The sequence below is a fragment of the Panthera pardus genome, unplaced genomic scaffold (assembly GCF_024362965.1).
Source record: "Panthera pardus isolate Hobbes unplaced genomic scaffold, ASM2436296v1 HiC_scaffold_12, whole genome shotgun sequence".
NCBI classification, from domain to species: Eukaryota; Metazoa; Chordata; class Mammalia; order Carnivora; family Felidae; genus Panthera; species Panthera pardus.
In genome coordinates, this window is record NW_026526677.1 from 70,698,215 (window position 1) to 70,842,393 (window position 144,179).

The 144,179-nt window shown below is 38.2% G+C and overlaps 1 protein-coding gene and 1 long non-coding RNA gene across 3 annotated transcripts; both read right to left on the reverse strand.

Moving 5' to 3' along the window:
- Window positions 1-35,699: 35,699 nt before the first annotated feature.
- Window positions 35,700-73,236, reverse strand: CTSC (cathepsin C). 2 transcript variants are annotated; one of them, XM_019450045.2, is made up of 7 exons: window positions 72,951-73,221; window positions 70,987-71,132; window positions 52,675-52,841; window positions 48,195-48,350; window positions 43,434-43,549; window positions 37,830-37,961; window positions 35,700-36,539 (listed from the first exon to the last, which is right to left on the reverse strand). In XM_019450045.2, exons 1-7 carry the CDS (start codon window positions 73,120-73,122, stop codon window positions 36,037-36,039), a joined length of 1,392 nt encoding a protein of 463 aa, XP_019305590.1. In that variant the 5' UTR covers window positions 73,123-73,221; the 3' UTR covers window positions 35,700-36,036. The 2 variants fall into 2 exon arrangements, with proteins under 2 accessions (XP_019305590.1, XP_019305591.1); XM_019450046.2 differs by lacking the exons at window positions 35,700-36,539; window positions 37,830-37,961; window positions 43,434-43,549; window positions 48,195-48,350; window positions 52,675-52,841 and adding exons at window positions 60,206-62,544; window positions 64,849-64,933 and having other exon boundaries at window positions 72,951-73,236.
- A 9,086-nt stretch (window positions 73,237-82,322) lies between these two features.
- On the reverse strand, window positions 82,323-96,350 carry LOC109267325 (uncharacterized). The gene is made up of 3 exons (XR_002080032.2): window positions 96,311-96,350; window positions 87,765-87,896; window positions 82,323-82,567 (listed from the first exon to the last, which is right to left on the reverse strand). It is a non-coding gene; the product is annotated as an uncharacterized LOC109267325 (long non-coding RNA).
- Between the last annotated feature and the right edge of the window lie 47,829 nt (window positions 96,351-144,179).

The window sequence follows — 144,179 nt, forward strand, 5'->3', positions numbered from 1 at the left end:
AGGTGGAAGGTGAGCCCATGAAAAGCAGCGTACAACCTGCTGATCACAAAGATGCACTGAAATCCAACCCCTTAGCTTCTTTAAGAACACCAAGTAAAGAAGGGACACTGATACCACATCCCTCACAAGTCATATCCATCCCACCAGGTAATCCCATGAGAAGACCTGCACTGAACTGGAGAGTGGACAAATACAGAGATGAGCAGTTGATGTCATGGATTTCTTTTAGGTCCCCTGTACCCTACCTGTCTCTTTTTTACTTCCTTTAAGAAATAAGAGACAAATTGCTATCATAATAGATTATGGAGGACTCCTTTTTCTCTCACCTTTAATTTTCTATCAACAGATATAAAAACAAGGTAGGAAATAAATACACAGCCTGTTACCAGAACAGTGAATATTATATAAGAATAGGATTGTAGATGATATATGTGTATATTTATACTTCTTTCTCTTGTTTTGTTTTCCACATGTACTTACATTACTTGAAAACTTTCTTTAAAAGAAGATCACTAAGGACACAGAAGAACAACTGATGTAAAAGGACCTAAGAATCTTGAAAAAGCCAGCAACTGGTTGTTCAATTTCCTGCTAGGTCTAAGACCCGTTTTTCCCCTCTATATTCATTCTCAGTATCTCAAGCCCCTGACACCACACACACATACACACACGCACACGCACACACATAAACTGCCACATATCCTACTTTCTATAAACGATGTACATTCAGGGGCACCTGGGTGGCTTAGTCGGTTGAGCATCTGACTCTTGATTTCAGCTCAGGTTCCTGAGATCAAATCCTGGGTTATGTGCCACGTTGGTGGTGCAGAGCCTGCTTGGGATTCTCTTTCTCCTTTGCTCTCTGCCCCTCCCCTACTCCTGTGCACATGTACTCTCTCTCTTTCTCAAAATAAATAAACAACAACAAAAAAAGATGTACATTCAAACTCAGCTTTGTACATGTAGAATCAACTTTCTTCTTGGATTCCTTCTGGCTGGGAGATCTATTCTGGCCTGCACTATTTCTGTCTCTCAACTTCTACATTTCTTTCCTCACACTTTACAATCCAGTAATTTAGAAGCACATGTGTTTATCCAAACATATCAGAGTGTTCAGTAACTCTGTGCCTTAGTACAAACCTCACCTCTGCAAAGTTCCTTCTGCTTCTTCACCTAAAACTACTCATTCTTCAGGTGACTTCTCCTGCATGGAGCTTTCTCTACATCACATTCTCCCTCCCCATTAGTTTCTTGTTCCATCCTTAAGACTCAGTAATCTTTCTACCACTGTTTTAGAGTCTCCATTTTAGAATAGAATTATTTTTTTAATATATCTATCTCTTACCTTGTACTGTGAGACCCTAAAAAGCACAGACCCAGTCTTATTTTACTTTATAACTTCATATTTGACCACATTATCTCCTCAACACAGGTTTTACTTTTAGTAGTGATGATAATGGTGATAATGATGGATGGATGAATGGATTAAGAAATGAAAGGCCAAGGGCGGCTGGGTGGTTCAGTAAGTTAAGTGTCTGACTCTTGGTTTTGGCTTAGGTCATGATCTCATGACCTCATGATCTCATGATCTCATGGTTTGTGAGATCGAGCCCTGAATTGGGCTCTGTGCTGAGCATGCAGCCTGTTTGGGATTCTCTTTCTCCCTCCCTCTCTGCCCCTTCCCTACTCATATGTTCTCTCTCAAGATAAATAAATAAACATTAAAAAATGAAAATACTTAAGAATAAACCTAACTGAAGAGGTAAAAGATCTACATACTGAAAACTGTAGGACACTTAATGAAAGAAATTGAAAAGGACACAGAGAAATGGAAAAGCATTCCATGTTCATGGATTGGAAGAACATAAATTGTTAAAATGTGTATACCACCCAAAGCAATGTACACATTTACTGCAATCCCTATCAAAATACCATCAGCATTTTTCACAGAGCTAGAAAAAACAATCCTAAAATTTGTATGGAACCACAAAAGACCCCAAATAGACAAAGCAATCCTAAAAAAGCAAAACAAAACTGAAGGCATCACAATTCTGGGTTTCAAGCTATATTACAAAGCTGTAATCATCAAGATACTATGGTACTGGCACAATAACAGACACATAGATCAATAGAACAGAATAGAAAACCCAGAAATGGCCCCACAACTATATGTCAACTCATCTTTGACAAAGCAGGAAAGAATATCCAACGGAAAAAAGACAGTTGCTTCAAAAAATGGTGCTGGGAAAACCGTATGGCAACATGCAGAAGAATGAAATTGGACCACTTTGTTAAGCCATATGCAAAAAACAAATTCAAAATGGATGAAAGACCTAAATGTGAGACAGGAAACCATCAAAATCCTAGAGGAGAACACAGGCAGCAACCTCTTTGACCTCAGCCAGAGCAACTTATTAGACATGTCACTGGAGGCAAGGGAAACAAAAGCAAACATGAACTATTGGGACTCCATCAAGATAAAAAGCTTCTGCAGAACAAAGGAAACAATCAACAAAATTAAGGCAGCCTATGGAATGGGAGAAGATATTTGCAAAAGATGTATCTGTTAAAGGGTTAGTATCAAAAGTCTATAAAGAACTTACCATACTCAACACCCCAAAAACACATAACCCAGTTAAGAAATGGGCAGAAGTGGGGCACCTGGGTGGCTCAATCAGTTGAGCATCCAACTTTGACTCAGGTCATGATCTCATGGTTTGTGAGTTCGAGCCCCACATTGGGCTCGCTGCTGTCAGCCTTTGCTACATGTGAGTATTATCTGCATTATTATTTTCTTAATTAACTAAGTTTTTTTTTCTTATCCATATCATCCAAGAAATCACAAGTTTGATATGCTGGTTCAATTTATTCGAATACATATAAGTATGTGTATTTTGTCTAAAACACATAATAAAGAACCACCAAAAAATAAAATGTGTACCACCTAAATGGGTTAGAGAATATTGCATTGCAAGCTTCTTTCTGTAAATGTCTGTGCCCTTAGGCACAGTTCCCTCATTAACTACATTTAAAATAACCACAGGGAGTGACACAACCTTATGGCTTTAAATGTTTAAAATAAGTTTGAAAATATAAATTACACCCAGAGTTTTTTGGGGTTTTTTGCTTGTTTAAATTTCCAAATTCTACTGCTAGTTATAGGTTGTTTCTAGTTCAAGCAAGGACCTGGCAGTTAACTCAGATCTATAGGAATTTAATAGACTAGATGCCTGGAGGACAGAAATTTATCTTAACATAGATGTGCATTTAAAGCCACCAACACTCTTTGCATGTTAATTTAATCGCTAATTCATCTAAGAGTCAATTGAACCAAAAGTTTCAATTCAATCTCAGAAGCCAGCTAATAGACACTTATGCAGAGGAATATGAGGTAACAGGCAAAGGTATCCTACCCTTCTGGAAAGGGAGGAACATTTGATGAGAAAGAGGAAACTTATTTAACCTCCCTATAATCCATTCTATCTTTGCTATCTCCATTTCCAGAACCTTAGTTCTGGTCTCTAGTAATTTAGGAAGTCAGAGTCAGGCTTCTGTGCCTCGCCTTTAATTTACTGCCACTCAGCTTCAACAGACTGCCACTGAGTCTGCCTTGTATTCACTCAATAAATATATACTGAACTCCTTCTGTGAGTCAGGCACTGTTCTAGAGCTCTGATCATGTCACTAGCCCGACCTTGAACCCCTCACCATGGTCTTTCTGTTATAGTCCACCTCCCTTAGCTTGGCATTTAGGGCTTACCTTCTGACCTTTTTCAGCATCTCGTGTTTCAGCCCCCCTGCACTGCTTGACTTTTCCCTGGTACACTGTGTTCATACTCCTCACAGCCTTTACACGCATGCTTGTCTCTTCCGCAGCTGGCCATGTCCTCCTGGCCTGTTTAAACTCACCTCATCTGGGAAACAGAGATGGAATCTTCAAAGGCCATCTCCACTGATATTTTTTAATGGATCTTTCCTATCTTTCTATTTGTGTTTTTGAAAACTTCCTTTGATGATCATCTATTTCATTTCATAACTGACTAAATAAACAATTTTTTCAATTAAGAAGAATGGAGAAGAAAAAGGAAAGAAGGAAGAAAGATAAAAAGAAAGCTATAGAAGCTTGGAACAAATTTCAGAATGTTATATAAGTTACCCATCAGCTTATGAAGCTTGTTTTTCTTCATGGGTAATAAAAATCACCCACATGTTTCCCATTTATAGCTAGACTCAGTTAATTACAGCATTGTTTGTGGTTGCTTCTGGGCAGGGTCAATACAGGTAATTAGATCTTTTAAAATCTTTAGAAAGTTACTCTCATTCCCTGTGAAACATCAGTATCAGATGCAGTATGCATTAGCAAGGAGACATGGTGAGTAGCGTGAATGAATTACATGATCCTAAGGTCGGTGAAGTGAAAAACTGAGGCAATTAGAAAGATAACTCACACATGGTTTTTTGTCCCTGAATAACAACAAGTAATTAATTTTTGCCAGAAATATTTAGAAAAAGGTCTCAATTCTGAAATTTAAAAAATCAGGTGCATTCAAGAACCATACATTCTAGGGCCTCTGAGTGGCTCTGTCAGTTAAGTGTCTGACTTTGGCTCAGGTCATGATCTCGTGGTTCATGAGTTCAAGCCCTGTGTCAGGCTCTGCGCTGACAGCAAGGAGCCTGCTTGGATTCTCTCTCCCTCTCTCTCTGCCTCTCCCCAGCTCATGCTCTCTGTCTCTCTCAAAATAAATAAATAAACTTAAAAAAAAAAGAATTATACATTCTTAGGTTTAGATGGACCCTTAGGAGTCATCAAACTTTCTTCTAGAAATAAAAGCTTTTCATCAACTCAACCCTTAAATACAAGTTTTTCCATTATAACCTGTGAGTAGCATGACAAAACAAAAGGACAGGAGTTGCAAGCTTAGACAAACCAGGCTTGACTCCAGTTCCATTCCTGGCCAAGTTGCTTGGCCTACCTGAACCTCTGCTTTCTTGTGAGTAAAGACAGTAACATCTACCTCAAAGACTGAGGGAAAGGAACAATTCATTTCATTTGTGAGGACAAATGAAATGCAGCCTGGATATGACAGGTGGTATTAGTAAGTAGGCACTGAAGTTTATCAGCCCTCCTCAAACTAAATGCTAGGGAAATGAGTTTGCCCCTTGGAAATTAAAATTCAGGCTGACATATGCAAAAGCACTGAGCAAGTCTGAATAATTTACAGCCCAGCAGAATTGGTTTGTATCTGATTGAATTTATTAACATTTAAAGGAAGGTGAAGATCAGAAGGAGAGGTTGAAAATCTCAGAGGCATTCCATGTGTAAGCATTTTCTGGATGATTTTTCATGTTTAGCCAATAATCTGCAAGTCCTATTCATGAGGGGATCCCCAGTGTGGAATGGTTGGAGGGATCTTCTGCCAAGGAGCTTTAGATTCCTATTTTCATAGGCACTATTGCCCTTACTGGCTGGCATGGGTATCAGGTGTCTGAGACTAATGTCTTTAGACCTTGGGTGCCACTGGCTTCCTTTGTCCTGATTCCATGCTTTTCATGCAAACTCTACTGCTTGTTTGGAAACCCACGTAAGTCAGCCTCTAGACACAGTACACAGTGGTCACTTGGAGATTGAGTATTCCACTCCCTGTGGCCATTACCTCTTATGGTAAATTCATAAACTGGTATTTGAATTTTGTATCTCAGTTCTGTAGGCTTGCTTAATATGACCTTGCCAAGAGACGGATCTACTCTATGTACTGACAACATCAGCAAGACCTCAGTACAGGAAAAATTCAACAAGGAAATAAATGTCCCCTGGTGAAGAAAGAAGAGCTAGAAGCCTCCTTTCATGGGACAGCCCAGTATCACTTTATGACTAGGTTAAATCTTCTTTAGTTTCCATCCTAGTCACCTGTGAAGTATTCGTTGCATCTCTTTTCTATCCCAAGGAGGAGTCTTTGGGTAAATGCTCCCTAAAGCACTGTCCAAGACAAATATTTGTGTGCAATTAATATATCAGGGAGGTGATCCTGGGAAGCACCAATAGAAAAGTGAGAGTAGAAGGTAGGACATGAAAGAAAGCCAGTAATGTTTATAATATCAAGCAAGTTAATGTTGGGGGCAACTTGGGCTCAATCTCAATAGGAACTCAGGGAGACGATGTAGAACATGACACAGAGTTATTCTCCTCCCAGCCCCCATGGGCAAGGAAGCTATACATTTATCCACTAATTTCCATCTCTTTTTGACTGAGGGCTATTTCCTAGTGCATCAGTTCCTGGTACTTCTGGCCTGCTGGTGTTTGGGGCCTGAGGATGCCCTCAGGTGAGAATCACAGGGGCTTTTGGAAGAACTGCGTAGGCATGTACTAGAAAGGGAGTGCCAGGGAGGTGTGGGGTAATGAGCGGGGTACCCAACAGCTGCTGCTATGGGAGGTCACTCATGAAAGAATAAAGCACATTTGCTTCTCTCAAGTGCTTCCAGTGACTGGATATAATTCTAAATAATAATCCAGTTCATTGACAGTAGTAAAAACAATGTAAAATTCTTTTCTGTGTTTTTGGATTTGGCTCCATAAAAGGCACAAAAGGAAGGAAGGCAAATCTGAGAATGATTCCACTTCTCCACATTCTCTTTGAGTGGAGAAGTGATGACTATAGGAGTGTATTCCCCAAAGACAATGCTGAAACTGAATTCTACAGCTTTACCTTCTATTTACATTCTGTTTCAATGTCTGGCAGAAATCTGCCAGCTAGCTCTGATGTAACTCAGGCATGTATGAGGAGATTAGAACGTAAGTTCAGATGTCTCCCTCTTCAACACTCAAAATGCAAGCAATGTCACATTTTGAAAAGTTTCTCAGTTTTAGGGGTCCCTGGGTGGCTCATTTGGTTGAATGTCTGACTCCTGGTTTTGGCTCAGGTCATGATCTCGTGGTTCATGGGATCAAGTCCCTTATCGATTCTCCTTGGGATTCTCTCTCCCTCTCTTTGCTCTCCCCTCACTGGTGTGTTCATGTTCTCTCTCTCTCTCAAAAAAATAAATAAACTTAAAAATTTTTCTGTTTTATTTAAGGTTCACTGAGGACTCCCTCATCCACTCAACTTTTGGGGAAATCCAATGTCATTTATTTGAAGGACTATTGGTATGGGTTCCTTTCCCTCTTTCTTTATATGATACAAGAACACTGTCAGGGCAAGAGGGAGGTGAGGCTTGTGTAGAGCTGGAAATGGTGCCTACCAGGCATCAAAACCTTGAGCAGGGGAGAAGCAAGATCAGTGTATGCATGTCTCTACTGTCCTTGTTCCCTGTGGCTGTGTGGTGGCTTGAAGAGTGGTGGCCCTTGTCTCGCTGCTCCAGGCTGTAGTAAAGTCTCTTTGCCCACCTCTGCCTCAGAAGTCAGCTCTTTGGGAGGACTGTAGACCCTCAAAGCTAAACTCAGCTCCAGTTCTTCTTTGTATCTTTGTACCTTGGACCACAATGCCTAGCCTTGACCTGTATCCCCCCCCCACTTGCCCTTTTGTCCAGAATCTTATTGATTCAATCCACAAAACTAAAAGTCAAAAGTACTTTCTAATTGCCTCTTCTTGAACAAGAAAGCCTAATAGCTTCACTGGAACTAGAGTGAACCTTGGTTATTTACAACTTCCCTTTTTTGGTCTATAAATTCATAGGCATATGTAAACACACACTCAGAAAGAGAGGAGAAGTAGGGAAAAGTGATTTGGTGATAGGGGGGTTGGGAGGGTAACACATAGCTCCAAATTCGTTCACCAGAACTAAGAAGAACCAGCAGGCATTGAAGGCATCTTTGTTGCTAAAAGCAACAAAAATAAAATTTCTGGCCTAGAATTCTACCAGAAAATTTCTGCGTTACTGTTGTTTATTCATATGAGTTTCTGATCCTTGCCTTGACCTTCATTGGCTATCAAAAGGCATCTGATTGTAGCTAGTCTTCAAGTCCCAGACTGGCCTGCACCATTCTCATCAGCTAAGATCACCTTAGTCATGTGGTATTTAAAGACACAAAGAATTCACAAAGGTTTTTCTTTTAGATGCTATTGCTTTGGAGTATGTATTGAATTCCACAAAGTCCTCTATTAAGTTTCCTTTGATGCATCTATAGTGCAGTGGGTGATACTCCTGTTGATGGTTCTGAGATCGTTGTAATAACCTCATTGAAGGCTTTTTGTCTGCTGAATCATATATGAATCTATATATGATAGAAATATTTAATGTTTGTTTAGTATAATAATTTTGAAATCCCAGTGAAGAATTGTTAAAGGAATTTGTTAAAAATGGAGATCACAGCCTAAGATTCTAATTCAGTAGGTCTGGTATGGGCCTTAGGAATCTGTATTTTTAATAATGATTTTCAGATGCAGGAGGTGAGAGGACCACTTTCTGTAAAAGACTTATTTTTTAAAATTTTTTTTTTTTTTTACATTTATTTATTTTTGAGAGACAGAGACAGAGCATGAGCAGGGGAGAGGCAGAGAGAGAGGGAGACACAGAATCTGAAGCAGGCTCCAGGCTCTGAGCTGTCACCACAGAGCCCGATGCGGGGCTCAAACCCACGAACTGTGAGATCATGACCTGATCCAAAGTCGGACCCTTAACCGACTGAGCCACCCAGGCGCCCCTGTAAAACACTTATTTGATATCCATGTGTCAGGCAATTGCCTAAAAGCTTTAAAGGCTTTATTTTATCAATTTTATCAAACCATCACATCAATGCTATAACACAAATATTATCGGCCTCATTTTATAGATGAGTAAATGGGAGCTGAGAAAGAAATCAAAACTCGAGGTCATTAAATAAGTATGGGTTAGATGAGATTCAAATTAAATTATATCTACATGATTGCAAAACCCAAACTCTTTCAATTATATTACATTATTAAATAGATTTTAGTATTAGGGACATTTCAATTTTAGCAAATATGGCAATTCTCTATTAATACATCTTAAATTAAAAAAAAAAAATAGCAGTAATAATCTGTTCAACCCTACTAGCAAGGGAGTCTGGGAAATAAAATTTCCAGGCTTCTAGCTACATCTGTACAGGGGTGAGCACAGGAGGAAAGTATGGGTGAACAATATTGCATATAGTGATGTCACATCTCACTGTTTGACATGGTTGGCAAATACACCTCCACTATCTCCAGGCTGCTCTATCTGATGTTATTTATGTGACACGTTTCTGTAACATCATGATGTGTGATGTTACTTAATTCATTCACAAAGCTAGACCTTTTTACAAATCTGTCATAATTGGAGAAGGAAGAATGCAGAGAAAAAAGTTTAAGAGTCCTTGGTCACCAGTATATCCCCAGCACCTATCAAAGTGTTGTACAAATAATAGACAGTAAGTATTCAGTAAACAGATAGTCTCCTTTTAGCCAGAATTTTGCCTTTAGTTACCTACTTCTACCCATCAAACACACCAATTTCCAAGCTGATGGGAATATAAATTATATGTTTCTTTTGGAGGATAATCTGGTAAAATACGTCAAAGCCTTAAGAAAGCACATACTCTGTGATCTAGCTCCTAAATCACTCTGTGATTCTAGGGCCTAAAGAAATAATAGAAATAGTGTATAAAAATGGCATATTTATAATATGAAAAATGGACAAAGTATAAATGTTCCTTAGTAGGAAATTTGTTAAATTATGGCATATTCTAGAATGGAATATTATGCAGTAATTAAAAATGATAATGATAGATTTGGTTGACATAAAAAAAGGTAAACAATATTATCAACTGAAATATTTCAGAAGAGTACATATTTTTTCTCAATTTTGTAAAAGTAAAAAACTAAAGAAAATTAATTGTCGCTATACAAATGCATTAACATGTATAAGAAGAATGAACCCAAAATGTCAATAGTGGTTCTCTCTGGACAGTGGGATTGTGAGTTTATTGGTTAGAACAGAAAATCAGACTCACATAGAACTAAGGTATCTGGGGGGTGCCTGGGTGGCTCAGTCGGTTAAGCGTCCGACTTCAGCTCAGGTCACGATCTTGCAGTCAGTGAGTTCGAGCCCCGCGTCGGGCTCTGGGCTGATGGCTCAGAGCCTGGAGCCTGCTTCCGATTCTGTGTCTCCCTCTCTCTCTGCCCCTCCCCCGTTCATGCTCTGTCTCTCTCTGTCTCAAAAATAAATAAACGTTAAAAAAAAAATTAAAAAAAAAAAAAAAGAACTAAGGTATCTGGGAACTTTCAAAACTTAAAGTCCAGAAGTAGTGCTCATTTTAAGTAAGGAATTATCCCTCTCCTCAGAGTTACAAAAATGTGGTTTCTTGCTCCCTTCCCCAGAGTCCACTTCATCTTCAGTCCACAGACGGGGACCTCTTGGCCCCAAGGGATGCCCTCATGTAGCCACAGATTTCACCAACTTGTTCCCCATTCAGAGGGAGAGAAAGGGTCTCTTCCAACACCTCTTGCTTAAGTCCTGGGTTTTGCTCCTAGTGCTCAAGTTAGGAGTGTGCCCAATTCTGAACCATCATGGTAGCCAGGAAGTCACAATTGGCTTCAGCCAAACTGGGCTTGTCTCTGGAGCTGGACCATAAACCAGCAACCCTTGAATGGCTGAGAAGGTAAATATCCCAGTGAAAAATCAGGGCCTCATTATCAGAAGAGGTGAACAGATTCTGAGGAAGCAACTCAAAAATGTGTGTGGCAGTGGGTACTTCACTGTGCTATGCATTTTGTTCAATAAACATATGAAATTTGTAAAAAAAAAAAATCTGTCCTTGAGTTATAATTCACATACTAATTATGCTAGTTTTTGCTGTGATAATAAATAATGCCCGAGAATAGTGACTTAAGACAACTCAGATTCCTTTTTACTCATGTTCTATGCCCATCTGGAGTTGTGCTAGGAGTTCTATTTCATGTTGTCTTTTATCAGGGACACAAACTGGCAGGGCCACTACCACCTGAAATTTCACTGCTCCTTGTGCTCAGAGAGCAGAGAGCTGGAAATATGCATGAACAGTACAAAGGTTCCCAGGTAAACTGGAAACCACTAGACTTGGGGAAAGAGAGCCCAGGTTCAAATTCTGAGTTCATACTATGCTAATGCTGGGACTTTAACAAACTGAATAAGTCTCAGTTTCTTCCTTTTTGGAGCAAGTATAATAATACTAACACCATATGGTTATAATAAGTTTACATTTGTCATTTCAAACAGTCAAGTGCCTGAAGCATAATGGATACTGTCACTCAAACTAGTTGAATTAGAAATCATCACTTTGCTAACTACAATTAACTATCCACATACCAATGTTTCAGATTCACATAATTGTTATTTTATTTTATTTTAATATTTTTTAATGTTTATTTACTTTTGAGAGAGAGAGAGAGAGACAGAGGGAGAGGGAGAGAGAGGGAGAGAGAAATGAGCAGACAGAAAGGGAGACACAGAATCCAAAGCAGGCTCCAGGCTCTGAGCTGTCAGCACAGAGCCTGATGCAGGGCTTGAACCCAAAAACTGTGAGATCATGACCTGAGCCGAAGTTGGACGCCCAGCTGACTGAGCCACCCAGGTGCCCCACATAATTGTTATTTTATTTTCACATTTAAATTCAGAGATGGTGTCTAATGAAACTTGGGAAATCACTGTGTAGGGAGAATTGGAGGAAGTCAACTCTAGATGAGAAGCTGTCATAAGCTGTGTCCCCCAGTAAACCGACTCTGGGGTCAACTTTTGTTTGCTGGAATAGCATCTGTAAAGGGATGAGGAAGGTAGGACTGGGTAAAAAGAAAAGTTGACTTGTGATGCGGCAATCACAGAACCAATCTGCCCGGGAGCTCTGGAGCTGGGGTGGCCCTTCAGGGATGTGCTGGATTGTGGCCAGGGATCCAGGCCTAACCTCGGACCAGGTGATGCCCTTAGAGGGCAATTTCTGGAGAGCGACTTAGCTGGGAGCTGTAGCCAGCAAACTACCACAGCTAAGGAAGGTGAGGGACTGAGGGCTTCAGGCCCAATGAAGGGATCTGAGCCAGGTACCATGGGATCCACTTTGAAAGTAAACCAGCAGGGATGGGGGTATATGCCTGGCTGGCTCAGTCCACAGAGCATGCAACTTTTGAGCCCCATGTTGGATGTAGAAATTACTTTAAAAAAATTTTTTTAAACAAATATAAACCAGGAAGTGGAATAGGCTGTGAAACTGGAAGGACCCAGACTATGACTTGTCATGATTTCTCATTACATTGTGCTTCCACTTGAATAGTGAGGTGTTTACATTTATAAACATTTACAAATGTGACATTTGTAAAAAATGCATAGTTGGCATAGAACCTACATTATTTTTCTCTTGCCTCTCTTTTGTCCTCATTAGGAATAATTTCCCTATGTTAGGGCAAATGCCAAAAAAGAACTTATTTTCATGGCAATCACCTCAGAAATAATTCCTGGAAGGCAAAAATCATTATTTGGCTTATTCCTACCTTGGTTGAAATACTTCATAAACCAGTAATTCTTAGGTTGGAATATGGAATTTCTCCAGGACTTCTTGGGTATATCTCAGTAAGGCATGAGGAGACATGGTTAAAGAAGGCATGTCGGGCGCCTGGGTGGCTCAGTCGGTTAAGCGTCCGACTTCAGCTCAGGTCATGATCTCACGGTCCATGAGTTCGAGCTCCGCATCAGGCTCTGTGACAGCTCAGAGCCTGGAGCCTGCTTCAGATTCTGTGTCTCCCTCTCTCTCTGACCCTCCCCCATTCATGCTCTGTCTCTCTCTGTCTCAAAAATAAATAAAACATTAAAAAAAAATTAAAAAAAAAAAAGAAGGCATGTCTTCTGGAGTATAGACATGATTAAATGACTTGAAAGGCAGGGAGGAAGAGAGTAGACTTAACAGTTTAATGATTTTCAATTAAAAAAGCGTATATATTAAGGAGCACAAAACTGCATTATTTTAAAGATAACACTATATCCTTTTAACAAATCTCATGCTTGCTGAAGAGCATTCAAACCACATAGGGACACAGGCTGGTTCTGCTGTGCCTTTAAGTGGACTTCACCAGAAAAGTTTACAAAGCCCATTCTAAATAGTTACAGCTTTCTCATTACTGGCTGATCACTGCTACTTTCAATTTTCACATTTTTTAAGAAAGTTTATGTATTTATTTGGTGGGCAGAGGGGCACAGAGAGAGGGAGAGAGAGAATCCCAAGCAGGCTCCACACAGTCAGCATGGAACTCGATCCCATGAACTGTGAGATCATGTCCTGAGCTGAAATCAAGACTCAGATGCTTAACCAACTGAGCCACCCAGGCACCCCTCAAATTTCACAATTTTTAAACTGAAGAGTAATACGTCTAGCAATTGTTTCCTTGGGAAACAGAACAAATAAAGCTTATATTTCTGTTAGAACATAAAGGGTGAGCATCAGTATATGCTTTATATTAAGCAAGCCAATGACATACCAAAGAGATTTGATGAACCGCCATCTCAGTGTCTTTCAAAATAGGGTCACAATGGAATGGTGAGAATAGAATAAGCAACAATGGTTATCAAGCATTTTCCACAGGCCAAAATCTTCTCACAAAGTTTATCTCAGATAATCCAACTTTCATAAAGAGTATTTATTATCCTGATTTCATGAGTGAAGAAACTGTGGGAAAAGGTTTAAACTTCAGTTTGTTGGTCTTCAGAAATCCCAGCTCCTTTATCCATGTTAACAAGTTATTGGCCAAAATTCTAAATTCTTTTGACTAATATAGAGAAGCCTCAGTTTGGAAAAAGGTGTCTGGGCTTTGGAATCACACTGAAGTTTAGATCCTGCTTCTATCATGTATTCACTCTATGACATTTAGAAAGGACTTGAAATTTTTGAGCCTAAGATAGTTTATCTGGAAAATGCAAGGTACCAGCTTTGAGTTGTAAGGATAAGAAAAATATATAAAAGCACAGCAGAATTTGAATAAATATTGTTAGATTTTGTATTTAAGATACATCAAATAACTTTCCAGGAGCTTCCAGATTTAACTGTATATAATTCCTTGAATGATGGATTCAATGAATACGTCTAAATGAATGTACCACTTCTCCTTCCCAGTCTATTTAGAATGAAAGCTAGGGGAGCGCTGGGTCATTTAGGAACCTTGGGGAGGAGAAGAAAACATTCTGACTCAGGAGCTCCCCTGTCTGTATAATTCAGCCCAGCCCTGAAATGTCTGCGTGTCTCTCAGGCATTTGCTGACAATCAGAACATCAAACACCCTCCTCCAGTTTTCTCAAAGAAGCCATGGTAATATTCTCAGTGTGCTGTGGTTACTGCTTTTTTTTTTTTTTTTTTTTTTTATTTTATTAATATTCCTCTTTTACCTGACCCATTTTTGCGTGGGCTATTTTCTCCACCATTTGAGCCAGTTTTAATTAAAGCTGATAATTCTGGGGTGTCTTCCACATACTCCCTGATGAGTATGATATAAATGGACACAATAAACAGACCATCTCATATTGATAGAGTCTACAGCTGCATCTGCTAATTAGGGCCAATAAAGGCTTTGGGGGCAAGAGTTCCCATGTGACATTTGTTTAATTAAAGCTTTTGTCTGCCCTACTCAGAAGGGTGAAAAATATTCCACTTAAAATGGACTGAAAACAAACATAGCTTTTAGAATGTGGAACATTCCCTAACAGACATTCCCAGACTCCCAGAAGGAAACTTTTAGGCTAAAATAATATGTTTTCTTGATAATATTTACAATGTTGTTATTGTTTTAATGAAACAAGATAAGTGATTTTATTTCTCAAGCCACCTGTATACATAGGAGTTGGTTTGGCCAATCAGCTTTAAGGGCAGGGGGAGTAGGTTCAGAGACAAACCAGGAAGGATTGGGGCAGGGATCATAGAGCCCACTTAATGGTAGACTGGATCTCTCCTAATATTATTCTATGGGTGATGAGCTTGCCTTGACCTACTATATAATGTGTGCTCTCAATCATGAGTTATTTACTGCAGATCTTTAGTTACCTGTTATAGGTCAAGGAAGAAAACACATTATGGTTGGACGATGAAGTGGGAAGGGCTTTGGGCATAGAACCAGGAAGTGTGGTTTACAGTCCTAATTTTGCCATGAATTTAGGAAATGTTTGTTAAGTCTCAGTTGCTTCACCTGAGTATATATGGAAGTATATATGTTTCGGGAGGGCTTTAACTTGCTTGATTTCAAGACTTTCCTGCCTTAATTTTTCTGGATACACTTTGTTTGAGGGGATTTTTCCAAATGTGGTTCATATAAGTGGCCAATTTTCAAGTAATTAAAATACCAAAGCACATATTAACAAATTGGTAAATTCTTTTTTTTTTTTTTTTTTTTTTTTTTTTTGAGAAAGAAATCAGGGAAGGGGCAGAGAGATAGGGGCAGGGGGGCAAAGGATCTGAAGTGGGCTCTGTACTGACAGCAGTGAACCCTGTGTGGGGCTCGGACTCAGGAACCATGAGACCATGACCTAAGCCAAAGTCGGATGCTTAACCAACTGAGCCACGCAGGCACCCCAGTATATTATTTCGTGATATAATCTGTAAGGTTTTTGCTTTTTGATGATATATGTTGTAAGGTTGCTTTTACTTCACTATGAAAAATTCCAATTATCAATGAATTATAGATACAAAGAATGAATGGCTAACAAATAGAAAGTATTGGCTAGGGCCCCTGAGTGGTTCAGCCGGTTAAGCTTCCGACTCCTGATTTTGGCTTAGGTCATGATCTCACAGTTTATGAGTTCAAGCCCTGCATCAGGCTCTGTGCTGGCAGAGAGGAGTCTGCTTGGGATTCTCTCTCTCCCTTTTTCTTCCCCTCCCCTGCTTATGTGCCACCCGCCCCTCTCGATAAATAAACTTAAAAAAAAAGAGTATTGGCTCTTAAAGATAAAATGATATATTTGTTGCATAAGTAGAAGACTGATCTATACAGCTGCCCTTGATTCATGATTTAGCCCTATGTTTTGCTAAAAATGATAAATAGTATAGTGTCTTAATTCTAAGATGCACTCCCTCTCCACATTTTAATGTTTCTGAAATCAAGATCCTTCTCAAAATCAAAGTCAAAAAGGACTAGCCTAAGTTGTAACATAGCTGTCATTGCTTCTAGATATATAAATTGAGCTCTGTGTGTAAAAGAGAGAAGGAGAGGAGAGGGAGAATGAGAGAGACAGAGAGAGAGAGAGAGAGACAGAGAGGAGATAATTTTTTATTTGATACTTGCCTACATTTAGTTACTTACACTATAATAGGAGCTAAATTTCAGCTTTTATGTATGGTACCCTAATTGTTACTAAATATGCATTCAAATATATTATACCCTGGGCCACCTGGGTGGCTCAGTCTGTTAAGCATTTGACTTGATTTCAGCCCAGGTCATGATCTTACACTTCGTGAGATTGAGCCCCACATTGGGCCCCATGCAGACAGCTCAGAGCCTGGAGCCTGCTTTGGATTTTGTGTCTCCCTCTCTCTCTGCCTCTTCCCTGCTCAAGCTGTGTCTCTTTCTCTCTCATCCTCTCTCTCTCTCTCTCTCAAAAATAAACATTAAAAATGTTTTTAATAAAAAAATAAAAAGATTTCTCAGCAGCTGAGTGGTGGTTATGGGGGCGGCTATGGCGGCCAGAGCAGCATGAGTGGATATGACCAAGTTTTACAGGAAAACTCCAGTGATTTTCAATCAAACATTGCATAGGCAGCCAAGGAGCAGTGAACAGCAGCTACTACAGTAGTGGAAGCCGTGCATCTATGGGAGTGAACGGAATGGGAGGGATGTCTAGCATGTCCAGTATGAGTGGTGGATGGGGAATGTAATTGATCCTGATCACTGACTCTTGGTCAACATTTTTTAAAGAAAAAAGTTTAACAGTTTTGCAATACAAGCTTGTGATTTATGCTTACTCTAAGTGGAAATCAGGATTGTTTTAAAGACTTAAGGTTCAGTATTTTTGAACACAAACTTGCATCTAGGATGTAACAACCAAGTAAACTATAACTGTTAAACAATTTTCAGCTTTTCTCTAGTTATATAGTAGGATGTACTCAGGACAGGTAATGAAATGGAACTAGGAGAGACTGATATGATCAGGTCACCTGTGTGAAGGACTGACTTCAGTTCCAGAATTCTCTCTTCCTTTTCTCTTTCATTCCTTCCTTCCTTGCCTCCCTCTTTCCTTTCTTCTTTCCTTCTTTTTTTTTAAATAGGTGCCTTTATTCTTGACATCTTGACATTATTAAAAATTCAATGCATATATAAATTATAAATCAGTCAATAGAATAGATTAGAATAGACAAATCACCTCTGCAGAAGAATTCCAAGTAATTTATGTAAATACTTCACCCTCAAAAAGGTGAAGCATAACTCCTGACTCCTTAAGTGTGGGCTGTGTATAGTAATTTCCTTCAAAGAGTAAAGCATGAAAAATGGGAAAAAGAAAACTTGACAGTGGAAAAACCAGACAGCCACACCTCAGCCAGGTAAGTTAGGTTGACAGTGATAAATCATGTTGGCAGTATGGACCTTTGATATAATGTGATGGAAATGGCATTTCACCTCTGTGATCTTCTTCCCCAAAACCTGTAACCCCAGTCTAACTATAAAAATAATCAAACAGGGGCGCCTGGGTGGCTCAGTCGGTTGAGCGGCTGACTTCAGCTCAGGTCATGATCTCGCGGTCAGTGAGTTCGAGCCCCGCGTCGGGCTCTGTGCTGACAGCTCAGAGCCTGGAGCCTGTTTCAGATTCTGTGTCTCCCTCTCTCTGACCCTTCCCCGTTCATGCTCTGTCTCTCTCTGTCTCAAAAATAAATAAACGTTAAAAATAATCAAACAAATCCCAGTTGGGGGACATTCTATGAATACTTGAGTTGTATTCATCAAAACTGCCAAGGTCATCAAAAACAAGGGAAGTCTGAGAACTTGTCATGGCCATGGGGAGCCTAAGCAGACATGATCACTAAAGGTAATGTGATATGCTACATGATATCCTAGAATAGAAGAAGACATTAGATCAAAATTAAGGTACTTTAATTAAGGAATTAAAGTATGAAGCTAAGTTAGTAAGAATGTATCATTGTTGGCAAATGGACCATACTAATGTCAGGTGTTATAATAGGGGAAGATGGCTGTGGAGGTAGAAGGGGAGTCTGTACCATTTTCACTGTCAGTCTCAAACTATTCTAAAGGAAAAAGTTTACTTAAAAAAATTAAGTACTCCAAGGGAAGTACTGTACTTTTTAAAATCTTTGTCTATCACAAGAGCTATGTCCTAAAATATATTTCTATTTATTACATGTGCCTTTAAAGTTGAGATGTTAGTCATATTTTTAAAGTATTTTTTCAACTTCAGAATTTCTGTTAACTACCATCTGTGATAGGTGAGAAATTAGTACAATTATATATTATTCCTTCTTCTTTCCTTCTATCCCATTCTTTTGCTATATCATTGTACATCAATATCATTATATTTAAAACACACAATACCTCCAACAGATGTTTAACTTTAATCCTACATTTAAATAATTAAGTGCTGGCAGTTTTAACCCCATTTTTTTCTATTAATGAGCTGTTCATTTAAAATACATAGGTTGAGGGACCCCTGGGTGGCTCTGTCATTTAAGCATATGACCTTGGCTTAGGTCATGATCGGACAGTTTGTGAGTTCAAACCCTGTGTTGGGCTCTCTGCTGACAGATCAGAGCCTGGAGCCTATTTTGGATTCTGTGTCTCCCTCTCTCTCTCTGCCCCTCCTTCACTCGTGCTCTCTTTCTCTCTCTCAGAAATAAATAAACGTTGAAAAAAAATTTATTTATTTTAATTTATTTTTTTAATGTTTGTTTATTTTTGAAAGAGAGAGAGAGACAGAGCATGAGCATGGGAGGGGCAAAGAGAGAGGGAGACACAGAATTGAAATAGGCTCCAGGCTCTGAGCTGTCACCACAGAACTCGATGCAGTACTTCAACTCATGAACCAAGAAATTGTGACCTGAGCTGAAGCTGGACACTTAACGGACTGAGCCACACAGGTGCCCCAGAAAAAAAAAAATTTTAAATACATCTGTTGATCCTCTAGATCTCATTATCCAGTAGAGTTTTTGTTTTACCAAACTAACTCTGAGATTTTATATTTCCTGAGATCTGGGATGCCTGAAAACATCTACATACAGTGTTATACATGAAATAAATACAGCCAAGAATGAATTTGTTCCATCACAATTTTTAGTCTATGTATTTTTAAATGCAAACCATTTGTGTGTGTGTGTGTGTGTGTGTGTGTGTGTGTGTGGTTTGCATTTAAAAAATAAGAATCTTGCATCAAATATTTTCCAAACTGGTTCTGCTAGCCTATTATTCTGTTTAATTCAATAGCCCCATCTTTTTTGGTATCACGGAGTTTAAGCCCAAGATTTTCCACATTCAGAATTAAAAAATTATATTGAACCAATTTTGTTCATTTGGACTTTTAGGATATACATGAAATGAGAATAACAGGAGAGAAAATGGGAGACTTGAGAAGAAGGAACAAAAAGTACAGCTTAGTTCTGAGCCACCAACAGTGAGTTATGGAACTTGTATCCAGTTTACAGTGCGACTTTCCATAAGGAGTTTAGGCCTTGACTTCTGACAGAACATTTGAAAACACTTTGTATGTTTTCAAGCAGAAACAAAGGCTTATAATGGGAACTGGTTCAAGAGGAATGAATGTGGTTTTGGCAATACTGACAGAACTCGCTCTTGGTTAAAATGTGCATCACCCCGGCTGACCTCCAGAACAGCTTCAGTGGCTCGTGTGTGCTTGTCTTGTTCCAGCCTTTTCCAGGCTTCTCTCTGAGCCTTTATCCGTTCTGTGCATTCATCTCAGGATTTGTCTCATTGGCAGCACGCTACCCACCCACGAGGCATGTGGATTTGTCATGTAGCTAAATGCCCAGGGAGGTAGAAATACAAATTCATGTCTACAAGTAGAGGCAGTAGGTCTACTTTGAGTAAATATTCAGTATTATAGGTAGAGTCCTTTCAGTAGAAACTTGTAGATGTGTAAATATAAAGTGGTGAGACATTTATTGAATTAAGGGAAGGATGAATAGGATCGCTTGAGGTTCAAACTAGGCTGTGCCTTAATTACCCTTAGGAGTACCAAGTTGGCTTCTCATCACTTGTGCTCCCCACAGCAAATCGTAGTCAAAGATCATCCATCACACCATCTCTGAGACTTTAATCCTCTGTATTCTCCTATACTGCAGCAGGTAGGACTTTATAGTTTACAAAGAAAAAAGTAGCTTTACCCAAAATAGGGATCTCATGATAAAGATAAAGGGCAAATTTAGAAAAATTTTGGTGCTGCTGTGTCTCAAAGAGATTGATGCCAGCAGTAAGAAACTGAATGGTCTGTTTCTTTATCTCTCTTCCTGCTAGCATTTCTGTCTCTCTGTCTCTCTCTTCCAGATGGATGTGCTCTGTTTAAATTATTCAAATCCATATGAAGGGATTACTTTCTCTATAAAGTTGGAATGATAATACATGATGAAGGAAAATATGATTCTGATAATACTGCTGCTGCTGCTGCTGAGGAAGTACCTACTATCTGTGCTTAAAAACAAGGGTTATACCTATCCAATATGATTGTTGTAAATACCAGACAAAATCATACATGGAGAAATTTAGCCGATTTCCTGACCCACAGTGATTTAAAAGTCAAGTATGGTCCCACCACAAAGGGCTTTGTATTCTGTGTCAACAGTGATATTAACTAGCATTCACTAAACACTTACTGTGTGCCGGGTAATTTTTGAATGGCTTTAGGTAAATTATCTTCTCGAATACTCTGAACTGTATGACTTGGGTGCTATCATTATCCCATTTTCCAGATGAGGAAATGAAAATAACAGAAACGTGAGTAAGTAGGTAGTAGAATGTGGAATGGGAGCTCATCAGTCTGACTCAGGGGTCTGTGCTCTTCACCTCTATATTACACTGACCCCCAGGGTGAATTTTAACCCAAAGACAGTGGTGATTTTGTAAAAGTGTTAACCAATGAAATTTTAGAAACAATTTGAGACAGGCTTGGTTTTTATAAAGATCAGTTAGATGATAAAATTGAGAACACTTAAAGATATAAAGGTTAGCTTTCAGCATTGCTAGTAAAATTAAGACTAAAAATAATTCTGTGCAAAGAAATTGGAAATATATGTGACTCAAAATAACCCAGATGATTCTATCCCAGCCTTGATGATTTTAAAGGGTTCAGAACAAGGTCACCCTACATGTTGGCTTTTCAGAGAGCCTTAGTTCTCCCTCTTTTCTCTTGTGAGGCAAAATCTAGCTTAATGGCAGGACTAAGGACTTTTGAATTACTGACAGCATGCTAAGCCTTGAGATAAAACAGCCTCGGATTCATGAAGAGATCAGTCAGATATTCAGCATTTCCAGGATCAGACTGAGCGTGAGCTCCAGAGGGATACATGAGGCGTGAGTTTAAATATCTCTGCAGCACAGGCATGCAAAGCAAAGGAAATATCTATGTGTTGCAAATTCTATGCCCTAACAATTGCAACTCAAAGAAAGCCTAATGGACTCAAAATGTTTCATCTTCATATCTGGTACAGTCCCAATTTCTATTTGTAAATTGATGAAAACTAGATTTCTCTCAGCAATTGGCCTTCATTTCTCAATTTCTCTTCTCTTTCTCTCTCCCTCCTACACATATCCCCACATAAACACATATGTATGCATGCATACATATATAAATACATATACACACATAGGCCTGCATACTTTAGTGATTACTTTTCTTCTGATATATTGTGTTTAAACAACTTCAGTTCCAGACAACATGGATATTCTTTTGTTCCTTTTCATTTAACTCAGGATGCTCTTTGGTTCCTTGAGAACCAAAAAAAAAGTATTTATTATGTTTTAAAATAATGTATTTTTATGTTTTAGATTCCCTCAAAGTTGGCTCAGTGTCTGCCTCTATCTGTAATATAAGTAAAAGACTCAGGGCAACAAGAAATAGCTTTTTTATTTCTTATAACCCAGGTCTGTTTCATGATATTTTAGTCCATCTTTGCTTTTATAGGACATGAGGTCTTGCTATTTCTGGTTACAAAAAGAAAGAAGTCCATCTTTTCCCTCCTTGGCAACCAGCCTATTTTTCAGAGGTGAGGCTGTTGACCTAGATATTCTGCAGTGATCTGGTCACTTCCCCTGACTGTACTTCAAGATGTTATTATATGGAATATTACTCCATTATATAACCCATGGATGACCTCTAAATATATCCTAATCCTTCCCATTCCAGAATATCTGTGCAGTTATCAGAGACAATATGATGTTTACATAACAATTATTCTCCACAGATTCACTCAAGACCCAGAAATAAAGCATGACTAAGTAAGGTACTTTCTGTATGTGCATAATGTAAGGATCTGTCTGGAAAAGGTAGAGAGCTTTATGACCCACAACAAAGAAACTACAGGGATACTAACATTTTTGTTCTTTATTAGATTTTGTAATCATATTAAGAATAGTTATCCCAGAATCCCAGAGTATCTCTGATTATCATAAAGGCCTTCCTTGTAGAAGGTTCTTTGCCCTGATTTGCTACTATCTAGCACAACAGAAGGATTATTTTTCCTCCTCATCTATGTATCTACATACATGACATGAAGGAGCACATTTCTTTTTAGAGTTTATTGTATTGATTCTCTCTAAAACAATATCTGGATTTAAGCACAGATGCAACTGAACAATAACTTAAAGATGTATAAAGAGTAGATGGGACTACTCATATTATTCAACTAGCAAGTATTTTTTGAGCAGCAATCGTGTGCCAGCAATTATGGTAAGCATGGAAAATGCATCATGTGAGTTCTCCATTTCCTTAGGATAGAGAAAGTGAGAGGACATGCTGCTTCCACTCTACTAATGAGAACGAACTGGTTAATACACAAAACCATTAAAGATTTTTAGTCTCTTAGAGAACTGACGGCATCAGGTAACCTAGTGAACTGAAATGCAAAAGGTGACAAGCCTCTCTGATGAGACAGCATACCCTCCTTTGGCAGAGCAGTGAGTGGAGGATGTTGCTATAGATGTGGGTAAAAAGAAAGTAGATGGAATTTTAATTAATTTTCAAAGGCTGAGGCACAAAGATCTCTGCATCCCTTCACCAACTCTTTTCTCGAGCCTTCCCTGAGTGCTCACAAGAAACACTGGGGACAGAGGACATAAAAGGGACTCTCTCTGGGGTGCAAGATATATGGCTGTCTAGGTGATGGAGAAGAAAGGTACCTGGGAGGAGCCATCTGTATCCCAGGCACGAATCGTGGGAGACCGCAGACATCACTGAAGGAAGGGCAGGAATGCTATAAGAGATGACTCTTCCTGAGAAGCAGGCATGGGGCCCGCCAATTGTGCAGGAGAACCGCAAGAGGCCTGCCAGCACTCCATGCCTCTTAGTAATTATGAGAAAGCATCACTGTCATCAGGAATTTGAGGACTGCAGTACATAGAGGATAATGAAACAGGGTGGGTATAGAGCAGATGGGACAAATGGAAATTGAACAAGATGGTGCACTCAAATACAGCCATTTCAGTAACTATACTAAGTACAAATGGATTCAGTACAGGAGCAAAATTCAAGGATTTCCAGGCAGGATTAAAACACACACACACACACACACACACAAACAACAACAACAACAACAACAACAACTAATACTGTCTACAAGTAACACATAAAAACACAAACAAGTTGAATGAAAAAGAAATAAAGTAATATATCTTTGAACACTAACTGTAAGAAAGATGGTGCAACTTGTGATTCAAAAAGTTGCCCACAGGGGCACCTGGGTGGCTCAGTCAGTTAAGCGTCCAACTCTTGATTTCAGCTCAGGTCATGATCTCACGGTTCATGGGTTTGAGCCCTGCATCCAGCTCTTTGCTGATAGCATAGAGCCTGCTTTGGATTCTCTCTCTCTCTCTCTCTCTCTCTCTCATTCTCTCAAAATAAATAAATAAACTTAAAAAAAGTTCCCCCCATAACACCTTTCTGTAGGAGTCAATGAACCTTTCCCTTTTGACATACCTATATCCTTGAATACAACATACCTCCATTTCTCTGCTCATGCCATACTTTGTCATGCTTTGTATTTTTCACAGCAACATGCCCATGTATTTTTCTGATTGTTTATCATTAACCTAATGCTATAAACAAGCAAAAGTAAGTGCATCAAATTCATCAAAGTTTACAATCTCATTAGGGATTCATGATACAGAAACAGATAATGAGTGTTAAAACATTTGGTAAGAGAGACTCTTAAAGATATCTAGAAAAAGAAATCTGACAAGAATAAAGGTGAGACAGACAAAGCTTTGAAGATAACAACAGCCTCCTAATTGATTTCACTGTTTCCATTCATTCCTCCCTCTCAAGCTGTCCTTAATAGCAGATAAAAATATTATCAAAATAAAGATTGATTGCATTATTTTCCTGCACAAAATTTTTCTTACCACTGACCCTGTCTTCACCAGCAGGTGCATCCATCTAATATTGTTAAAATCCAATGTATGTGGGGGTAAAACCCAGGCCTAGTGCTACAGCCTTTCTTCCTTCCCAGAACCTTGAATACTCTCCTAGACTGTGTCCCCCTGGTACCCCCTAGAACCTTGGCCCAATTTCCTGGTTCCAGATACCATGCTTACCCATTATTCTGTTGGGTCCTCACATTATTTCTACTTATTTCATCTGGGCACTAACTGGGAATCCTTTGCCAAAATGTAGAATCATATTATGTCTCCCATTTGTGCCTAGGAGACTCCTGCAGCCATGTTCCGTCAATTACAGAAGATGTGCCCTTAAATGTCATTGCTGCCTGGATTACATCACTGGGTTTCCTTGAAGTCCATATATCGGACTGATGCTTCCCTTTATGGCACACCAACCCACCTCTGAGGTCCGAGATTGCTTCACAAGCAAAGATTTATATAACACCGTTCCATTTGCCTCTTCTCTTACTGACTTCTAATCTCCCTTCTCAAAAAATAAATAAAAATAAATAAATAAATAAATAAATAAATAATAAAAAAGCAAAGGATGACAGAAAGCAATATGTACAGGATTGAATTATTTCAATTATCAAATTGAAAGACAATGAATTAATGCGATAGGCTTTTAACAGAGGGCAAGCTATGTCCTCACCTCAATATAAAGAACCCATTTAGAGGTCTCAAAGCACTAAATGACATGAGGTCATGGGTTAGAGGACAGTGAATTCACAGAGGCAGGAGAACCTGATTAAAGTAAATTTTCTAGGAAAAAGGAATGTGGACACCAACACATATTTATGACACCAAAACATATTTACTTATGGGCACTCGAGTCCATACCTGTTTTACAGTGACAGATCAGTCATGAGTAGGATAATTGTCTTCAAAAGTACTGTAAACTTGCTAATGCTAAGGAAGGTATAAATAATTCTCCAAGTCAATATTGGCTGAGAATGGTATATAATTTTCTCTCAGTCATAGTTAAAGGAAGAATTACTAACTTGCTGCTTACTACATGGCATTTCAGATAATAAACCTTAAAAATAATTTAGCAAAGTAGCAAGAAAATAGGCTTAAGTCTAAAGCTGTGGGTTCAAGGGACGCCTGGGTGGCTCAGTTCGTTAAACATCTGGCTATTGATTTGGGCTTAGGTCATGATCTCATGATTCATGACATCGAGCCCCAGTTCAGGCTCTGCGCTGACAGTGGAGCTTGCTGGGGATTCTCTCTCTGCCCCTCCCCTGCTTGTGCATACATGCACACATGCTCTCTCTCTCTCTGAAAATAAATAAATATTTAAAAATGAATGAGTGAATGAATGAATTAATGAATAAATAAATAAATAAATAAATAAATAAATAAAGCCGTGGGTTCAAATACCCACAAGCCAGCCTTTTAGTCTCACTGAATCTCAGTTTTTATATCTGTAAAATGGGCTGTTAAAACCTATCCTATCTCATAGGTTGTTTGGAAGAATAATATAAACATTACATTACCAGGCAAAATGTAATTATTTTGTTTATTGTTGTGGCCATTTGGACAAGCACAGCATCTCCTAATCTGGTTAATATAATGTCTTATTTTGACACACAAACAACCATTAAATGTTTTATATCCTTCTTTAACACAGGAGATTTCAAGATCAGCTTTCGAAGCCAGAGTTTTGGGCAGAGACCAAGATAATTCAGCTGCCAGCCACAAAGTACTACAGCAGATGCCAGAAAACACTACTCATTTCTGAATTGGGGAAAATATCTTTGCCAAACCATGTCTTAAGGGTTTTTATAGTTCTTTCCCACATGTCGCTATGAAAGCATTACTTTTCATATCTCATTTTTGAATGGGGCTGTCAGGATAACAAGTATCAACTGTTTTCTAGGCCTGGGAAATTGATCCAGTTAAACTGAATCTAAGGATGAGGAGTATTTTAGGGATTCCGATGACTTAGGTCTTGAAGGCATGGATGGCAGCGACTAAAATGAGCATAGGAGTAAGGCCTCCAGTTTATAGGTGGTATACCCCAATCTGTTTCTGCACAGACAGCTCCCAGACAAACATTCCAGGACTGCCTTAGAAGGACATAGCAGTTAGGGAAATATATGAAATATGTGACAACCAATCATGTTATAACTAATTAGAAAATGCCATTGTCACTCTTGGCCATCCCCATCTCATGGTCACATTAGAAAAAGGAGGTTTGTTAAAAGCAGACCACAATGTCTAAATTCCAAGCAGCTAGAACTGAAGATGGTTTGGGGAGGAATTAGAGTTCTGACCTGATGTGTGCAGGCCCCTGCTGCTTCCAGGATCTGCACAGGAACACCCTCCTGCCCTTACACTGCCATCCTGTGCATTAGTGGAGACCCTGAGAGGATGAAATAGTAGAACAAATAGGTCTGAGCTTCTTAGGACTGGTGTGAAAATTTAATAAATGAAAATACCTGAAAAGTTATATGGTAGGACTGAAACATTTTCCAGGGATTTATCCTTCCAGGAAGATAATATTTTCAAGAACAGCTGATAGAAGTTATTGCAAACAAACACGACTGTTTTGAGCTTACATCCCCCATACTGGAAATAACCATACTAAACCACTTCATCCTATTAGGAAGTTTTGATATCATTCAGGTAGAAAGCTGTTCCCTTCACAACATTTGTCATTCAACTTCATGTATCCCTACTGACCAAGAAGATTTTGCTGAGTGTGAATTTGTGTAGCCTGCGTTATAAAAACCACAGGTAGACTAAAGGTGCATTTTCATACTACAGATATAATAGGTATTTAGAAATGAGAACTAGAAGGAGGTCACGAATAATTGGACATTGGGGGTGGGGAAGAAGAATAAATCCATGATAATACCCGTCATTTCTGATTTTGGAAATGCAGTGAATGGTGGTGCCATTAACTTAAAGGATGGAAATGAGCTTACTTTGGGGATGGGAAAAGATGATGTACTCAGACTTGTACATTTTCCACTTGATAATGGGACTTGTACTTCTATGTACAAGTGGGAAGTGAGATATCTGGTTTAGAGCTATGGTAGGCATCGTTATGTTGGCCCCAAAAGGCCCCACCTACTGGTATTCAGGGTTTCCCTAACACTCTCTCCTTGAGGAACTTGCTTCTGACCAGTAGAATATGGAAACATCGAGGAGATATCTCTTCCATGATCAGGTTACAAAGACTGAATCCTATATTCTAGTACACTCTCTCCATTGCTTTTAGAGTTTGCACAGTTAGATGAAGCAAGCTGTCATATTGCAGAAGCTCACATGAAGTGGCAAAGCACTCAGGGTGCTCTCTGGCCAATAGCCAGCAAAGAATTGAAGACTTTAATACAAAACCATGCAAGGAACTGGATACTGACTATAGTTACTGCATGAGCCGTCCCCAGCTGAGTCTTCAGATGAGAATGCAGACCATCAGCAGACACCTTGAGTGCAGCTTTGTAGGAAGCCATGAAGCAAAAAACCCAGTGAAACAGAATCCAGATTCCTGACCCACAGCAACTGTAAGACAATAAATGTGTGTCAGTTTAAGCCATTAGGTTTTGGGTAATTGTTTTGCCATGATAGATAACTAATGCAGGAATTCTGGAGATGGGGACTAGATTTGAGATTCATCAGCACAGAGATGATTTATGCTGACAGTGAAAAGCTCAACAAGAGACAAAGTGTAGTGATGGGGAAAGGAGACACAGCAGCTGGAGGAATTGTAAAATTAAGGGAAAACTGGAGGACCAGGAGCCTAATAAAAGAAGTGTAAAAACAACAACAACAACAACAACAACAACAACAACAGCAACACAGATCTGAAAGCTGGGAATTGCAAGGTTAAGAAAGGTATAACCAAATAGCAAATGCTGAGATAAAGATAGAAAACTGCTTTTAGCAACAAGATGTGTTTCACTTACTTTGATGTGAACAATTTCAAAGTGACCTGGCAGAAGGCAGATTTCAATAGATTGAGGAGAAAACACAAAGTGAGAAGGGAAAAGAAACCTCTTTGAAGAAGTGTACCTGTTGAGAGAAGGAAAGAATAATATGATATTTGAATGTGGAAAGTTGGTGGCTTTTTTTATGAGGGGAGAGAGACCTGAGCACATCTGTGTGATGAGGGCTTTTTGGTCATGCAAATTTTGATTACATTTTCTGTTATTTATAACTAAGCTGTTACAACAAAAACAATAAAGGAAAAAACGTGTTTAGCAATTCATAATATTCCTGCCTTTTTGAAGGTGCTTATATGTCCACTTGCATTTTATGTAGCAAATCAAAGCATTATTTTTCTATATATTCTAAACATTTGTTAACAGTGTATATCAACAACATAGCTATTTTAATATTGTATAATATACTGTCAAGCTTGCAAACTGTAAATGATCTATTTCCTATTTATTGGACCTCTTGGTTGTTTCCAACTTTTCATAGCTGTAAATAACGCAGTGATTAACTGCGCAAAGTTGCTCCAAAACAAAAACAGAAAGGGTCTTCCTAAAAGATGTTCTCTGGATGCTTGCCAAAGCAAGCACTCTTCCTGCTAAAGGGCTCTGAGCTGAATTCAATAAAAATTCATGCAAAAACTGCAGGGACTCTTTCTTTTTTTCTTATTTTATTATCCCAAACTTCACAAGCCCAATAGGTGGGTAGTTCAAATATACAGAAAGAGATCACCGAGCACCCAGATTGATGTTCAGCTGGCAGTGAGCCTAAATGTGAGCCCACCCTGGGTTGATGTCTTTCTACTAACACCCAGTATACGAAATATAGCAGAAGGCCTCATCACCTTCCTAATTTTACTTATTTATTTTTTATATTGGAAGAAATGTTGCTGTCCTTAATACCTTCCTTGCCATTGCACTCTAAGTAAAATAATCAACTTCCCTTGGAGGACCAAGTGTGCTACCAGAAAATACTTTCCATTTGAGCCGATAGCAATTGTTGCAAATCTGCTAAACAAATCCTTTCTGTGAATCACTGTCATATTTCTGGCGAGAAGCTTTTTGAGAGGAAAAGCTTTTACTGCTTTTGCGGTGGTCAGCTGAAACTCACCATGTTTAAAATAGAGTATGTCATACCTTTTTCACTGTTCATCTCGCGATTAACCTCTCTGTCTCTGAGATCACCCTTCTATTATTCATCCTGGTTTAAGATGATGAAGGCATCTTCTTCTCACATCTCAGGGCTAGTGCAAGTATGATAGTCACCTACAAAAGACAAGGAAGAAGTAAGTAATGCCTTTACATATAATGTCTCGTTCAATTACTTGTAAAGATTCTGTTTTACAGATACAGAATCGGGGCAGTTAAGTAATGTGCCCTAAATCATAGAGCTCATCCATTTATTTGGGATTAGAACCCGGGTCTCTATGTTATCAAAGTATAGCTCTATATTTCATCCCTCAAGACGTCCTTCCTCTGTCTTCCCCAGTGGTGTTGACTTTTCAGGAAATGGTCCCTACTGCTCTTCCTAAGTCTTTTTTTTAAAGGGCTTACTATACCACCTGGCACAAAATAAGACTTTGATAAATGGTAGCTATTATTATCAATAAAAACAACTAACTGGGTGCAAAAATAAAGATTTGGCAGTTAGAGTTAAGTTAGAGGAGATAATGGAGAAGAGGTGACTTCTGGCTGACCCTTGAGCGGGACCCAGGCAATTAGAATCTCTTCACCTCCTCCCCTGTCCTCGGGAAATGCAACCTGCCTGTCCCCACAGTGGGAGCTCTTCCAACGGCATAGCCTTGAGTGAGGTGTTGAGGCCATCTACATGGTGTTTGTGACTTAACCCACATAAGGCTTCTTAAGATTCTGGCAGGCAGGTGTAAAGATCTACTTGCCTTGTGGCCACCAAAGACAACAAGCCTTAGAAGTTCTCTTGCTTATCAAACCTGCCACCTACCAATCCGGAGTGACCTTCCTCTTTCTTCAGTCTCTCCTTGCCCTCTGTGTATGGGGGGGGGGGTGCGGGGGGCAGTTTGTGAATCAACAAGGCGTCCACTGGGTGGAGCTGCTGCAGTGGGCAGGCAGCAGCATGGGCTCAAGGGGAGGAGGAAGTAATGGTGCTGCTCTTGTGGATGGCAGGACCACAGATATGGGGAATCCAGGGCTGCACAAGAAGAATTCCTGAAAGCAGACAGAGGGCATCAAAAGAGTCTCTCTGCTGTTGGAAGAACTGTAGTTACCAGGTGGGGTTTTATTGGCAGAGTCCTGCTCGAAAGATGCCAACTAGGTCCCAACCCCAGAGAAACCAAAACAAGGGGCTGGAACCAAAAGAGCCACTAGGCTCCAAGAACGAATGGGGAACTCAGTGTCCAAACAGGGTCTGACCGAGAGTGGGGTTCCAACTGGAACCTGAGTTGTCCACCTGATACAGGCTCCCAGAACCCCACCTGTCAAGACTTTCCAAAGGTTCCTCCCAGCCAACAGTCAAAAGAAAACTAATGATTTTATCTGCACCATGAAATGACTACTTGCAGGGGGGAAAAGCACCTATACACACAAAACTGTACTTTACTATGTTGGGGCTTGTACATCTCCAAGAGCCTGCTGAAATTTTATGCAAAATTTAGAATGAGTGCACGCTTTTTTATGGGGAAGGAATCCATAATTTTTACCAGTCTCAAAAGGGCCCACGATCCACAACCTCACAAGGGCAAAGGATCAATGCTTTAAACAAATGCTCTTTTTTAAGCAAAACTACTACAATCTACCTCTTTTCTTGGTCAAATGTTTGATGAGTTGAGATGATATGTTCACCTTCTATGGCAGAATTTTCTCAAACATGGGCTTCCAATTATCATTCTATCTTCCCATTTGCTCCCCTCCTTTTTCAAAATATGGATTCACCAATTTATGGTCCACTAATGGCCCCCGTTCTTACTACATGGCTAAGTGTTTAATAAGTCTATATAATCTTTCTAAAATCATATCCATGGGTTCCTATAGGGTGGAGGGTATTGTATGTCATCCTGAAGCTGAGGGAAGTGCCTTATCTTCTGCCCTTGCTTCAATCTTCCCCACTGCCTGGGTCTGGCAGGTCTTTTACTCCCCCTCTTGATTCTTCATAGCTTAGCTCAAGTTTCATATATTCTCTGGAAGCTTCTGGGATAACTTGAGTCTGTGGAATTCTCCCCATTCTCCAAAGTCTATACCACCATTAATTGCTGGGATGTGGGGAAATAGGTTCTACTTACATAAATGGGTTAGAAAAAAGCTTAGGGTGGAAAGCTGCCACCATGGGGCGAAAGCGCCAAGGTTAGATAGTGAGATATTGTAATAGGATCACAAGTAACTTGTTATATCACCTGCAGGAAATTACTTTCCATCTGGTGACAATGTACCTTGATCACAAACTCTACCTGTCAGGCCCCCCACCCCCCAGGATCCTTTGCTTCTTACTCAGACAAGTTAATGACTACTATCTGACTGCTTTCTCCATACTCACCACATGTGTAAGATCTTGTTGTCTTCACGCTACCCACATGGGTAATATCTTGTGAGCTCAATAAATACAGAGACGAAATGCCCGTTTGGGGCTCCTGTCTCCTCTCGGACATGAGTGTCTCTTGTATTCAATTCTGCATCCACTCTCTTGTTGCACAAGAGAGAACTCCAGACTCATAGTCAATGACACTGGAAAAGATGTGCCAGTCAGTCTTCATGTTGTAGAGCAGGCTTTCTCAAACATGGCACTACTGACATTTTGAGCTGGATAATATCTCCTTGTGGACTGTGTCCCCTCTCCCAGTATGATGACCCCAGTGTCTACTAACATTTCCTAATGTCTCCTGAGGGACAAAAATCACCTCTGGTTGAGAACTGCTGTTGAAGCATGATCCCCATGTATCAGCCAATGTGCTAGACTGTACAGACTTTATTCATGCTCATACCCTATTTTGCTACCTTCATCTTCCTTTACTTTCGTTCACTCATTTAGCCTGAAGTTATTTTACTGCATCTTTAACTTTACAAAGCACTTTAAACCTTTTGTTGTTTTGTTTTACAGGGCAGGTAGTATAAAAACAAATACCCATTGCTTCTTTTAAACTTTGCCACACATAGCCCATGGAAGTAAATATTAGCATTGCCTTTTAAACAAACACTAAAGACTAGAGATCTCTGTTCAATAACTGAACTAAGGACTAAATAACAAGCATTAGAGAAGCAAAGACTCAGTCCGTATTTTCAGAGCACAAAGCTATTTTGTCTCCATAGACTAATTCTTGTTACTGTTCAGCTGTATTTTAGCTTGCAGAACTGGGAGCTCGGAGCCTGGAGCCTGCTTCGGATTCTGTCTCCCTCTCTCTCTGCCCCTCCCCCGCTCATGCTCTGTCAAAAATAAACATTAAAAAAATTTAAAAAGCATTCGAAGGGGCACCTGGGTGGCTCCGTCGGTTAAACGTCTGACTTTAGCTCAGGTCATTATCTTGTGGTTCGTGGGTTTGAGTCCCACATCGGGCTCTGTGCTGACAGCTTGGAGCCTGAAGACTTCTTTGGATTTTGTGTCTCCCCATCTGCCCCTCCCCTGCTCTCTCTCTCTCTCAAAAATAAACATTTAAAAAGCATTTGAAGAAAGGCAATCTCGATAAATGGACTTCTGAAAGGAAAAAGGAGGACATCAACAAAGACATGTGTTGCATTTTCTGTCCAAAGGCCAGTTTCTCTCCTCTGATTTTGGTTGGCTGTCATGATGAGAACATTGTGTAGCACAACCAGAATGTCTGCTGAGGTTTCAACTGTTTGACAGTCCAGGCAATTTCACACTTTCAATCACAACTGCAGTTCAACGAGGTCAATGTTTTATAGCTAATGAAACTAAGGTCCGGTGTCTAACTGATACTACCAATATTCATTTTCAAGTCCATGCAATTTCCATCTAAGCAGAAGACTCTCATATGTCTAAAGCTTTCCAATTGTGGACAGGAAGTTTCCACTTAACTTTAGACCAAAAATAAATCTTTACTACAGTTAAGAAATATAAATATCACTATATTTAGAGGACAACTGTTAAATTAAGGCTTCTAAACTACCACATGCGGATTGAAGCTTAGAGTACTTGCCCCAGAGAGATAAGATTTCTGAAAGCTGGAAAGTAACTTAGAAATGATTTTACAGAACACGGTGAGTTTATTGGTCTCACAACACACAGATTCCTTTCTCCTTTTTTAATTGAGAAGCAGCAGGAACAGTAGAAAGCTCTGAACATAGTGGAATCCAGATTTATCTTTATTAACTAGAACCCCAGGTATGCTATTTCACCTCTGCCGGCCTGTTTTTACTTTAATGAGAGGTGGACCAGGTGACCTTCCAGCACTAACGTTTTGTGACTATTATGCTTACCTTATCCTTACAGGAAAACCCCAAATAAGAAAATCAACGTATTACACCCATAGATTAACCTTAGTCATTTTTACTTCAGAATTGCAGTGACTTTTCTCTCAGCCGTAGCTTCCAAATGATGGCCTCTCACCCTGTTCTTCTCTCCACAGAGGGAGTAGCAGTGGCAACAGTGCAGTCAAGGATGTAAAAACCTCTACACCAAAAAAATCAAAATTATCTCAAGTTTTTGAAGGTTTTTGTTTCTTTGTGCCAGTGTGCCTCTGTAGATTCTGTTCTACCTTAAAATTAAAAAAAAAATCTTGGGGCATCTAGGTGGCTCAGTTGGTTAAGTGTCCAACTTCGGCTCAGGTCATGATCTCATGGTTCCGGAGTTTGAGCCTCATGTTGAGCTCTGTGCTGTCCATGCAGAGCCTGCTTCTGACCCTGTCCCCCTCTCTCTGCCCCTCCCCTGCTTGTGCGGTCTCAAAAATAAACATTAAAAAAAGAAAAAAATCTCATAAGCCCCTCCTCCACTCTCATAGCAAGGTACGGCATATTTATTAATAGAACATGTGTTAGCTGTTTCCTCACAGCAAACATTTTACGATTTGTGTTCAGAAAAAGAGGACTTGAGTAATATCTAATATTTATATACTCTTTTCTATATTCCAAATACTGTTTACATGTTCTACCTATTATGAAGGCATTTAACCCTCGGAGAGGTCTAAGAAGTAGGTACATGTATCCTTTACTATTCAAATCTATTCAGTTCCTGGATTCAGTGGTTAGAGGTCAAATAAAGGTCAGCGAGCAAGTCTGGATGCTGTGAAATTGCATCATCTGAATCTACTTTTGTTTCCCCACTTGGGATGGTGAAAGGCTGAGGCTTAAATAAAGCTTAAATAAAGTAAACCATGCCATAGAAAAGTGCAAGGGTTTAGACATGGAGAGCTTACACAGTAAGGGTTATCTATCCCATTATCTCCATCTCACAGACCAGCAAACTGAAACACAGGTGGGTTTAAGAAAACTGCCTAAGGCTTTGTTGCTCCTATGAAGCACAGCCAGAAAGCTTATCCAGGCACTAAGCACCAAAGTCAATGTCTCGCTTGTGCTTGGCTGCGCAGCTAAACTTTATTTTCCTTTGTGGATGGCGGTGCCTCCACACATACAACACATGTTGTTCTCCTGGAAATGTCTTTGGGGAGGTTAGCCAGAGTTCCCATCCTCTGCGACCTCAATTTGTCACCAGACTTTGATTGTATGTTCTATTAGCACGAATGTAAACAAGTTTTAGATTATGAAACTTGTTTTTTGTACAGCTTAAGAGTTTAATTACATCGCTTAAAGAATCATGGTATTCCATGTAGTCACCATTTTTAATAAATTCTGCCACTGTGGATGAGGTAGTGATCCCTGTCATAGAAACAGGCACCTGGGTGGCTCAGTCGGTTAAGTGTCTGACTTCAGCTCAGGTCACAATCTCAGTTTGTGAGTTTGAGCCCTGCATCGGGGTCTGTGCTGACAGTGTGGAGCCTGCTTTGGATCCTCTGTCCCCCCACTTCTCTTTCCCTATCAAAAATAAACATTAAAAAAAACAAAACAAAACACCTTATTTCTTTTCTCTATGGCCTCTGGTTCATCAAATATCCAGGGAATAATTTTAGGGTTAACTAGTCATTATTTGCCCTTATCATAAGGGTTCATAGTTTTTTTTAGTTGAAATACACTCAAATTCTTATTTTTTAAGTACTTACATAATGTAATAACATGAGTCTAACTGAAGGGGCCAATGATGAAAACTGCTAAGCACACATATATGTCACCTAAACACTGATTAAAAACTTAAAAAAATTTTAATAATTTCCATATTTTCTTGATTTTTACAATTGAAAAATAAATCTGTGTTCTCACAAAGAGTTTTAAAAATATAGCATGTTTGAATTACAAATGATTAACAAAATCCTGCATTTTGTTCCTGCGTAGTAAAGTAGGCCAGAAGTCAATGGGAAGGTATACTCAAATCAAAGGCAGTTTTCATTCTAAAGGCAAAAATCTTCATAGGAATTGATTTGTAATCTTCTGCAATTACTGCTATAAACGTCTCCATCTGTGATACACCAATTCCCTCTCATGACCGATGGAAGTCAGTAGGAAATGCTGGGAGGCATACCCTACAATTTAGGAATTGGTGTGGCTGCCACTGCTATGCTTTCAATTGCACACTCATCGGTTCCTCTGCGGATCCGGAAGTAGCCATCTTCGCCCCAGCCAATGCCCCAGCTGTTTTTAACAATCCAGTAATCCATCCCAGACACTGGGTCAGTGCCATAGCCCACCAGCAAGACGGCATGATTAGTCAGCTCAAAGGGGTTGAAAGGGTCTCTCAGACCAGTGTGGTAGTAGATCCCCTTGCGGTAGTGGAGGAAGTCATTGTAGACTTCAAAAGCAACTGCCATGGGCCCGTGGTGGACCAGTTCAAGCTTCATCAGGGCTTCGTTGCAGCCTCCATAGAAACCTCCCACATAGTGGTACTCGGAGGAGTAGTAACGGACGCAGTCCTCCTTCGGTTTGCATGGAGAATCTGTGCCTGTGTAGGGGAAGCATGCCTCTTCCACCAGCCCAAAATCTTGGGCGTATTTTCCTGCAATGAGGTAGGGGAAGCCACCCTCACAGCCTGAGGATGAATAACACACATTAGAAAGAGGCAGAGGAGAAAGTGTCCCATTTCCTATTTTTCCTTTTCTACTCCATTAATTTTTTGTTACCCCCAAGAGTTGTTCTTAGTTTAAATGCTACTTCATTCATCCATTAGCCACATAAGCTAACTACCCTCTCATCCCCATATAATTAACAGACATTTATTTGGCACCTGACATGGAACGTAGCTATAATAGCACAGTGGTTGAGTGGGGAGGCTCTGAAGCCTGACTATGTAGTGAAGTTCAGATCCAAAACTGTGAAGAATTTAACTTCTCCATATCTGTTTACTTATCTGTAAAATATAGGTAGGAATAGTACCTTCCTCGTAGGACTGGTTACTACATGTAAAAGCAATAAAAGTTGGCTATTATTACCATCATTGTTAAATAGCCAGACACCACAATGTGGCTCTTCCTGAAGGAAGTCTTCTCTGACTACCTACTGCAAAAAAAGTCTAAGTCAGGTCCCCATCACCTGCCTCCAGTCCTTACCTTATTATAAACATCCATTAACGTGTATTTTTTCTTCACCGTTCTTTTCATTACTTAATTTCTACCTTCCTCACTTAAGTACAAGGTTCATGAGGATAAAGGACTGTCTTGATACTTACAGTTCCCAGGGCTTAGAAGTTACAATGTTGGGGTTTAATAAGTATTTCAAAAAGAACAAGAGGCTAAATGACAAATAATCATTCCTGGCAGTTTCAATCTCTACTGGCCCAATCTGGTGTTGACAGAAAACTTTAACCTGAGAATGTTTCACTGTAAATCAGTTGCAGCTGGGCTTTCTACATAGATTACCCATGCCCTGTTCTGAAAGCCCACTTTCAGAATTTTAGTTTCCTCCTAGAGAGAAACCAGTGTTAGCATGGTTTTAATACAAATTACATTTTGGGGTGAGACTTTAGTTGAAACTGAAACTTTACTGTTTAGAAGCTGTGTGGCCTTCAAAATATTACAGAACAACTTTGTGTCTGTCCTGTTTATAAACAGGGATATCTACTTCTCAAGGTTTTGAGCATTGTTAGATAATGTCCATAAAAGGCTCCTAAGAGCTAGTGCTCATTCAGTACATAGTAACTAGTGACATTTTGCTGAATGGTGCAGTGAATTCCATGAGAATCACTCATGAATAAGTGACAGGGCCAGAACTTGCACCTAGGTGCTAACTACAGACAGTGTGCTCTCTACTACACTATCCTTTTACCTTTGCCAACAATGGCCTACCACACCCAGGTAAAAAGGGCTTGAAATACAACACTTACCTTGAGCATACTGGCTGCAAGAGACAACCTCCTGAGGGCTCAAGATTGGGGTCTGAGTATTGTTGGTTAATATACGAATTCTTGCTTCTAGCATACCCATGGAAGCAAATGAGTAGCAGCTGCCACAAGATGCTGGTGATGGAAAAGCAAGATATATAACCCAAGAGAACTTTGAAGCACTTACAAAGAAACACAGAAATATGTGAGTGGAGAGATACAATTAACATATTTATATTGTGTGTTGCTGTTGTTGTAAGAATCAGCCCAATAGAGAAGATTCAATAGACAAACACTATTAACCTTATAGACAAATGTTAAGATGTCAGCTTTCAAAAGGCCAAGGTTACTCTATGGGGCTTTCCGTGAGAATATTTTAGGAGGCAAAACAAAGCAAAACGAAACCAAAAAACTCCTCTAATCTCTGAAAAGAATTTGGTACTATTCCTGGTAATCAAGAAATAATGTATGTCTGTAGCATTCTGAGCCATTCAGTTGAGAAAAACTATGAAGGGACACATGTGAGCTGAGCTTTTAAATATCTCCAGAGCAGCATTTTCTAAAGCTACTTGTTGGGTGGAATTAACACTAAGAATGGCTCAGGTATGGGTGTATTATAGAAAGTTCAACTTAACCAGGGTCGAGGAGGCAAAATACAACAAAGTCCAAGAAAGGTAAGAGAGTAATTTTAATGACAGATATGGTATTTAAGGTGGCCAATGAGGAAGTAAAGGTATAAGGAATATGGAGGTAATGAAATTGAAAACAGACTGGTTCTAAGGGGAAAAGGGTAAGAGCAATACAGTCATGGTCCCCTGAGAAGTGTCACCCAGAGGAAAGAGGAACACGAAAAGTAGCTGGATAGAGGTAAGGGAGAAGGGAAAAGAGAACTGCTTTATTTAATACCCGGATGTCCTGGTGAAGACAAAATTAATTTATTAAGAAGCAAATGCTAGGGATATAGTTGCTCTTTCAAGAGAAGGAAAATGTTTTATTATGAGGTAATTTATATGAACAATATCATTTTTGTACATTTCTTTAACAGATGTGAGTAAACACATAAATACATTTAAGAAAATATGGCACATGTGACAAAAATGGGATTTCAACTTGTTACATTCTAGAAAAAAATGGACATAGTTTTAATATCTCTATTATACAGCCTCTTTCACCTCTGCCACTGACACAAATTCTACATAGAGTTAGGCTTGCAACAAATCAAAAATATTGGTATAAATGTAGTTACACGCAATTGATATTATTCAACGTACTAATATATTATTTACCAAATTATTTGAATGGTGAGCACTCCCTTATGCACTAAAATAAGATTAATGAATAGACAATATTACATTAAAAAAATCCATTTCACATAAAGAGTATGTTGCCTTCTCTTTAATAAACCTGAAATTAGTAAAATTTAGTAACTGCCTTCCTTAGAGAGAAAAGTATCCAAAACAACATTATGTATTAGATAACTATCTATCGGGACACTGTTCTTCCCTTTCACCTGGTGATGCTGATTCACATTTGTCCCTGAGTACAAATGAAAGCCAGGATACTCTATGCTCAGCCCCTAACATCCTACACTCCAGCTGAATTACTTATACTGTTTTCCTCAAACTGAACTGTGAATTTCCATGAGTGTACATAAGAAATGTGCCTTCTTCATCTAGCTGCCTGATGCAATCAAGAAACTCAATGCGTATTTGTAGAAAGAACATTCCAGTTACTAACAAGTGGATATAGATTTACATCCAGGGGGAAAAAAGTGACTTCATTGATAGTAGTCAACCTTTACTTGTTTCTAAGCTATAAGGGAGGCAGAAACCTAGACTCTACTGTGAGTCCTCTCCAGTAGTTAAACAATACCACATGTCCTTGACTAGAGTCCATTAGAACTCTACTACCCTTTAACTGCTACCATTTCAGATGTTTCCCAAACTTCTCCCTATAAACATCTCAGATTTATCCATACCATATACTGCTTTTACTGCTAAGAGATCTCCTAAATGATGAAGATTAGGACAAACACTTGGAAGAGGATCTTGAATTCACCTGGTGTAGTACCCACTTGATAATATGTGTATGTTGAAACTCAGAGAGAAGCAATGATCTGTTCAAAGTCACAAAATGAATAGATGGCAGGTGCTAGTATCTAAGTGTCTCCTAAGGCAGGTTGTGTTCTTTTCAGTTCATATGTCTGCATCTACTTGAAAGAATTTTCAAATTTTCTTTCCTGTCATCAAGTTACTAAATAGGCCAAAATTAACTTGAACATTTTGTTTTTGAAACCATCTAAATAATGCTATCCTTGGGACCCCTCTTTCAAATGATAGAGTGTCAGAGAACTAGATCAGCAACAGTAAATAAATAAAGCCAGTGTTCTTTTCAAGGTACACTTGTAATAAATAACATCCCAAGAATAGGGAAATGGCCCCATTTTGATCATCCAGCATTCTTGGGCCATGGGTATCCACAGAAATAATCACTCTTGGTACTAACCATTGAACCCTCTTCATCTGACCATCTAGCACTGTGGGAGCGATAGGCCACATGTACATTCAAAGGCTCAGAATGTGCTGTTAAGAGAGAGAAACTGCAGCAATGAGGTAAGGACACAACCTTCTTCAAGCCATTGACACTCCCAGAATAATGTGTCAGCTGTCAAGGAAATTAATACCTCCTTTCAAAAAGTTAAGACTAGAATGTAGATTTTAAAAGAACCATTATTCCTTAAGACTACAAGGCAACAAAGAATTAAGGGGATCTGACCCAGACAGAGCTTTGCAGTAATCAAATTTCCACCAACTCAAAGAGCTAATGTGATTTCCATATGGTTTAACTATGTTCGGCTGCCCCTTCCCACAGTGGAGGACACACTGAACTAGTAAGGAATCAGGAGTCTTCCCCATCCCTACTCCATGACTCAGCTGTGTGACTCTGGGCAAGTCACTGGACCTTTCTGGCACTTCCTTTTTATCTTGTATGTAAAATGAATAGCGTGGAACAATTTCAGGCCCTGCGTACAGATGGTATTTAGAACAAGACTTAAATGAACTAGGTTTTAGACATTAGAAAAACACTGCATTCCCTAACTAATGTGACCTGAGAGACACCCCCTTTCCCTTTTGAAGGTGCAATAATAAAGACAGTACATAAGAGGGAAGAACAAAGAAAGTCCAAGTCTTCCAATTTCCTAGTTTCTCTTCCCTCTCACACTTGGACATAAATCTAGCCACACAGCTGGTGCTTAAAGCAGCCTTCAAGTGTCAAGATAAAACCTCATTTTCCTCGCAATATTCCTTTTGTCACTCACCTTGATTTGCTTTCTGAATACAGCAAAGTTGTGAATTACCTTAACTTGGGTAATTTTGAATTCTGGGTCACCTAGAACACTGGTGTTCCTAATGTTAGTGGAATTTTCCAAGTAGCCCAGTTTCCCAGAAGAAAAAATAATTAATTTTTTCCCCAACCCAAAGTAAAGACAACCAAAAAGGAAGTCAAAAGAGGAACCTTTAAAAATTGCCCGTGTCTGTACAAATCATATTTATAGCACTCACAGAATATAGAACATGGGAGACAATGGTTTTTACCAAGCTATGAGAAAACCAGTATCAAAGAATTCGGCTTTAAAAACTCGAATTTCCTTCCCTTGCATTACTGTCTCATCACCAGTCAATTGTGTCTTTCTGGAAGTGAGTGGCACTTTTCTTTTTTTTTTTCCTTTTTTTAATTTTAAAAATTTTTATGGCTTATTTTTGAGTGAGAGAGAGAGAGAGAGAGACAGACAGACAGACAGACAGACAGCACTAGCAGGGGAAGGGCAGAGAGAGAGAGAGGGAGACACAGAATCCGAAGACAGGCGAAGACAGGCTCCGGGCTCTGAACTGTCAGCACTGAGCCAGACATGGGACTCGAACTCATGAACCATGAGATCATGAGCTAAGCCAAAGTTGGATGCTTAACCAACTGGGCCACCCAGGAGCCCTAAACTTTTCTTTTGACCTTCTCCTATGCCCCAGCAAATTTTAAAAACACTACAAAAGCAGTTACCATATTATATTTTAATGTTTTTGGCTTGCAGATCTTGCTAAACTGCAAATCCCTAGGACAAGAGCTATATCAATTAGTCTTTATATCCTCAGCTGTTAAAAAAAAATCATAACACATTTGATGTTCTATAAACACCCTATAATACGGCAAGAACAACCATGTGCCAGGCCCACGATAATCAACACTTGACGTACAGTATTTACGTAATCCTCTCAGATAAGTATAGAGCATCTCTTTGATGACAGAGTAAATTTTAAGCCTCTCTGGACATCAGCCCTTTAATTTCACTCTCCATTCATTTCTCGATTACCTGCAAAGTTCTCTCATCCCCCATCCCTCCTTTCCAAAGAAGCCCTCCCCAGGAAGGAAAAAGTAGGGGAGAATTTTCAGGATCTCTTTCTCTAGAGCTGAAGAGTCCCAGAACAACTTGTGAAAGGAAAGACAAAGAGATGAGACCTCTGATGTCATTTGGAGTACAGGAACCTTGCTGGCTGGCTGCTCTAAGAGCTGCTCAAAGCTCTGTACACTCAGAAGACTTTGCCAGGGTTCAGTGAGGATGGAATTAAAGGGCTGGTGGTGAATGCTGAGAAGTCAGGCTGATTATCATGGAATTTCCAGGAAAGGGGAAGAACAATTTATTTTGGGGTGTTATTAACTTATAATCCTCTCAGAAGACACTAATCAGAATGTTTCCACACAGCAAATACTACACCTATTTTACAGTAACAAATCAGTCGTGTGTACTATAATTATCTTCAAAATGAGCTTAGAAGCAATAAACCTGAGTATGGTATAAATGATTCTCCAAGTCACTGTTGGCTAAAATTTAGGATAACAAGATAATTTGCTATCAAGCACTATTAGAGGAAGAGTTATTCAATCTACTCATATTGTATCAAATTTCTGAAAATAATGGACAAAATGCAATTATGATGATACTTTTGGTAAAGCTGGGCTCCACAAGGTCACCACTCAGGAAGCTTGGTTAATACTTACCATCATATGTCCTGTTGACATAAAATGAATTAAAAAGGTCCTTACACAGCTCAAAAAATCTACTGGAACAGAAAAAAAAAAATTAAGGATCTGTTTTTCTGGGCTCATACAGTAACTAAAAACTAAATGGTGGGGAGCAGAGGGTGGAATGTGTAGGGGCAAATGGCCAAGACAGATTCCACCAAAGCACTTACAGAAGGAAGACCAATTTCAATTCTGTGCAGTTCTTTGTTTCTGCATGAGTCTCTCCTACTGGGGAGAGCAGATGAGCTTGTCTTACCGGTTACTGATTAATCTCATTAGCTGCCTAGAAGTACTTGGAGAAGGCTACTATAGAAATGCTGGGCTCAGCTGGAGATTATCTATTATCTCTGATCTGTCGTGGATAAAAAAGGAAGGAGTGGCCATTGGCTATATACTTTCCATTTCTTTACTAAAGTGGATCGTGCCTGTTTCATCCCTGTATCCCCAGAATCAACCCGAGAGTCTGGTATATAGTAAGTGTTCAGTATTTCAGAATGAATAAATGAAAAATCAGACTTTTTTTTTTTTTACCTTGGTTTCTAACAGGAGTAACAAAATTGGTACCATGAACATTTCTCCAGTCCCAAGATGCTGGCAAATGTAAAAGCTTTTCATGTATTTCAGCAGTCAGTGGTGCAGGTTTGGGTCTAGGACAGAAATAATACATTTGACATCAACATATAGTCATTCCTTTGAGGATGATTTCCTAACCCTTAATTCCATGATTTCAACTACATGGCTGCCTAGAATCTACATTCAGGCCCAAGGAGCACTTGTCCTATCAATGTTTCAATTATACAACAATGTGTCCACTAGGCCCTGTTTGAACTACACAACTAAGTTCTATAAATGGCTTTACAAATGGCTTTCACAATTGGTTTCTTTTTCAGGGTTAGCAACTTTCTTCTATGAAAGGACCCTGGTTATGTACATCACTGAGATGCTATTTTTAGTATATTTCAATAGCTGCATTTTCTTAAACAGATTGTGACTAAGAAAGTAGACACATGGGAAGTTGAAGATGGCCTACAAAGGATACAGAGAAAATACAGGAACTACAGAGGTTTGACTCAGGAGATGGTTAGTGGTGATGGTGAGGTGGTTATAAAAGAAGTCAAGTAGCACAGAGATTAGAGATCAAGTCAAGTAGACGACTGGCTCCATAAACAACAGATGAAAATGCTTCATCATTACAGAACTGTACCTTATAGGATATGGTTGGAAAGCAAGACACAAAGAGAGGACTTGCCTGGGATGATGAATGAGGGACAGACACATTGTCCGGAAATGAGAAAACTGTTCTATAAGCTTCTTCAGGTTAGCAATTTAAAACAAATAGCATTCCAGCTCTAGACACACTAGATTTCTTAGGAATTTTCCAGTCTGTGAAATGACTTCAGTGTTCCAGGTCTTCCTGCTGCTCCTTTTACCCCAAATGCCTGCTGCCTGCTGCTTAGAAGAAATCCCTTTAGAAGTTCTTCCCTAACTTCTACTTTAAAGACCACTCACACAGCAGCGTCTACCCACCAGCCGCCAACAAAAACTCACTTCTATGCTCTATCAACTCTTTAGTTAGGGCACTACTATTACACCATGATAACATGTATCTTTCTGATTATACACTATGTGAATTTCTCATTCAACTTGGCATTGCCATATCACACTGTTCTAACTTTTCAGTGCTTATCCGGTTTACCAGGTTCCAATTTAGTTACTGGCAAAGATTATTTCTGGGTTTCTTCATGTCTTCTGCAACTATTCCCAATCAATTCCCTCTCTCACTTCTTTTACAGATGATGTGAGTCAATGCTAGGACACAATGGAAATGAAACAGAGGAAGAGGAAAAAAAAAAAAACCACTCGTTAACAGCAATCATAACCTTCTGAAACTGTAAAGATAGATAGCATATTCCATAAAGAAGTATCAATTTTTCACTAAAATATTAACTAAGCCAGGACATTGCTGGAAACTACGTGACAAGGAGATGAACTTGATGTGATATGTGACCATATGAAAGACTGCATTAAGAGACATGAAACATATCGGGCACCTGGGTGGCTCAGCTGGTTGAGCATTTGACTTCGGCTCAGGTCATGATCTCATGGCTTTTGAGTTCGAGCCTCACGTCAGGCTCTGTGTTGACAGTTCATACTCTAGAGCCTGCTTCAGATTCTCTGTCTCTCTCTCTCTCTGTCCCTCCTCCACTCACACTCTCTCTCAAAATAAATAAATAAACATAAAAAAAAGATATGAAACACAGAGCAATTACAATAACACAAAGAAGTTGTAAGTTATAAAACATACAACTTAGATAATGTCAATGGAATGACCAAGGTACATAAAAAAGCTATGCACCGCGAAAATTTTAGGGCAGGAGAAAAAAACAAATCAAGAAACAAATCCTGGATATTTCTTTCAAGATTTATAAGTAAAAATTAGGTGCGAACAATTTTTGGAAGGAAATAAAGTTTCCATGATTTTGCACTGCAAGGATAAAAGATTCAATCAATCAATACATATTAATTGTCCTGTATATACTTAAGAATACACTAAGTAATTTGAAAGATTAAAAAAGGAATTGGGGGCACCTGGGTGGCTCTGTCAGGCGTCTTTTTTTCTTTTTTTTTTAAGGTTTATTTATTATTGAGAGACAGAGAGACACAGAGTGCGAGCAGGGGAGGGGTAGAGAGAGGGGGAGACACAGAATCTGAAGCAGGCTCCAGGCTCTGAGCCGTCAGCACCGATAGGCATCTGACTCTTGATCTTGGCTCAGGTCATGATCTCATGGTTCATGAGTTCGAGCCCTGCATCAGGCTCTGCACTGATCCCATGGAGCCTGCTTGGGATTCTGCCTCTCCCTCTCTTTGCCCTTCCCCCATTCATTCTCTCTCTCCTCTCTCTCTTGCTCAAAATAAATACACTTAATTTTTTTTAAAAGGAAATTGAAGTTTGGCAGCAAAATGTAATTTCTGAGCAGATATCTTAGGTCATACTGACCTCCTACAAATGGTTTCACCACTTACTATCTGTCTGACATCTGTGAAAGAATTTAACATCACAAAACTACAACTGACTCCTATTAAGATGGGTATAATCATACCTAACTCAAACAATTACTATAAAATAATTCAAATATGGTAATGATTACCAAGTGCTTAGAACAGCTCCTATCTCTGCAAATCCTTAGTAGATTAAGCTCTTATGATAACTCCCATCATCATCATCACCCATGCCATTAAGAGGATTAAATATGATGTGGATACCTTTATTTAAGCGATTGTCTGGCACAAAGCAGGCACTCAGGTGTTAACTTCCTTCTTCCTACCATGCTATAAGGCAGAGTATTTGCCTGTCAATGCACAAACAAAACTAAAAGAATGTGACAACAGAAGCTCGATGATGTGAAAATGAAGAGCGAAAGCCATTTGTGAGACAGGGAAGAATTACAAACATTATAGGTGCAGCACACATTTTGGGCTCTTAATCATTTGGGTCTAGATTCTTTAACTTTGGTGAAAGCTCTGACCTCAGGGAGATGACCATAACCAATACTTTTTCTATACTTTCAGCAGTTTCAATGACTCCCTGAACCTCAAGTTAAGGATCTGAGAGTTTCTATTATGTCACTGGATTCTTAGAACTAATTTATATACAAAAATGCTACTGAAAACCAGGCAGCCAGACCACAATGTCTGCTTCAGAATTTTCCATTTCACTCAATTCCATCTCCTATCTCTAAACTTCTATGGAGCCGTAGCCACAGAAGCAGTGCTTCATAAAGCTAGCCCTTCTTTAAAACAAAGGTGATTGGGTGGAGAGACAGAAGTGCCAAACACAAAAGAGTTCCTGAGAAACATGGCCCATGGCACATGGCAAAGGAATTGTGTCTGAGGCTCAGATGCTCAAACCTCTTTCTCGTGCCCCTTTGGATTTTTACTCAACAGTTCTCACTTCTTGTCTCACACGCACACAATATAGCTCCTTCACTTTCTCAAACCTGGATACAACATGCTCTCTTCCCTAATTTCCACTCACCAGAGTCTCATGGGCTGGAAATTCCTTAGAATACACTTTGAGAAATACTGTAGGAGAGTCTTTTGAGAAAGGGGCAGGATTATCAGAGAATGCTATCAGTTAGATAGGAAAAATCTCTACCCAGAGTCATAACTGAAAAATGTCAGAGTATTAGGATTATTAGTCTGCAAATGAAAAAAATCAGAAACGCATTTTAGTTAATTAATTAGTGGCCCGTTCAAACAAAACCTGAACCAAAACTCTATAGAGATTAATAAGGAAATAATCACTGTATTCTCTGAAAATTGGAAAATGTTTTTATGTACCAAGGAAAAATTACCTACACAATTTACTGAGTCCCATTGACTCCTTATTGGTTTCCAGTTCTCTGCCCTTTGGTGAGATCAATTTCTCCTCAACAAGGTATGGCATCCCAGGAATAACCTTGGTCATTTAACAAATGTTTAGGGACTATATATTCTTGATAGATCCACCTATAGCTTTGAGGAAATTTTTTAAAATCTACCAAATTTCTAATATAAATTCATTTTCTTAAAGTAAGAAAAATATGCCATGGAAGTGTCACTCCTGGCTGGGAGAAGTAGAGGTACGCTGATAAATAAGGAGCAATTTTCTTTTTGCTGGACCTGATAATAGGGAGTGTTGAGATTTTTACAGTGACAAATCTGACAGTTCCTGAGGCAAGATGAGGGATATCTGAAACAAAGAGTGGCATGAATGGAGTTAGCTTGACAGCAAAGTTTTCAGTAACTGTGTGTCTTATTTTCTGAAAGCAGATCAGGATACTGAATATAGGCACAAATTTAAAAGGCTTGGGTTAACCAGGTTAAGTTTATTTATTAGATAATAGGTAGTAACACAATCATAGCTGGGTACAGGAAGATGAAGCTGGTATTTTAAAGAATGTCTAAGAATGGGGACCAGGAGGAAAAGAAACCAAAGAGATGGGACTAGAGAGACAGGAGGTGGGAGGCTGATCCATAATGCAGCAGAGAAATGACAAAACCCTAAGCTGGCATGCAGAAAATGGCCAGAGAACGATGGCGGCGGCAGATGCTGTGAAAGCAACAGCCATAAATAGGACTCAGAGCACTAGGATGTATGTGAAAAGGAGAGAGAGAGAGATGGTCAGAAAAAAAGATAATGTAACAAACTGGAATGAGCAACAACATGGTGGGCAAACCAGGGAGAGCAGGTTGGAGGGGAGAGTGGCATTAAAATATCTTTATTAGCGATAAACAGATATGCTTTATTACCTTGGGATTCTTCGGCTGTGACCACCACCTCTCCTAATCATCTCTCTCAGTGTGAGAGTCTCATATTCCATGTATGTGGTTGCAGTCCAAGACTTCTGAATGGCATTGATTGCTTTCACAAAGTCATGATTATATTGGTAGAGCCTATTAGAATAGCTGACAACAAAAATACGACAGTCTCAGTTATCCTCTTTACAGATGTAATTAGACTTCATTAAAGTAGGCATCCTTATACTCTGGGCCTAAGTGGAAAGTGGAATAATATTTTAGGAAGGCAATTTTTTTTTTCTTTTTTTTTTGGTAAGGCAACTGAACCACTTTATTCAAATCTTCAAAATAATCTTTATTTTACATTTTTAGTATAAAAATCAGTAAGTTAAATGCACCACAGTTTAAAAAGAGCCATAACACTGAGTTTCCATAATAGTCAATGATAGTCCAGCATCACACAAAGAGAACACAAAATTTAGATAAACTGAAATTATCAGATAAAATAAAATCCAATTTCAGAAAACAAAAACCAAACTACTAGGATTCCTGAAATACTCAATCTTAATGAAATTTCACTAGACTCAAGTCATTGTCTTGTATCATATTCAGAGTATGAGCCTATTAATCCAGTTCAAGAATTTTTGGGAGCCATTAGTAACCGCATCAGACACTCTAACAATAAATGTAACCAATTTTTGATCTGAAAAATCCCCTTAATTTGACTCTAACGTCATCAGGCTTCTGAAATATATCCTAGTCCTTACCCGTCATATTTTAAACAAACTGTTGTTTATAGCAGTTTGTGTTAATAGCTTTTGTTCAAATAGAGCTGTATTTCTGGCACCAAAGCAAATTTGAGTTTGTTCATATACGAAGACACGACCTATAAGGAAGGTCCAAAAAGTACCCTTCACTTTTGCCTGAGGGAAAGCACATGTATACCAAGAGTCTAGAACTGGAATGTCTCGTATAAAATAAAAGTTCAAGTTAACAAAGATCTATGTGTAAGGATGTTTGATGAAACACTTTTATAATACTGATAGATTATAAATAACCTAAATAAATGTTCTAAGATAAAGCATTGATTAACAATGGTACTTCATTGACTATGAGTTTATTCAGTAAAAATGTACAGGAGATTATTTACTGCGTGAAAATTAAAGGATATCTCACTAAAATAGTCTGGAGGTTTGGCAAGGGGAGCTCTCATGCCCTACCACTCTTCATCAATGGCAAATCCAACAGGAAGATAAGGATCTTGCCAGTGGATACAACTTTACTATCCCATCAGAAGGAAGAAAGGCTTACCTCCTCCCCTGGGAAGGCCCAGCCAATGAGAGGGAGCCGCACCTCAGCCAATGAGAAGCCACTATACTTCCAACTCCCAGTTTCCTGCATGACTGTTTTGTTTATCATAACCTTCCCAGTTCCCTCCTATCCTCTATAAAAGAGCTTGCTTCCCTTGCTCTGCACACTTGTGTACGGTTTCTGCCATAGCTTGCTGGTCACAGTTGCAATTCTCTGCTATTCCCAAATAAAATCACCTTTTGCTGGTAAAATAACTGTCAGTTTTATTTTTAATGTTAGCAAGTGATACGGAAGAGTATTCGCACGGTATATAAATAAAAAGGCAGGATATCAAATAAGTTTATACAGAATCAACCAATTTTTGTGAAAATATACTTATAGTATAAATACATTTTTAAAATGCCAAGGGGTGCCTGGGTGACTCAGTCAGTTAAGTGTCTGGCTCTTAATTTAGGGTCAGGTCATGATCTCATACTTTTTGGGTTCTGTGCTGGCAGTGGAGCCTGCTTGGGATTCTCTCCTTCCCTCTCTCTGCCCCTTCCCCACGTGCTCTCTCACACTCTCTCTCTCAGAATAAATAAATTTTAAAAAGTAAAAAATAAAAGGCCAAAACTTGTTATCTCTGAGTGGCAACACAGAATCACTACCTTGCCCCACCCGCTACAAGTTTTACAATGCACCTTTATAACTTTGTAAAAATAATAAAAAAAAGGAGATGACAGCATAAACTGTATATAATGTACATATAGCATGGCAAACATTATAACATAGGAGGCAAAAAATTTTTTTTACATATGGACGTTAGGTTTACATCCTTGTTATTCAAATGTGGTTCTTGAACCCAATATTAGCAGCCACACCTGAAAGCCCATTAGACATGCAGATTCCAAGTATCCAATCCAGACCACCAAAATCAGAAACAACATTTTAACAATATTCCCAGGTGATTCACAGTAACATTAAATTTGAGAAGCACTGGTTTCCCTGATCTCAAATGCTTGGGTATGGATATGGATACGGATATAAATAAATCTAATACACAGAGAATATGCTTACAAAGCAAAAAAACTGGAGAAGTTGATTAGTCATACAATACAAACATGTATCAAACCCATGTTCCAGGTACTAGGATTACGGATAATTATTTCTACTTAAGAAGATTCTGTCACTGAAGTGTGACTCATTATCCAAGACTTCCCAATTATGCAAAGCAAGACACACCTAATTTGAGTAACATCTAGGCATGTTGTGAACTTTTCTTTCCCTTTTTATTTAGGTGTTCACAGAGGAATTATTTTGACATAGTCAAAGAAACTGGGAGCACTGAAAATAATAAGAAAAATGTGCAACTACTTTGATAATCATGTGTATACATGTTTTTATCAAAGCTCTTTCCTTCTTGCAAAGTGTGAAACCAGAGAGTTATGATTATTAAATAGGTTTTAAAACTTCCTGTATCTGGTTTCTGACAACACTAACAAAATAAAAACAAGTTACGGTTGTTTGTTTCTTTAGATACGAGGGTAAATTTTAAATTGTAAAGGTCTGTTTTGAAGTGTTTTCCACTGATGGGAGTCACTGTTGACTCTCAGGTATTCAAGAAGCAGTAAGTTAGTCCTGCTTTTCTTGCTTTATCCTAGCAACACATCAGACAGGGGGACATGTGCACTATACTAATGACAAGGTAGGTCTTAAACACTATTATTTTCAGTGTTTAAGATCCAAGGAAATTAAAAATAATGTAGTTTACTATGGGATAACAGATCATTAAGAGCTGAAAGAGACCTTAAAGATCTCTTTAAGCATAGCGCAGAAGACCTTAAGGTCTTAAGCAGAAGACCTTAAAGCATAGTCCCAAATGCCTTTACAGGTGAAGCGGAATAGGTTCTGAGCATGCCAGTGAGTAGCTTCTTCATTAAGTGGGACAATGTTTAAAATACCAAAAAGAGCACATTAGTACACAGCACATCCCAAGTGGGAGAGTGAAAAGTGAACAGTTTAATAAGAAAAGTGTTGCTCAAGGATCAAGTCAAGCAAAGTAATTTAAAAGCTAAATTCAAAATGGAGAGGATGCATTAGTCTAGATCTTTATGAGTACTTTCCCAGACAAGTGCAACTTGTCCTCTTTAAACTCCTGTCCCCATTGTCTCTACCTCAGAACCACATCCCCAACTTCTCTACTGTAGGATCACTCACTGCCCATGTGGCCTGGCCTGGGAAAATTTATTCATGGGTACTTTTAGTGGATTTCACAACTAAATAAAACAGAAAAGGCTGCTACCAATAATACCCCTTTATCTTTTCCTTCCAAATAACTAAAGTCTGAAATCTCTCATTTGTGTGGTTCACAGTTACTTAACCTGGACCTTGCTTAACAAAAACTTTAACTGCGTATTGTAAGTTGAATTGTGTCTTCCCAAAATTCATAGGTTCAAGACTAAACTTCCTCGGAAAGTGATTTGGAGACAGGACCTTTAACAGGGAAATTACAGAAACATGAGGTCCTATCAGTGGTCCCAAACCCAATATGACTGGTGTACTCAGGAAAAAAAGAGATTAGGAAACAAACTGAGGGGTGACATGTAAGGACACAGTGAGAAGGTGGCTGTGTGCAAGCCAGGGACACAGGCTTCACAAGAAACCAAGCCGGCTGACATGGTGGATCTTGGACTACTGGCCTCCAGAACTGTGAGAAAAGAAATTTTTGTTGCTTAAGCCACTCAGTCTGTGACACTTGGTTTCGGCAGCCCCAGCAAACTAATACACTGCTACATCACTACTAAGAACTGTCAGTTCAGTTACTCACTGCCCTTGTTTAAAAGTTATGTTCAATTAGTATCACCTATGACTTGTTGCAACATAAACATTGGCATGTACAAGTGTTAAGCAATCACATGGCAATGATAAACCGCTCTTTTCTTTCTTTGGCACTGCAATTCGATGGTCCTTCATATAAATTTTCTTGAAAGCCATCAGTGGTCCATTACTCTTGGAAAAAATATTTTCTTCTCTCCGTTCCATTACTCAACATGTTTTTCCAGTTAGGTTTTATATAATATGGCCTATGTTTCTATGTTAAATAAATTGTGTATCATCAAAATAATGTTTTCCAAGAATTAACATAGACGCATCCTTCTACATACTATAAAACTAAATGTATTTTTCCCTTGTAACAACTCACTTTTCCGGGAGACTCTCAAGGTGTGCTGTGTTCACATTCACATTCTCAGAGGTACTTCCCACCTTGGTTCCCGTGAAGCAAGCCCAGTTCCGGCCCAGCACATCGTGCACCCATCCAGGCATGGTCTCCTGGCAGTAACTGGTTACCTTGCCGCACTCTTCTTCATACTGCAACCAAGTAAGGGAAGGAAACGTCAAGCCAATGGATCTGTGCTCATCTGTCAGGTCCCTTTTCCTGGCTCCCATTCACAGTCCTTTCATCTTGGGAACCAGCCTCTGCCAACCAAAAGAAAAAATTCACCCTGAGAGGTTACATTCTGAGAATTACTCTACAAAAGGAGGAGAAATAAACTTTTCTATGATTGCAGGAACTGACTGCCAAAAACAAAATTTGCATAACAAAACATTTCTGGGAATGAATATCAGGGGGAAAAAACCTAACATTTTTAGAGCATCTGCCCCATGGCAGGCATTTTACAATAGTTTCCTCATGTAGTCCTCGCTAAGCCAATGGGGAAAGAGCCTTCAATAAGCCCATTTTACCAGCAAGTAAGTGGAGGCTCGGCTGAGAGAGGGTACGTAGCTCCTAAAATAACAGAGCAGTTACACAGCAGAAATAAATTTCTGTTCAATCTGTCAGACTATACTTTTCTACTCAAAGAAGATGTACTCCAGCAAACTACAAAAATAAAGGATGAAAAATTTCCATAGAACTAAACAAAATCCTTTTTCCTGTCAACCTCACAATTTATTAGGATAATCTGATTACGGGGGAGAAAAGTAACCTGATTATTAATATTCTCTCCATTATATTTCATTAATATGGCCCCTTGTCCTATTCCAATGTTAATACTGAACACCTATAATGTGATAGATCTAGGATTTGAACTCAAATACATAGGTTCCTGAGCTTACAAACCCTCATGTTATAACATCTCCTCATGGAGAAGGAAAGCCCAGAATGTGGGAGGAAGAAAGGGAAAATTCATGCTAAATTTCAATGAGGAGGGTCTTGGGCACAATTTCAGGCACTGACTTACTGGAACAAAAGTACAGAAGCAGTCAGATGACACATAAACAAATTGCCAGCTGTCAGCTGAATTGCAATACTTTTCTTTCGAAAAGTACATAGTAGGTTATTTTTGACTCACAGGCTATAGTTTGCGAACTCCTAACATAACAGGTATCACTTTACCTGTGTGCAGGGGTTGGCAAACTTCTTTTCTAAAGCCAGAGAAATAACATTTGAAGGCTTGCTAACTATAAGGCCTCTGTCAAAACCACTCAACTCTGCCACCACAATATAAAAGTTGTATAGGAAACAAAGAAATGAATGAAGTAGACTGTGTGCCAGTAGAACTTTATTTACAAGACCAGGCCCAAGGTTTGCAACCCCTGCATTTAGAGGAATGCATGCGCTAAACTATACCTAAAGGTAGAATTACCTTTGCATCAGACTCTCTCTGAATTCAAATCATATTTACGAATGGAGTTAAAAATGCTTGGCCTTAGAATCCAAAAAACTAGATTTGAACCTTGGGATTCACCACCCACTAAGCTATACAACACAGGATAAGTGAGTATGGACTACTCACATAGATTTATACTCTGCATCCGTATTGGTGGTTCATGATATTGTGAAACCTGTCTATCCACAGCTGGCTAAGCATGTCTTCACCTGTGTGAATTCAGCTTCCTGCTCATGTCCCTGCTAAAGCCCCAACTCAGGATGAGAAACACTGAAACAAAGGCCATAGAATATGACCAAGCTGCAACATTAGAGGGTGTGTTGTGTAAAAAGATCAGTAAAATTTATATTTATTAAAATCAAAACTACATGCAACTACTATTTTTATAGATCAAAAACACACTAATATTGGTACCTCATTTGATGGAATCTAAACCCCTTAGCATTCTTTTCAGTGTCTCTTTGGCATAGGCTCTTGATCGTGTTCCATTCTCTGCAGTGTGGTGGTCAGATAGGCCAGGTGGGGTTAAGCCAAGGCTCCCCCACCTCTGCCATTTCAGAAAGCAGTCTGACAAGACTTTAAAGAGTTCTTGAAATGTACCTTACAAAATATGTCAGATACACATAAATGAAAAAAAAATACTACACGTAGGAAGACACTCATTGCAACAGAAAAGTTAAAACCAAGAACTGTGTCCTAAATGTTCATGTATAAAAATAAAGGAGTATTATACAGCATTTTAAATGATAAATGTGAGTTCTATAGGACAGACGGCTGCCTGTTTCTATGAATGTACTTTTATTGAACACGGCCAGGACCACTTGTGCACATATGGTCTACGGCTGCCTCCATACTACAGCAGCAGAACTGAGTAGCCACCTTAGAATACCTAAGGCCCACAAAGCCAGAAATGTTTACTACCTGACCTTATAAGAGTTTATCGACCTCTGTAGAAAACCTATGTTAAGAAAAAAAATTACAAGATAGTACCTAAGTTGAATACAAATGCAAAGAAGTTTCAAAAATGGAAATAAAAGGCAAAATCAGTCTCTGGGTAGAATCTCCTTGTTTATAAAATGAGGACTGCTATATACAATTATTCACTTTAAAAAATATTCTTGGGGTGCCTGGATGGCTCCATCAGCTAAGTGTCCAAGTTTGGCTCAGGTCATGATCTCATGGTGAGTTTGAGCCCCACAGGGAGCTGTCTGCTGTCAGCACAGAGCCTATTTCAGATCATCCCCCTCTCTCTCTGCCCCTATCCCACTTGTGCACACGCATGTGCCATCTTTCTCGAAAATGAATCAACATTAAAAAAAATAAATTAAAAAATTTCCTAAGAATGAAACTCATAGCCTACAAAGTCCTGGAAGAGGACGCCTAGGAGAGATGGTCAAGGTGTTGTTAGAGGCTGTTAACACTCATCTGTTTTGGAATTACTATTACACTTGAAAAAAATTATTTATAGAACTTACTGTGTATTTTGCTAAGGTCTTTCATTTATTTATCAAATATTTATTGGCCACCTATTTCTCAGGCATCAGTGCAAGGTACTAGGCACACACACATAAATGTATTGATGTGGCCCTAGCCCTTAAGAGGTTCACAATTCAATGAAAGAAACAAATAATTCATTACAACATCATGTGGTTCAAGAAGCTAACCATGCTGGAGAAGCCCGAGAAACTTCCCCATCTAGGCAGAATTTAGATCACAGATGAAATAACTTTCCCCTAATACCAAAAGAGTTAGGGGCATTCAAGTGAGAAGAACTGGGCCCCATGTTTTTCAGTGTGGTTTTGCTCACCTGGTTGGCACAAATGAGTCATAGTTACAAGCATCATGTCTACCACCAAATGAACTTTCCACTTTCCCTGTGATGGGAAGGCTGACTTGTTATTTTGATAGAGGGGGAAAAAATTCACCAAAGCATGACTGATTTTGCTGAAGTTTCTTACCACATTTGTTTAAGGACTCTGTATTTTTTATCAACATTATGGAACTATAGCACCTTATCAGTTCACATTTCGATAAATATCTTACCCATCACTCATAAATCTTCTAAGTTCAAGGAAACCGAGATAATATAGTCTCAGGGGACAAAATAAGAAAAGTAGTCAAACTAGAATTTATAAAACCAAGGGCTCTTCCCAATACCACACACCACTTCATATACTCTGTCTTTTCACAAAGAGCTAGAGAAGTAAACATACTAGCCAACTCCAAAAACAGAGAGGAGATACCGAGAAACCATGCAGCAAGGAGTTTCCATCTGTATCATTCGAGCCTCACAATGATTCCTTGGGATAATAAGTATCACTCTTTTCATAAAGAAAAAAAAATTACATGCTTTGCAAAGTAAATGGAGAAAAGAGAATTCAAACATGGGTTCACAAGTTATAGGATCATTACTTTATTCACTGTTTCCTTTAAAAAAAAAAAAAAAAAAAGTTGGAGAAGATTAACAGACTCTCAGGAGTAAAATCCAAATTGCTGTCCACAGCCCTGTAAGGGCCACTTACATTCTCTAGCAACTCTAATGGTCATTTTCTAATTCAATCTTTTTACCTTTTTTTTGCCAAGGTTTTTTGATGGGGAGCAAAGGTCAAAGACATGCTCTTCAGGCTGGACTTCCTAGACTATATCCAGCTCTGACATTAACTGTCTGTGTGATCCTAAGCAGATTACTTATCTTTTCTGCACCCTCATCTATAAGATCAGGATGATAGTAGACTCCACCTCATATACTCTGTTTTACATATATTGACTCATTTCACTTTCACAGCAGCTTATGAGGTTGTTCTCGCCTCAAAAAAAAAAAAAAAAAAAAAGGCACTGTGAGAATAGGATTGTTTATTCAGGAAGTAGGAAACTGGCATTAGGAAGCAATTAGTTATGGAATGAGTGAATAAATGAATAAGAGAAAGAACAACAAATGTCAAGTCCTCTTTAGCAATAACACAAGAAACTCAGAAAAGATACGAAGTTTGTAATTAATCGAAGTGCAGTGCTTCTAAGATATCACAGAGACCCTGAAATTACCTTATAAAAGGTAGGACAGGGTTGTAATACCCTGTAATCTGTGCAGGATTCAGTAGAAGAAGCATTGAGCACTCTAGAAGCCGACTAGTCAGTACCTTACACCTTGAAAGGACCACATGCTGTTCATGTTATTTTCTTGATTTGAACGTTCTCACGGTATCGGTCATTTTTGCTATTGTGAAATAGTTCTTATGTGATTCTGACATTATTACCAATTAAGAAGCTGAAGTTTTGGCCACACTATCCAGCTTGAAATATAGCCAAAGTATTTTTAAGGGTTTTCATTTATTTCATTTATATAAACATCAGTGTCTGAATACCGTCTTGCACAGATGGTGTAACTTAAGTTTCCATTCATTCTTGCCAATTTCAACAGATAATTTCATAAAATGTAAATTCCACACACTAGCATTTAGGTTTAGAAAACTACTAGGATTTACTAGCTATCCATTTGCTTCTTCAAAATTACCCAGGGTCGCCAAACATTCTCAAACCCCTCTTCAAGTTCCCACTCATTTCATCAACTATCATTACTGTTACCTATTTAACCAATTGAAAAAGAACAGGTTGGGATATTTTAGAACTTAAGTTTAAAATCACTTTGTTCCATGGTTTCCCTGATTAATATACTTGGCAAATATTTGAATACTTAACTTTTATGTAATGCACTGGCTATCAGAAATAGGCAGTCTTGTAAAAGGGCTTTGCCCTTTAAATCCTGTTCTGCCACTTATAATTTATGTAACCTTCAGCAAACCACAACTAAGGAGCCCCAATTTCTTCACCTGATAGTGGGAATGATACCTACAACACTGGACACCTTTGAAGGATAAAGATGACATTGTAACTTTGATGAGTTTAAAAAGTTAGGAACATGAAACAAGAAACAGTAGAAGTATGATTATCTGTTACCGCGGGGGATACAGAAGTTGTTTTAAGACTGTAACTATGCCATCAAAGAACTTAAAACACTAAACCCAATCTGTCAGCTGAACAGTTGATACTGGTTGTCAACCAGTGGTTTCCAAAATGAGATGAAAGATGATCCACTAGAATATTGGGAAAAACATTTTTTTTTACATTTGTAATTATATACAAATAAAATTGAGAAACAACTTCCACTGTTCTTTAATTTACAAAGCAACCGATGCCACCGCTCAGTGTCAAGGTCAGAAGTTCACCTGCCAGGCACAGTGTGCTACACATGTGATGGCTAAGACACAGGATGTCCTTTTTACATGGGCCTGCTTACACTGATTTCTGTACCTAGCTGATTTAATGAAGCTAATTTTCACAAACAAAGTGGCTTAAAATACTTGCAGAGAAACCCGAATTTGCAAATACTAATATAAGCAGACATAAGAAAACTGACAAAGCTTACCTTTGCCCTGTTCCTGGTAGAAGTTGTCGGGCAAATACAAGTTTCTGAAATCAGATGTTTTCCAATGGTTCCATCACAGCAGTGTTCAGTTTTTAATCTTAGTTACCAATAAAACACGTCTCACTTAAAATCTGTCTAGCTACACTTGTGGTGAGCATGGCGTAACAGAGAGCTGTCGAATCGGACACTATCAGAACACTGTGTTAGCTCTACCCCAATTTAAAAAAAACAGTCCATTAAACTGTCACCACCCCTAATACCCAACAGCACTTCCAGACTTTACTAAACCTGTGATACTTTCATACTTTTAATAAAATGGATCAAAACTACTAACATCTTTTAAAGATTTTAATTAGAAAATTGTGCTTCCAAATGTGGAAAACTTTCAGTAGTGAAAATTATAGGTAACAGATTCTTATGATAATGAAGCATGCTTTTTGTATTATTTTCAAAGAATATCATCATGGAATATATTTTGGCAAAACCCATTTTTGTGACAAATATTTAATCATTTAATATTACCTCATGTGTTTGATAGCAAACATCAGTACGGCAGTACACGGATATAATGTTTTAAATGTACCTTTACACACTGTGGAATACATGACAAAAAATTTGGAGAACCAGGTCTTATCCATCAAGATCATTCAACATTTCAGGAAAAGACACCTGGCATGAAGCTCAATGACTTAATGGTAAAGCATATATGCAGAGATAGTACATTTCCAGCAATACTAAATAACAAAACATGTTTACTTGAGTTCTGCCCTGTTTCCTGTATATAGATTAACTGCTTTCATTTGCTGTCAGGTCTGGAGTGTAAAAAGCATCAACAAAAGAGAACAAGGCACATTTATACTAAGTTGTTATTTTCCCAGACCTACCCAAGAGTACCACATATTTCCTCAGAAAAAAAAACAAACTCCCCTCTGCCGGCTTCAAGGATTAGCTCTAGCTTTCTACCTAAGATTTAACCATTTGTTTAAAAAGTTGAATTTCAATGAATTTTGAAACTGCCAAGAAATCATTAGTGGTTGTAACCAAATACCTTCCAGGATTTTACTGAGGTAAAGACAGATTTGCATGTGGAAGTGAGTTCATTTATTTCCAGTGCTTAAAACACATTCAGGTTAAACCAAAATATAGGTTCTAGAATTAGTTAAAATAGCAATTTATCATTCAATACAGTTGTCAAAATCTCTTGGCTCATTCCTCACTTCCTCACTCATAAATTTTTAAACTGGGAGATTTGAACAAATCTGAGAGTTCACCTAATCTAACCTTTGGCTGGTGTCTCTCCATGTACCGAAATGGGGGAAGGAACAGGACAGCACACAGCACTCCAGGCTGTGCGGAATCTGCCATCATAAAGCTATCTACCCTGACAGCTAACTTAGTTTTTAGTAATTCTCAAAGTTACAACTTTACTGTTTTTAACTTTGAGCCCTATCTCGGTTTTTCTAGTCTCATACAAAAATTAAAACGTAAATAAATGAACAGAATAAAATCTAAAATCCTCCACTGTTTTCTACCACGCCAATTCAACAAATATGGCCTGAGGGTCCACTACAGATTCTTAAGTACATAAAGGTAACAATATACCCAGAAACATGTCAATAAAACAAGACAATACAATGATATATTATTCAATTTTCTTTCTTCTACATTTATTGAAGGCCTATTATTTATCATGCATCACATTATACAAAGGGAATAAAATGCTTAGTAGTACAGAGTTAATCCCTGCCCTCAGAGTTTAAAGATCAGAGAAGACAATTGTGACAGAAAATGCAAAGCGGTATTATTTTAGGACACCTGCTAACACAAGTATCTGTAATTTTGTACCTACCAAGTCTTCTTTTCCATTAGCAAAACATTTAGATGCAAAGTTTCTCAGAGAAATAGGAAAAAAAAAACAATAAAAAACAACTTTCGTAGAGGTGGTTTTAAATTCCATATTAAATACATTCTTATACACATTAGCTGCTTTGTCACTTTACATCCTGAAAATTAGTTTGAAAAATGCAACTCTTTTAGAACCCTGGAGACAGGTAACCTGATATGTATTTTTAGGGCACAGAACCAGAAATATAAACATAGCATCATTTCTGATTGTGCTCCTAGAATACAAAAGAATTACATCTATGTAAGCTAATATTACTTGTGAAAAGTCTTTGAAAAGACAAGAGAAGTGTGGTCAGTTTTCCAAACACTTATAAAGTTCTATGTAATCAGGTTCTGAAGATACACAGGTTGACATACAGCTTTTCAGTCTGGAAGAAGACACACTATCAAATCACTCCATTACAGCAGTTAATGCAGAATTACCTGAGCAGAGGTAACTGCAAGCACGATGTGAACCAAAACAATGGCAGTTCTCCCACCAATGGAGAGAGCTAGGGAAGGTCTCACAGAGGTGGCATCAAGGCCCCGGGTAATGAATTATCAGGTCCAGAGGTAGGATGGAAAAAAGTATCCAGGTAGAAGTAGTCGGGTATACAGTTACTTCACCTTTCTAAGACATAACCTTTCCAGAATAGCAGACCAGTGGCCACTCAGAGGTCATAAAAAGTTCTCTGAACCAATAAAATGATAAAAATCTGGTATCTAGAGATTCTTCCATTCAAGCACAGATACAAGAGAAAAGCCCTCCAGAAAATAGGGACTAGGTATGGTTCCAAATTTTCAACTTACTGAGGCTGATATTCATCAATTCTGAACTGAGCAGGAAACTAGTCCACTGTTTAGCAGGAAAGAGCTAAAAGATAGCAATCAATAAGAACAACAGTGTAATTAAGAGAAGTCAACTAGGCAATGTTACTTAATGTGATGTTTTTCAGAACCTTCCTTTCTAAGAACACAAAAGGAGAGAAGGTAAGTTTTCATCTTGAATGAAAGGACCCTGGTTTAGGAAAGAAAGAGAATAGCCTAATTTGGTAAGGAAACATAAGCTGTAAACCATTTCAAAAGAAGCCAATGCAATGCGTATCTCATCCCATTAAACATTCATGATGCTTATGAATTGGGAGTCTCCAGAAAAAAAATCCACTGAAATGTCTGTCACTTAAGTACCATTATTTCTTTTATCCTTTAGCCCCAGGGAGGTCCTTAGGCTTAAAAGGCTAGCCCTTGTCATTTTACAATTGGATGCACAGTAAGAGACTAATTTTCCCTATCTGTAAAATGAAGCTAGTAATATCTACTTCATAACATCTTGTAAGGCAATATATGTCAAGTTCTTAGTACAAAACTGGGACCTAATCAAAAAAACAGACAAAAAAATGTATTAATCACCCCATCTTTCTGGCTAGGGTATACAGGCCTATGATCTACAAGGATACCCTTCAGTGGTTTGACTTATCTCAGAAACCTGTCCCCCAAACATGTCTTCTGTAGAATGATCTTTCTACCCTTTACATCTGTGCATCTCAAGATATCCTGAAGCATTAATTTCTCCTTACAGTGGGTCCTGTGGTTCATCAAGATAATTAAAGAAAGAAAGGCACACAAGAAGATAATTTAACTGGGAATAAAATTTGCACTATGAACAAAATACAACACAAAATTCAAATCCTAATGAGTTTGGAAAAATCATTTCAATAGAAGAATATTCAAAAGGGAAAAACTCGAGTTTCATATAGTTCCTTTCATTCAAAGGTTGAATGGTGAAGCCACCTAAGACTTCCAGATGTCTTTCTTTTTCCTGTGTAGTCTGGTTGTTCACATTTCAAAATGGCGGTTGCTGCTTTCCAGGGAAATGGTTCAGCAGGGCAGCTGCCTTGGAGGTAGGTCACCAGGACTCCTCAGCATTTTACATGCACAGAAAGACTCCAGAAGGGGAATGTAGTTGCTAGAGGCCTCGGCTAGCTGTTAGAGGTAAGAAGGTCCACGGCTGCATGCTGCTCTGCCTCTTAGCCCCAAAGTCTGCTTTTTGGTTGTTGTTTTAAAAGAGCCCCTCAACAGATGCTCTATTTAATAACTAAAAGACAATAAAAACTAGAGTTACAAGCCAACCAGAATCAGATGGTCTCTTAAGAATGTTTAATCATATTAATTTCTTTTCAGAAAAAAAAAAGAAAACCCCCCCCAAAAAAAAAACAAAAAAAAAAAACAGTGCTAGTATTTGAAATGCTGGTAAATCTTAATGCTATTTAAGACATTCACAAAAGCTGCCATTCTCCAAAGCTGAAAGCTTAAGCAACATGTATCATGCATGCAGCCAACATGCTCAAGAAGCACATGCAAAGGCATTTGAAATCAACTACCACTGTATGAATCTAATATAATTTTGAAATATACTTAAAAGAAACAGGCCAATCCAGCAACCTAGATAGATAGGTTACCATGCATTCCTTACGAAACCTAAATGCAGGCTTAATGCTGCTTTGATCTGTATTTCCAGGTATTTATCCCTCTATTTATCCCACTTACTAAGAGCAAACACTAAGGGGGTTTATCTTTTAATAGAGGCATTCCTTAATTATTGGGAAGAGTGAGAGTTTTAAGACAGAATTTTGTCAACTGCATTCTGAAGATACCTTATTTTTTGTGAGGAAAAAAACGGGTAGCTTATTTTGGGCAAGTTTCCTATTTTGTCTTCCTCCAAAGCTACCACCATCCACTCTATAAAAGATCCTGAGATTCTGAAAGGGAAACTACACAATGTATACTTATTCAACTACCAGGAATTCAGGGAAAAAAGAGCTTATTAATTTCAGCTCTAATTTTCACTTTGATCTGTTAATAGTGGCTGCCTAGAACAACCTCTGAAGTTTAACAAGATACAGTGACAAGTGATGAGTAAGCCTACCCAGCACATGTGTGGGGCACTAGGGGTCTGTTAACAGTTTGGAAAACGCTGATACAGGATAAAGCTATGGAAATTTCAACACTTATCCCAGTTCCCTTTTTCATAGCTCTTTTTTACTTAGGAGCTAAGTAAAGGAAGTAGGGAAAGAGGAAGGGGTAAATAATATTGTGTTAAAATGCAAGGAATGGTAGGGCATCTGGCTGGCTCAGTCAGTACAGCGTGTGACTCTTGATCTCAGGGTTGAAGGTTCGAGCCCCATTTTGGGTGTAGAGATTAGTTAAAAATAAAATTTAAAAAAAAAATGCAAGGAACAGTTAAGTCCCTATCAACGTTACTCTCTAACCACCCTTTTTCCATAAAAAGTTTTTTAATTTTTTTAATGTTTATTTATTTTTGAGAGACAGAGTGTGAGTGGGGGAGGGGCAGAGAGAGAGAGAGAGAGAGAGAGAGAGAGGGAGAGAAAGACACAGAATCTGAAGAGGCTCCAGGCTCTCAGCCATCAGCACAGAGCCCGATTTGGGGTTTGAACTCACAAGCCATGAGATAATGACCTGAGCAGAAGTTGGATGCTCAACCAACTGAGCCACCCAGGCACCCTTTGCATAAAAAGTTTTAAGACCTCTAAATTTATGGACCCAGTGAGAGTAATGATTTAAACATCTTTTTGGGGAGCCTGGGTGATTCAGTCTCTTGAGCATCCAACTTTTGAGTTTGGCTCAGGTCATGATCCCAGGGTTGTAGAATTGAGCTCCATGTCAGGCTCTGTGATGAGCAAGGAACCTGTTTGAGATTCTCTCACTTTCCCTTTGCCCCTCCCCTGCTTGTGCTCACACCGCACACACGTGCACTGTAAAATAAGATTAAAATTTTAAAAAACACCTTTTCTAAGTGTGAGAAGAATGTCAAAAGTGCAAAAGACCCTCTTATTTCTAGTCAGTAGTCTCTGTTCTGAGAAGGAGTCAGTTTCAAAAGATGGGTGATGTCTCACAGTGACGAGTGCCAGGCAGATGAATTTCTCTGGAAGAGCCACCCTCTCTACTAGAAAACAGACCTAATATGCCATAGCTTCACATGGTTCCCTCTGGAGTCTTTTTAGGAAAAAAATGAGCAACCTGAGGCAGTGTAACTACTTCAAATAAGTGAAGTGACTGTGAGCTAACTTTTTCTTAACTGGGTCTCTACCTTTTTGGGTTCATGTCTGCTTATGTTATGAGCATCATACTTGTGACAACCAATTCGATGTGTTGCAAACAGAATAAACTAAAGTGCAAGATCACTCACATAAAATAGTGCAGGCAGGTAAGAAGTAGCAAAGCAAGAAGCAGGCTCAAGCAAGAAATGTATAAGAAAACCCTAATCTCTCCAGTCTTCATCTCCCTTTCCCAGATGAATAAACAAATAGTAATTTGCATAAGCCACCAGGGAGGAGGGAAGCTGGCTCTTTAATAAGTTAAAAATTTCAGTGGAGCTCACCCAGTTTGTTCCTCAGATGTCTCAAATCATGTACCCTCACAGTTCCCAGCTGCATGAACAACTGACTGATAAAATCAGTGACATCCTATGAAGAGTTCACAATGGTAAACTAAGTCATTATGTTACAATTAAGCATCACCATGAAAAAAAAAACAAAACTAGGTTTGGATTGTTAAAGTTCTGATTCTTTCCATAAAATGAAATACTCAAGAGTAAATCTCAAGTTGTTAAAATTAAAAAAAAAGACAACATCTGGATCTCAGTATGCTAAATCTATACTAAAACAAGTAAATTAGGCTAAAAACAAGTATTCTAAAAGCTAAACTGTTAGATCTTAAAAATGAACCCAGAAAGCACAGTAAAAACAAACAAACAAAAAAAAAACAAAAAAAAAAATTACAAGATTCCCAAATTCTTAACTGTGGAAACATGATTGACATTTCTGGCTGACGTGACAAGCTTGAAATTTACAAGTCACTAGCACACAAAATGTGCAAATAAATTCCCTGGTATGGATTTCCCAACGTACCACTCTTGTTTCAAGAGCCAACCTGATATAGAAATACCCATGGAAGGGGTGCTTGGGTGGCTTAGTCGGTTAAGCATCTGACTCTTGGTTTTGGCTCAGGTCATGATCTCAGTTCTGTGAGTTTGAGCTTCACATCAAGCCCTATGCGGAGAGTGCAGAGCCTGCTTGAGATTCATTCTTTCTTTCTTTCCTTCTTTGTTTCTTTGTTTCTTTGTTTCTTTCTTTCCTTCTCTTTCTTTTTCTCTCTCTCTCTCTCTCTCTCTCTCTCTCTGCCCCTCCCCAGTGGTCTCTCAAAATAAATAAATAAACTTAAAAAAAAAAAAAAAAGAAGAAAGAAAGAAAGAAAGAACCATGGAAGTCTTTTTTAGCTTCAAGTTCTACCAAGACTAGTGGGTTGCAAACAAAAACACAATTAGAGATCAATAAGGTTTGCTTGCCAGTCCTAAAATAAAATTTTCAGTCAGAAGACTAGTTTCTCTTCAACACATCTTCTCCACCCGTGAGTGGCTTAATCTTCAAAATGAAGTCTGAGTTCCTGCTCTACTGTTCCTTTTTTGCAGCCTCAGAGAAAGTGAAACGGGAAGCAGGAAAAGGTTAGGAAGCCTTTTTAACTTGAGGATTTTCTTCGGAACTTAGTTTCGCTCATAGGACTTCCTTCCTCTGTGCCATTAGAGAAGATGCGGTACAGAGGAGCTTTACACGTGATGATAAAAAATAAAGTACATAAAAGCATAAAAAAAATCACTTATCCACCCAACACATAGTCAGCCATTATTTAACATCCTGTTTTGTTATATTCTGTTTTCATATAAGAGGTTGGCTGCTTTTGGGGCACCAGAGTGGCTCAGTTGGTTGAGCATCAGACTTGATTTTGGCCCAGGTCGTGAATCCCAGGTCATGGGATTGAGCCCCACATCACACTCTGCACTAAGCATGGGGCAGAGCCTGCTTAAGATATTCTCTCTCTCGCTCTCTCACACACACAAATTAAAAAAAAAAAAAAAAAAAGAGGTTGGCTGCTTTTGATCTGCAGGTACTTTGAAGGGATACAAATTTGTTGGGCATACCAATTATAAGCCAATGGTAATGCTATTAAATTTGATAACTCTTAGAAACTAGCCTGCAGATAGTTCTGTCATTTACTTTGGCCAGTACACTGCTTTTTTAAAAAACTGAGTATGAATGTCTCTAAGACAGTTTCTATTTTGCCATTGATCTTATTACTCCTTATTGTTTCACATTACAGTCATTTCAAATGCTTAAGTAGCTACCCAGGTGAGCCCTAAATACATCTGAGATTGTAACTCCCCATAATGTTTCAGATAATTGAATGTATGCAGGAAGGGGAGTAGAAAAACATACCTTTTAAGAATATATACCTAGTGCTTCCTATCAAATTCAAACTATCCAGGAATGAAAATTCAGTGTCCAGATTTATTTCCTTCCAAGCTTTTTATCTAGCTTGAAGTCCTATTCAACAACAGATTATCCCCACTTGACTCCCAATTTCTCAAGCAGTTAAAACCAAGGGGGAAAAAGAAAGAGCTTACAAAAACTTAGATTATGAAAAATGCCCACCTTCCAGGTGAGGCTTGAGAACTAAATAAAGCAAATTCCTACCAACAGTAGTGGTATCACAATTGCTTCAAAGTTGGAATGCAGGGAGAATGATGTGGAAGCTGTCGGCTCTACTGGGCTGCGTGGAACAGAGCTAACAATATCCTACATGTATCACCTGTTCAACACACGCTAACAGCAACAAGAAACAATCTAATGTAAATATGTAATCTAATGAAGGCATATCTGAAAAGGACAAAAGGAAACAAGTGGTAGGGCCTGGTATGAGTCAACATAGAGATCTGGAAATCCAATTGATTTGCAGACTAAGAACATATAGATAGTAGATATTCATGGCAACAATGTCAGGTATTTCTTTAACAGTGGTAGGTTGAACACTACGTTGTAGTTTACATGAGACACTCTAAATAACAAATACTGCTTACATCTTGATAATTCTACCTTTTCAAAAATAAATTTTCATTTAAAAGATATTTTCTAAGTCTGTAGAATAAATGACCAAAGCTCTGTGACATTAACAGGTTTTTGGTTGGGGTGCTTGGGTGGCTCAGATGGTTAAGCAGCTGACTCCTGATTTCAGTTCAGGTCATTATCTCATGGTTCATGGGATCAAGCCCCATATGGGGCTCTGCACTTACACAGAGCCTGGTTGAGATTCTCTCTCTCGCACTCTCTCTGCCCTTTCCCTGCTCACACATACTTGCTCTCTCCTCCTCTCTCTCAAAATAAACTTAAAAAAAAAAAAAAAAAAAGAAATCTTATTGGGCGCCTGGGTGGCTCAGTCGGTTAAGCATCCGACTTCGGCTCAGGTCATGATCTCTCAGTCCGTGAGTTTGAGCCCCGCATCGGGCTCTGTGCTGACAGCTCAGAGCCTGGAGCCTGTTTCAGATTCTGTGTCTCCCTCTCTCTTTCTGCCCCTCCCCTGTTCATGCTCTGTCTCTGTCTCAAAAATAAAAAATAAACAGTAAAAAAAAAAAAAATTAAAAAAAAAAAGAAAAGAAATCTTATTAAAAAAAGACGTTTGCGTTTTTCTTGAGTTAGACACCTAATTTGGTACTTCTGCAGGAAATGCCCTGATACTTATGGTAAAAATCCAGCAAGTTTTTTGTGTTAGCCAGTGTCACCAAAAATATTTGCCTTTCCTATTATCTACAGTCAATTCCACTCTATAATTTTTCTTAAATTTAAAACTCAGCTCCCCATTACTCTGTCACTTGGATTTGCCAAAAGAGCCAAAAGAGCATAGATTCTTTCACTCTGCAAAACATGTTTATCTAGAACTGCTTGATTAGCTTAAGAGAAATTTTAAAACCAAGTATCTTATGTATATTCTACTCTGTTTATTAAAATTATGATCCTATCACAAAACTTAACTATTGACCAGTCAGAGTGACTGATTTTTCAGCAGGAAAACACAGCCCTGATAATGGTTCTGTTTAAAAAAGCACTTCAAAAAATATACTGAAATCAGTTAATGCAAGAACACTCTTCCTTTTCTTGCTCCTAATCAGAGAATGCCATCCAGAAGCCTGTGATTAAGTAGGGGTCTACCCAACAACAGTGTATGTATTGATTCTTCCCACTTGTGGTTAAGTACACTTAAAACCTTATTTGACTTTATGAAGTGGCTCTCTACTGACCCATGACTTAACATTCTGAGGTTATGGAAAAATACCAAATGTGCTTACACTGTAATTTCAAGGGAAATACAAAAAGGCATTCTGATTCCTCCTCCAGCCACCAGCTGTCCCCTCTGTACCTACCAGCTTTGGACTCTTATTTAAGCTGAGAGCAGACAAACTGATGGAAAAATATTAATAAAAGGAAACTGCTCAGATCTATTTCTGGTTATGGCTCAGGCAATTAAATGCTGACTTTAGAAGTTTGCCCAACAGTTTCTCCCATTCTACAGAAGGTAAGAAAGAAAACTTTTCTAAGCCAAATGGGTAAAACTATTTTACTTACTCATCTATTTGTATGCAACTTCCCAACTTACACTTCAACCTCCTATTTCTCAAGTGAATTCCACTTCATGGATTCATTTTCAGTATTTAAACAAATTACCAACTAAGTGTCTACTAAGTGTCAGGCAAAAAAGGACAAGGGGGAGGCGGGTAGAGTACATAGTCAACAACTAGCTTGAATAGGTCTTTCCTTGTACATCAATTCCATAGGCAAATGGTTCTCACCTAAAAGGCAAAGAACTTTTGAAGGGCTATAGCAGAGTACTGACAAGGAGTCTGCAAAGCCCTAGGCTCATCAATAAGCAGATCAAGAATTATATTCAGAATGAATTATGCTTACCACCTATGTATCACAATTTTAAAAATTCATATAGATACTATTTTTTTAAATACATAGTATCCAGGGGTGATATTAAAACGTTTCATAAATGGTCAAGCATGGGTTCCAACTAAAAAACATGACCAGCTGGCTCTCAACTGGATAGATCAGAAAGGATAGATCAGTTCTCACTGAGTATCAAACCAGCTAATACAGGCGAGGGGGATAATTTTTTCCTCTTGGTCTCTCTTCCCTTTTTTCATGTTAAAGAGGGATTCTCAAGGTTAAGGAAAAAAAAAAAAGGAAAGTTGTTATTCTAAGAAATATACTTGGCTCAGATGTAGCACCATATCCCAGTGATTAAATCACAAGCCAGGTTAGAAAAATCACAATAAATTCAGAGGTGACTCTTTTGTTAGTCCCCTGTCTTTCATCATCCTAAACAGATTCATTCCCCACTTTCCCACAGATCCCTGTAATTGGCCAACTCTTACCAGATGTTCCAAAAGTTGTAAACCCTACTCCATGCAAGTCTGTTTTTGTTTATACTCTATTTATAGTAAGAAACAGCGAGTCTCAGGCTTGTGTCCTCAATTCACTTACAGCAGTTAATACTCTGCCAACAGGAAAAGTTCCAACTTCAGAAAGTTATCTGGGATGGACTGAAATCTGTGCTAAATAAGCTATTATACCTCAGCATATGTATGCAACGGGAAGCCAGGTGTTAAAATACAAGAACGGACAATGCTTCTTCCCCAGTGAAAGAAGAACACAGGTTGGACTGGCGGAGCTACATTTTACTTCAGCCCAAGGCATAACTCACGCTCTCTATCTCTTTGTCTCAGCTCACTAAAGGGAGTTATTCACATTAATACATCTAGTACATTATAACACAGATGGTCCTGGACTTTACGGTGGTCCAACTTACCATCTTTGGTAAGCTACACACATACATATGGTGTAAAAGCTATACACGTTCAGTAGAAACCAGACTTTGAATTTTGATTTTTTCCTAGGCTAGCACTATGCAGTAGGAAACATTCCTGTGATGCTGAACAGTAGCAGTCAGCCCCATGATCACAAGGGTGGACCAGTGATACACTTACAACCATTCTGTTTCTCCCTTTTATTACAGTATTCAATTAATTCAATGAAATAGTCAACACACTATAAAATAGACTGTGTTAGATGATTTTGCTAGAGGCCAATTTAGGTGTTCTGAGCATGTTCAAGGTAGGGCAGGCTAAGCCATGATGTCTGATAGGAATGAAACACGTTTTCCATTTACAATGGGTGTATTGCGACATAACCCATCCATCATTATTAAGTTGAGGAATGTGTCATCAATTTCTCAGAGTCAACAAGCAATGGTAGGATAGGATAATAATTCCAAGAAAAAGAAATTTATAATGCCCATATCTTTCCTACACATTCAGTACAGAGCCAAGTGACTAAGGCAACATTTAAAAGTAAAGGTGTAGTAATAAATAAATTTAGTCATACTTACCGAAATGTAAATTTCAATACAGATGGGTTGTACATATTCAAATATAGCTCTTTTTTTTTAATTTACTGAATTCACAATTTTAAATAAAGTGGCAAAATTACACCATCTAATATCTCTTGGGAAAAATGGTGTCAATTCTGGTTATCTTCTTAATCTAAAATTAAAATTCTGAGAGTCTTATTAGAAGAAGCTTCAGATATCAAATCACTGAAAATACAAATACATTCCCAACAAAACTAACCTTAAAAAAGGCAAACCACTTGTAGTCATTCAACACAATCTCAAAGCCTTGATTGTAAATGATGGTAAAATGGCCGGCATTGCCAAAATCATCATATGCTGTATCCAACTTCTTAAGGTGCACCACTACCTTTTTTTCTGGTGGTCCTAAAAATAAATAAATAAATAATAATGCACAACAGAGGAAAATTATTTGGACTGCAAATGGCAGGGAAATCTCTAGAATTTCCATTATTTTTAAGCTGCTTTCCTTTCATGCCACTGGATTTGGACCAGTCTGGCTTGTGAAGATATCAGAGTCTCCATCCTGTACACTCCCACAGGTGTCTCGGGAAAACCAGTGAAGTGAAGGCTCAAAAGACAGAAATATGTCCAGTGGCCCACCAGGCAGAGACTCCCCCAAAAGTACAGCCCTACCTTCCCAGAGCATCGAAACACTGAAGAAAAAGAGGAATAGGGATGTTTCAAATGACAGCCCAAAATGGGTAGAATATGAAATGGTAGTCAAAAAATGGAAAATACAAAATATAAAAGATCTGCTATCATATCACAAGAACAAAGGAAATGATCTCTTTAGGGAAGAAATGGGGTATCTTTCTCAATGGCTCTAGCAGTTCAGAACCTCATAATCTGAATCCTTCCACGCTATTAGGCAAACTCAAGGTTTCTATCCTATAAAGCTAGTTTGTGCCAATAGGAACTAAGCTTTCAACCTTCAGAAGATAAGAGCTCGGATCTACATGTGTCTTTACTAGATTAAAGTCAAAGGCACGATTTATAAGCAGAGGTTGTCTGAAAGGGTTCTACTGTGTCCATCTGGGGGTTTCACACTTTAGTTTTTCCACGTTTCAGATGAATACTCTGAAAGAGGAGGCTGCATGTGACAGAACAGTTCTCCTTCTGCTTCGGACCTTCAAATTCAACTTTTAAAACAGAAGGTGGTTATAATGCCCAGGACTACAAAATGCCACACAGTCATCTGGAGTTGGAATAGTTGAATAGGTCTGTTTTAGTAACAAATGACCTGGCAATCTTTTCCTGCTGAGACAAGGAAATTGAGGCAGAGAGCTTCCCTCACTCTGCACATGCCACAGGGTGGTAAGGGTTTGGGCAGAACAAGAGTGCCTCTTTTGACAGAGATTGTGTGTTTTTTCTTCTCCCTTCTCTAAATTCTTTGTCCTCAGGGTAGCTATGTTCTCTGAGGACATATGAAATATCCCAGTGTGTTCTAACACGAGACATTTCTTTCAGAGGTTTCCATAAGCCAGACTTTGTGCTTGGCTCTGGACATTCCCAAATATAATCACTGACTAAAGAGTTATTTCCAAAAAAAAAAAAAAAAAGACGACGAAGAAGTAGAAAGTAAAAAAGAATGAATGGGCCGGGGGGTGGGGGGGAGTACTTTTATCTACCTCCCTGCAATACACGAAAAAGCGCAGAGCCAATACCGAAAGTTTTCTCGGACTAGTAGCTTCAACACACGTGTAAGTCAAAAACTCTGGGCAAAAAAAAAAAAGGCTCTTTCCCACAAGCTAACAAAAGGAAAAAAACTTTTTTGCTATTTTCTCCAGTATTCGAGCTTATTTTTCATGGGCACAGCTTTATAAAAATATGCAGATTGGGCAGGGAGATCCTAAGATTGCACGGTCTCAACTCTCTTCCAAATCAAATAAACCAAAACCCAAAAACTAAAAAGGGGAAAAAAAGTTCTCGAAAAAGTGTTTAGGCCCCGGGAATAGCTAAGGAAACGTGCAATTAGAAGTTCTCAGCCGCTCAGCTTGGACTTCTCGGCCCTGGAGCGGGAAAAGGCACCCCAAGGGGCCTCAAGTCCATCCTGGCTTCCACTAGCACCGGCCTCGGGTCTCCGCGCTCCGCGTGGACGCTGGGGGCAGAGAGCTCGGGAAGGCAAGGAAGGAGTCCCGGGCCAAAGCGGGAAGGGGGAGAGGCCGGGGCGCCGCGGCTTACCCATAACCGAGCAGTTGACTTCGCTCTGAGAACCAACGGGGCCCACCTGGAAGACCCAGGTGCCCAGCAGGTCAGGGTAGGTGCAGTTGGCAGGTGTGTCGCAGTACGCGGGGCCAGCGACGGCGAGGAGCAGTAGGAGGGCGGCGAGCAGCGACTGGGGCCTGGGACCCATGCTGGCGGGGCCCCAAAGGGGAGGAGAAGGACGAAGTCGTCCCTGAAGAGCAGAGGGCTCACAGCGAGGCGATCAGCACAGAGCGCGCCTTAAAATAGCCTGAGCTGCCGGAAACCCACGGCCTGCAAGGGGCGGGGGCGGGGTCTGGGGCCCCAGGGGCGGGGGGAGGGGCGCTCGGGCGCAGTAACGTGCTCCCGGGTGCGCGCAGCTCCGCACCTGGCCGCAGCTCCACCGGAACCTGGCTTGAACCTGCAGACAGGGTCTATTACCATGGGACGTCTTCAAAGAGGAGTTAAGAGCCACAGTGACTTTGTTCTAGGAGAAGTAACCCCGGGGGGGGGGGGGGGGGGGAACAATGTGCGGCGGTAGGCAGGAACTATAGATCAGAAAGAGACAGACGTACAACTGAGGTGAGGGGGTGGGGGTGGGAATAGACAGAAAGTGTGAAAAAGACCCAGAGAGGAAGCGATCTAACAAGTGGAGTTTTCTTTTACTCCCTCCCCTTCCCCAGTTAGTCCTCACCAACTCAGTTATTTTGTACCCACTGGGGAAAATGTTGCCCCCAGGCACCCCAGCTGTTTGAGAACTGCTCTTCCTTCCGTTTGCCAAAAGTTTCACAGCAGTTTTTTGCTTGGTTTTGTTTGGTTTCCTGTTAACGTTGTTTACTTATTATCCACAAGAGAATTCAGTTGGAGTGCAAACTTGCAGGTTTTTGTGTATCAGTTGGTTTTTTTTTTCCCTGCAAACTTTATAGGATTTAGTAAAGGCAAGTACTCACACACATGCACAAAAGCTGTCAGAGATTGTGGACCTCCACCCCTTCTTTTACAGATGAAAAGCAGGAGGCCCAGAGAGAGGAAGTAACTTGCCCAGGGTGAGGAAGGAAGCTGGTAGGAGAAAGCTGGTTTTATGAGCAGGTCCAGTGTGCCAGTGTGACTGCCAATAATTATTATGTAACACTGTTTCCAAGTGCCTCTTGGCTTAGTTTAAATATCACCCTTTTCTGGGAGAGCTCCTGTGACTTTTCCTGACTATTGGTGGAAGCTGGGGCTTCTTTTATACACAGAGCCTGTTAGGTGTCAAGCTGTGTGTCAGCATCAAGGGCAAGTGATGAACAAGATAGACTTTTATGTGTCCCTGTCCTCTAGGGCACACGTATTTTGCCCTCATCACAGTGGTTACAAATAAATATGCTCATTATTCACCTTTGTCTCCCTAGATTATGACTTAAAAACACCCAGAAATTGGGGCACCTGGGTGGCTCAGTCATTTAAGCATCCCACTCTTGATTTCAGCTCAGGTCATGGATTTCCATCAGGTTCCTGGATCAGGCCCTAAATCAGGGTCCATGCTGACAGCATGCAGAGCATGCTTGGGATTCTCTCTCTCCCTGCCCCCCCCCCCCCCCCACTAGTGTATGTTCCCGCTCTCTCTCTGGCTCTTTCTCTCTCAAAAAAACAAAAAAAACCAAAAAACACACACACACTCAGAAATTGTCCTGCGGTTTTAAAATAAATGCATAATAACTGAGGGGGTTCAGAGCAAGTCTCCCCAAAACATGCCACTGAGGCATGTTGACTATTTTGAGCTGAAGGCAATCAAGCCCTACCTGGTCATGAGAAACTTTTTGGGGTGCCTGGGTGGCACAGTCGGTTGAGTGTCTGACTTTGGCTCAGGTCATGATCTCACATTCCTGGGTTCAAGCACTGCATCGGGCTGGGTCTGACAGCTCAGAGCCTGGAGCTGGCTTCGGATTCTGTGTCTCCCTTTCTGTCTGCCCCTCCCCAGCTCACGCTCTGCCTCTCAAAAAATAAAATAAAATAAACATTAAATTTTTTTTTTTAAGAAAAGAAACTTTTTATCCCGCAACTACCTAGAAAAATCTAATTGAGGATCTTTTCCAGAATTAGACTTAGTACCAGAGATACATTTTATCTGACTGGCCTATCTGCATGGTAGGGCAAAGATCTAATTACCAAATATCCGCTCTTCTTATTGCCCTGTGAATTGTCCCCTTCTCCTTTGATGTGCCAGGCCCCTAGCCTATTCCTCAGCTCAGGATGGAGTCCATACCTCATTTTGCCTTTCTGGCTTTGAACTTATCATTGTATGTGGGGTTCCCATACATACAAAATCACATTTTATTTCCTCCTGTTAATCTGTTTCATGTCAATTTAATTCTTATCCCAGCTAGGAGAACCTTTGAAGGGTAGAGGAAATTTTTTTTCTCCCCTGTATAACCTTATCTTGGTTTTGAAGCCTGGAAGCCAATTTCAATTTGGCAAGAGGAACTGCTCTTGAAAGCTCAGAAGTGAGTATGCTTTCTAATGTAGGCAAAAACTGCAAAGGCAAGGGTGTGGCCTTTTAGATTTCATAGCCCTATGCTTGAGATTAAAAGTTGACATCATGTAATTACAGTAACACACTTAACGATACACCAACAGAGTAGCATTGCCTTCTGAAGTTTCCCCAAAGTGTGTTATTTGTTAAAACATGAAGTCTTTTACTAGGTTGTCAATATTGAAGAGTTGAACAATCCAGTTGGAAATTTCTTTGATAGATGTAATCAAGTAGCATACTTAATTGTGAAGATAGTTTAAATAGTCTTTATTCACTGAATGATAACTAAAAGGGGATCTTGGAGAACTTTTAGTCTAATGGATTAATTTTACTATTGGAAAGTAGAGATCCAGAGATCATAATAACTCACTAGATGTCACAATGCTAGTTACTGAGATTCAAAAATAAACCTCAGATAACTTGATTTTAAATTTAGTTTGTTTCCAATTATCTACTATTTACAAACTATTCCCCCTCAAAGTAAAGTGCTGGTCCTCTTTCCGTTAGCAGGGAGGAAAATTGCATGATTCTCAAACTGATCAGGCCCTATGTTTTATTTTTTAAAAAAAATTTTTTTTCAACGTTTTTTATTTATTTTTGGGACAGAGAGAGACAGAGCATGAACGGGGGAGGGGCAGAGAGAGAGGGAGACACAGAATCTGAAACAGGCTCCAGGCTCCGAGCCATCAGCCCAGAGCCTGACGCGGGGCTCGAACTCACGGACCGCGAGATCGTGACCTGGCTGAAGTCGGACGCTTAACCGACTGCGCCACCCAGGCGCCCCCCCTATGTTTTATTTTTATAACATATTTTATAGAGACCTTTACCATTCTGAAGTGAAATGTGTATATAATATAAGCTACTTATACATTTAATAAAAAAAGAAAACTAAAATACCAAATTTAACATAAGGAATAAATGGAAAGATGTTTTAAGTAAATTTCTAATGCAAAGATATATTTCATCATCTAAAATGCTCATGGATCAATGTGCTGGAAAACAGAATATGACGTTCAGATACTCATTATGTCTCTACATAAAATTATAGAATCGGGAAAAGTGATGGGTGCCTTTTCTCTGAAAACAGAGATAATTTCAGCGAGTTAGAATACAAATATCTCATCAGATGGTCATTCAACCCATACCTTGATGTTGATGCTAGATAACTCTTGGTCAAGTCCCAGCAGAAAAAAAAAAAAAAAAAATACTATCCTCTGTTGATTTATCCAGAAGTTTCATTCCTGAAAATTTGACATATATTGAAATGATATGAAATGAAATTGATTTTACACGCAAACCAGAATTTGGTGCTCAGATCATTATAAGTAGGCAGCCTTTTTAGCAGTAGTTCTCAAAGCATGGTCCCAGGATCAATGGGACCAGTAGCAGCCAAATCTTCCTGGGATTTGTAAGAAAAGCACATTTCTGACCCCTCCCTCATAACCTACTGAATCAGAAAATGTCTGGGTAGGTCCCAGCAATCTGTGTTTTAACAATCCCGTTTCAGGATTCCTACTATAGCTACAGTTGGAGAATCACTGGTTTAAGCATCAGCAAGGACTCCAGTCACACTGCTTGAGAGGGAAGACTGGGCTCTGCCTCTCATCAGCTGTTTAATCTTGAAGAAGTTATTTTACTTCATCTTGTGCCTTTGTTTTCTCATCTATAAAATGTGCATAATTGTATTCCCTATCTGCCTCATCTGGGTTTTGAGAAGACTAAATAAGTAAATACAGATCTCTGTGGAGATCTGACTACATTTATTATGCATTTATTATTGTATGTATTTCTCTCATAAAACTTCTCCCTTTTGGGGAGCCTGGGTGCCTCAGTTGGCTGAGCATCCAACTCTTGATTTCAGCTTTGGTCATGATCTTACTGACTGTGAGATGGAGCCCCCACATCAGACTGTGCTGATGGCAAGGAGCCTGCTTGGTATTCTCTCTCTCCCTCTCTCTCTGCTCCTCCCCCACTTGCATCCTCTCTCTCTCTCTCTCTCTCTCTCTCTCTCCCTCTCTGTCAAAATAAATATATTTTTAAAAAAGAATTATAGGGGTGCATGGGTGGCTCAGTGAGTTAAGCCTGTAACTCTTGATTTTGGCTCAGGTCATAATCTCACAATTTGTGTTTGAGCCCCATATCAGGCTCTGCACTGACAGTGTGGAGTCTGCTTGGGATTCTCTCTCTCCCCTTCTCTCTGCCCCTCCCACACCCATGCGCTCTCTCTCTCTCTCTCTCTCTCTCTCAAAATAAATACACTTAAAAAAATTAAAAAATTAAAAATTAAAAAAATTATTCTGCTTTCTATTTGAAAGGTTTATTATAACTTGCACAATACATTAACATGTTATATAAATCTGCTAGTGATCTTATAGATATCTTTGCTCACACTTTACAGATAAGGAAAATGGGGCTCTGAAAAGATAAGTCACTTTTCTGTGGTCATCCTGCTAGTGAGTATAAGTCTGATAACCAGCTGAAGACTTTCTGGTTTTTAGTGAGACTGTTGGAATGGAATTAAAAAAAATGAAGGTTGGCCTACTTATTGGTGCAGTCAGATATAAAATTAAGACAAAGAAAGGTTCTCCAAGAGACCTGGACAGAAGACGCACATTGAGGCAGGTGTGGAACTTTCAGTTACTGACATAGTCTCTACTGTTTGATCCCATTCTCACTGCACTGTTTCCTTCTGTTAAGCAAGTTTTTGAAATGAGATTTTGAAGAAGCATTATTTTTACAGATAGACCAGGCTTACCCTCTGGGTCACAGAGAGTAAGAGCAACCCTACAGAGCCATCAGATGGAATCAGTTTGTCCACTTTGCTCCCTTTCTACCAGCATCACTCTGGTCCAACATGCCATCATTTCTGGCTGAACAACTGTGGTTAACTTCTAATTTCATCCACTTTTTCTTGAATTTAAGGTACAAGCCAGGAACCTGAGTATCATCCTTGACTCTTCCTTTTCCCACCCTCCCCCCTATCTGATCTGCCAACGTATCACACTGAGACTACCCTCAACACTATGATTTTTTTTAATTTAAATGTAAATCATATCAAGTTACTCTCAATATTGGGAAGCTGAATATTTCCCAAGAGGTTACCTTGTTATCATCTTTGAATGAAATCCTACATGAAAGACCTGCATGAACTACGTATCTCTTTGTTCCTCTAATCTCTCACTGTACCAGGAATGAACTCTTGCTTTCTGTTTGATCCTCAAACCATCGAGATTTCCTCTCTCCTCATTACATTTGCACTTTGCTATCCTCTCTGCCTGAAATAATTTACCTACTTTTTCACATGGCTGCTCATACTCACTGTTTATGAAACTGTCATTGATAAATATTTTACCTTCTTAGAAAGGCCTCCTCTAACCACACTGTCTGAAGTTGCCTTCTTCAGGTATTCAATTTTATTTCTATTTCTTTCTGCATGACACCTAAAACTGTCTATAATTATTGAATTTTCTTGTTTATTATGTTTCTGCCCCACTGGAATGTAAGCTCCAGAGGACTTCTCTGTCTTGATCACCATGGTATTTCCAACACATAGTGGGTGCTTTGAACTTAAAAAAAAATGGGGTGCCTGCATGGCTCAATTGGTTAAGTGTCTGGCTTTGACTCCAGTCATGATCTCGCTGTTCTTGAGTTCGAGCCCTTCAAGCCCCACATAGGGCTTTCTGCTGTCAGCAAAGAGCCTGCTTGGAATTCTCTGTCTCCCTCTCTCTCTGCCCCTTCCCCACTTGCTCTCTCTCTCTCTCTCTCTCTCTCTCAAAAATAAACATAAAAAATTAAAAAAAAAAACCTGCCAGTTATTTTACCAGCAAAAGATGGGCTTATTTGGGAATAGCAGAGAACTGCAATCAAGGACAAGCAAGCTATGACAGAACCATAAGCAAGTCAGCATAGCAAAGGAAAGAAATATTCTTTTATAGTGGAAAGGGGGACATTGGAGGAGCTGTCATAAACAAAAAGTCCATTAGAGTAAACTGGGAGTTGGAAGTATAGTGGCTTCTCATTGGCTGAGCTGTGAATGTCTCTTATTGGCTGAACTACTGCAGGGCAGGGGGAGTCTTTCTTCCTTCTGCTGGGATAGGAAAGTAGTAGCTCAAGTAGTATCCATGTGCAAGGTCTGTCTTTTCTTGTTAGATTAGCAATTGAGGACTAGTGGTAGGGCATGAGAGCTTCCAGTGCCAACCCTCCAGACTCCATTTCAGCAAGGTTTCCCTTAATTAATTTTCACAGTGTTCAATAAATACTTATTAAATGTTGATTGAAACTCTTTACTCTCCAACTTTAAGAATCAGGACAATTGGAAGCAAATTTTCATTTCTGTTTGTGTGGCAAATGTTTGTGTCATATGATGATGCATTTTATATGTCTCACTTCATACTGTTCACTTTCAGAGATACTCAAGTAGTATACGGGACCAACCTGAGAGCCCCAGCAATATCTGGAACTTTAAGTTAGTATACCTGTGTGGATTCATTTGGAAGTTGACCATGGACTGCTTCATAAATGTTTGACTTGCTATCCTGAAGTTATAAATGCATATTGGGCAATAGGAAGGCCAAAGCATGTCTCAGCATTTTATTTTCAAAGTTATGTGTTTTTATTTGACTTCCCTTTATATACATTATCACTGCAAAGGACACATGAAGTGAACCAAGGTGAGTTCTAAAATAGCAAAACTGTAGAGTTTTGGCATGAAGAGAGCAAAATCAGACGGGATGACAGGCTTAAAGGTCAAGACTATCAGTTTCTCCAAGTAGAGAAAGAGCATCGTTTTCCAAGAATCATATAACTCACCCAATGAAGGAGCCCAAGGCAAGCTGAGGGCAAAGCACAAGCTAACACCCTGCAACCCACATACGGCCCCCGCCCCCCAAGGTGGGACATTCCTAGGCATTCCTGGCTGCCCTAAAACTAAGTAAAGGAGAAAACAAATGGTTAACTGATAGATATCATGGTTATGCAAAACATGAGTCTCCATCAGTATACAAATGTCTTAGTAATTTACAAGAAAAAGGCAATCTTATCAATAGCCTAATCTTCAGAAAACTATAGACTCAGTTTCCTGGAGCCCCAACATCACCCTCCCCTCCATAGTGATGGGGGGAACAAAGGCAAGAAGGAAATGGTAAATAAAATGGAATTTCCTTGTAACCTGCAGCCCATTGACAAATACTTAAGATAAGCAGAGTATAACATTTCTTCAAGAACTCCCTACTGTCTTAAAGTTAATGCCTTACTAGAGGAAAAACCACCTTAGCTCCACAAAGCTAGTTATCCAGTATCTTGAGAATCTTCTTTAGCATATCAAAGTCCTTTTTGGAAACCTTGCTTTTACCTCCCCCAACTCCCAGGTATATAATTACTAGCTCCTTAAGCTTATAATGCAGCTCTTTCTGCCCATGGGTCCTCTTCCTGTGCTTTAAGAAATTCATCTTTTTGCATCAAAGATGTCTCAAGAATTCTTCCTTTGCCATAGGCTCTGGACCCCCACCACTCTAAAACCGCATCACACCCAGGTAATGATAGGGGAACATTTAAAATATTTCATTTCTCATGTTATTCTGTCTTAAATCAATTTAATTATTAAACTAGCCAAAGAACTTAGAAGGGAGAAAGGGAGGTTTCAGCTCCTACAGAACAAATAAAAATGATAAATTTGAGGTCCTCTTTCCTCAGAGTTCTGTTACCTTCATTGTATCCACATTAAAGTTATTTATATATTTAATTATATATCTATTATTAATAGATTTATTTTTGAATTCTAAGGGTTCTAAGGGTACTAAGTGTTTGAAAAGAGGAATGCATAAATCAGCTTGATCTTCTGACTGCTTTGATTGGGTCAGTGGCTTATTTCTAATAATTTGGTGGCCCATCTGGGATTCACCTCCACTCACAGGATCCAGGTCCTCCTGCGAGCGGGAAGACACATCCCACCTCAGTTTGGGTGGCTTTTCTGTGAATTATAGTTGTATTAGTTGCATTATTAACTTAGATCCACATTTTGTTTTGTTCTCTACTTAATTATGTTTTATGCACCTCTTATCAATTGTTCATTTTGCCTTTTCCACTCCTACTCCACATGTACCCACTGATTAGAGAAACCTAATGGGGACCCGATGGTAGCATTTGCTTTGAAATTACCTGACACACCTGATATACCAGGTCTCAAAAGGCACCTCACTGGAAGTGTTACGGAAACTAGTCTGGATTACCCAGCAGAAGAACCACATGGCACTTGGAGATGTTGGAAGGCAGGAGGTTTATTTTACACCAGTGGGCCCGGAGGAGATCATTCTCCAGAGATCTGAGCTCAGAGAATCAACAGAGGGGACAATTTATATTCTATTACTTCCGCATTCCTAATTAGTAGTAATTTGGTGCCTGAGGCAGCAGGGTGGGAACAAGAACCTGGAAGGGAAGTTTTCAGGCAGGGACTGAAATTCCCTTATCAGTCCTGTCAGCAGTCATATAAGGGATTTTTCCCTAACAGAAGAATGCATACCTCCAGATTATTTCAACTCCCCGCCCCAAGGTTTCAAGAAACCCTTCACCCTTCCTCATGTATTCACCTCCTTTGCAAACATATATAAGCTGTCCCTAGGCTCAAGGGGCAAGGCAGCTTTGGGAATGATCCCCCTGCTTCTTGTTGGACTGTTGTTTTGATAATAAAGCTTTCTTTGTTTCAAAACTGTTGTCTCAGACATTGGCTTACAGTGCCCTGCGTGCCCAGACAATTTTGAGTTTCATAATATCAGGAAAATTGAGTAACTCTCCAAAATGGCCAAAGCCATCACCTTAAATACCATCTTTAGCTAAAGACAAAAGAAGATATTCACAGTGGGGAGTCAGTGATAGTGATATCAAAAAGAAACGCAAAAGAAATGTCAAAAAAAATTGAATTTCCTTACAACTTGCAGCCCATTGACAAGTACTTGAGACTGTCAGAGTGACCTTCCTCTAGGAACTTAACTGCTTTAACATCAAGACTTTGCTAGAGGCAAAAAGCAACCTTAGCCTGATTGTGTAGAGGCCACTTTAGAGAAACAGGTTTGAGTAATGGAATGTAGAAAGGGCCGCAGTGACCACCTGGCTGAATACAAACAGACCCATCAGGTGACATAGGCTTTAATATACCCATGCGCTACTTACAATTAGGCACAGTTACCAAAAAAGGGAAGATTCCATACATCATTATATCTTCTCCATATATCTCCATATCTCAAACCCCCTTCCCAAGATATATGTTAGCAATCATCCTTCAAACATATGGTTCCCTGATATACATCTGAAGGGTCTCAGACTGATGTTTTCCTAGACAGTAATAAATGACCTTATCCTAACAGCAGCTAGCCCCTCAAGGTGCTGGAAGCCTCACTTCCAAATTCCTTAGTCACTTCTGCTATCCCTAACCTCCACTAATTAAAAAGTGTATCATCAGTCCCTCCTCACAATCCCAGGGTAGTTCTTTGTGCCCACAGGTCCTGTCCCTGTGCTTTAATAAAACCACATTTCTGCACCAAATCCTTCTCAAAAATCCTTTCTTCACCTTTTGCTCCAGGACCCCACATCACATCATTATCACACATAGGAGGTTACCAGGAGAAGCACAGTAAACAAGAGTAAGGTTGTTGTGCAGATTTAAGTCTCTGCCTTCTCCACTGATAACAGTTTCTAGAGATATAGTCATTTCCTTTCTTCCTGGTGCAGTGAAGGTGACACCCTTACAAATGGGAATTCCCTTTACAAATGTAAATGTCTCTTCTAACATCTACCCAGTTTTCAGAGCTTCATGTGTCTGACATTTCTTAAAAATAACCAGCTTAAGATAATCAATATGCCAAAGAGGCATATTTTGCCTTCTACTGCTTGTTTTTGTCCCTAATATTTAACCATATGTATATTATTATATGATTAGATATAAAATTATACCAAGTACATTTTGCCATGATACTACACAAAGTTCCCTGCCCCCTTTCTGCCCTCTCCTTCTCCTTCTCTTTCACACCCTGCCAAGCAAAGGTAATCTGGGTTCACTTCCTGGTGTGTCGACTTCCAGATCTCTTACCAAACTTACCAGCTCTTTACAAACATGCATAAAAAGCAGGGCACATGATATATAAGGGCTCAGATTCTAGATCATGAATGCTACAATTTGCCACAGAAGTGTTGATCTGTCTATAAGGGAAAGCTTTAGTCCAGTGAAAACACAAACCATGACTAAAACATATTTATATCTATCATATGGGGAGAGGTATATGAAATCCATTTACCAAACCTCAAATGATCCATTATTTAATTTAAAATGTCCACAAGTGGTACAGACAGGTTTCCCAGGATTGTATTCTGATCAAGTGGGACAAGCAAGATAGGAACTTTTTGTGGCCTTCTTGGTATTTCCTCACCAATAATGGTTTATAAACACTATCATTTTGTCAGTAGAACAATGGCTTAATGTATGCACAGTGGTAAGTAGTGGAAGTTTTAGAATTTCTGATAGGGCTGGATTGTTATTTTGTCCAAACCTAAGTTCTCTCCTTTATTATTGAGACAACAGTTAGTAGATTTCCAATATTGTTTCTCCCTCTCTGGGGCCAATTGCTCAATGTCTCTTGTCAATTTTTCCAAATTCTCATTTGGGAGAAGATTCCTTTGGGCCATGACAGAAGTTGACTATTGGTTTCCTTAACAGCAGCATTTTTGATGGAAATATTACTAAGGTGGATTACTTCATCTTCCAGGGAATGCCTGGGAACCTTAATAATCAGGGAAGCCAACAAGAAGATGGCATCTAATGTATTTTGGATATAGGAGTCATTTTCAATTTTATCTTTCTTTGGAGATAAGGACATCTCACTATTTCCATAATACTCCAAAGCCAGGAGCTACCCCTAAGGCATACCAACTATCAGTATAAATGTTATCTATTTTACCCTTGGGTGTATAATTCAGCCATTTGGGCTGAAGTAGCCAAAGGTAAAGGAGCTGTTTCAATGACTTCAAAAGAGTTGCAGTAGCATACCCAGTATAATATTTACCACAGAAATATTTTATCCTTTAAATAAGAACCATCGGTAAAACATGAAAGATTTGCATTGGCTAGAGGAGTTTCCTGTAAATTGTCACAGGAAGTCAAAAGATAATCTGTCAGCATTAAGCAGTCACGAGGGGTTTTGTCTAGATAGAATGTAGTCCTTGTTTTGAGATCAGATGCCTTAAGTATCTAAACTGAGTTTGAGCAAACTGTAATTTTTCTTTGGACACTTTATGTCCCTTTAAGGCCAAAAGGTAGATGCGGTCTTCCTATGAAGAAGTTTGAAAATAGGAGTAGGGAAGCAAATCATCTATGTATTAGAGCAAGGTAGAGACTATAGAAAGCTTTATATCATCCAAATCAGCTTTTATGGTTTGTGAAAAGTAAGAGGGACTCTCTCTGTAACCCTGGGGCATTATTTACTGTTCAGGTGTATTTTTGTTCTTCCCAAGTGAAAGCAAAAAGATATTGGCTATCCTTCTTAGCTGAAATACTAAAACTGCACTGCATTGATCAATTATAGTGATAAATTTGCTTTCAGTGGAAATGGATGTTAGTAGCACATGGGGGTTAGGAACAATAGGGTGCCTAGGGATAACAGTGTTATTTATTGCTCAAAGATCCTGGACAAACCTTCACCCTCAGTCGTTCAGTTTTCTCATAGGTAAAATAGGGGTTAGAGGGCCTAGTGCAGGGGATGTTGAGGCCCTGGACTTCATAATCTTTTATTATGGATTTGATGCCCTGAAGGGCTTCTTTATTTATAGGGTATTAATTGTGGAATGAGATTTGGAGGGATCTATTTGAATATTGATGGGAGGTGCACTGTGGATTCTGCTGACATCAACTGAAGATTTTGCCCTCAAAGAGGCTAGTAGCTGATCCAATAGGAACAAATGATCATTGTCCCTGGTCTCAACTATGATGCCATCAGAGACACAGCATAGAAAGATGTTTAATGGTCATTTAATTCCCCTGGTTGGCTATTTTGATTACTACTGTCAAATTATAGAATTATTTTCCTCTTTTGGGAGAAATTCTGGCAAGATAGTTTTCTAAGAAATCTCAGCCCAATAAATTGAGGAACTAAGGAGGAAAAGGGTATGTCTCAAAAGGCCTAGACAAAGGGAATAGGTCCAGAGACCTGTTGACATTTATTAGACTCTACTTTTGAACTGTTTTTTCATACTCCAAGGCAGGGGCTGCTTTATAGCAGTGGGGTTACGACTGAGAGTGTAGTTCTGGTGTCAATACGGGCAAAGATTTCATTCCCAATCTGGAGAGTTGTTTCTCCAAGCTGATTAATAGGGAGAACTGGGAAGAGTTCCTCAGTTCCCAGAGGGATTCCTGAGACCAGTTCCTCAGAGTTCCATCACTGGGAATTAGGAGGACACTAGAAAGGCTGGTTAGAAGGTGCGTGGAGTGCTGAAATTTGTAACAATTATTTTTCTAATGCCCTGGCTGTTTGGAATAATAACAGAAACTAGAAGGTTTTGAGATTTATTTAGGGGCATCCATTTGCCAAAGTTGAAAAAAGAATTTTAGTGGTCTTTCTTTTAGGTAGCTCATCTAGGATGCAAGTAAATTGGTTTGCCATGTTAAGTAAATCTGGAGTGGGCAGTTTCCTATTACATTCTGGTCCTTTTGACTAAGAGAGAAAGATTCCAGTTTAGCTCATCAATAAGCAGAATTATATGCTACCAGGTAGATTCAATATCCAAAAGAAGACAAGAATATTCTTAAAAGATAATTTGGAGTTGATTGTAATAGTCATAAATAGACAGGTTCACAAGACTTCTGTGTGAAGCTTGAATTTTGTTCCTATCAACAGGCCTAGGAAAAGCTATTATAATAGCCCAGTGGAGATTTCCAATGAATTTTCTATCATGTTGCCCCAAAGTCAGGAGTCTGTTTCTCTAAATCCCCTTCAGGATGTTCCCTTCTGACTAGTTTCATCCAAGGCTTGGCCTGATCCTCACCAACAGGTATGTGGACTAATTGATATAAACCTGAGAAACTAGATTGGTAAATTTCAATAGCTATGCTACATTCTTCTGCAAACTTATGTGGGTCCTCAGTCACTTTAAGCAACTCCTTAACTATGACTTGCATTTTAGCCTTAGTTCAGGGAACATAAGAAATTTGAGGTGTATTTAGATCTTCTGAAGATTTAACTTTAAAGAGGCAAGTTTCAATAGTTTCAGAAGAGGAGTGAGCGGGAGAGATTCAGAGGAAAAGGGAAGTTCAGCAGAGAGAATAGAGGAAAATAGTGCTAAAGGTGAGGCCTGAGCATAAGATGGCTGCCATGTGTCTGCAGACAAAAAAGTTGGGGTGGGGATCAAGAGGCCTCAGAAGCCATTTTGACTTCTTTCCGTGGTTTGCCCCAGTTAATTTAGAAATGGTATTTTGCAAAGACGCAAACTTAGAGTCCTGAAAACATCTGGAAGTTTCAAGGTACCATTTAAAAATATGCATCCTGTTCAGATGTTTTTTCTTTTTCTTTTTTTCCTTTGGAACCACAACTTTCTAATTTAATTTTGAGTAGAATAAGTTTGGGGAGAGGTAAAGTTCCCCCACAATGGCCATTGAAGTTCTAAATTACTTTTGGACAACTCAGACTACTTAGTGAGAAATGCACATGAGGAGGGACCATAGTTTTTAAACATAAAACCGGCCCAAGTCCAAGTGAGGGGGGCACCCTCAAAGCATTTGGTGATTGGGATCCCATTTCTTAAAACTTTTTCTAGAGAAAACAGAAACATTTCTAAATACCAGTTTCAAAAGCAATGGCCTGGTTCCAGTAGGAATCAGACCAAAAGCCGGAACAGTTCCAGTAGGAATTGCCCGGTTCGGAAGAAATTGGACCAAAGGCTGGCGGGCCAGTTCCTAAAAGGAGTCCGACAGAATGCTAGCACAGTTTCAGCAGGAAGAGTCTGATCCCAAACAGGTTGACTGAGGGCTAGCACAATTCCAACAGGTACAGTTCCAACCAGAAGAGTCTGATCCCAAACAGTGGGATTGGAGGCCTGCACATTTCCTCGTGGCACCAGTCCAACAAGAACAGTCTGATTCTGAAAACGAGTCAGACCAAAGGCCAGCATGGTTCCATCAGGAACAATCCAATTCTGAAAAGGAGTTGTATGAGAGGCCAAACTATTACTCTGAGATAAAAACGAAAACAAAAACAAAGATCCCAAACAAAGCCTGAAGAGCTCAAACACAAAGCATGGAGCTCAAAACCCAGGAGAAAACTTACCTTCCAACTCATGGGTCAGTGAGAAAGCAGTGAGCCCCATCGGCTCTGTGGGCATTGTCTGATGTTGGCTCTCCAGCCTGGGGGTCTTTGGAGGTTTGCTCTGGATCCCACATTTGATCACCAATATAAACCCTAAAATAAAACTACCAGTTATTTTACGAGTGAAAATGGTCGTTTTGGGGAATAGCAGAGAATTGCAGTCTGGGACAAACAAGCTACAGCAAAAACTTCCTGACTCCATTTTAGTGTGGTTTCCTGTGATAATTTTCACATTTTTTAATGAACTAATTTCATCTTTTATTTGTAGTAAGTTCTCTTTCATTTGGTTCATTTTATCTTTCTTTCCTTAATTAATTAGCATGAATACTTAGCAGCTCATTTTCACTCTTTCCTTTAATAATAAAGGTATTTAGGCCCACACTTCTTTTCTGAGACGAACTGACTGTATCTCACAAGTTACAGTATGAACAGTGTGAAATCCTTTTTTTCCCCTTGTCATTTAAAACGTTTTTAATTTAGATTTAGATTCCAATTGCCTCCATAGGTTATCTAGGAGTCTCTTATTTTAACTAGTTAAGTTTTAATTTAACTTATTTTCTTAGATTATATTCTGTAAAATATCAGCACTTAAAATTTTATTACTTTCTTTGTAGCAAAATTTATGGCAGGTCTATAAAAGCAACATATAATATTACATTTTCTTTACTCAAGGCAACTGATATACAAAGTGATTGAATTAAGTCTTTCTGTGACTATAGTTATTTTATTTTTTGTCTATTGTATCTTTCAATTCTGAAAGAGTGGTTGAAATATTTTAATGTAACCTAATTCTAATAAAGTTCTTAGTTATCTATTTCTTTTTTTTTTTTAATGTTTATTTATTTTGCGAGAGAGAGAGTGTGAGCAGGTGAGGGGCAGAGAGAGAGGAGAGATAAAATCCCAAGTAGACTCCACACTGTCAGCACGTATACCAACTGAGAGCTCGATCTCATGAACCGTGACATCATGACCTGAGCTAAAACCAAGAGCTGGATGCTTAACCGACTGAACCACCAAAGCACCCCTCTGCTTATTTTTTAATATTCTAATTGCTTTGTAATCTGATACATTTCCATGTAAATATATCTCTTTGGAACATATTCTTTTTACCTATTCATAGATGTCCCACAATAGCTCTCTCCCCTGGAAATTCTACCTAAACCTGCATCCTCAAAAGTACCTTCCAAAACTTGGTAGTTTGCCAGTCCTGCATATTGCTGTGCTCCAAGACTCAGTTAACTTTGAGTGTTGAGGGAGAGAATGCTTGGGATGCAAATTCACACTGTTGTTGGATGCTTTAGGTTTTTAATTTATATTTTTTCCTTCCTGACTTTTATGATTTTAACAGGCCTTCTCACCCATGTAGTGTACAGAATATTGATAAGAGTTATTAGTAGTAGATTAAGAGGGACAGAGAAATTTAATTAAAAGTGAGAAAGTGAGATCATGGAAAGAGGCAAAATGTGCAGGTATAATTCCTTTTTATGATAATGACGACCATTTATTGAATGTCTACTACGTTAGACACTATGTACATATGCATACTGTTTAATCCCTATAGCAGCACTATAGGGTAGGCATTATTCACTTCATTTTAGAAATGAAAGAGTGTTTAGAGCACAGAGATTAGGTATCTTGACAAATGCCATGCATGTTAATAAGTGGCTTAATTAGAAAGTTGGGCTGATTCCCAAAGTATGCCTGAATCCCACCACTCATTTTCCCCCCACTATACCCATTGCCTTACTTGTATGAAGATTAAGAAGAAATTCTGAAGAAATGGTTATCCATAGATTGTAGAAGTATAATACTTAACCACAAAAATTGCATTTGTTTAATAAATATTTGTTCAGCATAGTACTAGTGCTGCAGTCACTAAGCAAGAAGAAATGATGGTGGAGTAGGTGTTTTGGGAAGAAAGACAAATAAAAGTTGACATTAAAGGAGTAGAGAAGATCACCCAAAGCAAGTCCATAGACTACAGTGTGGGCACGGATAGTGAGCAGAGAAAGGCTGAAGACAGCTGTTATAATAATCACCAAAATTTAAGGAATAAGCTCAAGAAAAAAGTTCATGAAGGAAAAATTAAGAGAATCACAAAGAGGATCAAGAAAGATAACATTTTGAAAATCAGGAAGAAGCTGGGGCGCCTGGGTGGCTCAGTCAGTTAAGCGGCTGACTTCAGCTCAGGTCATGATCTCGCTTTCCGTGAGTTCGAGCCCCGCGTCAGGCTCTGTGCTGACAGCTCAGAGCCTGGAGCCTGTTTCAGATTCTGTGTCTCCCTCTCTCTGACCCTCCCCTGTTCATGCTCTGTCTCTCTCTGTCTCAAAAATAAATAAAAACGTTAAAAAAAAAAATTTTTTTTTTTTAAAAAAAGAAAATCAGGAAGAAGAAATTTTGAGTCTAAACTTTAATGAGTGGATTTTTGCTTCACCTATCCCTAGGTTATGATAAACAGTGGCTTCCTCTTCCAACACCATATGCAAGTTGGTGTTCCATTTCTTGGGCTCGGGGCAAAGACTCTCAGATCTTTGGGAAACTGATCAGAAACCTGGATAGTCCCCAAATCCTCTAGAAAACTGAAGGCTCTGAAATTAGAGCATGGCTACTCTTGATGGACATTACTATAAGCATTGGTTCATATTTCATGGTTTTATGATATACAGATTGAGTAATATCTTGAACCTAGTCAGTTCCATTATACCATTACACCACAATATGGCACATACTGAGAATTGCTTTAAAAAATGAATTTCCTGGGGTGCCTGGTGGCTCAGTTGGTTAAGCATCTGATTTTGACTCAGGTTATGATCTCACCATTCGTGAGTTTGAGCCCTGCATCAGGCTCTCTGCTGTCAGCACAGAGCCCGCTCCAGATCTTCTGCCTCCCTCTGTCTCTAGCCCTCCCCTGCTCATGTCCTCTCTCTCTCTCTTTCTCTCTCTCTCAAAAATAAATAAACATTAAAATAAATTTCTTACATAAACTTATTTATCATTGGCCTCTCCTTATAAAAGGATACAGGGGCATCTGAGTGGCTCAGTCGGTTGAGCCTCTGACTTCAGCTCAGGTCATGTCCTCTCAGTTCACGAGTTCGAGCCCCGTGTCGGGCTCTGTGCTGACAGCTTGGCCTGGAGCCTGCTTCAGATTCCCTGTCTCCCTCTCTCTGCGCCTTTCCAGCTCATGCTCTCTCTCTCAAAAATAAATAAACATTAAAAAACTCAGTTAAAAAAAGGATACAGACACATTACCACAGTTTGACTTTTCTAGTTGCTTAGAACATGAATAAATAGGAATTATTGTGACATGTTTGAATTTCTTTATTGATGTTTTTTGAAAAATTTATGTTTAGGCAACAGACCTGTTGCATAAATGCAAGAGCTAATAAAAAAAACTCATCTGCTCATCATTCACATGACATGTCTGAAAGTCAAAACAAAAGTATTTCATTTTTGGGGTACCTGGGCAGCTCAGTCAGTTGAGCATCTAACTCTTGATTTCCACTCAGGTCATTATCCCAGAGTCCTGGGATCGAGCCCTACATTGGGCTCCATGCTGAGTATTAAACCTACTTAAGATTCTCTCTCTCTCTTGCTCTCCCTTTTTCCCTCTCCCCAGCTTGTTTTCTCTCTTTCTCTCTCTCTCAAAAAAAAATTCATTTTCTGTACAATGTGAAGTGCAGCAAGACTCCATGTTGAAAAAGACCATAAAAACAACTTCATATCATTCCTAATTTGGTTCAACTGAATCTGTTAACAGGAAATACTTGATTTAGAGGTATTTATTATATCTCTACAGACAGAGAAAATGATCTATTTAGAGAATCACTAAGATTATCTCTTTTTTAAAAAATTTTTTTTAATGTTTTATTTATTTTTGAGACAGAGAGAGACTGAGCATGAGCAGGGGAGGGGCAGAGAGAGAGCGAGATACAGAACCTGAAGCAGGATCCAGGCTCTGAGCTGTCAGCACAGAGCCCGACACTGGGCTCGAACTCATGAGATCATGACCTGAGCCGAAATTGGCTGCTTAACCGACTGAGCCTCCCAGGAGCCCCACTAAGGTTATCTCTAACTGATAATCCAATTTGAATGAATATGTTATTTTTAATAACAAAAATATTCAAAATTTTACCAAAGTATTGACTATATTAAAAAAAAAAAAAGTGTCTTCTGAGGACCAGTAAAGCCAGGTTATAACTGTATCACTGCTATTAACTCACTTGCAGAGTTTGAGGCGATCAATTCAAACTATCCCTGTGATTTCTCCCGTGTCATATTAGTAGTAATTGCCCTACTGACCTTACTTTGTTGTTAATGAATTTTGAAAAAGGTGAATTAATTTATTCATTCATTCATAAACACTTAGTATTTATTAAGTGTTTACTGTGTGTCAAGCTTTGTTCTAGCACCAGGGGTTGGTGAAGAACATGCCAAATGAGACCCCTGATTTCACAGAGCTTAAATGTAAGCCAAGAATAATTACAGTCACATGAGGATGAGTACCACAACAGTAAGTATTGGATATAAAGATGATGTATGGTAGCTTGGGAATGCAGGGAAGAACTCTCTGAGGAAAATGACATTTCAGCTGAGGTCTGCAGGGTAAGAGTTGTATATGCCCATAGCATTCTAAGTAGAGGGAGAACATATGTAAAGTCTGAAGGAATTTAAGGAGGTGTGTGAGGTTCAGAAAAGCAAATACAAAGAGTGATGGGGAAGAAGTGAAAAATAATGGTTATGAAAATACACTGAGACATGGCTAGTGAGAACATAAACTGGTTTAACATTTCAGAAAACATTTTGGTAATATGAAATAAGAATCTCAAAAAAAAAAAAAAACCTAACAACATTGCTAGCCTTTGACTCAAGAATCTCACATCTGGATATCTATCCTATGAAAAATCATATGAAATACAGAAAAAAGTTAGGAATAAAGATATTCATTAAAGTAGGGGTGCCTGGGTGGCTCAGTTGGTTAAGCATCCAACTCTTAATTTTGGCTCAGGTCTTAATTAGTAGCAGTGGGATGCCCTCCCCTTCATTGCCACCTTCTTCTTTTATTATTATTAAATAAAGTATATTATAACAAATGTTTTCTCATATTATTGCTCACCTCTGGATCTAGATCACAGTTGTGGAATTCTCAGAAGTTATCCCCATTTTATATAAGGGTTACTGGGAAATCAGTCTCATGTCCCTCCAGAGAAAGGTATTATCTTCATTACCCTGAAATATCTCCTGGGAGAAGAGGGAAAGATCTCACCTTTCTTATTCTGATCAGTAAACAAATCTGTCATTTCACCTGTAGGGAGACAGATTTCTGGTTTTCATGGCTTTCCGCTGTGGGAACAACCTTGAAAAGGTAGTCCACAACAAATGTATAGAAATGCTGTGGAGAATTGTTTGCCCAAAACCCCAATGACTATTATTTTTTAATTATTTTATTGCTAACAATTCTTTTTTTTAAAAGCCTATTTTTTTTTTTTTAGTGATGCCTACATCCAATGTGAGGCCCCAACTCATGACCCTGAGATTAAGAGTCGGGCTCTTCCAAGTGAGCCAGTCAGGCACCCCACTGCTACTAATTCTTAATGCTGCTTTAGCAAGAATTACTATAATGAGTACATGATATTCATAGTTGAGTGGAAAATGGAAGTTGACTACATAGTGACTCAGACTTTTCCTTACCAAAACTATCAGCCAATCTAGGGAAGTTTCTGCCGCTAATTAGCTATCATAATTTCTCTGGGCTCCATTTTCTATGAAGTGTTTTTTTTAAGACTAGTTGGCTGTCTAAACTCTAATTTACTTTAGATTCCATAATTTTATTATTCCATATATAGAGGCAAAAGAATTAAAAAAACTCTACAGCTTAGTGAATAAAAACATCTTCTTTATCCATTCATCTATTGATGGACATTTGGGCTCTTTCCATACTTTGGCTATTGTTGATAGTACTGCTATAAACATTGGGGTGCATGTGTTCCTTCGAAACTGCATACCTGTATCCCTTGGATAAATACCTAATAGTGCAATTGCTGGGTCGTAGGGTAGTTCTATTTTTAGTTTTTTGAGAAACCTCCATACTGTTTTCCAGACTGGCTGCACCAGCTTGTATTTCCAGGGAGACAGAGAATCTTAAGCAGGCTCCACGCTCAGTGCAGACCCTGATTAGGGGCTCAATCTCATGACCTGAGATCATGATCTTAGCCAGAATCAAGAATTGGACCCTTAACTGACTTAGCCACCCAGGCACCCCTAAAAAATCACTTCTAACTTCACAGTTGGTTAGAATTATTTTTTCCATACAACCTCTTTAACAATAATAGTAGAAATAGGAGTGAAAGGGGTGCCTAGGTAGCTCAGTCAGATAAGCATCCAACTCTTGATTTTGTTTCAGATTGTGATCTCACGATTTGTGAGATTGAGCCCTGTATTAGGCTCTGCACTGACAGTGCACAGCCTTCTTGGGATTCTCTCTCTCCCTCCTTCTCTGCCCTGTCCCACACTCTTGTGCTATCTCTCTCTCTCTCTCTCAAAATAAATAAATAAACATTAAAAGGAAAAAAGAAATATGAGTGACAAAGGGATTCATATTTGGATAAAGCCCAGAGAGAACATCATAGCAGGGAGCCCCCTCAATTGTGGGAGGTTTCCTGAAAGCTAGAGGGAAGGAAAGGGGAAAGCAATATGAACAACATTGGTCCAAGAAACTTCCTATCTGCCTTCAAGAATTTACAGTTCTTTTGAGAAGAGTGACATGAAAGAAACCCAACAATAATAAAATGAACTGTATATATACAGGATTTCCAAATACAGACCAAATGAAGTTCTTTTATGGGGTAAAATGCCACAAAACACATGTAAATGAGCATTATGTCTCATATTCAAATGCATGGTTCTTTTTCACATATATGTATTAAGAGGTCTTATTTTGATTAAGATGCAAATTTATGTAAAGACATATACAGAAATACAAAGAATCCAGTGAAGAAATAGGCAAGAGACATAAACAGACACTTTTCCGAAGAAGACATCCAGAGGACCAGTGGCACATGAAAGGATGCTCAACATCACTCATTATCAGGAAATACCAATCAAAACCACAATGAGATACCACCTCACACCAATCAGAATGGCTAAAATGAACAACTCAGGAAACAACAGATGTTGGCAAGGATGTGGAGAAAGGGGGACACTTTTACACTGTTGGTGGAATGCAAACTGGTGCAGCCACCCTCAAAAACTGTATGGAGGTTCCTCAAAAAATTAAAAATAAAGCTACCCTATGACCCAGAAATTGCACTACTAGGTATTATCCAAAGGACACAAAAACACTGATTTAAAGAGAGCACATGCACCCCAATGTTTATAGGAGCACTATCAACAATAGCTGGATTATGGAAAAAGCCCAAATGTCCATTGACTGATAGATGGATAAAGATGTGGCGTATATATTATATATATATACACATATATATAATATATATAATATATATACATATATATAATATATATACATATATATTACATACACATGTATGTATATACATACATATACATATACACATATATGTATATACATATACATATATGTATATGTATATATGTACATATATATACATATGTATATGTATATATATATATATAAGGAGATATATATATATATAATGGAATATTACTTGGCAACCAAAAAGAATGAAACCTTGCCATTTGCAACAATGTGAATGGAACTAGAATGTATTATGCCAAGTGAAATAAGTAAGTCAGAGAAAGATATCATATGATTTCCCTCATATGTTGAAATTGAGAAGCAAATCAGATGAACATTAGGGAAGGGAAAGGAAAATAAGATAAAAACAGAGAGGGAGGCAAACCATAAGAGACTCTTAACTATAGAGAATAAACTGAGGGTTGCTGGAGGGTATTGGGTAAGGGGATGGGCTAAATGGGTGATGAGCATTAAGGAGGGCACTTGTTGGGATGAGCACTGGCTGTTATATGCAAGTGATGAATCACTAAATTCTACCCCTGAAACCATTATTACACTATATGTTAACTAACTTGGATTAAACAGAAAGAAAGAAAGAAAGAAAGAAAGAAAGAAAGAAAGAAAGAAAGAAAGAAAGAAAAAAACGTCTGTTAGCAACTAACTCTAAAGGTAGTGCTACTGAGATGGAGGTGAAACACAGATTGTCAATGACATTAAGAAACTCATTTGAACGGTTATTTTGATTAGAAAAGGTAGCAAGGACTTGCACTCCATCTTTGAGAAGCAGCTGTTGGCATTCTCTGCCCATGAGTCAGGAAAACTGGGTTTCAGGCCAAACCTAACTGCTATCTAGCTGGTGACCTTGGGCATGTCATTCTGTTTCACTGGGTGTGCCTTGGTTTAACTGTTCTGTGCTAATCAAATGTGGCTTGGAATGATTAAGAAAGAGTATTTTGTAATGATGAAAGTCTCTGACTTAGATTTAGGAAGATAATTCCATTACATAAAGACTTACCAAAATTGCAGCCAATTGAAATTTGGTTATTTGAATTCTGTGAAGAGAAGAGCATCTGTTATTTCGCATATTTTGCATTAATTTTTAAAAGATACAATCCCCGTAAAAACCTGATATATATATATATATATATATATATATATATATATATATATATATATATATAACAATGTGCACATTATCAACTTGTAGACAACCCACAGCTTCTCAGGGGTGATGTTGCATCTGACTGAGGTCAACATCCAATGTCCATGCACTTTCATTATAACACAGCCTTATCTGCCCAATTTTTTATCATATAAAAACACAAGGAAAGTTTCCTGTCTTCCAACACCTTAAGAATCTAATGTTACCATGAGCATTTACTTCTCTCTGCAACTTATCCCTTGGGAAACTATAACAGCTCAAGAAACATTTATGTTATTTAACAAATGTGTCTTCCATTAGAGAAAGCTTCAAAGTCAAAAAGCTAAACAGTTTGGCAGATCTCACAAAACCAGAAGACCAGATCTCTCATTTTTTGGTGCATAATTTTTAACTTCCTTTCTTTTGAAACCAGAGCATCTACCACTGAAATACATACTATCATTCTTTGGGGTGGACTGTGGCATGTGAGAGGGGTTGAGGCACTCTAGAAGGTGGGGTAATGATTCAAAGGAACAGTTGACAGATACCGGGGTGGTCCTATAAAAGATAAAATGGTTTCTGTAGCTGCTGATAAACTCTCACGTGCTCAGTCAGAATACATATGCCACCCTGTACTAATTTCCCCTTCGCTTATCTTTAACCCTTGCTTCATTTTTTCTTATTCAAACAAAAGGTTTGAAAGAAAGGAGTAGAAGGTTTTTAATGGAAAAGGGTTTTAAATCTTTTGAGTCTTGCTTTCTTCTGTCTAAAAGTGGAGAATTGGACTAAGTTTATTCTTTTAGTTTTGACATGCAGCAATCACAGTTTTAAATTTAGAAATTTATTTTAGGTGAGGATTTATAAAACATTTGAAAACATTTCACAGTTTTAGGGATAGACAGAAATAGGCTTAATTCTTCTAACATGGAAAGCACCAAGGACTTACAGGTTTTTCTGACAAGTTAATACAGCTAAATAGGTGAATAACACTGTAAGAATTGTCTATTACTTGAATGTAAACATGGACATCTCTGGAATGTGTTAAGGAGAGTTGGGGAGGTTTAATCCACAGAAAACTTAACCAGATGAGAGAGAAAAACACAGGACTGTTTTCAGTTAACTTTGCTAAATAATAATAATAATAATAATAATAATAATAATAATAAATAACATTAGCATTTTTCATTGTCATATTAGATAAATAATAACCCAAGCACATGTTTACCAACCCTACATCTTTTGTCTCTCCCCATTCTGACAAGTTTCCCAAAATCTATCAATCTGTATACTCATCCCTGTCCATCTTTGCCCCTCATTTATCCACCTTATTCCTCAACCTCCACTGAAGAGAAGGAAGAAGGAGAATATGAGTTGTTTTTCTCTCCAGGTTTACCATAAGCTCAGTGAGGGCAGTGATTGCATTTATTTTATCCTGCTGTATCCCCATTAATTAGCAATCACTTGTTGAATGAATAAATTGGTATCCCTTCAAGCTGAAGTATGGGAAGGACTGGTAGAAGCTTCCTTCCCCAGTGGAAAACTGAGAGCCCTGTCTAATCCTCAACTTCCTGCTTTTGGGCTTCATGAATAGAAGGTTTCCCCTGTTTATGAGAAAGAAATAAGGGCAAGGCTAGCTCTTGCTATAATTGTCAAGTTTGAATTCTCACTCTTTCTGCTCCCCTCAGGGCTTTTCTTTTCTGCACAGCTATAAATGATTTATTTCTCCCAGGGAAAAGACATAAATTTAACAGGGCTATTTAGTGATTGCATTTCAATCTTCCCTTTGAACAAATATATATTCTTCATTAATAATGAAAGAAAATCCAATAGAAAAATGAACCAGGGATATGAATTAGCAGTTTAAGTGAAATAAAAAAATTTAGATTCTTACCAATTAATTCAATATGCAAATTAAAATGAGATATTTTTGCCTATAAGAGTGATAAAAATATAATAGATTAAGCATATCCACTTTGGGTAAAGACATGGAGAAATAGGTACTTTGCTATATTTTTGATGGGCACAACAATGGAAATAGCCTTTCTTAAGAGCAATTTGACAATATCGATAAAATGTAGCACTTTAACCCTGCAATTCCATGGGTTACGGGTTCATTACAGTATTGCTTATAAAAGTGAAATGGTGTGGCGTGCCTGGATGGCTCAGTTTGTTAAGTGTCTGACTCTTGATTTCAGCTCAGGTCATGATCGCACGGTTTGTGGGATTGGGCTCCACTTGGGATTCTCTCTCTCCCTCTGTCTTTTCCCCTCTCCATTCTGTTTGTCTGTCTCTCTCAAAATAAATAAATAAACATTTAAAAAAAAGTGAAATTGAGTAATAGAAGGGTGACTAAGTAAATTAAGGAAAATCCATAGTAAGGAATATTTTTGGAACTGTTCAAAAAAGAAGACAGAGCTTTAAATACAGACATGGAATACATGGTTGCTTTGAGGTGGAGATGTGTGTGTAGGTATGGGGCCATACCAATCCAAGTGAGGATTATTTATAATATTCTAGGAGGCTATGATATTTAATACCTAAATTTTTAATTGTAAACTCAATAGAGAAAAATTTTAAAGCAAATTTCAACCTTACCTCATTGAAAACAATTGTTTTTATGTTTCTGTGTTCCTTTCTCCCCCCTGCATTTGTTATTTGAGTACTTTGCACCATGTACTTTGCTGAAAAACTACAGTGGATGTGCTAGCACACTTGCCCACACTTGTGCAGGTGCATACACACACATACAAACACACACACACTCTCAGGTTCTTGCTCTTATAGAGCTAACAGGCTTTATCTGTGTGCATATATGTTTTTCTTCACCATAGCATAGAATTTATATCTGCTATTATTTTGCTTCATATTATATCTTATTATGAACACAATAGTTATTATTTTGAATATTCCATCAAAGAGAAGCCATGAAATATACATAATTATTCCCTATAGTTAGACATTTAGGATACACACACACACACACACACACACACATATATACATATATATACACATATACATATACATACACACACCCTTTCTCAGTTAAGTGAGCTGCCATATAATGAGTTGTTAATATCTACATAGACATTTTTGAGGCTTTTAAGAAAACTACAGATGGGATCCCAGAGATGTCACCCAGTATTGCTCTTATTGCACAGAATGGAAACAGTGGCATTGATACCTTTTACTTCCTGTTTACCTCCTATTAGCCAAGCACTTTCCTATATGCCTCTTAATTCTCAAAATAAGACAGTATTAGTATCTTTATTTTACCAATAAGAAAATTGAAAATTGAAAATTGAAAATTCAGAGAGATTTTGTAAGGAGGGTATAATTTACCACCACTTAAAAAAAAAATCTTTTAAATTTCCTCTTTTGAATGAGGAACTTGATTAATGCTTACGTAATCATCACGTTTAATCCTCCAAACTCCAGCAAAATATATATCTTTATCTCAAATTTACATTTGAGAAAATTCAGAAAAAACAAAGTATAGGTGTATCAGGGACTAAATTGGCAGACTGCTAATAAGAGTGTCAAGCAACACTAGTAAGTGATGCCATCTCACAGTGAGAGTAGATGAGTAGACTCATCCATTTACACCCCAAGCACAGGGTTGGGGGGACTCTCTGTTGCAAGTTTTTCTCCATTACTGTTACCACAACAGTGGCCATCTCAGTTCTCCTTAGGTAGGTTCAAGTTTTTCTTCCTCCTCAATATGTCCCCAGATTTCCCTTTCCATTTCGTTGAAACCGGAAGGATGAAAAGACAGCAGGACCAGGGACTTCTGAGGTATTTGATGTACAGGGAACAAAGGCAAAGGTGAGGTGAGTTTAATGGAGAGGCTGAAAATAAGCTTATTTTTGACATTGCATGGTGATAAGATCACTTCTAAATAAAAACGTCTGTTACTTACACAAAACACCACATATTCTGCCTCTGAAAAACTCCCTAAACGAAGAACAGGGTTTCTCCCTGCCAGAGGCCATAGCCTAGAATGTGTGGTCTTTCTCTTTCTCTTTCACAGAAGCCATGTTTTTTTTAGTCCATCAAAGAGAGTTCAAACTGCTTCCCCATGGTGTCTGGAATCTTGGAGTTCAAACTGCACAAATTCCATTCTTAAAGGACACTCTTGTTAATCATTTCAGTTGTGCCTAAGGATATAGACAGGTCCTCAGTCCATTTCACTCCCCCAGAGTCAGGAGAGTAGTGGTTATGAGCATAAAACTTCAAGTTAAAATATTTCTGACTGGAATAAACAGTCTGTCCCTGACTAGATTTGGGCAATTTATTACACCTCTCTGAACTGGTTTTTGTAAAATGACAAAGCCAATATTATGTTTTTCATTAAATTATTGTGAAGAGTAAGTGTAGCTATGCAGCATCATCATTGTCATCATCATTATTACTATCATTATTTTATAGATCTAAAAACCTTTATAGATTCCATGTTGGGTTATACTGCCCATTCTTTCTGAACCTCAGGTTTAGACATTTCTCTGAAACCTTGACTCATTTCTTACCTCCCTGAATTCCTTGAGTGTACCCCAGGTCTTTTGATATTTTTCTAGCCTTCAGAGCACATTGTTTTCTTTTCTTTTTTTTCTTTAATTTTTAATGTTTATTTTTGAGAGAGCTAGACAGAGTGCAAGCAGGAGAGGAGCAGAGAGAGAGGGAGACACAGTATCTGAAGCGGGCTCCAGGCTCTGAGCTGTGAGCACAGAGCCTGATGTGGGGCTCAAACTCAAGAACTGTGAGATCATGACCTAAGCCAAAGTCAGACGCTTAACCGACTGAGCCACCAAGGTGCCCCCACATTGTTTTCTCATTGCCCCTTGATGCCTGGATAGCAGTCGTCTGCTGAGTACCATCTGGACCAATGAGAACAACCCTGTTTCTTGCACACCGGCCAGGATAAGTTTCCAAGAGACATTTTTCTATTTTCTATGTTAAACTCTCAACCAGAATTCTAACTCTATACTTTCAAGCTTTCCCCAAACGTTAATTGTTGTCTTTAGTTTAATATGGCTCAGGAGTGATTTATATGAAAATTCTCTGGAAATTACAAAGTACTATAGAAATGTTGAAAATGTTGGGGCCCATGGGTGGCTCAGTCAGTTAAGCATCCAACTTGAGCTCAGGTCATGATCTCACGGTTTGTGGGTTCAAGTCCCACATTGGGCTCTGTGCTGAAAGCTCAGAGCCTGAAGCCTGCTTCAGATTCTGTGTGTGTGTGTGTGTGTCTGTGTGTGTGTGTGTCTGTCCCTCCCCCACTTGTGCTCTGTCTCTCTCTCAAAAATAAATAAATGTTAAAAAAATGTTTTAAATGTTGAAAATGTTATTGTTTGTCTTCTGGCAGCTGTTAGTAATTGTTACCACAAAATTCCAATCATGAAAACTAAAGCATTAAAAATCTCACACACATTTTTATTTCTTCTATATTTTTGCATGTAAAACAGAGATACATTTTTACTTATATTTTTACTTCTATTTTTACTTAATGTAGTTTCCTTTTCCAGAAATTTGAGGATCTATGCAGTGTGTCTTTCAAATCAGTAAAACCTCTTTAGCCTTTTATTTAGGAATAAAGTTAAGATGAACTGGATGCAGAGAATTTTTTATTAAGTATATCAGTTTAATTAGTTTCTATCCATAATCCTAAATTTATTAATCAAGTGTTGGCAATCTAGGATCTTTAGAAAATTATTTGGATGAATAGATATATAATTTATTATTTATTACAGAGCATTTTTATTTTATTTTACTTTCATCATGATAAGTGTATTCTTTACTCCCCATCACCTGTTTCACCCATCCCCCCACCCACTTCCCCTTTGGTAACCATGAGTTTGTCTTCTATACTTAAGAGTCTATTTCCGGGTTTGTCTCTCTCTCTCTTCCTTTTGTAAATTGATTAACTGTGGGGCATAAGCTTGGGAATCACCTGGGCTTGCACTAATGGGTTAACAAGGCATAAAGAAATACAAAGGCATAAAATGCTCACACCCGAGTTTGGGTAAATCAGATTGGCACCCCAAGAATAGGGGGTGTAAAGGCACCCTGATAATAGGGAGCTGCAAAGGTGCCAGGAATAGGAAAGTGCAAAGGCACCCCAAAATAGAGAGGGGGTGCAGAGTCCCCAGAATAAAGAGGGAGAGGCAAAGGCCTAAAATAGGAACGGTGCAAAGGTGACCAATACATAGGTATATGAAATAAACAAGATTAGATATTCAGGGTGAAAGCACCCCCAATTTGGTACTATAACATAAAAGCTACTTTCACAGGAGGAAGGGCCAGGTTAGGTAAATTGGTGAAATGGACTATGGACAACTGCACTGCAGGCAAAGCAGCCCAGAGTGGAGATGGTTAACAAAAGAAAAGGTGGCTTATTATCCTCGAGGTTATTTCTCCTATTTACCTCATCCCCTAGGCTAGCTAAGATAAACAGACATGCTGCCTCATGTCCACTGTAAACAACATTCCTCCTGACTGCCCAGCACCCAGATTTGGTTTTGTATTAACCTAACCCCTAACCCCAAATATCCTCAAGACCCCCTTTCCCTCACGTCCACAAGTTAATGTTCACAGATTCATCATCTCTTTGTTCATGTCCATCACCATGTTTGTAAACCTTCGGATCCTAATAAAAACAGGGCAAGGACCCTTATTCAGGGCTCTTGTCTTTCCCTGGACATTAGCCCTCTGTCACTTTCAATCCTGCATCCCACTCTTTTGCTAGACAAGAGAGAACTTTAGAAACAGAGTGTATGACAAATTAATTAATTTTATATTTTTAAAAGTTTATTTATTTCGAGAGAGAGAGAGAGAGGGTGCAAGTGGGGGAGGGGCAGAGAGAAAGGGAGAGAGAGAATTCCAAGCAGGTCCTATGCTTTTAGCACGGAATCCAACATGGGGCTGGATCTTAGGAACCCTGAGATCATGACCTAAGCCAAAATCAAGAATTGAACACTTAACTGACCAAGCCACCTAGGCACCCCTATTTTTTTTCTTGAGAGAGAGAGAGAGAGAGAGGGAGAGAGAGCAAAAGCATGGGAGATGGGCAGAGGGAGAGAAAGAGAATCTTAAGCAGCGTCCACACTCAGCACAGAGCCCAGTGTGGGGCTGAATCCCATGACTTTGGGATCATGACCTCAGCTGAAATCAAGAACCAGATACTCAACTGACTGAGCCACCCTAGCGCCCTTCCCCCTTTTTTTGTTTTTAAACCTTTGCTCATTTGTTTTGTTTCTTACATTCCACATGAGTGAATCACATGGTATTTGTCGTTCTCTGACTTCTTTTGCTTACCATGATACTCTCTAGCTCCATCCCTGTCATTGCAAATGGTAAGATTTCATTCTTTTTTATGGCTGAATAATATTCCATTGTATATCTATACCACTGTATCCATTCATCCATCAGTGGACACTTAAGATGTTTCCATAATTTGGCTATTGTAAATAATGCTTCAATAATAGTAGGTGTGCGTGTATCCCTTTGAATTTTGCCTTAGTGTATTTGTATTTTGGGGGGTAAATACCTAGGAGTACAATTATTGGACCACAGGGTAGTTCTATTTTTAACTTTAGGAGGAAATTCCATACTGTTTTCCATAGTTTTCATTCCCACCAACAGTACAAAAGGTTCCTTTTTCTCAAAATTCTTGCTAAAACTTGTTTCTTGTGTTATTGATTTTAGCCACTTTGACAGGTGTGAGGTGATATCTCATGGTTTTGATTTGTATATCTCTGATGATGTGTGATGTTGAGCATCTTTTCATGTATCTGTTGGCCATCTGGATGTCTTCTTTGGAGATATGTCTGTTCATATCTCCTGTTTATTTTTCTGTTTATTTATTTATTTTGAGAGAGGGAGAGGGAGGGGCAGACAGAGGTAGAGAGAGAGAATCCCCAAGCATGCTCCACACTGGCAGCACAGAGCCTGATGCAGGGCTTGAACTCACAAACTGTGAGATCATAACCAGAGCCAAAACCAAGAGTCAGATGCTTAACTGACTGAGCCACTGAGGCACCCCTCTTCTGCTCATTTTTAATTGGATTATTTTTGGGTGTTGAACCGCATAAGTTTTTTTAAGATATTTTGATACTAACCCTTTATTGAATATGTCATTTGCAAGTATCTTCTCCCATTCAGCAGGTTGCCTTTCAGTTTTGTTGATTGTTTTCTTCCCTGCACAAAACCATTTTATTTTGATGTAGGCCTAACAGTTTATTTTTGCTTTTATTTCTCTTGCTCAAGAGAAATATCTAGAAAAATGTTGCTATGGCCGATGTCAGAGAAATTACTGCCTGTGCTCTCTTCAAGGATTTTTCTGGTTTCAGGTCTCACATTTAGGTCTTTAAACCATTTTTTTGTGTATGGTGTAAGAAAATGCTCCAAATTATTTCTTTTGAATGTTGCTGTATAGTTTTCCAATACTTTTTGTTGAAGAGACTCTTTTTCCCATTGTATATTCATTCTTCCTTTGCCAAAGATTAATTGATGATACAACTGTGGGTTTATTTCTGGGTTTCCTATTCCATTGATCCATGCGTCTCTTTTTATTCTAGTACCATATTATTTCGATTACTACAGATTTGTAATATAACTTGATATCTGGAATTGTGATACCTCCATTTTTTTTATTAAATATAATTTATTGTCAGATTGGTCTCCATACAACACCCAGTGCTCATCCCAACAGGTGCCCTCCTCAATGCCCATCACTCACTTTCCCTTCTCCCCCACCCCTCATCAACCCTCAGTTTGTTCTCAGTATTTAAGAGTCTCTTATTGTTTGCCTCCCTCCCTCTCTGTAACTTTTTTTCCCCCTTCCCGTCCCCCATGGTCTTCTGTTAAGTTTCTCAGGATCCACATATTAGTGAAAACACATGGTATTTGTCTTTCTCTGCCTGACTTCACTTAGCATAATATCCTCCAGTTCCATCCACATTGCTGCAAATGGCCAAATTTCATTCTTTCTCATTGCCAAGTAGTATTCCATTGTATATATAAACCACATCTTCTTTATCCATTAGTCAGTTGATGGACATTTAGACTCTTTCCATAATTTGGCTATTGTTGAAAGCACTGCTATAAACATTGGGGTACCTGTGCCCCTATGCCTCGGCCTTCTTGTATCCCTTGGGTAAATTCCTAGCAGTGCTATTGCTGGGTCATAGGGTAGCTCTATTTTTAATTTTTTGAGGAAACTCCACACTGTTTTCCAGAGCAGCTGCACAAGTTTGCATTCCCACCAACAGTGAAAGAGGGTTCCTGTTTCTCCACACCCTCTCCAGCATCTATAGTCTCCTGATTTGCTCATTTCAGCCACTCTGGTGTGAGGTGATATCTCAGTGTGGTTTTGATTTGTATTTCCCTGATGAGGAGTGATACCTCCAGTTTTGTTTCTATTTTTCAAGACTGCTTTCACTATTCAAGGTCTTTTGTGGTTTCATACAAATTTTAAGATTGTTTGTTCTAGTTCTGTGAAAAATGTGGTTGGTATTTTGATAGGGATTGCATTAAATGTGAAGACTGCTTTGGGTAGTATAGATATTTTAACAATATTTGTTCTTCAAACCCATGAGAATGGAATGTTTTTCCATTTCTTTGCATCATCTTGAATTTCTTTCATCAGTGTCTTATAGTGTTCAGGGTGCAGGTCTTTCACCTCTTTGGTTAAGTTTATTCTTAGATATTTTATTGTTTTTGGTGCAATTGCAATGGGATTATTTTCTTAATTTCTCTTTCTGCAGCTTCATTATTAGTGTATAGGAATGCAACAGATTTCAGTATATTGATTTTGTATCTTTTGACTTACTGAATACATTTGTCAGTTCTAGTAGTTTGGTAGAGTCCTTACGGTTTTCTACATAGAGTATCATGTCATCTGCAAACTGAGAGTTTTACTTCTTTCTTACCAATTTTGGTGCCTTTTATTTCTTTATGATGTCTAATTGCTGTGGTCAGGAATTTTAGTACTATTTTGAATAATATTATAAAGTTTTTTTGCAATAAATTACTATTATCAGTTCAAAACCTTTGTATGGATCAAATAATGTCACCATAATATTATTCAAATTATATTTTGTTCTGCTAGCTCATAGATATAGTGAGTCATTCAGTAACTGTCTTATATTAATAATAAAAGCCAAGAAATCATGGAGAAAAGTTGAGAAAGAGTATACATAGACACTTAACATTAAAAGAAATATAAATAATAACACTTGGAAAATGTTTACAATTCAAGTAAACATAAAAATTAAAATTAGACCTTGTTAAATCATCATATTGATGAAAACATAAAAGATCCAGGGGTGTCTGAGTGGCTCAGTTTGTTAAGCATCCAACTCTTGATTTCAGCTCAGGTTATAATTTCACAGTTCATGACTTCAAGCCCTGTATCAGGCTCTGCACTGGCAGTGTGGAACCTGCTTGGGATTCTCTCTTTCAATTTAAATAAGTAAACATTTAAAAAACATAAAAGATCAATAATATCCAATGTTGGCTATATTTTGGAGTGGCACTGGCCAAAAAATTTTTCTGTGATGATGGAAATGTTCTATATCAGTGGTATCCCATATGGTAGCCACTGACAACATGGGGTTATTGATCATTTAAATAACCAGTATAACTAAGAAATGAAGTTTAAATTCTATTAAATTTAAATTTAAGCCACTACATGTAGCTAATGGTTCTTGTATTAGAAAACACAGGTTTGAGAACATGGGCAGTTCATTAAATACTTTGTGGTAGTATAATATATTTTTTTGGTGAATGATTTGGAAAAATCAAAATTTAAAAGGCAGACACTTTTTTTTGAAGTTTATTTATTTCTTTTGAGAGAGGGAGAGAGTGCATGAGCAGGAGAGGGGCAGAGAGAGAAGGAAGAGACAGGATCCCAAGCAGGCTCTATGCTGAGCCCCACATGGGTCTCAAACCCAGGAACTGTGAGATCATGATCTGAGCTAAAACCAAAAGTCAGCCACTTCACCAACTGAGCTACCCAGTTTCCCCATGGCAGACACATTTTGACTTAGCAATATTAAGAGTAGTAATTATGAACACTTTAACAAATACTTGAAAATGTGCAAAAAAATCAAATGATATTTATTGCAGTATAATTTTTAAGAATGAATAGTTAGAAACTCAGTTAAATATCCATTAGTACAAAAATAGGCTAAGTAAATTGTGATATGTTTGTAGTATGCAACTTTATAGTTGCTTATAAATATTGATTTGTAAATGTTGACTTGAAAAGTTATCCATTATAGTCTTTTAGATTAAAAAATAATTATATGGCTAAAAATATGCATAGTATGGCAAGTACATTTCCCAAAGGAAAAAAATATGTGTATATGCTTGTCTATGCATAGAAAAATGCATGATAATATATTAAAACAAGTGCCACTGGTGGTTTTCAAATGGAAGGTGGGTTCATATACTAACATGCTACTTAAATATTTTAAAAGCATATTTTCTTTTTGAAATTAAAAGAAATCCATAGAAGAAAAAAATTTCTTCTGATGTGCTCACTAGAATTCAAATTATGTGAAATTTATATTCTACCTTTTAGGATTTTATAATGCCAGACATGAAAAAAATGCATTTATTAACAGTTGTGAACATTGGGATGTTGACTACACCAATGTACAAAAGGGAGAGGTTATATGACTGTATATTTACTCTTGATTTGTGCAGGTGGTATTGCTGAGGGTAGTTGCAATCTGTAAAGAAATGTGGTGAAAGGGATGCCTGGGGGTACAATTGGTTAAGCCTCTGACTTCTCCTTGGATCATGATCTCCCAATTTATGGGTTCAAGTCCCATACTGGGCTCTGGATCAATAGTGCAGAGCCCACTTGGGATTCTCTCTTTCTTTCTCTATCCCTCCCCAACTTGTACACTTTCTCTCTCTCTCTCTCTCTCAAAATAAGTAAATAAACTTAAAAAAAAAAAAGAAATGTGGTGAAAGATCAGTGTGGAATCGGTTCTCCTTGAATGCCAAAATCATGTGGTATTTATCCTGCATATAAGCCCCCTAGTTGCTAACTAAGCCCAGATTTTGCTGATTGATACCTCTTCTTTAAAGCTTCTGGTTATCACAAAGTCTTGGATCAAAGAGAAGGCCTTTTCTAAAATATAAATTTGGTCTCCTCAGTTTTCCACATAAAAATCTTTAGAAGTCTCCATACAGGTTACAGGATACCATCAAATCCAAACTCCTCAGCACCATATGCCAAGACTTCTCTAACTTGACCCCAATTTTATTTTTCCTCCTTTGTCTTGCACTACTTTCCCATTCTCTTCCCTTTTGCAACAGACCTCTCATTTACTCCTCAAATATCCCAACCTTTCTCAAGCCTTCATGCCCCCTTTCAGGCAATTTTTCTCAGTAATACCCTTAATTACACCCTTCTGTTCTTACCTACCTGCTAAACTCAAGACCTAGCTTAATGTCACCTCTTTGAATCTCTCCTTGATGCCTGTAGGCAGAACTAATCTCTCTCATGCTCTCTGGTTTCTAAAACTCTCTGTAATTACTTCTATCCTAAATTAGAGATAATGTTTACATATTAAATTAGAGATAATTATTTGCATTACTCATTATCATTTTCCCCTCTCGATGATGAGTTCCTCAGGCTGCTATCATGTCTTATTCATCTCTGTATGAGTTAATGCATGCGTAACTTGGCAAAGTGTAAGCCCTTGATATATGGAGTTATTATTTTGTTGTTTATATTCTTGATGCCTCCTCCAATATATATTACAGATTCCATATTTAATTGATTTTGCTTGAATTAGTGAATTACTCATTGTACATACTTGAATGACATGGCTATTACCTAATCTCTGGCTGAAAATGGTACTGTCACGTTGCTTACCTATGCTTTTGTGAATCTTAAAAGTTTTTAATCTTTCCTCGTTTCAGATTATCATATTGTTCCTTGACTTTATATCTTTATTTAACTTGCTCACTGCTTAAAGAACCATTTACTGAACATCTATTTGAACCAGAGTGCTTACTAGTCACTGAGGATACAGAAGTAAATACGGTGAAAATTATTCCTGCCCTCATGAAGTTTCAGCATCTAGTAGAAAACATAAACATTAAACAAAATGTTATATAACTAAAACTTGATATCTGCTGTGTAGGAAAATCACAGGGTGTTATGAATGCTTTCAAAAAAGGACTCTAACTTCATCAGATGAGTTAAGAAATACTTCCTGGAGGAAGTGATATTTAGGTTGATATCCAAAGAAAAGATAAGGATTAGGTTTAAAAAAAGTGGGAGATTGAGAAAATGGGGGAGAATTTCAGACAAAGGGAACTAAACTCAGAAAAATAGATCCTGAATGGAAAGAAGACAGCAGGATTGATAGAGCCAAGTTGCTCTCTAATGAATATGACTCCCTTTGTTGGGATTCTTATGTATATATACTCATGCATGATATTAATTAAATAATCAGGATGGAGCATGGAAGGTCCCCAGAATTCAAAAGCAAAACTGTTTAGTAAAATTTTTGTTTATTCAGAAGTTGGATGTGTATTTGACACATTTATCATGTTTAGTTGTGATCTTTCCAAACAAGAAATCATGAGGAAATCCATACATTTCCCATGATCACTCTTGGAGATGAAGGGAATAGATTTTATAGCCCAGTACTGCAGTGTTTCTTTACCACTACACATACACACATACACACACACACACACACACACACACACACACACACACACATAATGATAAAGACATATTTTTAGCAGTTTTTTAAATTTAATTCCTAAAATTAACTTTTAAGTTCTTTCCCACAGAAGTCTGTTTTATTAAAGCTGTAACTGCTCTTTTCTGGTACAAAACTCATGTAACTCAGAGCAATAAGTAGAGTCTTCTCCTTTTGGCTTGAGGCCCAGGGAGATATGTATAATCCCGCTCTGGGTTATGGAACCTACCTATTTTCCTGAGTCTACTTGGAAAGAAGTATTAAAAGCTGATTCAATAATGATCTTCTCCTTAAACCATCAGTACCTTCCCTCCAACACAGTATTTTTTCTTGGGCAAATTGGGGCATTCACATCTCTCCTGATTTCAAGCTTGTGGAGACAACCTATCTAGTCCAGAGGTCTGGGCTGGTTAGTAAAGATATGTTTCTAAGGTTTGGTGTCTACAGAAGTTGTCTTGCTATGTATATAGAGAAAAACTAACCTGTGGTCACAGAATGAATTGCTAACCTTGACCAGCCACCTTGTAAATGTAGACCTTTGGTCATAAGATTGCACAACAGGAAAACCATTGATAATGGATCAGAAGTCCCAACTTCATGTGGGGAGGAGGTAAAATGTTTAAAGCAAGGAAGAGTCCTGACCTCCAACCTCACTTCCCACTTCTGATAGGAAATTATGTGCCCAGATATTTCCATCTTTCTTTGCATACAGTGCAGTCAAAAAAATTGAAATGAAAAGAGTGTGGCTGGGGCAGGGATGACCGAAGTAATTCCACTGAACTCATTCAAATTATACTGAAAGTCACTGGGGAAGCAGCCCAACTGATTAATGTTGATTCCTTTGTGATTCAGTTGGCGGAGTCTCAGGAGAGCCCAAAAAAGGACATTGTCTTTTCTAGGAAAGATACTTCACATGATTATGAGAACAGGAAATGCAATGGCTCTGGGTTCAGATTACATTAAATGGTTTTTACTGTGATCTAAACTGATTTGGAACCAGTCAGCTTTGCTCTCCTGCTTCCAAGTTCTGCTGCTTTCTTCCTTTGCCTGATCAGGCATATTTGCTTTTCTGATTCTGCAATATTTTTTTCCTGAACCAGAACCAGGAATGTCTTATTGTGAGATAAGGGAGATATAACTTCACTGTCATGTTGTCCTATTTAAAAAAAGAAATTCCAAGAATTTTACATGCATTATCAAATGTGATTGAAATAGGAGTCTCGCTCATGTTTTATTGGTGTATGTTTAGAGGTGAAAACACGGCAAGAGAAGAGCCTGGAATCTAGAGCATTCTGAGAGAACATCTATTCACTTGTCTGTCTTCATTCTAGCAGGATTTATAGCCACACTTGCTTTTGAATTCACAATGCCTTCCTTAGTGTCTGGTACAATAGTGACTGTTTCCAGAATAAATAAGCTTTGTGGAACAGGAAGAATAGTTGGAAGACCTAGAGATATTTTGCAGGACAAGAAAAGAACTAAAGGGGACACAAATCTCATCTATTAGTTTCTTAAGATTGGATAACTGGAGGAGAAATGTCCTGTCTGTGTTACTGTAAACAGCAGAGTGCAGAGTCAGGACAAACACGAGTTTGTTCATGGAAAAAGATTTCTGTTCCAAGGGTCCAATGCTTTTTCAAGTTGTCATCAAGATCCACGCATCAGCTACATCTGCTAATGTGAGTAAAATATTTTGAGAAATTGCAAAGGAATTCAGCATTAGAGTGTGATTATTATCACTCATTCAAAGTAGACAGATTTGGCCATGCATTTTATAGCACTCCAGGCTCATTTGCCCTGTGCAGCTTTCTCTTACTTCCAGCAGAGTCCAAGCCTTTTTGCCACACCACACTTAGAGGAATTGGTTCTGGAATAAGACTTCCTAGGGTAGATCTTAACCCTTCCTCAGTTAAGCTGTATAACTTTTAGTAATCTCTGTCATAGTTAACTGAATTATAAATGAAAATGTAATAATAGTATGTACCTTATAGAATGCTGTGAGGATTAAATAAAATAATACTTATTAATCATTTAGAAGAGTTCCTGGGACATGGTAAAGGTTGAGTTAAAGGTTAATTGTTTTGGGGATGGATAAAAGGTTCTTTTCTTTTGTATTGATAGATTTCAGCATAGTACCTAATTCAATGCCCACCACTTAGCAAACCCTCAAAAATTGATTGTGGAACTCATTTTATACTGATAGCATAAATTAGGAGAATTTTCTGGAAGCTACTTTCATGGTATTGTCTCAAATGTAATTTTTTTTCTTCATAGTTCTTATGTCTCAGGAAACACAATGTGGGGTTCCCTACAACAAGTAAGGAACTCATTGACACTCCCTTAGTCGGGTGGAAAGCACCTGTTTTGTTTTAAACACACAGCTTTAAAATGTCAATTAATAATTGTGTAAGGGATGATGAAATTAGAGAAATTTGTGAACAATAATAGTAATAACTATTTCAGGCAAAAATCATTAGTCAGTGTTAAAACTAGTGGATACGGATTTCTGTTTCTGCTTCAGATGTAGAAAGTAGCAAGCAAATGTCACTTTTGTTGTAACAATGAGGAAAGGTTAGATAATCTACAAAATCATGAATTTTCTTGAAATCATAAGAGAGCTGAGGTTGCAAGGCAAAGCAGTTCAATTCCAATGAATGTCATGCCCTTCTGAAAAGAGATGGGACTAAAGAACTATTTCATTTTTGACAGAACATGAAAGGAAAATATTGCTGTCAGCAAATCAGGTAAAAGGAAATCAGCTACAATTTCACACATTCTTTAAGTCAGTGAGTGGGATAGCTTATCATTTTAGAATGATGTGAGAACATTAGTACAAGTAGAATTCACCCTAACCTGCAGATTCTTACCCATGAGCTTCCAAAGTTGTTCCTACTGAAGAGTGGGTGCAGGGTTCCAGGCATGATGGAGACCCCTGTGTGACACCCACGTGTGGGTGTTCAGGTAGTGATTGGTTACCGCTGGGAGTAAGTTGCAAATAATCCACCTTGTTCCCAGATTTAGGTCTCATATACAAAAAATTCTTAAGCCACTTGGAGAGGGACAGCAACATTTCCAACACCTAGAGCCCAGGAAAGGGTCCTCACTTATGTGAAAAGTGATGATGTAAATGTATCTGTTTCTGAGAAAGGTTAAGAAACTAACCCATAAGAGTTTCCTCCCATCCTTGGACCCAGAGAAAAATCTAGAAAAGAGGGTAGAATTAAAAGGTGATGGATACAAAGGGTCCAGGACTGATACAAAGTAGAGGTCAGCTACTACTGAGAGATCAGTAGGAAACTCTCCCTGCCCAAGACCTGACACAAAGTAGCCACGGGGAAGCAGTGAGCAGGAATGTTGAAAAGTTGGCTCTAAGGCCAGGAATATAGTGCCTGCTTAAGACTGAGGCATGAAGTTTATTCATGATAATTAATAATAGTAATGACACTCTAATGCTGTGACCTTTTTTCTAATTACTTAATTCTCATTGTGACACACGGCCAAGATTTGAGCCTTGATTATGATTTTTGAAATTCATTAGACTTACAGAAGTCATACCCTGGTTCTATAATCACATTGACCCATCTTCAATCATCTTACATTCCACTCTATGCCAACTGACTTCAGCTCTAACAAGCCTTCTACACATCAAACATCACTTCTGTGATGTCTTTTCTTACCATTCTGGGCTGAATTAATTTCTGCCTTTACTTTAGAAATGTGGCCTGTCACAATGCACTATGATATCATTAACATTGTAAAGCTAAGGCTGATCTTAAACCTAGGATTCTATAGTATTCAAATACTATTTCACCATAAAAATACTTGGAATTCCTTCTTACTCTTATAAAAGTCTTATCCTCATTGAACTCATTTAGATCTACATAAAAACTAGGAAATAAATACAAAATATATTTATCTTCTTATTGTTATCACCTTGATTTTTTTTGAATCGTAAAACAAATTGGGCTTTCTTTCACATCTGGTTTTCATTACACTATCCAAACTGAAATGAAATTACTTTGTCCAAATAAGTAATGCCTCCAACTTATAGGAGTATATACTATTTATACTGATTGGATATTGATATCCCTATTCAGAAAACTGCCTACTATAGCATGACAATAAGATACATGAAAAGAAAAAAGTCTAAAGAGATTGCTTGGAAAAAATAAACTTGAACAAAAGCAAAGGTTTTTTGGTTCAGACTGCTGGGTATTTTTCTTAGACCAATGTTTCACAAACTCTGTCTCTGTTTCTTTTATTTAAAAAAATGTTTTTAATGTTTTAATTTATTTTTGAAGGAGAGAGAGACAGAGCACAGGCAGGGGAGGAGCAGAGAGAGAGGGAGACATAGAACCCAAAGCAGGCTCCAGGCTGTCAGCACAGAGCGCGATGTGGGGCTGAACTCAGGAACTGTGAGATCATGACCTGAGCCAGAAGTCGGACGCTTAACCAACTGAGTCACCCAGGCACTCACTCTGTCTCTGTTTCTTAAGTTGATAATAGATTTCTCTTGAAATGAATAATTAATTTCCTGGTCAAGTACATTGGGAAAATGCTGCACAGTGTGATTTACAACACAAATTAACTATTTAAAGTTTTTCAGAAGTCCTACTGAAAAGAAATCCATTATACTTGAAGACCTATTTAAACATCTCTCAGATCACTAATATTTTCAGATCCGTCTGGGAAATTCTGATTTAGTCTATTTTCACAACTCTTCCCAAGCATGTTTTGCCTCTTGTTAATCAATTCTGTCAGTTAGCATTTAGTTGCAGAGTACTGAAGCAGTAATAAATTTACTAAGACATTATGCTGAACTTCCAACAATGACTCCTAACGCTACACCACAGAACTATCTTTAAGGGTGCTACCACTTTTATCATGATCAAGAATACATCTGCTGAATCAAGAAGGTGCTTCTCCAGACAATTCCATACCCATTCTAGTCTGCTGTGATCAACAACAGCAAAATAAATGCCTCATATCTGGCCATTTTCCCCACTTAATCCAATTTAAATTCAGGTTTCATGCTTGTGCATGTGATTGGTGAAACATACACATATCCAGAACCTTAGCTTCAGGGGAATGTGGAAAATGTGATGTTCAGCTTCCCAGCCTCTACAATACAAAAGGTGATTAGAATAGATGTTAAGGCAATCCCCAGTATCCTACTCACCATTTCTGTTTTCTCCCAGCACATATTATTACATTGCAAGGTAATGAGATTTCTGATGATGCAATGATGAACTAATTAAAAATACATATAATATGAACCAGTTTTATAAAGATTCATTATGGCAGAAACTACCTAGCTCAGTGCCTGTAATAGAAGAACTGACCCAAAACAAAACAAAACAAACAAAACAGTGTCATTTGAATGAATGAATGAATGAATGAATGAACGAATGAGATTAGAGGATCACCGTGACCAATCTCCTTGCTTTCCAGAAAATGAAACTGAGCTCCAAAGAGGTGAAGTGATTAGTTCATATTCTTCACAATGGAACCCAACAAAGTCTTCTCTCTTAAGTTTGTGTTCATTTTTTTGTTCCATGGTTCTAATATTATATTTCACCATATCAAATAATTTGCCTTTTTTTAATGTTTATGTATTTATTTTGAGAAACTGAGAAAGAGAGAGAGTGTGAGTTGGGGAGGGGCAGAGAGAGAGGGAGAGAGAGATTCCCAAGCAGCCTCCAAGTTGTCAGCACAGAGCCAGACACAGGGCCCAAACCTATGAACTGTGAGATCATGACCTGAGCTAAAATCAGGAGTCACACACTCAACCAACTAAGCCACTGAGGCACCCCTAATATGCCTTTTTTAAAAGGACTAGAGGGAAAAAGAAATATTTAATCAAAAAGAAACAAAAATATTGAATATCAACAAATATCACTGAGCTTTAAAATATATAGAATGCTGTGCTAGGTACTGCAGGGAGCATAAATAATAATATAAAATCCTGCCCTTCTAAAGTATCAACAAAATGAAGTTCTCATAGTGAACTTTCTCTCTGTATACTGACATACACAGAGTGTTGGAGCAAAATTACACATGCAATCCCCGTAGCCAATTTTACATACATACCCCAATACTTGGAAGCCCAGGAATGAAACAAACAGAAAGATAGTACATTTAAACCTAAATATATCAATATATATACATTAACTATATATACATTATACATATATATATATATACACATTAACTATAAATGATTCAAACATCTCAACGAAAGGAGATGCCACTCAGAGATTTTTAGACTTGATAAAAAAAACAAGAACCAACTACATGCCATCTACAAGAAGCTAAGTTTAAATATAAAGATAGATTAAATGTACAAGGATGAAAAAGTATATACCATTAAAACACTAACCAAGAGAAACCCAGAGTGTCTGTGTTAATATCAGACAAAGTAGATACCAGAGTGAGAAATATTACTAGAGATAAATAGGAACATTTCATAATGAAAAATGGGTCAATTCATGAAGATGATATTATGATCCTAATGTGTAAGCACATTATAAAGCAAAAACTGCTAGAACTGAAAGGAAAAATAGGCAAATCCATAATTATAATTGTAGACTTGAACTCTCTTTCAGTGATTGATAGGACAAGTAAAAAGAGAATCAGTAAGAGTATAGAAGATTGGAATGTTATTGATCAACGTGACATAATTGACATGTATAAACCAATATACCCCCATAAAGCAAAATATACATTTTTTCCAAGTACACATGAAATAATCACCAAGATATAGCTAAAAAAAAATCTTAGCAAATTTTAAAAGTATGCAATTATTCAAAGGGTGTTCTGGGAACACAAAGAATTAAACCAGAAATATTAACAAAATGTTCTCTGAAAAATTCTAAAATATTTGAAAATTAAACAACACACTTCTAAGTAATCTATGGGTCAAAGAAGACCCCTTCTAGGGGGAGGTTATGAAATATTTTAAACTAGATAAAATAACAACATAACATGTCATATGTTATAGCTTAGTGTGAAGCTACTCAAACAGGGCTTAGATGAAAATCTATGGCATAAATGCTGATATTAAGACAAGAACAATTGTCTTATATCAATGGTCTGAATTTCAGCCTTAAAAATTTATCAACAGGATGCCTGTATGCCTCAGTTGATTGAGCATCCCACTCTTGATTTTGGCTCAGGTCATGATCCCAGGGTTGTGGGATCAAGACCCGCATCAGGCATCATGCTGAGTGTGGAGTCTGCTCAAGACTCTCTCTCTCCTCCTCTGCCCCTCTCCTCAGCTTGCATCTCTCTCTCTCTCTCTCTCTCTCTCTCTCTCTCTCTCTCTCTCTCCCTTTCTCTCTCTCTCTCTTTCTCTGTCTCTCTCTCTCTCTCCCTCTCTCTTTCTCTCTAAACAAAATAATAAAAATAATAAAAATCTGAAAACAAGAAGAGCAAATTAACTCCAAAGTAAGACATGGAAACAAATAACAGGAACAAGTAGAAATTATTAAAATTGAAATAGAGAAAAAAAGATAAAAACAGTGAAAATAATAGCTGCTTCTTGTCAAAGTTTCAATAAATTTGATAAATCTCTAGCTATACTGAGCAAGAACGAGAGACAGCACAATTTACCAATGTCATAATGGAAAGAAAGGTCATAACTATAGATTTTTCTGACATTAAAGAAGAGAATATTTTGAATGATTTCATGACATAAATTAAAAAACATAGATTAAATGAACAAATTCCTTGAAAGAAAAAAGTAACAATATTTACTCACAAAGAAATAAACAATCCAGATAGTCATATATCTAGTTCACTTAGTTTTTATCTTAAAGTTATATTGAATTTTGTCAAATGTCCTTTCTGCATTTAATAAGATGATCGCATAGCTTGTATTTTCTTTAGTATATTGCAACTATAAAATGCAGATTGCTTTTGAAATGATGAACCAACCTTGAATTACTAGAGTAAATCCCACTTAGTCATGATTTAGTGTTCTTTTAAAAACTAAAATTCTGATTCGATTTGTCAACTTTTTTTTTTTTACATTTTTTTCTCCTCATGCTTATCAGGGATATTAGCCTACAGTTTTGGAGGTTTTTAAGTGTATTTGGTTCTGCTATCAGGATAATGCTGGTCTCATTATCACTTGGGAAGTGATAATTAACTTTAAATTTTCTGGATAAATATGAAGAAAAACACAATTTCACAATTTATAGTCAAGTAGCTAAAAAACAAAGAAAAAGAAAAAAGAGAAAATCTTGAAGTCAGAGAAAAAAGGCATTATGATACACTAAGAAACAAATGAGAAAATTAGGCAGACTTCTTTTCTTAAACTCTGACAGACACGCACGCGTGCGCACGCATGTACACACACACACACACACACACACACACCAATGAAGGAGGAAGGAGAGAAGGAAGAGGAGGAGGAGGAGAAGCAGGAGGAAGAGAAAGCAGTGGCTAGACATGGTAACAATGTGAGTAAATATAACAGACTTTAATTTTTTAAATCTCTTTAAAATAAATTTGACTGTATTTATCCTGCTTCTTGGGTTTCTCTGAGGCTTCTGAAATTCTGACTTATTATATTTCATTATATGTGAAAAAGTCTTGGCCTTTATTCAAATATTTCTTCTGCCACATTGTCTCTCCTTTTTCTGAAATTCCAATTATGGGTATTCAAACCATTTGGTATTGTTTTACAACTCAGATGCTTCTGTTTGCTTTTCACTCTTTTTTCCTCTTTGTGTTTTAGTTTGGATAATTTTTTTGAACTATCTTCAAATTTACTGATTCTTTCCAGTATTGTATCCATCCTGCTGATAAGCCTGTTGAAGTAATTTCTTCATATATTTTTTTCTAACATTTCCATTTGAATCTTTTTGATATTTTACTTCTTTATTCTGAAATCCATCCATCTTTTCATGCATGCTGTCATCTGTTTCACTACTAAATTTCTTCAGCAGGTTAATCAGTTATTTGAAGCTTCCTGCCTGAGAGTCAATCTCTAGGCCATCTCCAATTCCGGTTCTATTCATGCTTTTATTTCCTGAATATAGGTCTTTTTTTTCTCTTGATTTGTATGTCTCATAATGTTTAAATAAATGCCAGACATTGTGAGTGGAATGTCAATTAAAGCTAGGTAAATAAAATTTATGCCTGGCAATGGCCAACCTTTTTTTCTGTCATATAATTTGAGGGAAAGACTTGAGTAAATCTAACCTATAGCTGACCTGGGTTTGGGCTTCCTCTAGTGGTGGGGCAGTATTGCCTTAAGCTTGATGCAAGTTACAGAGTGGTAGAAGTTTTCCTGTTCCACCCTTGGCTTTCTGTGGGTCTGCAAGCCTATGCCACATAGGTGGTTTCTCTCTATGCTTTTTCCTCTCTCTTGGTGAAAGACTGCTATTGTTTGTTACTTGTGGTAAGAGCAGTGCTTTCTTGGTTCTACTGCTTTTGCCTCAATCTTGTAGGCCCTGCATACAAGGGCCTCAGTGGTAGGGTTTTTCAGTGTTTCTATTCCCAAGTGGTAGCCAATCAACACCTTGTGTTCTTACAGAACCCATAGTACACAGATGGACATCTCCAAATACTCCTCCACTCACACACTTGGCAGGTCCTGCATGACTGTGCCACTAACAGGACTCTTTCAGGTCCTGCCCTGCCCCAGTCTTCCTCATGAGCACCTGGCAGATGCACACACAAAAGAGCTGGTGAGAAAGAGCAGACTTCCCTTGTATTCAAGACTCCCAGGAATACTAAACTGTCATGCTGGTCCATACCCAGCCTTTAAGAATTTATTAAAATACCAGCTATATTCTTCTACCACTTTTATGGTAATCATCTTAATATTTTTGGGAAGAAAAGCCATTATTTGAAAATGATGAAAGCATACATTTTATCATATGAATGTTTTCACATCTATGAAATATTAAATATAACAAAGATATGATCTTTTATTGCCTTATTCATGACACATAAGTATCTGGAAATATGTTTTCACCAATTTTACAAATGAAACAACTGTAAAAAACTGACATAAATTGTCACCATATAACTAACAAGTGGTGGATATTCTCACTATTCAGACTAGTTTCAGCTTTTATGTACCTACTTTCATAGAGGGCTACTTCCCAAATATTTACAGTAAGTGGATATTTGAAAAAAATAAAAAGAAAAACCATTAATGCCCATTAAATGAGGTGTGGAAGAAGGAGTGAATTATGTCATGCTTCAGAACCTTCCCACTCACACCTATGTAAAGAAGGCATAGAGATTGTTAGCTGATCTTGCATTAGAATCAATATAGCATCTGGGCTTCATATGCTGAAGTTCATCCTGGCCACATTAAAGGGCTTTTTTTTTTTTAAATAACCAGCAGGAATAAGCTTTTCAGCTCAAACTTTACCTCCTATACAAAGCCTTTTCTGGGGGAGGAGCCAAGATGGCAGAACAGCATGGAAGCTTTTTGTGTCTCGTGTCCATTAAATACAGCCAGACCAACACTAAACCATCCTACACACCTAGGAAAACCGATTGGAAGATTAACACAACAATGTCCACAACATGAACCACAGAATTCAGCAGGTACATGACACGAAGAGCTGAACTTGGGGGGCAAGAAGCCCCAAAAGGTAAGGAACCCCTTTTGCAGGTGGAGAGAGGACACAGACTGGGGAGGGGGGGAGCATACGGGAAAAGCACCCCTCCCCAAAAGAAAGAAAGTGGAAAATTGGAAGCAGCTGCAGTGACTAAACTAAAAAGGGAGAAAGGAGAAAGGAGAGGGTTTAAATTTCATTTAGACTGTAAACAAGGGGAGTGCAAAGGCTGCAACTCCGCACCTCTATACCTGGCAGTGCTCTGGTAGGAAAAGTGAATCCCCAGGAACAGAATGGGGTCTGGGAGGTTCTTGGGCCACACGGGGCAAAGCGGTTCCACTGCTGGAAGGACATTTGGTAGAGACTGTTGAAGCCATCTGGTCCCAGCAGACCCCGGAAGGCAGACACATTCGCTATTGCTGGGGCAAGGTCATTAAGGGTGAAGCCTGGTGCCAGATGTGTGTTGCGATTTTCCAAGGTCCCTGAAACACTGAGGGTACACTGTCTCACGATTTTGGGGGTGGGGGGCGGGCTGTCACCTGGCCACAGTCTCGGGGCACCCACAACAGCAGGATCCAGCGGGCATTCCTGGGTACAGCCGATATTTGGGCATTGCTCATTAGGCCATTGCTCAGTGAGATCCTCCCACAGAGGGGCGGAGCGGGTCAAAGCCGCAGTCCTTCAGAAGTAAGGGGCCAGGGAAAACAGCCACGTCTGAGACAAAACTTGGGAGAGAGGTACTACCTGGGGCCTGGTCATGGAGAGTGGAAAAGCAGGGAGTGGATGAGAGCTGAAGACGGAGGACTGGTGCATGACTACTGATCTGGGAGAACAGACTGGGTAGCTGGGTGGCATCATTTTCACTGCTCCCACGCATGCATATACGCACCAAGCAGCACCATAACAATCCACCCCAGTAGGCTAGCAGCGCCATCTAGGGGAGAGCGGAGCTGTTACACTGAGCCCTGCCCAACTGGGCCAACTTTGCTCTTCACAACACAAACCTCACCGCTGGCTTAATCTATGGACTATTATAAAGAGCTACATGGACTGACCTCTAGGGGAAAAAAAGCAATTTCAGTCCTACTTCAATCTGTGAGCAGGTTCATCTATTCAATTTTTCTTTCTCTCTTTTTCCTTTTTCTCTTATACAATTCTTTTCTTTTTCTTGAATACAGAAAGAGAAAAAAATCATTTTTATTTTCAATTTTTATTAAAAATATGTCTTTAATTTTTATTACTACATTTTTTACTTTTGTGTAAATTTTTCAAATTCTACTTTACTTCCATCATTTTATTTTGGTCTACTTCAGTGTACTCACCTTTTCAAATTTTCAAACAATTTCCTTTTTTCTTTCTTTTTCTTTTTTCCCCTTTTTCCTTTTTCTTTTTCTTGAATGCAGAAAGAGAAAAACTTCATTTTTACTTTCAATTTCTTTTAAAAATATTTTATTTAATTTTTATTACTATATTTTTTGCTTTTTTATAATTTTTTTTTCAAATTCTATCTTACTTCCATCATTTTATTTCAGTCTACCACAGTGTGCTCATTTTTTCAAATTTTCAAATTATTTCTTTTTTTTGTCTTTTCCTTTTTTCTTTTTTAATCTTTTTTTCTCTTTTTCATTTCTTTTCTTTTTTCTTAAATACAGAAAATGAACAAAATTCATATTTCCTTTTAATTTTTATTAAAAATATTTTCTATAATTTTTTTTCTACTATAGTCTCTACTTTTGTGTATTTTAGTCTACTTTAGTGTATTCATTTTTTCAAATTCTCAAATGATTTCCTTTTTTTCTTTTTCTCTCTCCCCCCAACTTTTTTTTGTTTGTTTCTCTAATCTGTCAAACCACTTTATACACCCAAACCAAAACACACCTAGGATATAGCATTATCTATTCGATTTTTGTGTGGGTGTGTTTTTAATTTTTAATTTTAATATTTTTTTGATTTTAATATTTTTAATTTCAATTTTCTACATCATTAATTCCTTTTCTCCCTTCAAAATGACAAAATGAAGGAATTCACACCAAAAGAAAGCGCATGAAGAAACGACAGCCAGGGATTTAACCAACACAGACACAAGCAAGATGTCTGAACCAGAATTTAGAATCACAATAATAAGAATACTAGCTGGAGTCAAAAATAGATTAGAATCCCTTCCTGCAGAGGTAAAAGAAGTAAAAAATAGCCAGAATGAAATTAAAAATGCTATAACTGAGCTGCAATCAGGGATGGATGCAGCAGCAGCAAGGATGGATGAGGCAGAACAGAGAATCAGTGATATAGAGGACAAACTTACAGAGAATAACGAAGCAGAGAAAAAGAGGGAGATTAAGGCAAAAGAGCACGATTTAAGAATTAGAGAAATCAGTGACTCATTAAAAAGGAACATCAGAATCATAGGGGTCCCAGAGGAGGAAGAGAGAGAAATAGGGGTAGAAGGGTTATGTGAGCAAATCATAGCGGAAAACTTTCCTAACCTGGGGAAAGATACAGACATCAAAATCCAGGAAGCACAGAGGACCCCCATTAGATTCAAAAAATTGACCATCAATAAGGCATATCATAGTCAAATTCACAAAATACTCAGGCCAGGAGAGAATCATGAAAGCAGCAAGGGAAAAAAAGTCCCTAACCTACAAGGAAAGACAGATCGGGTTGGCAGCAGACCTAGCCACAGAAACTTGGCAGGCCAGAAAGGAGTGGTGGGATATATTCAGTGTGCTGAATCAAAAAAATATGCAGCCAAGAATTCTTTATGCAGTAAGGCTGTCATTCAAAATAGAAGGAGAAATAAAAATTTTCCCAGACAAACAAAAATTAAAGGAGTTTGTGACCACTAAACCAGCTCTGCAAGAAATATTAAGGGGGACTCTCTGAGGGGACAAAAGATGAAAAAAAATATATATAAATAAATAAATACCAAAAGCAACAAAAGATTAGAAAGGACCAGAGAAAACCACCAGAAACTCCAACTCTACAAGCATCATAATGGCAGTAAATTCATATCTTTCAGTACTCACTCTAAATGTCAATGGATTCAATGCTCCAATCAACAGACATGGGTTAACAGAATGGATAAGAAAATAAGACCCATCTCCATGCTGTTTACAAGAGACCCACTTTAGACCTAAAGACACCTACAGATTGAAAATAAGGGGATGGAGAACCATCTATCATGTTAATGGTCAACAAAAGAAAGCCAGAGTAGCCATACTTATATCAGACAATCTAGACTTTAAAATAAAGACTGTATCAAGAGAGGCAGAAGGGCATTATATCATAATCAAGGGGTCTATAGACCAAGAAGAGCTAACAATTGTAAATATTTATGCACCAAATGTAAGAACCAAATATATAAATCAATTAATCATAAACATCAAGAAACTCGCCAATAGTAATACCATAATAGTAGGAGACTTCAACACCCCACTCACAGCACCGGACAGATCATCTGTTCAAAAAATCAACAAGGAAACAATGGCTTTGAATGACACATTGGACCAGATGGGCTTAACAAATATATTCAGAACATTTCATCGTAAAGCAGTAGAATATACATTCTTCCCCAGTGCACATGGAACATTCTCCAGAATAGACCATATACTGGGACGCAAATCAGCCCTAAGTAAGTACAAAAAGATTGAGATCATACCGTGCATATTTTCAGACCACAGTGCTATGAAACTCGAAATCAACCACAAGAAAAAAAATTTGGAAAGGTAACAAATACTTAAAGACTGAAGAACATCCTACTAAAGAATGAATGGGCTAACCAAGCAGATAAAGAAGAAATTAAAAGGTATATGGAAGTCAATGAAAATGATAGCACCACAACCCAAAACCTCTGGGATGCAGCAAAGGTGGTCATAAGAAGAGAGTATATAGCAATCCAGGCCTTCCTAAAGAAGGAAGATACACAACCTAACCTTATGCCTTAAGGAGCTGGAAAAAGAATAGCAAATAAAACCCAAACCAGCAGAAGACAGGAAATAATACAGATTAGAGTAGAAATCAATGCTACTGAAACCAAAAAAACAGTAGAACAGATCAATGAAACCAGAAGCTGGTTCTTTGAAAGAATTGACAAAATTGATAAACCACTAGTCAGTTTGATCAAAAAGAAAAAGGAAAGGACCTAAATAAGTAAAATCAAGAATGAAAGAGGAGAAATCACAACCAACACAACAGAAATAAAAACAATAATAAGAGAATATTATGAGCAATTATATGTCAACAAAATGGGCAATCTGGAAGAAATGGACAAATTCCTAGAAAAATATACACTACCAAAACTGAAAAAGGAAGAAATAGAAAGTTTGAACAGACCCATAACCAGTAAGGAAATTGAATTAGTAATCAAATATCTGCCAAAAAACAAGAGTCCAGGTCCAGATGGCTTTCCAGGGTAATTCTACCAGACATTTAAGGAAGAGGTAACACCTATTGTCTTGAAACTGTTCCAAAAAATAGAAATGGAAGGAAAACTTCCAAACTCTTTCTATGAAGCCAGCATTACCCTGATTCCAAAACGAGACAGAGACCCCACTAAAAAGGAGAACTATAGACCAATTTCCCTGATGAACATGGATGCAAAAATCCTCAACAAGGTATTAGCCAACCGGATCCAATAATACATTAAAAAAATTATTCACCACAACCAAGTGGGATTTATACCAGGGATGCAGGGCTGGTTCAATATCCGCAAAACAATTAACGTGATTCATCACATCAATAAAAGAAAGGACAAGAACCGTATGATCCTTTCAACAGATGCAGAGAAAGCATTTGACAAAATACAGCATCCTTTCTTGATAAAAACCCTCAAGAAATTAGGGATAGAAGGATCATACCTCGAGATGATAAAAGCCATATGCGAGCAACCCAATGCTAACATCATCCTCAATGGGGACAAACTGAGACAGGGGACAAACTAAGGTCAGGAAAAAGACAGGGATGTCAACTCTCACCACTGTTATTCAACATAGTATTAGAAGTCTTAGCCTCTGCAATCAGACAACACTAAGAAATAAAAGGCATCCAAATTGGCCAGGAGGAGGTCAAACTTTCACTCTTCACAGATGACATGAAACTCTATATGGAAAACCCAAAAGATTCCACCAAAAAACTGCTAGAACTGACTCATGAATTCAGCAAAGTTTCAGGATATAAAATCAATGCACAGAAATCGGTTGCATTCCTGTACACCAACAATGAAGTGACAGAAAGAGAAATGAAGGAATCGATCCCATTTACAGTTGCACCCAAAACCATAAAATACCTAGGAATAAATCTAACCAAATAGGTCAAAAATCTATACACTGAAAACCATAGAAAGCTGATGAAAGAAATTGAAGAAGTCACAAAAAATGGAAAAAGATTCCATGCTCCTGGATAGGAAGAACAAATATTGTTAAAATGTCGATACTACCCAAAGCAATCTACATATTCAACGTGATCCCTATCAAAGTAACACCAGCATTCTTCACAGAACTAGAACAAATAATCTTAAAATTTGTATGGAACCAGAAAAGACCCCGAATAGCCAAAGCAATCTTGAAAAAGAAAACCAAAGCAGGAGGCCTCACAATCCCAGACTTCAAGCTGTACTACAAAGCTGTACTCGTCAAGACAGTATGGTGCTGGTAGAAGAACAGACACTCAAATCAATGGAATAGAATAGAGAACACAGAAATGGACCCACAAACGTATGGGCAACTAATCTTTGACAAAGCAGGAAAGAATGTCCAATGGAATAAAGACAGTCTCTTCAGCAAGTGGTGCTGGGAAAACTGGACAGCAACATGAGGAAGAATGAACCTGGACCACTTTCTTATACCATACACAAAAATAAACTCAAAGTGGATGAAAGACCTCAATGTAAGACAGGAAGCCATCAAAATCCTCGAGGAGAAAGCAGGCAAAAACATCTTTGATCTTGCCCATGGCAATTTCTTACTCAACACGTCTCCAGAGGCAAGGGAAACAAAAGCAAAAATGAACTACTGGGATCTCATCAAAATAAAAAGCTTCTACACAGCGAAGGAAACAATCATCAAAACTAAAAGGCAACTGACAGAACGGGAGAAGATATTTGCAAATGACATATCAGATATAGGGTTAGTATCCAAAATCTATAAATAACTTACCAAACTCAACATCCAAAAAACAAATAATCCAGTGAAGAAATGGGCAAAAGACATGAATAGACACTTCTCCAAAGAAGACAGCCAGATGGCCAACCAACACATGAAAAAATGCTCAACTTCATTCATCATCAGGGAAATACAGATCAAAACCACAATGAGATACTACCTTATACCTGTCAGAATGGCTAACATTAACAACTCAGGCAACAACAGATGTTGGTGAGGATACAGAGGAAGGGGATCTCTTTTGCACTGTTGGTGGGAATATAATCTGGTGCAGCCTCTCTGGAAAACAGTATGGAGGTTCCTCAAAAAACTAAAAATAGCACTACCCTAAAACCCAGCAATTGCACTACTAGGCATTTATCCAAGGGATACAAGTATGCTGTTTCGAAGGGACACATGCACCCCCATGCTTATAGCAGCACTATCAACAATAGCCAATGTATGGAAAGAGCCCAAATGTCCACTGATGGATGAATGGATAAAGAAAATGTGGTGTACACACACACACACACACACACACACACACACACACAGTGGAGTATTACTCAGCAATCAAAAAGAATGAAATCTTGCCATTTGCAACTACGTGGATGGAACTGGAGGGTATTTTGCTAAGTGAAATTAGTCAGAGAAAGAAAAAAATCGTATGACTTCACTCATATGAGGACTTTAAGAGACAAAACAGATGAACATAAGGGAAGGCAAACAAAAATAATATAAAAACAGGGAGGGGGACAAAACAAAAGAGACTCATAAATATGGGGAACAAACTGAGGGTTGCTGGAGGGGTTGTGGGAGGGGTGATGGGCTAAATGGGTAAGGGGCATTAAGGAATCTATGGAAATCATTGCTTCACTATATACTAACTAATTTGGATGTAAATTTTAAAAAATAAAAAATAAAGTTAAATTAAAAAAAAACCTTTTCTAAAACCCCTAGACTAACCTATACACCCTTTTTCTGGGCTCCATAGTTCTCTCCTCTTTTTATCTTTATACTTTACTAATAGCGTTGCATTACTTTTGCTTTTCAGTGTCCTTCCAGATAGAGTATGAATTCGTCTCTTAGAGGTGAACTAGTCTTATTTTTCATGGTGCTGAACATACAAAAAGAACATGATAAATATTTGTTACATTAATTTTCTGTCTTTATGATGTGAAAAGATACGTCACTATACTTCACCTTCTTAATGGTAAAGAAAAAGCTATAGCTATAATATTTGTCATGATTTAGATAGTACATCATTTTCTAAATATCAATGTTTCTAAAACATCAGGTTTGTTTTAGAAAGAATGAGTTTTTACAATTTACCCTTTGTATGAGAAAATGAAGCCTATTAACTATGTACAAAACATTATGAGATAGTATTATTACTAGATACAATATTAAATGAGATTGGCAAGTTAGAGTAATTTTTGTTGCAGTGAAGAATGCTTATATTTCTAAAAGAATCCTTGAGTATTTCCAGAATTTGCCTTGATTACAGTAAAGGCCAAATGCAATGATTATGAGAAGCAAAATAGTATAATGCAATGTTTTTTCATTACTTTTAAGCCAGATAAGTCTTTTAATGCAATAACATGGAGGCCAAATACAGAAAATACATTGGAGTTCCCCTTCTCTGCTTGAAGTGGAAGTGGGGAATATTTCACTAGGTGGACATCCTTCTATGTCTTTTCCACTTACACACACATGCACATATCGCCTTGAAGCTTGAGGAAACCATGCGGTCCTGCAGAGGACAGAATGAAAACACCAGTATACTAAAATAAGCCACTAACAGGGAATTGGGAGACCTGGTTGAATAACAGCCTTTTCACCAAAACATTCAATATCTAAGGTTTTTTTAAATGTTTATTTATTTATTTTGAGAGGGAGAGACAGAGGACGAGCAGGGGAAGGGCAGGAGAGAGAGAGAGAAAGAGAATCCCAAGCAGCTCCACACTATTAGCCTAGAGCCTGATGTGGGGCTCAAACCCACAAACCATGAGCTCATGACCTGAGCTAACATCAAGAGTTGGATGCTTAACTGACTGAGCCACTCAGACACCCCAGGATCTAAGCTTTTAAAAGTTCTTCAGATGATGTCAACATTTAGCCAGACTTAGGGATCACTAGATATATACTCTTATGATTCTCAATAAATTTATGACTTTATTATCTTTCCCCAAATCTTATGTTTTCTCTTTTTCTTCCTCATTAGTTTCTTTTTTACCCTTTTCCCCACTTTACTTTTTTTCTCTTTTCTTCCCTTTCTTTTCTTTTTCTTCTTTTTCCATCCTAAATAATCCAGTCCAAAAAAATTAGGTAGTAGGTCTCTGTGGTGGGAGGAGGGCCACTGTGGCACAGCATGAGGAGTCAGAGCTCAAGGCAGGTAGAAAGGGTGTCTTTTTAGGAGGGTGTTACAGTGATGGCATCAGAACCTGAGAGTTGGGGGACATGGCCCTGCACACTGTGCTGCTGCCAGAGAAGGATGAAGATTGCATGCTTATGCTGGGGACTGGAATCAACAGTTCTCAGACCACTCTGAGATCCCTAGTCCCCCTGTACACCCCTCCTTGCCAGGCAGGTTGCTTAATCTCAATCCCTGTGCAATATAGCATAGGATATGTAGTCTGAGTGGAGGTAGGAAGGCAGTAGAGGAAGGAGGGTGTCCACATGGGGAGTGGAGGCAGCTCAGAGAGAGTGTCAGAGTCCAGGTAGGGAGAAGAGAACATCTGCAAGAGGGAAAAGTGGGCATTAGTACTGAAAAATTGTTGAAATTCCCAGGCCTTGGACAAAATAAGTAGATAAAGGGTATTGTGAGCCAGGTTTATTGCTTTCAGAAAAGGATGGAAATATGGAAAGAGAGAAAACTAGAATGAACCTGTAGTGTTAGACTGGACTTGAGATATCAATGTGACCTTATAATATACAATGTATAGGCCAACATAAATACAGATGTAATTGTGAGTATGCATGTATGTATGTATATCTTTTTTTAAATGTTTATTATTTTTGAGAGAGAGAGAGAGAGAGAGAGAGAGAGAGAGAGAGAGAGAATGAGTGGGGGAGGGGCAGAGAGAGAGAGGGAGACACAGAATCCAAAGCAGGCTCCAGGCTCTGAGCTGTCAGCATAGAGCCTGAGGCGGGGCTTGAACTCACGAAACGTGAGATCATGATCTGAGCCAAAGTCGGACGCTTAACTGACTGAGCCACCCAGGCGCCCTACATATATGTATGTATATCTAAATTTAAATCTAAATTTTTATCTCTGTATCTATCTATATTCTTACCCTGTCTACTGAGGAGGCCTAGTGTCAGCTGCAGCTCAATGGAAGCAAATACATCTAGTACCCAGATGTTAGTTTGTAAATATCTTTTTCCAGTAGTAGTAATAATAATAATAATAATAATAATAATTATAATAATAATTATAATAGGACTTCATGGAGAAATAGCTAGTTCCAGGTCTAAAGAAGGGGAAATACAAAATGAGCCTAGATTATCCTGTTCTGTAAAAAACAAAGAGGTGCCCAAGAAGATGAAGACATATTAAAATGATACAGAAGCCAGCTAAAATGGGCTCTTAAAGGCCCAATATGGGACAGCATGAGTATGAGAATTAAAATGGTATCAGTAGATGAAAACCCATTGAATTAAATAGAAGTCTATGAGACTAGAGCAGAATTAGTCTGCTGTGAAAATGAAGCAGGCTCAACTGGAATGAGAGGTAGACCTCCTGAGATTTACAAGAGGAGATTTAGAACATGACAGAGAAGTAGGGAGACCCGAAGTTCCCTCATCCCTCAAACACAGCAGTATTGAGGCCAGAAGACTTGAAATTCCAGGTACCCAGGCTATAGAGTGACAGAAACATCTCCAGGGGCCCACAGAGACAACTTGCCAGGCCACAGGTGCATTATTACAAACTAGGAGAGATAAAACAGGCAGCATAGGCATAGAGGGGAGGAATCTCCTTCTGTGGAGAGAAAAAAGGGAGAGAAAGAGAGGCTGTGGAAGTGTAAGATTGAATTTGGACAAGAGAAAAACCACGGACCAGGGAATGGAAAAAATGGAGAAAGAACCAATTTCTACCTCATTCTAGGGTTTCAGGGCTTTCTCCTGACTGGGGCCTGCCACCTTGTTGGCATGCCTGGGGAAGAGGGGAGCCAGCCCTGGGCTCAGGAGCCAGCTCAGAGGCGCAATCGGAGAGAGCAGACCTCTCCCTTGAGTGCTGTGGGAAGAAGGCAAATAGCCTCCAAGGACAACAGACCCTGCAGATTCCCACCACCCAGAGGGTTTTTGTCGGCTGGCTGGCGGAGTGGCACTACCCCAAAATGGGCCACATGGAGCAGGATCCTTTAAGACATTGGGGTTTGAATCCTAGTTGAGCACCTGGGAGGCATGGGAGACTGTGGAATAGGACAAGCCAGCCAGTTCGTGCCTGCACACCACTGTGAGGATGGCCTGAACAGTGTTTGGGACACCTGGTCCAGGGGGTGAGCAGACAGACCGGGGCATTGCCATTTTTCTCCCCATCATCAACAGGTGGGGCTTCAGGGAACAGACAGCAGGCACACAGAGGAAGGAGGACCCCCCTACACCAAGTCATGTGCCTCCAAGCCTGGTAACTGTGTATCTACCACTGTAAGATTGACACTGACCCAACCAGACAGTCTCCTCCAGACCAGCACAGGCACTGGTTCCAAGGCACCATCAGATATCAGTCCAGTGGTTTTGCATTTTCTGATTTGTACACACACACACACACACACACATTTTTTTAAATTAATTTAATTTAATTTAATTTTATTCTTCTTCCTTTTCTTCCTCTTATTCATTCCCTTCTCTATTCTGGTTATTCTGCCTGGTCAATTTTTTTTCTTTTCTTTTTCCCCATCCCTATCATTTCTCTCTTTGTATGGGATAAGCCTTCTTACACCACTCCCCTTCATTTTTAATAAATTTTTCCAGGATTACTTCAATGAACAAATCAAAGCACATCTTGTGGAAGGTCCAAACCACCACCAAGAGTAGGGAGATAAAGCAACCAGAGTCACAATAACAGAGAGCATGCAACACACTCCAAAAACACCTCCTGCAGGGCCGGGCCCTGGATGGTGTATGACCCCTTTTTAATATAATAGTGTTCACAGGTGCAGGACACATAATAAGCTATTAAAACACATAAGGGACAGAAAACTAGCCAAAATGACAAAATGGAAGAATTCTCCTCAAAAGAAATTCCAGAAAGAAATAATAGCAGCAGAATTGCTCAAAACAGATATAAACAATATATCTGAGCAAGAATTTAGAAAAAAAGTCATAAGATTAATAGCTGGACTTGAAAAAAGCATAGAGACAACAGAGAATCCACTGCTGCAGAGATCAGGAACTAAGAAATAGTCATGATGAATTAAGAAATGTTGTAAATGAGGTACAAAATAAACTATATGCAGTGACATCAAGGATGGAGGAAGCAGAGGAGAGAATAAGTGAAATAGAAAATAAAATTATGGAAAATGATAGCCAAGAAAAAGAGAGATAAGAAAATACTAGAGAACAAGGGGAGAATTAGAGAACTAAATGATTCAATGAAACATAATAATATCCATATCATAGGAGTTCCAGAATAGGAAGGGGGAGAGAGGGGCAGAAGGTTTACTTGAACAAATTATAGCTGACAACTTCCTTAATTTGGGGAAGGAGAAAGACATCCACATCCAGGAGGCACAGAGAACTCTCTTCAGATTTAACAAGAATAGGTCTTCTCCACAGTATATCATAGTGAAACTGGCAAAATAAAAAAATAAAGAGAGAATTTTGAAAGCAGCTAGGGACAAATATGCCTTAATCTACAAGGGTAGACACATAAGGGTAGTAGTAGACCTGTCCACTGAAACTTGGCAGGCCAGAAGGGTAGGAAATATCCAATGTGGTGTATAAGAAAAATATGCAGCTAAGAATCCTCTATCTAGCAAGGCTGTCATTCAGAATAGAAGGAGCAATAAGGTTTTCCCAGACAAATAAAAACTGAAGGAGTTCATGACCAGCAAAACCAGCCCTGCAAGAGACCCTAAAGGGGATTCTGTGAGTGGAACACTGCAAAGAATACAAAGGACCAGGGACATCATCACAAGCATGAAACCTACAGATAACACAATGACACTAAATCCATATATTTCAAAAATAACTCTGAATGTAAGTGGACTAAATGTTCCAATCAAAAGACACAAGGTATCATACTGGTTAAAAAAACAAGACCATCTATTTGCTGTCTACAAGAGACCCATTTTTGACCTGAGGACACCTTCAGATTGCAAGTGAGGGGATAGAGAACCATCTATCATGCTACTGGAAGTCAAAAGAAAGCTGGAGTAGCCATACTTATATCAGACAAACTAGATTTTAAACTAAAGGCTATAATAAGAGATGAAGTGTATTATATCATAATTATGGGGTCTATCCACCAAGAAGAGCTAACAATTGGAAATGTTTATGCTCCCAACTTGAAAACAATACATAAATTGACTAATCGCATACATAAGTAATCTTACTGATAAGAATACAGTAATTGCAAGGGACTTTAATATTTAATACTCCAGTTAAGACAATGGACAGGTCATCTAGGCAGAAAATCAGTAAAGAAACAATGGCCTTGAATAATACACTGGACCAGATGGACTTGACATATATATTCAGAACTTTTCATCTAAAAGCAGCAAATACACATTCTTTTTGAGTACACATGAAATATTCGCCAAGATAGATCATATACTGGGTCACAAACAGCCCTCAGTAAATATAGAAGAATTGAGATCATACCATGCATATTTTCAGATCACAATGCTATGAAACTTGAAAACAACCAAAAGAAAACATTTGGAAAGCCTCCAAATGCATGGAGGTTAAAGAACATCCTACTAAAGAATAAATGGGTTAATCAGGCAGTTAAAGAAGAGATTAAAAAATATATGGAAGCAAAAAAAATGAAAACACGACAGTCCAAATGCTTTAAGATGCAGCAAAAGCAGTCCTATGGGGCAAATACATTTCAATCCTGGCCTATCTCAAGAAATAAAAAAAATTATAAATATAAACCTTCACACCTAAAGGAACTAGAAGCAGAACAGCAAAGAAACCTCAAAGCCAGCAGAAGAAGAGAAATAATAAAGATTAGAGAAGAAATAAACAATATAGAATCCAAAACACAGTAGAACAGATCTATAAATCTTAAGAGCCAGTTTTTTGAAAGAATAAACAAAATTGATAACCCCCTAGGTAGACTTCTCAAAAAGAAAAGAGACAGAACCCAAATAGATAAAATCACAAAGAAAGAGGAGAGACCACAACCAGTTCCACAGTAATATAAACAATTATTAGAGAATACTATGAAAAATTATATGCCAACAAACTGGACAACCTGGAAGAAATGCACAAATTCCTAGACACCCACACACTACTAAAACTCAAACGGGAAGAAATGGAAAATTTGAACAGACCCATAACTAGTGAAGAAATTGAATCAGTTATCAAAAATCTCCCAACAAATAAGAGTCCTGGGTCAGATGGCTTCCCAGGGGAATTCTACCAGACATTTCAAGCAGAGTTAATACCCATCCTTTTCAAGCTGTTCCAAGAAATAGAAATGAAAGGAAAGCTTCTGGACTTATTCTATGAAGCCAGCATTACCTTTATTCCCAAACCAGACAAAGACCCTACTAAAAAGGAGAATTACAGGTAACTATGCCTGATGATCATGGTTGTAAAAAATCTCAACCAGATACTAGCAAATTGAATTCAACAGTATATAAAAAGAATTATTTACCACGATCAAGTAGAATTCATTCCTGGGCTGCAGGGCTGGTTTATTCATGAATCAATCAATGTGATACATCACATTAATAGAAGAAAGGATAAGAACTATATGATCCTGTCAATAGATAAAGAAAGAGCATTTGACAAAATACAGCATCCTTTCTTAATAAAAACCCTTAAGAAAGTCGGGATAGTAGGAACATATCTTAACATCATAAAAACTATATATCATCCCTAATAGGGAAAAACTGAGAGGTTTTTCCCTGAGATTAGGAACAGGACAGGAATGTCCACTCTCACCACTGTTGTTTGATATAGTGCTGGAAGTCCTAGCATCAGCAATCAGACAATAAAATGAAATAAAAGGCATCCAAATTGGCAAAGAAGAAGTCAAACTTTCACTTTTCACAGATGACATGATACTCTACATGGAAAACCCAAAATACTCCACCAAAAAGCTGCTAGAACTGGTAAATGAATTCAGCAAAGCTGCAGGATCCAAAATCAATGTACAGAAATAGGTTGTATTTCTTTACACCAATAATGAAGAAAGAGAAATCAAGAAATCAATTCCATTTACAATTGCGCCAAGAATCATAAAATATCTAAGAATAAATCTAATCAAAGATGTAAAAGATCTGTATGCTGAAAACTATAGAAAACTTATGAAAGAAATTGAAGAAAACACAAATGGAAAACATTCTGTGCTCATTATTTGGAAGAATGAATATTATTAAAATGTCAATACTACCCAAAGCAATCTGCACATTCAATGCAATTCCAGTCAAAATAACACTAGCATTCTTCACAGAGCTAGAACAAACAATCTTAAAATTTATATGGAACCACAAAGGACCCTGAATAGCCAAAGTAATATTGAAAAAGAAAACTAAAGCAGGAGGCATCACAATCTCAGACTGTAACCACTACCACAAAGCTTTAATTATCAAGACAGTATGGTATTGGCACAAAAAAAGACACAAAGACCAATGGAATAGAATAGAGAACCCAGAATTGGACCTACAAATGTATGGCCAACTAATCTTTGACAAAGCAAGAAAGAATATCCAACAGTAAAAAGACAGTCTCTTTAGGAAATGGTGCTAGGAGAACTCGACAGCAACATGCAGAAGAATGAAACTGGACCACTTTCTTACACCATACACAGAAATAAACTGAAAATGGATGAAAGGCCTAAATGTGATACAGGAGAGGGAGGGAGGCAAACCATAAGAGACTCTAAAATACAGAGAACAAACTGAGGGTTGATGGGGGGAGGGAAAGGGGAAAGTGGGTGACGGGCATTGACGAGGGCACTTGTTGGGATGAGGACTGGGTGTTTGTATGTAAGCCAATTTGGCAATAAATTATATTTTAAAAAAAGAGAGAAAGAGACAGGAAACCATCAAAACCCTAGAGGAGAAAACAGGCAACAACCGCTTTGACTTCAGCTGCAGCAATTTCTTACTCGACCTGTCCCTGAAGGCAAAGGAAATAAAAGCAAAAATGAACTACTGGGACCTCATTAAGATAAAAAGCTTCTGCACTTCAAAGGAAACAATCAACAAAACTAAAAGGCAACTGACTGAGTGGGAGGAGATATTTGCAAATGACACATCAGATAAAGACTTAGTATCCAAAATCTATAAAGAAGTTACCAAACTCAACACCCAAAAAACAAATAATCCAGTGAATAAATGGGCCAAAGACACGAATAGACACTTTTTCAAAGAGGGTATCCAGATGACCAACAGACCCATGAAAAGATGCTCAACATCACTCATCATCAGGGAAATACAAATCAAAACCACATTGGGATACCACCTCACACTGGTCAGAGTGGCTAAAATTAACAAGTCAGGAAACAACAGATGTTGGTGAGGAAGTGACGAAATGGGAACCCTCTTGCATTGTTCGTGGGAAAGTAAACTGGTGCAGCTGTTCTGGAAAACATTGTGGAGTTTCCTCAAAAAATTAAAAACAGAACTACCTTATGACCCAGCAATAGCACTCCTAGGCATTTATCCAAAGGTACAGGAGTGCTGATTCACAGGGGCACTTGTACCCCAATGCTTATACCAGTGCTTTCAGCAATAGCCAAATCATGGAAAGAGCCCAAATGTCCATCAACTGATGAATCGATAAAGAAGATGTGGTTTATATATACAATGGAATACTGCTTGGCAATGAGAAAGAATGAAATCCTGCTATTTGCAACAACGTGGATGGAACTGGAGGGTATTATGCTAAGTGAAATAGGTCAGAGAGAGACAGATACCATTTGTTTTCACTCATGTGGATCTTGAGAAACTTAACAGAAGACCATGGGGGAAGGGAAGGGGAAATATAAAACTTTCAAACAGACAGGGAGGCAAACCCTTAAGATACTCTTAAATATGGAGAAGAAACTGATGGTTGAGGTGGAAGCGAGGGAGAGGGGAAAATGGGTGATGGGCATTGAGGAGGTCACTAGTTGAGATGAGCACTGGGTGTTTTATGTAAGCAATGAATCATGGGAATCTACCCCCAAAACTAAGAGCACACTGTATACACTGTATGTTAGCTAACTTGACAATAAATTATGTTAAAAAAAAAAAAGGGAATTCTATGAGCTTGTACTGATGTATATACAGACATATATGCATGGATAAAATGAAGGTTTCATGAGGAATGGAATATTAAAAGATCAAAGTGTCTCCCCACTAAATACTTACTAATTACAAAGGGAAAAAGTGTAAATTAACAGTAGAGAAGCCTGGCAGACACCACCCTAATCAAGTAGACGTTATCAGTAATGGGACAAATCAAAATTATTTGCCAATTAATAGGATGTACTCAGCACCACGCTGTGATATTCCTGCAATAAATAGATTACTTGAACCTTATTATGAGGAAATGTAAGATGAACCCAAATTGATGAAAGGGCTACAGAGTAACTAGGCTGGAATTACCAAGTTCAAAAATTATCAAGTTCATGAAAGTCAAGGAAAAACCAAAGAACTAATGCTGATTGAAGAAGACTGACATGAAAACTAAATAGGCAATATGATTATGAGTTTGATCTTTTTGCTAATAGAAATAGTACTGATACAATTAATGAAACTTTAATGGGATCTAAAGATTCATTAATGGTGATATTTCAATACTTTTCTGATTTTAATCATTTTTTATGATTATATAGAATAATGTCTTTGTTTGTAGGAAATACATGCAAAAGCATTCAGAGGTAATAGAGCATCATGTCAATAACTTACTTTCAAAAGGTTAGGGAAAAACTATTCCTACTGTACTTACAACTTTTCTGTAATTTGAGATTCTTTCAAAATAAAAATGAATAATCAAAATGTATGTATTTCTAGACTTGAAGTGCTTGAGATGACAGAAAATGCTTTATTTCTTTTAATCCCATCTAAGCACCTAGCACAGCTTCAAGAGATACTTTCAAAAAAGGTGTTTATCAAACAAATAAATCTAAAAGAATGGACAGAAACCAATGATAATTAAACTGATTGCTAATAAGCACTTCAGAGAATTCAATGATTAGTACCGATTGTGCTCACTAGCATTTATATAATAAAAGCAACAATATATTTTTATATATTATATAACCAACAATATATTTTTAAAGAGTTAAAACAAAAATGGTTGTTGATAAATCTTAAAAGTTAAATTAAGCATAACCTCCCATTTCATTGAATATTTCAATTATTTAAGATTTTTCTGCCCACAAATAATTCAAATAGTTTTAACATTATGGATTGTGGATAAGATATGAATATGTAAACAGAATTTGCATTCTGGGAATATAATGTATAGTTTGGCAACTAAAGTAATAATACTGTATCATATATTAGACAGTTGCTAAGAGATTAAGTCTTAAAACTTCTCATCCCAGGAAAAAAATTATAACCACATGAAGTGATGGATGTGAACTAAATACATTGTAGTAATCATTTCACAATATATATGCATTAAATCATCATGTTGTATATGTAAAACCAATACAACAGTAGTATAAATTACATCTTAATAAAACTGGGAAAAAACACAATTTGCAGATTTTTGGGGCAGAGATAATTATATTCCTATCCTTACATCCATTTTCACTTTCTTCTTTAATAAAAGTACTCTGCTTTTTGAGCTGAGCACACTGCCACCTAGAAGAGAGACTGTTCCCCATCCTCCTTTATAGTTAGGAATAGGTACCAAGTTTGTGGCAGTGAGCTGTGAGTGGCTGTTGTCCAGAACTTCAAGAAAGGCTTAGTGCAGCTCTACCAACTCGACACTGTCTTGTGCTGGAGTTATTTACCTGAGAGAATAAGTTTCCATCTTAATTAGGTTTTGGAATTTTTCTGTAATACTCAGCTGAATATAATCCTAAGAAATACTCCATGTGTTAACAAAAATTCTCAGAACTGATCCAAACATCTGTCAAACATGTTTAAGAGTATGCTTCAGGTATACCTGGGTGGCTCAGTCTGCCAAGTGTCCAATCTCTGGTTGAGATTTTGTGGTTTGTGAGATCAAGCCCCAAATTGGGCAGAACCTGGCCTGCTTTCTCCCTCTTTCTCCCTCTCTCTCTCTCCACCCCCACTCATATGCTCGCTCTCTCTCTCTCTCAAAATAGATAAATAAAGTAAAAAAAAAAAAAGAGCATGCTTCAAATATCAACTCCATTACGTACTAGTTAGTTCCATAACCTTATGAAAGTTATTTAATGTCTCTTAGCCTCAGATTCCTCATTTGTAAAAAATAAATAATAATATCTACCTCATAGTGGTTCAGTGAGTATTCAATTAGATAATAGTTACTTCAGAATGAATGCCTGAAACCTAATAAGGATGCAATAAATGCTAACAGATCATGACAGCCTTTATTTTAATGCACATGGTTTTATTTCTCTGCTTTGTAAATTATAGTATTGTTAATGTTTCACCAAGTTCTCATCATGGGTTTTATTTCTTCTTAAATGTTTTCACTATAGTTAGACATTTGATGATATAAAAATCCTTTTCCTAGAGGTGCCTGGGTGGCTCAGTCAGTTGTGTTTCTGACTTTGTCTCAGGTCATGATCTCAGGGCTCGTGAGTTTGAGTCCCGCGTTGGGCTCTGTGCTGACAGCTCAGAGCCTGGAGCCTGCTTCAGATTCTGTATCACCTTCTCTCTCTGCCCCTCCCCTGCTCATTCTCTCTTTCTCTCTCTCCCTCTCTCCCTCTCTTTCTCTCTCCTTCAAAAATAAATAAACATTTAAAAAATTAAAACATAATCATTTCCCTAAATTCTGCTCAGTTTAATGCTGATTTTCTGTTATATAATCATTTTTTTCTATCTAAAATCTGAATGATCAGTGTACCTCATCTGTAAACCATTTGTCTTGAGAAACAGGTATTGCTGACCTGGAGTCCATTAAATCAAACAAGATCACAGGAGGGATGTGTTTTGGTGTTGGCCAATGCATCAGCACAGTTCTTGGGTCATCCCCTTCCCTAAGGACCTGCAGGTTGGATTACTAACCAGGATCTCAATGTGGCTTAAATCCATCAACAAAGTTTATGTGTCTTCATTCCACTAGTGTTCCTGGAACTAAATTATTACTCTTACTTCTCAGTGAGACCACTGTTTCTATGTTCCTTCTTAAAACTCTGTGACACATACTGGGATGACAAAGAGGATTGAAAACTCCTAACAAATACAGTAGACCAGGTCAGACATGTTACATATCATTCTTAAATGGTATCTTAAACTGAATGTGGGCTGTAACTCCCATAGCATTTTCCCGCTTTCCCGCCTCCTGAGTCGATCTTGATTTTCTAGGAAGACCCATCCAGAACTCAACTCATAGAAGGAGCACCCTCAAAATCCTGGCTGAAATTTAATCCAATCACAATTAATCCAATCAAACTTTTATTGTATTGTGAATAAGGTATTCTCATAGATTGTAAAGATAAAAAAGAGAAGATATCCTTTTCTAGAAAATACTTGTAATTGACTGGAGCCCATGGTTGCTGCACCAGAGCCCATCCAATGAGAAGACTTTTAAGCTTCTAGGAATGTAAGATGTCGAAAACATTCCATGGATTCAATATTATATGGTTCATTAGGATCTGTTGTGGCTATCCTTAGACATTTTTTGCTAACTAACAGAATTAAAAGGTCAACTAATGTTGAAGTGGGAGGATTTTTCTTGGTGACTTTAGGATGCTGTTTCCATTGTAGGAATAATTATGCAAGGCTAAGTATCTAGGAAAGAATTGCCAGAGAAAGAATTAAAAATAAGATTTTATATGGAAGTACCCACCTTGATTCTGAAAGAAAACAAATGAACAGCAACAGCAGCAATTGAGCAGAGACTCAAACTTAGAAAACCCAAATATAATTCACTGGAGTCAGTGTGAACAAAGTTGAAGTCAACTATATTAAACATCTTATGTACCAATCAAGTAAAGTATGTGTAAGTTGTAAAAACAAAAAACAAAAAACAAACAAACAAAAAAATACCTTATAAGTGAAGGTCTTATTTCTTTTTGTATTTCCCATTCTTAGTGCAGTAAGTGACAGGACACTAAATACATGTTTAATTAATTAAAAAAAAACACAAACACATTAAGCCAAAATAAGAGGCAGAGCTCTTATATAAAGGTTTTCCTTAAGAAATGAGGCTAAGTTGTTTATAATTCTTTTAAATACAGTGGGATACAAATTTCAGGATATAAGAGCAAAACAAGTCAAAGAATTTTTCTTTTTTAAATTCTTCATCCAAGAAAATGCTTATTGGTGTTCAAATGTCATATACAGTGCTTCAAGTTCCCTGCTTTAAGGTTTATTTTGCATACTTGAGCCATCTACATATTTGAGCTGGAATATTTCCTTTGGAAAAGAAAGTAAAAATTAAAAGTTTGCCCACAAGTAAAAGTCTACAGGTGAGACTACAGGGTGCTTTAAATTGAAGTATTCAAATCCTTTTTAATCACCTTCCTTAATGTAAAAATGTTGATATTTAATTCAAACTCTTTTAGATTATTCAGGATGATAAGCAGCATGTCTCTCTATATACTCTAAAGGATTAATTCAAAAAGCAACTTAAGACACTTTTTGGACAAGAAGATTTCCCCTTGGAATTTTGGAAACACACATAAATATTTTGTTTGGGGTGCTGAGGATGGAGCTGGTGTTCAGAACCCTAAAGTGGAATATCAGAAGGTGTTTATCAGGTTCATTCCATCATAGACCTTTAGCTGCTTCCTTTTGGTTTCCTGAGAGAGATACAAGTCTCACAACTATTTTTCAGGTCAGGAAAATATTCAATTCCCTAAATCTTCCTAAATTCCTCTACAGAAACTCAAACTTGAAATACAAGAGTAATGACTTTACCAAATTTTATGTCTTCACAAGACTCTCCAATTTCCCACAAGGCCATGAGTCAATTTTTACAATGGTAGGTATAATTTTCATGACTTCTCAAGGAATTTCATTATTTTACATTAATTAAATGCTCTAGGAAGAGAAACATAAAGAGACAGATAGCAAGATACACACACAAACACATAAACATACAAAAAGTGGCGTGAGATTAACAATAAGAGAAAGAGAAATTCAAAAGACATCTGTTTTACTTATTGAGTGAGCAAGAGGACTTCTTGTCCCTTCATATAGGCTCTTTCCATTTGCCTAGCATAGAATGATTATCTTAGTAAACTGGAGTCATTTCAAGATTTTAAAATTTGTATTTTTTTTTAATTTATTTTTTATTTTAGAGAGAGAGAGCATGAGCCAGGGAGAGGGGCAGCAGGGATGGGGAAGAGAGAGAGAGAGAGACAGACAGAGAGAGAGACACAGAGAGAATCTTCAGCAAGCTCCATGCTAGTATGGAGCCTGATGCAGGGCTCAATCCCATCATCCAAAGATGATGACCTAAGTCAAAATCAAGAGTTGGACCCTCAACTGATTGAGCCATCCAGGAACCCCAAAAGTTTGTATGTTTTCGAGCATGGTTTCAAATGTAAACCAATTATTATGCTGAATCATATAAATTTGTCATTTTTGTAGGTCAAAAACTGTCAAATTCTAGCAATTTCCTATTGCTCAACTGTTCATATAATCTCTTATTGATTCTCTTGGTGAGGGAGGGACCCCATACTCTAAAAAATACAAGATGATCAATCATATGATACTCAACACTGGAAAGAAGGAAGATATTGCTTGCTATGTAGGGCCATGAGAGTTTGTACTTGGGAGCAGAGTGAACACGCAGGGGCTGTGGAAGGCAGACTTTAGAGTAACAAGACGATGATATTCCTTTGGTTCCAACAGGAGAATGTAACTGGCTTGTTCGAATAATCCCACAGGCTGACAGGGAACTGAAGCAGTTAGGCTGAAGTACAGTGCAGCTGGTCCAGGTGTTAAGGAAACTAGCTGAGTGAGGAGCCCTTTCTGCTGGTTGGGAGGCAAATCTGATGCAAATCCTTGGGACCCTTTGGGACGCTAGTAACCCATGTCAAAGTAGCATATGAAATTTTAGGTATTACAATGCATCAACCTAACTTCAACTGATATTCAACTGGTAAAAACTTCAACTGGAAAAAAGAAGTTGATGTGTTCTATTGTTGGAGAAAATTTAGTTGTGTGGCACTCATATCTTCAATATAGAGCCTCCCCAATGGTAATTTTCAGTATATGTGATTTTCCGATCAAGTGCTAAGATAGATGCTGCTAGTTGTCTACTCAATATTGGTTCTTTCCTCTTTTTTACTAAGTTCAACTTTATTCAGGACAACAATGTACTCAGTTTAAAAATGTGATGTCATATGCTCCATTGTATTTGTGACGGCCATGTGACATAGCTTTGGTCAAAAAGATATTACCAGGAGGCTACTGGATTGGACTTTCAGAAAAGCAATGCTTCCCTGAATAAAATGTAACAGACTCACCTGGCACACATCTTTTGTTCTTAGCATCTTTGTCTTTTTTCTTTTCTTGTCTGTCATAGGAAGATGCAATGTCTAGAAGTGGAGAATTATGACCATAAGAAGGATACAACTTATGCATATATGTTAAAATTTTCAGGAGTTAGTGTAACATAATTTATTACTTTTTAAAAATGTTTATTTATTTTGAGAGAGAGAGAGAGAGAGAGTGCACATGCACAAGGGAGGGGCAGAGAGAAAGAGAGAGAGAGAGAATCCTAAGCAGGCTCCATGCTCAGCGCAGAGCCCTATGTGCGGCTCAGTCCCACCAACCATGAGATCATGACCTGAGCCGAAATCAAGAGTCAGACCCTTAACCAACTAAGCCACCCAGGCACCCCTGCATATACCTGAATTTAAATGTTAGCTTCCACTCATAGACTTAGCTGGATAAACATGAAAATAATATGTAAATTTTCAGTTTTCTCATTACTTTTTACTTGTTAAGGTCCCTGTAAAGTTTATATCTGAAAACACAGATTCATTTATTTAAAAATATTGAATGTTTCAAGC

Coding starts and splice junctions, on each gene's coding strand:
- CTSC (XM_019450045.2), bottom strand. CDS start 73,122: ATGGGTCCCAGGCCCCAGTCGCTGCTCGCCGCCCTCCTACTGCTCCTC. Junction 52,842..70,986: donor AGTGGTTTGCCTTTTTTAAG/GTTAGTTTTGTT, acceptor ACTTGGTTGCAG/TATGAAGAAGAGTGCGGCAA. Junction 36,540..37,829: donor TTGCAGCCAGTATGCTCAAG/GTAAGTGTTGTA, acceptor ATTCATCCTCAG/GCTGTGAGGGTGGCTTCCCC.